This window comes from Mesocricetus auratus, unplaced genomic scaffold, assembly GCF_017639785.1.
Source record: "Mesocricetus auratus isolate SY011 unplaced genomic scaffold, BCM_Maur_2.0 Super-Scaffold_100008, whole genome shotgun sequence".
In the NCBI taxonomy this organism is placed as follows: domain Eukaryota; kingdom Metazoa; phylum Chordata; class Mammalia; order Rodentia; family Cricetidae; genus Mesocricetus; species Mesocricetus auratus.
Genome location: NW_024429192.1, coordinates 21,339,172 through 21,483,350, shown reverse-complemented (window position 1 = coordinate 21,483,350; position 144,179 = coordinate 21,339,172). Strand labels below are relative to the sequence as shown.

The 144,179-nt window shown below is 37.4% G+C and overlaps 1 long non-coding RNA gene across 2 annotated transcripts; it reads right to left on the bottom strand.

Moving 5' to 3' along the window:
- Positions 1-40,351: 40,351 nt before the first annotated feature.
- Positions 40,352-85,217, bottom strand: LOC121141764. 2 transcript variants are annotated; one of them, XR_005878704.1, is made up of 8 exons: positions 85,179-85,217; positions 76,806-76,882; positions 65,884-65,972; positions 65,211-65,301; positions 58,857-59,031; positions 42,389-42,503; positions 41,513-41,572; positions 40,352-40,996 (listed from the first exon to the last, which is right to left on the bottom strand). It is a non-coding gene; the product is annotated as an uncharacterized LOC121141764 (long non-coding RNA). The 2 variants fall into 2 exon arrangements; XR_005878703.1 differs by lacking the exon at positions 41,513-41,572.
- Positions 85,218-144,179: the final 58,962 nt, after the last annotated feature.

Sequence of the window (144,179 nt, the reverse complement as noted above, 5' to 3'; positions counted from 1 at the left end):
CTTAAAAAATAAATAATAAAAAAATATATATAAGCCTGGAATGATGGTGCATGTCTTTAATCCCAACAGGCCGATATCTGTGAGTTTGTGCCCAGCCTGGCCTACAAAATGAGTTCTATAACATCCATAGCTGTTACACAGAGAAACCCTGTCTTTAAAAAGCCAATATATGTGTATGTATGTATGTATATATATATGTGTGTGTATATATGAATTTTGCACAGAAAAGTTAAAGAAAGTTAACTAAAACATTCTTGTAATATATTATTATAATGATGTATATAATGCATTTATCTGATATCTAAGTTGTATCATATTATATATTGCAAAATGCATGAGTATCCTCTATAAGAAAAATACAATTTTCTAACAAAAGTAAGTAAAAATTATGGCTTTTCTGTTAAAGTAAAACAAGATAGTGAAACCATGTCTCTTGGTTATTTTCATCTGAAAAAAAGAATCTAAATTTGAGTAGCAGAATTATAGAAATAACTTAAAATTATTCATGAGAGATCATCCCATAGTCTATCGTGCTTTCTCATAATTTGAAATCTGAGGCTGGATTTGCTTTGAACTGTTGATAAGATTATCTGGCTCACCTCTAATTCAAGGTGGAAGAGGTACGGAAATGGCCCTCAGAGATAAAACACTGCTTCACTGAGAAGCTCGATTTAACTCCTTCAGAAACAAGCTACTGTTATCAGGCAGTATTGCAAAAACAGATTACTCCCACTTTCAATCAAATGGAAAAACACATTGACAGTGTAACTGAGCAACCTAAACAAAACTTCAAGTATGCTGTGATCATCTGATTATGTCTCTTCATCCAAATGGGAGAGTCTTTTTATGTCCATAGTGAGGATCTAATACTGAAACAAAGCAGCCCTAGCTATACATAGTTATGCAGAATCCAGAATTATAGAAAAGTATAGCAAAACAGAAAAAGACTGTTCAGTAACTTAATATGTTCACAATATGCTGTTCTTAATATGGTTTTGCACCAATCAGAATGAAAATGTAACTGAAACCCTGATGATAGTTTCCATGGCATGATTTTGGCAGATGGGGGCACTTAGGACCAAAAAAATCAGTACTGCATTACTGATATTTACTGCCCTTCACCCAAGGAAATTTCCATAATTGTTATCATGTATTTACATTGTCAAATGAAGTTCAGTATTTGCATTGTGGTTTAAAATGCATACTGATTGTGATTTGATTAGTCATTAGCATACAAAATATGGAAAATCTAAGCTTTGAAAAGGTTGGAAGCTAGGTTTCATTGTCTTCCAAGTGGATAATTCTTATCTTGTTTTTAAAGGTGCTTAGCATGTTCTCCAATATGTGCTTTTAGTGGATTTGTGTCTCTCTCCATGACAAACTGAATCAAGAATATAAAATGGTGTAAATTCTATTTCAAAGATCAGAGCATTCATGTTAACATGCTACATTAGGGCCTGACTTTGGATTCCCCACTACTCACATATTAATCCAGGTGCAGTGGTGTGTACCTATAACCTTATCACTAGAGAAACAGAGGTAAATAGATCCTTGGATCTCACTGGTAAGACACTCTACTGAGGCACCAGTTCAGTGAGAGACCCTGTCTTAAAAAAATAAGTTGAAGAGAGTCTGGGAAAGAAAGCTATCTGAAATAATGCTTTCTTCATTAAATTCAACACAGAAGGCAAGGATTTAATGCTAAATTTCTCACTCGCAGGATCGCAGAAAGAAGTGGGAGAGAGCTTTTTATTTTTAAAATTTTATTCTATGTATATATCATATACAATCTATACAAAACCTTACTCTTTCCGTTCCTCCAATTTGTCTTAGACAATTCTCCCTCTTTACCCAATCAACTTCATGTTCTTTTTTCCTCCTTAAAAACTCACACACACACATTGCAGGGGACAGACAGGGAAGATGTGAAAGGGGTGCTTAATTCACTGAAGAAAGAGGAAAAACGCGTGGCGACTAAATGAGTGACTGCATTTCAGACAGAAACCAAATGCTGCCAACAGAAACGGAAGAAAAGGCGGTCTTCTGCCCAGGTCTCAGAAGGGTGAACACTTGCTGTAATTGTGTGCTGCCGCTGAGCACAGAAAATCAAAATGTGGGGTAATATTCAAGGGGGAGCTTAGCGGGAAATTCTCTCAGCCTGAATTTGCTAATTAAGGCACTGCGCTACTCCATTGTTTTGTTTTGTTAGGTAGCTTACCTTGTGTGAAGAAGTGTTTCTGTTCCCAAAATAGAAACAGCGAAGGGAAGAGTTAAGAGCAAATGAAAGGACACACATAAACAAGGTGATCTAGATGTGTGTGGGTGATCAATTAGGAATGAAAGAGTACCGGAAGAGTCCAGGGAGAGGAAATATGAGGCTATAAAGCTGCTATTGGGTGGAAATTTCACAACAGAAAAGTAAGACAGAGTAAGTACGGCATCCTTTAAGAAAAAAAATCTTTGAGTAAAGATTACTTCATTTTGATATTTGGTTGGCTGCTATATATATCCATAAAATTGTTAACTAGTAAATACTTTAAAAACACAGGTGTTTAACCATGTGGCAATTTGATTTTACAAAAGATTATCTCCCCACAAAAATCTAATTTCTACATAGCAATGAGGACTAATATACTTAGGTCCTAATAAGACTTCTAATACAGATTTACACACCACTTTTCCTGGAACTATTCTCCGGTAAGAGACATACTTAGATTAACAATTATGGGGTAATTACTTAAGGCAGAGCTAGCCAGTAAGAGACAAGCAAGGCCAACAGCTTCATAATTAATACAGCGTCCTGTGTGATTATTTGGGGACTAGAATGTGGCAGAGCCCAGGCGGCTGGCGGGTGATAAACCAAAGCGGCTAGCAAAGAAAAAGCTTCTCTTAACAGAATGGTGTCAGAAGTGGGATTGAATTTCCACGCAAAACAACAAAAGCTTTAAAGGAATTTTAGAAACAGAAGAACAGAAGCACAGATTATTGGTAGCAGCATTTTTCTCAGGTGTGCTCTGTTTTGCTATCGACAAGCCGAGATTCACGTGGCTCGTTTACCGGAGTCTTCCTGACTCAGCATAAAAAGAAAAAAAAACAGCAAGGTTGTTTTAAGAGACTCTACTACCGATTGAAAAGTATGTACGTACAGCTGGAAGTGGCAGCTTTTGCTGGATGTCAGCATGAACTGAGGCAGTAAGCTGGGATCAAGCTTACGCCCGCCATCTTGAAAAAAAAAAAACAAACGGCAGTTTAAAACAGCCACGGTTTTACAGATAAGACACGTGGCCAAAAAAACGTAAAGATTTACAGTAAAGTCAGACTTGGATAAACAAAACCTCTAAAGGTTTACAGTGTGTTTAAAAATATACGTGAGATTGAGAGAGAAAATAAAATGACAAAGTGGTAAATAAATACAAAAGCCGGGTGTGGTGGCACACGCCGGTAGGATTGCTCCTGAGGCAGAGGCAGGCAGGTTTCCACAGAGAAACCCTGTCTCAGAGAAAAATAAATAAAAGGGAAAGAAATAAAGTAATATTAGATAAATAAATAAGCCACGTAAAGATGGAAAATACACAGAGAGTCTGGATACTGTACGCTATTGTGTTTTTCAGTTTTTTGATTGCTAAGGAAGGAACAAATGCTAAAGTACACTTGATTATAAATGCTGCTGAATTAATCCAACTTCTATCTTTTGAAAATGCCTTGACTTCAAAATTTAAGCATAAGGATATGTTACTCGGAAAAGAAGTTTTTATTTATGTTTCTACAGAAAATGAAAAGCTAAGGATTCCTTCCATGTTTCTGTGGTTCGACAAACCAAGACCCCCGGAAGCAGTGGACCAGGTGTTCCAACAATTAAAACAGCTAAGATGATGCAGTTTTACAGACCCCGAAAATATGGACTTATACAGGTTTCTGAGTTTTGTCATGATCCCCATGGTATGAACGGCGCCCCCTTCCAACAGGAAGCAGTTTGGAATGAGCGACGTCCCAATTCCCATCTTGTTTATAAATCTTTGTTTTCATTTAAATGGGTTATTTCTAATTGGTTAATGATCACAGCCAATCTCTTTTTAATGGTAAAAAGGGAAATTATGGTATGGGTATTGTTTTTCATTTATTGATACAAATTCAAGGTCAATTTTGTGATGCTTATATTTCTCCTCTTGATTAAGTATTGTGCTTATACTGATCTTTTAAAATGTAATACATAATTAAATACAGACTATAGATAGTTACTTATAATAGAATTTATAGTTAGGTAAGTTAGGTGTTCTAGATATACAAAAATATATTTGAGATAGATAGACAGTCTTCAAACCTCTCAAAGACCTTCAGAACATGGCATTTAAAATGGTTTAGGGTTTTTCTTGACAATGAAAAATGTCTGCTCCTGGTAGCACCAATTACGTCTGAGAGGAAGATGGGCATCGAAGAAACTTGTTATGGAGTTTGCTTTCAACATGGCAAGATTAGCCATTTGGGCAAGAAACTGCTCTTGCCTAGACTGTTTGACTATTGTTGTATAATCTGGACATGCAGGACCCATAGGGATGTGACTGCTGAACTAAGTCTTACAGGGTTCCTGCTGCATGAAAGAGTCTACGGGACTTTCTGCAGGACACAGAAAAATGACTGACAGACTGCTGATGCAGATGGACAGTTTAAAATTTCCTGCTTTGCTGAGAAGTGTTCCAGATACATTGTGGCCTATGGGCTGAAGATAGATGCCCCAACGTTACAGAGGAACTTCGGGTGACTGTCCAGGCAGTAAGATATCTCTGTCAATCCTAGTGTTTATATATTATCCTTCTGTGGTCTTTGATAGAGTTGAAGACAGATAGCTATTATTATAGTTTTCCTTAGTTATGATAAGAGATAAGCTACATATAGAACTTTAGACTCACAAGGATGGGATGGATGATATTTTCTTTAGATCTTGCTAAATGTTAATAGACAAAATGTTGTAACTGTGTTCTTACTTGATAACTGTTCTGTCATATACAATTTGACTATGTTAAAGTTAAGACCTTTCTTTTTGTTTAAACAGAAAAGAGGAGATGTTGGGGAAGTCTTATGTCAATAAAGTACTGTTGAGCCTATAGGAATCTAGATAGGTGGGGCTAGGAGTCCAGGAGGATTCTGGGAAGGAGAAACACAAAGGAGTCAACATGTAACGCCATTGGGGGTAGGAAGCCTGGAACTATTCTCCGGTAAGAGACATACTTAGATTAACAATTATGGGGTAATTACTTAAGGCAGAGCTAGCCAGTAAGAGGCAAGCAAGGCCAACAGCTTCATAATTAATACAGCGTCCTGTGTGATTATTTGGGGACTAGAATGTGGCAGAGCCCAGGCGGCTGGCGGGTGATAAACCAAAGCGGCTAGCAAAGAAAAAGCTTCTCTTAACAACTTTTCACTAAGAAATTTTGTATAATGTATCTAAATGTAGTAGGAAAGTCATATACCAAAGTGATTGTTCAACTGTTCCATGACAAAGTAGGGTCACATATTCAGAAATGTCTCACAGAGGTCAGCTTCAAGGCCTGATATTTTTCAAACACTTTATCAGTAGCTGAGACATAATCTCACCTACCAGCTTAACAGAACACTATCAGATCATATCTGGGAAGGCTGCCAATGCTACACAGCTCAAGAACTCAAGTGTCCCTGATTAATTGGTAACTGTTCTATCAAAAGGGAAACTGACACCACCGCAGGAGAGGCTTCCTATTTAAGGGAGGAACACTGGGCACTTGGAAACAAGCATTACCATCATAGCACAGTCCCAGTCAATGGTTAAAAACAAGGAAACTTCATTTTGTGCTGATTATTTATTTATGTGTTTGTTTATTTACTTATAATATTACACTAAAATCAATTGCAGAAAAAACACAAAATGCATGCAATGTTCTAATTGGAGCTTTACTTTTTTTAAAAATTTGGATTAGAAACAATCTTATTTTACATATTAATCCCTGTTCCCTCTCCCTCCCATCCTCCCCTGCCCCCTACTGGCCCCTATCCCAACCCCTTTCTGCTCCCCAGAGAGGGTGAGTCCTTCCATGGGGGATCTTCAAAGTCTGTCATATCATTTGGAGCAGGACCTAGGTCTTCCTCTGTGTGTTGAGGCTGAAAGAGTATCCCTCTATGGGGAATTGGCTCCCAAAGTTCATTCGTGTACTAGGGATAAATACTGTTCCACTTCTAGAGGCCCCACAGACTGCCAAGACCTCCTAACTGATACCCACTATCAGGGGACCTGGGTCAGTCATTTGCTTCTTTTTTAGATTAGTTGTTTTCAATAAGCATGGCACCACAAATAAATATACACTGAGAAAACATTGCTTGAGACAATGAAAAATTAAATGGAGACTTAAGTTTTAAATCATAAATAAACTAAAATTGTTCTAGGTTTCAGTAAATAACCAAACACATTTGTTAGTTGGACTAATGATTTGATGAAAGAAGGCAGAAAGGGATTCAAGAGAAATTTCTTCCTTATATTCAGTTATTTACTGAAATGGTATTTATTCTGCTTTTCTTGCTTACCAGATAAGTGGTAAACATTGGGAAAGCACTGGTGGGCAAGCCAGGAGCCTACTCAGAAAACCAGACAGCACAGAGGGAAAAGGAAAAAAAAAAACAAAATATTGTGATGTGTGACCAATGTAGGAGACACATGAGAAGGAATAATAAGAAAACAGACTGACAAACTACCTACATTGTGAGAGGATGTTACTCCACGTTAAATCTGGGTAATTGATGCTTGAAGTTTCAAGGCTGAATCACTCTCAACTGTGTGTATTGTGTGTGTGTGTGTCTAGTGTCTAGTGCTTATGTTTTCTGGGGACAGAAGCCTCTTCTTTTCTCAGAAGGACAATAGAACTTTCGAAGGACTATGAAGGACTTTACTGCAGCATTTGTAGAATACCCCTGTCTTCCTTTAAAAAATGCTGAAGACAAGTTGGTAAAATAAAGTCAAACGGATTTTAGTGAGCACCAGTTTCCTCTGTTTTGCAGCACTGAGATGGACTATTAACAGTACATTGATACTTCTTCCCAGATATTCTTAAAAATGTATACTTGAAAATATATCTTTGTTCATTTTATGTAGGAAAAAAAGGAATCTGGGACTGGGGATTAAACATTTATCTCGTTTGCTATGAATGCTAATTTTTACACTTAGGATGTTTACTCCAGCCTACCGATATCAAGGCCTTAAGTCTGCATAAGGTTATTCACATTGTGAGCCCCTTTCTCGTTCAGGTCATTATAGGTCTTTACTCAGTGTGTTTATAGGTAGAGGCTGAAAGCAGTTTCAAGGTCATTGCTGTGAACAAATTGAGCCTCAGTTTTCCCACACTTCATACTGTTGTTCACACTGATGGAGCCCCAGGGATGGATATATATATATAGTGTGTGTGTGTGTGTGTGTGTAGAGAGAGAGAGAGAGAGAGAGAGAGAGAGAGAGAGAGAGAGAGAGAGAGATTGAGAGAGAGAGAAGCAGGAAGTATTTGATGATAACTCTTATTTCCTGATTCCAGATTTAAAAAAATTAAAAATGGTCAATTTTGAGGTTACAGAGTATATATAGTGCATTTCAATAGAATTAACATACTTCTTAATTTCTTTGTATGAGAATAAAAGATAGAAAGAACATTTTTGTAGATGAAAAAATTGATGAAATTACAAACTTTGTATTCTAAAGCTGCTAGACTATGTTAAACTTGAACAAAGGGCAAAAGAAAGCATAGGATATTTCAAAACAAAAGGAGAAAACATTGGAAAAAGGAAAGCTCTCACCATCTCAGGATGGGAACTGGCATGGGAATAGGTCAGGGAAACCGGTGTCATTGAAAACACAAGGCTCTGTATTCTGTGCCCTCTGAGAACCCCAGCTGCCTCTGCCTCGGACAGCTTGTCTCTGCATAGCTGATGTTGCTGCTTTTCAGTGTTTATTGAGGCTGCGGGGACGGTAAGAATGCAAGAAATGAAGTGGAGCAAGGGGAATAAGGAAGAAGGCAGCGATGGGAAAGGAACCTCTCATCTACCCACTCTGCCACTTGGACTGTGTTTTCTCTTGAATGATAAAATTGAGTCGTAAGAATCTGGGTCTGAAGAATGGGTATCATCAGTGCCTGGATGCTGTTGCAGATTTTCGTCACACAGCCTAGAGAGGAGATACGTAAATACCGCATCATAAGAACAGGAGAGTAAGGAAAGTAACTGACGATGTGAAACAAGTGGGCAGTGGGCACCCTGCTTCTTTCTGGTCCTGATTCTGAAATCCATCAAATCTTCAAATTGAAAGAAGAGTAGGTGATGGCCTTGTTGGGGACCTAAGAGGACGATCTCATGTTAGAAACAGAGTGAGTTTTGCTACCACTATTATTTCTTTCATTCTTCATGTATTTAAATCTGCTCAAGAAGAAGTAAGCAGCTATAGGGACAGCATCATTATTTTATTCAATGCATCCAATGATGGCAAAATTATTTCAAAACTCAAGTAGTATATATTCTAGGCCACCTATCAATAAGACATATTCTTAAAAATAAAAATAAATGAAAATTTCATTTTTAATAATATTTATATTCTTCTATATGTAGCTATTCCTTTCAATGTCATATATATAGTACACAGATGTATTTGTCTGAATTTCAGTTTATTTTCAATAGTAGTGAAGGCTGTCCTTAGACTCTGCTTTCAAATTCAAGCCAGAATCATATTTGGTAACACATATTGCAGTTTATGTGTTAACCTAGAATGTACATAATATTTTTTGAGACATCATACAAAGGTCTATGAGGGCAGTTTCATATAAAATCATCACAGTCCTGTCTTGGAAATGCAGCAACACAATCCTTTTGTTGTTCCTCACATTTGTTCTTCATGTGGCTATATATTTTTTCCCCAATCTTTTCTGACATTCCTCAAAGGAGTTAAAATATATCTGTGAGTTCAAAAATCGTAACTGATAATTTATACAACTCCAGTAATCTTTTTAATAATAAACTTAGACATTTATATCTGTGAATGTTGTATTAGAGATGAATAGATGTGTGCTAGTAAAGAACTCCCATAAAGGCATTAAAATTTATTTTTAATTAATTTTTCCAGCCCCATCATAGTGTCCCCTCCCTCCTTATTCTCCTCCCAGTCCCCCTCCCCAACCTCCCCTCTCACCCTATCCCATCCACTCCTTCTCTTTTCTTTTCAGAAAAGTACAGGTCTCTCTCATATATCAGCCAGCTCTGCAACATCAAGTTGCAGTAAGACAAGGTACCTCCTCTCCTATTAAAGATGAATGAGGCAACCCAGTAGGAGGAATAGCGCCCCAAAAGCAGGGAACAGAAACAGAGGCAGCCTCTGCTACCAATTTTAGGAGTCCCATAAGAAGACCAAGCTACACAACTGTCACATACATTCAGATGACCTAGGTCAGTCCCATGTAAACTCTATGGTTGGCCATTCAGTTTTCATGAGTCCAGTTTAGTTAATTCTGTGTCTTTCCTTGTAGTGTGTTTGGCTCCTTTGGCTCCCACAATCCTTCATCCCCCTCTTCCACACTAGTCTCCAAGGCTCACCTAATGTTTTCCTGTGAGCCTTTGCATCTGTTTCCATCTAGGTGAAGCTTTTCTGGTGATGATTGGGCTAGGCACAAATTTATGAGTATTGCAGAATGTCATCAGGAATCATTTCATTGATTTCTTTTTTTGCTTTTGCCAGTCATTTTTGGTTCTATCCTAGGTCTTTTCTCTTCCCAGTCTCTGGGACCTGGCCCTCCAGACATGTGTGGGCTCCCTTTCATAGTTTGGGCCTTAAGGTGGACCATTCATTGATTGGCCATTCCCATAATTTCTGTGCTGTCTTTACCTACATGTCTTGTAGGCAGGGTAAATTTTGGATCAAAGGTTATGTGGCTGGATTGGTGTCCCAACCCCTTCACTAGAAGTCTTGTCTAGCTGCAGGAGGTAGCCAGATCAGGCTCTGTATCCCCCATTGCTAGGAGTCTTAGCAAGGGATCATACCCATAGATTCCTGGACGTTTCCATTGTACTAGGTTTCTAACTCATCCCAGAGATACCCCAGATTCCATTGTCTTTCCCAGTACTCTCTCCCTCCATCCTCCCTGATCCCTCTTATTCCTGTGAACACCCTTCACCCAGACCCTCCCCCCACCTATTCTATTTTCCCTTCACAGAGACATTCATGTGTCACCTGTCACCCCCTTGAGTTCTCCTTGTTCCTTGCTTCTTTGAGTCTGTGGATTGTCGCATGGTTATCCTTTACTGCTAATATCCATCTATAAGTGAGTACATATCATGTTTGTCTTTCTGGGTCTGGGTTACCTTACTCGGGATGATGTTTTCTAGTTCTAACCATTTGGTAGCAAATTTCATGATGCAATGTTTTTAATACTCCATTGTGTAAATGTACAACTTTTCTTTGTCTGTTCTTCAGTGGATGACCATCTAGGTTGTTTCCAGTTTGTGGCTATTACAAATAAAACTGCTATCAGCGTAGCTGAGCAAGTGTCCTTGGGTTATAGTAGAGTGTGCTTTGAGTATATGCCCAGGAGTGGTATAGCTGGGTCTTTTTTTTGATTCCCAATTTTCTGAGAAATTGCCATATTGATTTCCAAAGTGACTATACATGTTTGTTTTGACATATTGTTTATGATTTAATAAATCCTTCCTGAGGTTTCAGAATGAAAAGTCAGTCACAAGCCATAGAGACTAGTCAGTGGTGATACGCACCTTTAACCCAAGGACTTAGGAGACAGAGGCAAATGGATCTCTGTGAGCCCAACACCATCCTGGGCTACACAAAAGTGAATCAGTCCAAAGGAGTGACGGAGCTCATGCTGTTAATCCCAGTACTTGTGATCACACACCTTTAATCCCAGCACTAGGGAGGTGGAGACACAAGTGATGGCTGGGGGGACAAAGGAAAACAAGGTGGAAAAGACAGGAATGCTGAGCACACACTCTGAGTATTCATGGAGGCATTTACCTCCGAGAATTTGTGGAGAGCAAGCATTATCTCTGGGGGTTTGTGGAGACAGATGCTATTTTGGTTTAGTAGACGTAAGAGTTACTACTGGCTTGGCTCTTTTGTTTCTCTGATCTCTGATTTTTAGTTCAAACACCAATATCTGCCTCAGGGTTTTTATTTGTTTTACACAAGTTTGCACTCCCACCAGCAATGGAGGAGTGTTCCCCTTGCACTAAATCCCTTCCAGCATAAGCTGTCATTTGTGTTTTATATCTTAGCCATTCTAATAAGTGTAAGATGGAATGTCAGAGTCATTATGATTTGCATTTCCGTGATGATTAAGGATGTTGAACATTTCAAGTGCTTCTTGGTCATCTGATATTACTCTGTTGTGAATTCTGTTTATATCTGTACCTCATCTTTTAATTGAATTATTTGGTTTATTGATGTATAGTATTTTTAAATTATTTATATATTTTTGAGATAAGCCATCTGTCAGATGCAGAATTAGTGAAGCTCCTTTCTCATTATGTAGGTTAACTTTTTGCCCTTTTGATTCTGTCTCTTACTAGGTTTTCGAAAATGTCACCTGGTTGTGGGCAGTGTCTTACCTTGGGTCCCTAGAGTGAGCAGTGTCCTACCTTAGGTCCCTAGAATCAGCCTGGCCTCAGATAAAGTAGACGTCTTCTGTTCAAGTTGTGGGCTGGAATATGGAGCCGATTAGAGGGGTACAGTCTGGGGCTTTAGATCTGGTTTAAGGAGTTTTAATGGGTGGTGGGTGATGTTTTATCTGGGGTTTCCAGGGTCAGCTTAGCCTCTAGTAGCACAGCTGGAGTTGTAGGCCTGAATATGGAGCTAAAGATAGGGGGTGGCATTAAAAATTTAAGACAACACATATTTGAAATTAAGTGGCTTTTAAAAAATTGAATTTTGAGAATTTTGTATTATTTTATGTCATCTGAAACATGCAATACAGGTGTGTCTGTCACTGTTCTAGTTACAACGATGGTGAGGGGCAAGTTCAGAGCTATCTCCTATCTGCATAAGGAAGTTATTGTGGTGCTCCAGGTTGATGTATGTGTTATATGTTTTTGCGTAGCTTTTCCAGACTTTTAAGCCATGATACATACATATAGACAGTCTGATTTCTCTTAAACTCTTGTGATGTTATTATAAGAACCACCACAAGAACTGTATTTGTCTAAATAATTGAGCAAATCACTGTAACAAAAAAATCTCTTACCCCATGTACAGAAGCAATTATATCCATGGTGCCATGACCCAGGAAATAGGAAGTCTGGTGGTCTTGCATTCTGCTGGTACCATCTATGAATCATAATTGGATACCCGCTACAGACGCTCCTTGTGACCTACAGCAGATAGGTTAATTGTTTCATGCCTCAGTTTCCTAATTTGTGAAATGTAGCATGAAGATAAAATTATGCTCCATCCCATGGGGCAGAGCCATAGTGAGGCTTCCACAGTGCACATGCTCTGGGGTTTCTCACTAGGTGCACTGAGGCCTGGTTCTTCTCACATGAGGAGAAACAGCTGGTTTAAGATGCACACTATTATTGGGTATCACATAAAAATATTGGAAAATCAGAGGTTCTGATTATTAGCTTTGAGAATGACAAGAACACTACACTAAAGGACAATGTCTGAAAATGCTATTAGTATGTTAGTCCAAATTTATAATAAATTTGATAAAATTCTCCCACTTTATTTCTATTTTTATTGCAGTGTCTGTCACATGAATATATTGATTTTTGTGCCAACTTCTGTTCTTGTCAGAATTTTAGTATGCAAAGTAGCTTTTCTAAATTCAGCACTCTTAATAAGTGAACAAGACTCACAATTTGACCTTTATTTGTTATGAGGGCAAGGTCACTTCAGTGCTGAAATACAAGCTTGTCACTAATATTTTCCATTCACTTTCATCTTTATTGAGCCCTTAATAAAAATGGGGCATAAATATTGCATAAAAATTTCTTCAAACATTATCACAGGACCTTGGTAGTTCAGTCATAGACATTATATAATGGTTAAACAGAGACATTTACTGGGAATAAATAAAATTGATTAAAGAGAGCAAAATGTAGGGACAAAATTTCAGAAAGAAAAGATAATTATTTGGTTCATTCAGGCAGATGAAGTATTTCATTTAAATGTTTTCTTGAGTTTAAAGTCTGTTGTCTTGAATAGGTACATAAGGTTGTGAGTGTATGCTAACACCATGTAGCTTGCTTGAACATACTAGCATTAAATTAGTCACTAGCTTGGAGGTGGTTAACAGGTTGATTTTTCTGAGCCTTCGTATCTTTTATTCAGGTATAGCCAAGAAGCACCTTTACCTCCTTGTCTCTGCTTATATGCAACTGTCATTATGATTATGTCTTTGTTATCTGTGTGTTTTTAGAAACAGAAAGTTTTATGGAAGCATTTTTTGATGTTCAGTGTAATACTGGCATGTTTCTGAGATATGTGTGTGACAATTTCTTTGTTTTACCACAATGGAGCTGTAATATAGAAGTTATTTAGTGAGGACACTTTATGGATACACTCATCTAATAGAAAGTAAGAGGCAGTTATTTTCATCATTTTGTGAGAAATTTTCCACACTGTCCTCTGGAAACATACTTTGTTGTATGTAACCTACATTTAGTTTGAAAGAAGTATAAAGAGAAATTAAAATCATAATAGCAATTTAAAAAGAAAAAATCTGTAAACATTAAAAACTAAATTTTTAGAAATGATCTTAACAAATAACACATTTGTGTAAATGTTTGTTCCCTTCTATTCTCTTCTGAGAATAATCCATGATTCTTACAGAAATTTTTAAAAATAGACTAAACAATAGCCTACAATCTGCCTTTTCCCAACCAAAAACACCAATACATATATATTTTACCTTCTATGCTTGTAGAAAACATAAAATCTTATCTAACAGCAATACCCAAAGAACTCACAGAGCTTCTGTATGTAACTCCAGTCCCACAACATCTGACTTATAGCAGTTATGGACATATATATTTCATAGTTGCTTCCATTCACCATACTGAGTGGTTATGTACATGGAGTTTTGTCATTGTAATTGTATTCCATCATTTCTTAAGAAGATATCACACCAAAGAAAGCCAAAGTATTGTCTATCTTTTCCTTGAGAGTTTTGGCATTTACTCAATATAACAGGACATAGACATACAGAATATTGATCTTTGAAAAGGCATCCTTTGTTTTGGGAGCCAGTGATATATGCTATATGACTTCTGAGTTGATGCAGAGGTCATTTAGCAACTCTGGAAGTCTAATGGCAGGAATGTGTATTGTCAAAAGGACAGTACTGACAAAGAATGTGGTAGGCAAAGAATACAAGTTGCAAGATACTTTAGTAAAGAAACTGGTGTAATTATATGGCACTAGAGATTAGGCTCAAATGTACTGGTGTTCAACAAAATAAATATGAAACAAAGCATTTATTCTTGATGAAGATTTGCCTATCCCAAGCTGTTGTTCAAACTAATGGTTATTGGAGGCCTTAGTGACAATACTGAGCTGTTTAAGGTACCTCAGCATTTGATACTACACAGGACAATGGAGAAATAGTCTATTTTCTAAATTATTCCAGATTATAATTCTATATTTTCTCTTAGAAAAAGAATTGGAAACAATCAGTTTTTTCTGCAGATGCTGTGGTAAAGTTCAGTGGAGAATTCCCCTGAATTTAAAGCCACTCGTATGTACCCCTTAATGCCTGTCTTCAAGTTCCCTCTCTCCCCCATTTTTGTCCTTTCCTCTTTATTTATCCTTTATCTTTTTCTGACTTGGCTCTATTACATATCATTAAAGTTTAGGTCCCAAGTGTATGAGGTGTGTATGTATATGCATGCTTGCTTTTATGGGAGCACAGTTATGTGTGTAAATGGGATTGGTGTATATACTTGTGGAGCATCATGTTGGGAATCATCCAGCATCGCTCTTCTGCCTCATTCATTCAGGAAGGGCCTCTGAATCAAGCCCAGAGCTCACTTATTCAGTGAATCATCTAGGAAGGCCCTCTGAATCTTACTAAACAGCTTGCTTTGGGGATCCTATCTCTACATTCTGAATCTTAAATTATAAAACGCCACACCAGATAAGTACAACCTAGGTTTTCCCCGCCTGTCTATTCCTGAGGATAATATTTTTTTCTCTCTCCTGGTCTTGGGACTCCTGTGCCCCAATTGCTATGAATATGGGCCTCAAAGTTTGAAACAAGTTTATAAATTTTAATTTCTGTTCCTAGTTTAAATTGGTCTTAACAGGTTTCCACCTGGCTGTCAGACACATCCAAGCATTAGTTGCTGACTACAACCTGCTCCAAATGACTATGAGCTCTAGATTTGCTAAAAGCTGATGTGTGCCTCCAATGGGATTGTTACCTGTCTCTACAGCTGGGTCATATAAGGACTCTTAGGGGAGTGCCTGGACCCTACCCAGAGTGAAGTGACAGACTCTAGATATCCCCTATGTGGAAGGATTTGGCAATAGGGTGGGAGGGTGGGGGGGAAGGGGAGTGCGGGAGGAGGGGAGGGAGAGGGAACTGGGATTGACATGTAAAACAAGCTATTTAAAATTAAAATAAAAAATGATAATAAAAAAAGACATGTTTCTGACAAGTGTCCCATTGCCTAGCCTTTGGCTAGCCTTTCAGACTTCTTGGACCTTGACAACAATGCCCCAGTGTCAGCTAGAAGTAGTTACAGGAACGAATACATCCTCCCATGCTCCCTACCTTTAATAGGTTGAAATGCTGAATCAAAAGGAAACTCCTGGGCATAGGAGACAAAATGGCTAACTATAATGCCCATGGACATACCAGGAAAGTGAGCTCAGAATTGTCAAGTGATGATTCATTAGCCAAAATTGTTATACAATAAAATAAGACACTTGACCTTCTTTATGCAGAACCAAAGAGGTATTATATGCCCTTAAGAAATTATTATTTCTATATAAATCATTCATGATTAAAATCTGGCAATATTTGAAGATCAGAACTACAGCCATTATGGATGCAAATATTGCTGCCCTAGAAAAATCTGTTACACATCTAGAGGAATTGCTGTCCTTTCTAGTTGAAATAGTTCTCCAAAATAGAAGGGGACCAATGTAAGGCCTTAGGAAAGCAATGCTGTTTTTATGCTAACCATTCTGGAGTTATCAGAGACTCCATGGCCCTGCTTTGAGAAGGGCTGCATGATAGACAATTAGAAAAACAAAATGAGGGATGATATGAATCTTTATTCAATTGGTGACCCTGGTTAACCACCCTCTTATCTGCTTAACTGGTCCCCTAATTCTTAATTCCTCTTTTACCCTTCAGTTGTGAACCTTGTATCATTAACACCTTAATCAGGTTTATTAAGGGACGCATCTCCACAGTCCAGCTGATGGTTTCCAAGCAATAATACAAAACTTCAACCCTGAAAGAAGCATCTCCAGGATTTGAGATGATGATGATGTAGTACTCAAGTGGGAAACTAGTAGGCCAGGAAAATATCATGACAGGCTCTTAATAATTCAGTTAAGAACTAGCCTTCAGCTCCTGCACATACTAGGCCTGAGCCGACCCCCAACCCCACCACAGGTGATAACCAAATAACAACAAAGCCTGGGACTTGTCCAGACTTGCCCAGGAATAGAAAAGCTATAGGCCTTAGCCCAACCATGCTAGCCCTAATGAATTAGAAATGTACTAATATGAATGCCACTTGCATAAGCCAATCCTAAGTAGAATGGTCACAGTGCTTAAAAGGAGCTTACATGTCCCTCCCAGGGTCATCGCCACTTTGTATAGCATTTGTATCCCAACAGCTGATTGCATAAAAAAGGGGGGCCACTGTACCCTTCCCACTTTTATATGAATTCAGGGATTCTGGATATCTGAATTCTGGTGTTTACCCTTTGGTGACCAGTGCTTTAACCACTGAGACACATTTCCGGTTCCAGCATAGTATCAATTTTCTTCTTATTCATACATATTCATATTTTATACCTAATAATGGACAACCAGTAATTTATTGTACCTTTATTCCATATTATAGCTTGAATTGAATTCCTTAAAGACAATTGTCTATAGAATTTCTTCTTCAATTTTTTTATTAAAAATTTTTATTTTTAAATTTAAATTCAAATTAGAAACAAGGTTTCTTCACATGTCGATCTCACGTCCCTCTCCCTTTCCCTCCCCTCCTCCCACCCCCTCCCACCACCCACCCAATACCCCCTCCTTTCCCCAGGGAGGGTGAGTTCTACTTAAATTTATCACCCTCTTTTTACTCATTGTTAAGAAGTTGATAAACAACAATGAATTCAGTATCCTGATTACTGAAATTATACTTCTTTTTTATTCTTTATTTGTCCTATTTGAGTAATCTGCATGAAAATCATTTCAACTCAATTTCCAACAGATCATCATATGTTGGCTGCTATTATCTTATTATTTGATTTAGTATCTATCAGATATTCTTACCTTCAAGACTAATGGTTCCTTGTCATTTCACTGCTCTCATCATTTTTTGGCTGACATTAATCACTGAGATTAGTTTTTAGATGTATTAATTGTAGTTTATGTGTATGAAAAATTTCAAGCATGTGATTATGTATACCACATGAGTTTCTCTAGACCTCAGAGGTCAGAAGAGGCTTTGGTTCTATGGTACTGGATTTGTGAATATTTGTGAGTTGCCATGCAGGAGCTGAGAATTAGACCTGAATTCTGTGCAAAAACACCAAGTGCTAATTCATCTTTCCAGCCCCAATTGGCAAGTTATTATTATGTATATGTATATGCATACATATATGTATACATTATGTGAAGAAAGAGAAGATATGGACAGACTGATTCTTTGATGAAGAAGTTAGGGACTGAGGTAAATAGACCACGCTGAATACTGTGCACACTTTTAATTTGTGTTATCTCTTTAAGTTTTTGTGACCCTTAAAAGCATTAGCTAGAAAGATATTACAGTTTCCCAATTTTTACATGTAAGAAAACTGAAGTAATGAAATGGTAATTTGATCACCTATGATAGAACTTACAGAAGCAGAAAAGTGTTTCTATCAAGTCCAATCTCAGAGTTGATGATCACTCTAAGTATTGACAATTACCGAAACCACTATCAACAACGGGTTTTGTTTTACTGATGAGTACAAAACAACCTAGCCATGAAGGAGACACACTGCCATGAAGGACAATAGTGGGGCTGGAGAGTAGGTAAGAAAGAATATAGTTCTTGTTCAAGTCCTAGCACAATTGTCAGGGGGCTCACAAATATGGGTAACTCCAGCTCCAGAAGAAACACAGCTCTCTCTTGGCCTCTGCAGACACCTGCCCTCATGTGCCCACATCCATACATAAATTAATTAAAACTACAATTTTATCAGTTATGTTAAAGTGGAAAGAAGAGAAGCAACTCTCAAAGAGTAGAGCAAGTAGAATGAAATAAACCAATGAATAAAGGGAAAACTTTCTCTCAAAAAGTGTGTTGGTCTCTAAAGTGATGAACAGTGAGAAACCGTTCTTAAATGTCTTTTTAATTTCTCTTGAGTGTAATCAGTAGTCTTTGAAAATGTAGCATTTTAGGCTTTTTAGGAAGGGAGCTATTTTTAATAACTCTGGGTTACAACATCTTAATATTATCAGAGCCTATCATTTGCAGAAACAATAAAAAAATTAAGATCAACCAAATTTTCAATGCTTTTCAGGCACTTTATTTGCTATACTAAAATTGGACAAGTAAATACAGAAACTGGAGTAACTGTCATGTTATTTAAATAACTATTTCAATGTGAAGAGAATAAAGTATAATGAAGAACACATGCTTGCTTGATGCTAATGACATAAAGTAGTACAGTTATAGATAAAGCAAAATGCATAATTTGTACCAGATGTTGACATACTTTAGGATTAGTATCTCAGGACAAATACTTCAGGAAATATGTGGCCAGGTAACTACATGGTTGTTACTGGGAGTCCTCGTGTGTCTTTATATTAATGGCTTAACTTGGTTTTTTAAGTTGAAATTGCAATCTGCTCTCAATATTTAAAAAATCCACAGGTGTAACAGATCAGAAATATGATTAAGAGTTGCCTCCTGTAACCATAGTTTTTAAGTTTATTATGTCCTGATTGTTATATTTGTATAAAATTAACTTCTCAGAGCTCTCACTTGAGAAATTCTTATCTCATAGGACCACTTTCTTTATGTCAAGATGAAATCTATAAGGTGCTTTGCTTTACAACTTCGTAGGATTTCAAACAAAGTATCTAAGACTATCATTATATTAATGCTTTCAATTATTGTTAATGATGAAATGATATTTTCTAAGCTATTTACATGTATTTTAATATAGTAATTATGCTACTTGATTTCTTTTTTTAATTATAAACTGTTTGATTGATGGCTTGGGCTTCTTATTGGCTAGCTCTCTCTTAATTATTAACCTATAACTATTAATTATTTCTACATGGTCTTATCTTACCAAAGAATGCCTGGTGTGTCCTATCTTCCCAGTCACAACATGGTGTCTCCTGGAGGCTCTCCCTGCCTTTCTCTTCCCAAAAGTCTCCTCTTCAGGTAGCCCCACCTATACTTTTGCCTGGATACTGACGAATCAATGTTTTATTCATCAACCAATAAGAGAAACATATATACAGAAGGACATCTCCCATCGTTTTCTCTTTTCTGTCTAAATAAAAAGAAGGGTTTTAATTTTAACATAGTAAAATTATATATAACAAAACAGGTATCAAGAAACAATTATAACATTTGGCAAAATTTAAAGAAAATATTCTATCATCTATCCTATTTTTGTGAATCTAAAGTTTGATGTGTAACTTAACTTTCATCATAACTAAGGAAAACCATAACCATAACTATCTGCCTTCTACTCCATCAAAGACATCAGAAGGGTAATATATAAACTTTAGAATTGACAAAGACATCTCATTGATTTCTTATTAAAATATATTAATTGTATAGATTAATTTAGTACAGTGTGATCTTTCTATATTTACATAATATTGGATCAAAGTTAAAGTCCATTTGTACATCCTCTTCTATTATATTATTCTTCCCAAATTTCATATCAACATACACGCACACACACATACACACACACACACACACACACACATACACATATATTATTAGAGAGCATATAAGGTACTTGTCTTGCTGATACTATTTTGTTTCATCTAGTACAATACTTTGTACTTTCTATTAACAAGTATGTGCATATTGATGCAAATGTGGATTTCATTATAGTATAGCTAAATAATATTTAATTGTATATGTAACACATTTTATTTACCCATTCATATAATTTGCTCTGATCAAGTCCATCCCTCATTTCTTTCCTATTCCTTTAGAACTGCTCTTTCTCAATTTCCTGTATTCTTTTTCTCAAACCCACTGAGTCTTCTTAGTGTTGCTATTATGTGCATAGATGCAGGGCTATTGAGTGAACCCTCAGCAGCCTCTCAGGGGCCTCATTCTTGAAGAAAGCTGGTTTTCCTTCTCCAGAAACCATCAGACACCAATAGCTCCTGAGCTGTAGGTGGGAAGGTTGTGATCTCCTTTATACTCCATGGAAAAATTTTCCTGACTTGACTGTGTGTATGTCTTGTCCACACTGTCACCATTGCTACAAGTTCATATGTACAATTTCCCTATTATATCTGGAAAACAACATTTTAGTGTAATCACCTACAGACTCTGGCTCTTATAATTTTTCTGCCCTCAATTACATTATTACTCTTAAATCTTTGACTGACAGATGAAGTGTTATATCAATGTCCCATTGGGCTTGAGGACACCAAAGTCTCATATCTCTGCATGTTGACCAGTCATAAGCCTCTGTATTAATCATTTGCTGCAAAAATAAAAAAGGTATCTGATGATGGCTGTACTAATTTATTGGTCATTATGAGTCAGTTTTGTAATAAGACCATATAGTCAAATAATATAGTATAGGACATATAATCTACCTATCCACAGGTTCTTGACTCCCTAATGGTGCTAGACATGAGTTCTATATTCTGGAGGGATTATTTCTGCAACATTCCTATTATTATTGCACAAGTGGGTATATCCTACCAGGCCAGTTATTATTATAGTTTTAAGTGTTCACAGTTGAATAAAGTTGGTAATTACTTTTCTCCCCTGGTAGTGTGCATATCACCTTTCAGAACTATAAAAATTAGCTGCTAGGGATGAAACTTACAGGTTGGTACCAACTTGCTTTGGTGGGGATGAAATTGAGACAAGAGTGGGATTCACCACCTGCAAAGAGGGTCGTTAGGCAGCATGAATGGAGATTCCTAGCTGGCAGTGGCAGGAAGGGTTCTCAGGTAGTGATGAAGGTGACAGGAGGACTTAGGTTAAATTCTTTATCAAATATTTTTTATTCTTATTTCTTTGGAAACTATTGACAAAATTAGTATGTTATTTTGCTCTTTTTGTATGCATCATGCTATCATGTTTTTATTTTGTTTTGTTTCATTTTCCATACTTTTTATGCTTCTGAACAAATAGGTATGTGTCTGTTAGTTCAGGTATCAGTATCACTAATACTTTTATGGGCAATGTTTTTAGTAATTAATCTCCTGAAGATGCATCATGGGTGCCTTTTAGGATGTTAACTTTATTTCTGCTGAACAGCGCATTATAGTATTTCTTCAAATTTCTTTGGCTGTAATTAGTTACTGTAGATACAACAAATAGTGTGGGAATTGAACTCTGTAACAGCTGTCCAAGTGTATGTAGTGTAGACAGAAGTGTGTTGGGATTCTCAGCCTGTGACTACTCCCTCCACAGGAATGGCAGCCCTAGTCTTACATTATAGACATCCTCACAAACTTTAGATCCCATGTCTGCAGCTCATCAAGTCTCTTGGCAGGGCAGCATGAGCAGTCATGAGAGGTTTGAAGTACTACCCCCCAACCTTACCCAGGTGTGACATGGGCCAAGATACTGCCAAGTAGGGTCCAGAAAGTAAGATGCAACCATACACACCTGTTACTTTTGACCTGCAGAAGGCAAGGTGAATGTTGAGAACATTTAGGTAGACAAATTAATAATTTCTATCTAAATTACTTTCTTTTAGGCCAGTTTTCATTTCAGTCTCACTCACCATCAGTATTATTGTTTGCCTCCTAAAAAGTAAATATGCTAGTTAGCCTCTTCTGCATCTCATAACACATAATTATGCTTTTCCTCACGTGATAGGGGCTTATTCTAAAGATACCTGAGAAAGTAAGGTAATGTAGGGAGTGGAGTTAGGAGCTACCCGCGACCTGTAATATATGAAGTTTCTTCAACATCTATAGCACTATTGATCCAAACTCAGCATCACACACTTCTGTTCATCTCTTCAGAAACTGATATTGTCTGAGTTCTGAGGAAATCCTCTGCCATCGCATCTAGATGCTCTCTTGAACCTGTTGCATCTATTTCAACTCTAACATCTGGGTAACTGATTTCAAGTCAAACTCACCTAGCAAAGGACCCATGATGAGTTACCCACTGCTATACAGCATAGTATATGCCTAATGTGTGGGGTCCTCCCATTGGTCACCCCATAGACTGCTAAGGAGTAGTGCCTTGTAAATAAGCTGCATAGTCAGTGGAAGGTAAATAGAATTTGGCAAAATCAATACAAGGCTGGCAGTTATTTTGAGTATCCCTGAAGGGATCGATATACCCAGCAGATGCATTGCACAGCATTCAGGTGGATGTGGGGAGAGGCATGCTAGCGAACACAGGGCTCGTGTGTTTTGGCACCTTTGTTTCTCTAGGAACTTTAGAGTTCTTGTTCTCCAATTGGACAGTGCAGGGCCATGACATTTCCTTACTCAAAGGCAGCCACTGAGACTAAGCCAGTCACAATGTAAATGTTTCAAACTGGTGGTGAGAAACTCGTCTGCTCCAGTGTATAATATGTCAACCCAGGGGTCAAGAATAGTCATTTGTTCTTCTTTGGCTCATAGTTTAAAAAATAAAGTATGTTTACTTTTGAGAGAGGAAGGTTGAAATAGATACAAAGAGATGCCTAAAACATTCCTGTTTCCTTTCTCTAATCCCAGCTCTAATCACTTCAGCTCTATCAGATATTTTGCATTATTATAATACATACCCCATACTGCTAAAGTTGCCTCTAATATTAATATCAGTAATTTGAAATTCTAATAATAACATGAAGACACACAAAATTCCCTCCCAAGGAATCAATTGGGTTCCTAATTTAAAGTAGGGACCCAAATGGCATAAAAAATATATTTGAGGAATCCAAAATCAATATTACAACGTTTTTCAGTTGCAAAAGATGGAATATCTTTTATTCTTAAATGTTGGTAATAAGATTCTTCCAGTACCAGGAATGGATTATATCTTATTCAGTCATTGGCCAGAAGAATACTGTGGCAGTTTGAATGTAGTTGCCCCCTCTCATAGGGAGTGGCACTATTAGAAGGTATGACTGTGCTGAAGTGAGTATGGTCTTGTAGGATGAAGTGTGTCACTGTGGGGACAGGCTTTGAGGTTTCCTATGCTAAGAATACTTCCCCGTGTGTCAGTCTACTCCCTGCTGCCTTCTAGCCAGGATGTAGCCATCACCATGTCTTCTTGCTCGCTGCCATGCTCCCCATCATGATGATAATGAACTGAACCTCTGATATTGTAAGGAAGCCTCCCCAGTTAAATGTTTTCTTCATAAGAGTTGCTGTGGCCATGGTGTCTTTTTACAGCAATAACATCCCTAACTGAGGCAGATACCATGGAAAACACTAAACATCGTAGGTTATTTGTCACTCTCCATTGTCTGAATGCAATGTTCTGTTATTGAGGGCACAATTGATTTATGTCATCAGACATGGGGAAATGGAGCTGGTGTCCAACTAGAATTTTCATCCCTACTGACTATTCATGCAGTGGCAATTCTAACACTTAGATGATCAAAAGTCTTACAAATTAAAATAATATAGAAGATCCATTTATAAGAATTATATGATAGGAGACAAATTTTGAGACTGTCTCAGATGAGTATTTTTGAAATTTTGAGAAAGTATGTTTAATTTGAAATCAAATAAAATAGATATCTGAAGTGTTTTATTCTGTTTCATGATCAACCATTTGAAAATCACTGCCCTGGGAGAATGTTAGGAAAAAAATATAAGCAGTAGAAAGGTAAATAAACTGGTACATCCAGGTAATGGAATACTATGCAACACTGTGAAACAGAGATTGATGGGCAAACAGAAAAACATAGCTACATCTTAAGGATAATAAATTTAATGAATGTATTTCTGAATAATGTTTATACTGTGGTCTCATTTTTATGTCCTCAAAACACATATACTAACAAAAATTCTTAAAAGAATAGTAAAATATTTAAAAATAAGAAGCAGTAAGAAATGTAAAATTTGTAAGGTCCTGCAGACCTTATATAATTATTAACTCGTTTCCTAATAAAAGGCACAATTGTCTAACTGGAAGCTGAAATTCCAAGGTATCTAATAGCATTGGTTTCCGATACCTGCCCCATTTATAATCCTGGAGATTAAACCTAGTGTATCACACATGTGCTTGAGATTCCTCTCAACACGATCATTCTGGACAGGGAGATTGATGCCACTTAAATTCTAGTCTGGAGATAAGAGGTTGTGGTTTCATATGCCTGAATTATTAACAAAGCAAAAATTGGGATTTTCTTTCTTTTATGCCCTCCATCCCCCCTGCAGATTATCTCACACTTTTTCTTTTTATTAATTTTTTTGTCCTGTGCACTAAATTTGGCTTAAATAAATGCTTTTATTTCCATAATACCTGATGAGGCTGAGTTCATCAATCCAGACAGCCAGAAAAGAAAATGTATGCAGAGCTACAGTATGGAGAAAAGGATTTTTAAAAGAAAGGCATGCTATGAGGCTCTTTCCTTCCTCATCTAATTCCAGAAGCATTAACATCTTCAAAGCATTTGTGTTATATAGATTTACTAGGTACAGTATAGCTTGAAAGGGAGATTATCAAAAATATGAGATAATATATAAAAGCTACATGTTTTTGTTAAAATGAGTAAAATTCTTCAGATTTGATAATTCTTTATAAAATTTCACCTATATATATTTCATTTATTTCCAACTACTGAACTGTTATCACACAACAGCTGTATTCAAGATTAACCTGCCATGTGTGCTGTGCTCCCGGAGGTGCTGGGTACTGGTTTCTGGGAATGATGCTTTGTTGTTTCGCTCTTCAATGGTATCATTAAAACTCTTTCCACTTAATCATAAAAGGAATTATACAAACAACTTTTTCAATGGCCCCCAACACAACAAAAGCTTGTCAAATTTATTTTTACACAGAATTTCCATGACAATAATGAAGCCAACACCAGCGTCTGTCAGCTATCACAGTGTGCATCGGTTTTATATTTATCCGTCCTAAACTTGTCAAAATATCATGACTAACCTTATGCAAATTTATTTGCTTAAGGATCTGTGTGTACCTTTGTCAAAATAAGATGCTTGAACAATGTGCATATCCTCGGATGCTCAGGCCTAAATGACAACAGTGCAACAGGGAGAATAACTGAACACTGAGGCTCATGTTAAATCTTTAAAAATACACTCTTGCATGTATTACTCTTTAATGCGGACTCATTAAATGTTCTTCCATGATTATACCATGGCTCTATTTTCCAGACAATATATTTTAAACAGATAGCAATAATCTCTGTGATAATATTAGAACAAATGGAGAGAGGGGCAGGGAGATCAAGTGAGTGTTTTTAGTTGATTTGTTTGTTTCTACAGTTTTGGCCTCTTCCAGTTATCCCAGTGCATGGTCAGTTTCTGTGATCCATACAAGGTTTTCTCACACGGAATGCTAAGGAAATAGATATGGAGAAAGGATATCAGAGGAAGAGAGGTAGGTTCAGCTTGGATGTCATCTGTTTTTCTACATTGAGAGCATTTAAATAGAATAAGGCTCTGAGCATAATAACTGACCCAAAGACAAGTAACATCATCTTGTAAACTGTTGGTTTGTCAATACATGTGTATATATATATATATATATATATGTATATATACATATATATATATATCCCAAAGTATAATTTCTAAGTTTTCCAGGCCAGTACAAAATGGATTTCCAATGTCTAGATAGGGTATTTTAACCGTATATTTGATAAAGGTATTTGTTTTCCTTTACTGCTTCTCATTCCATAAAATAAATTACCCCAATAGAGTTTTAAGATAAAATCTGTTTGATTTTACATCTTGTTCTGGAGTCTTATTAAAGATGTAGAATACAGGAAGCATAACTCTGCCATGAAATTGCAAAATCATATTTTTCAAATGCACATTAACATGGAAAACAATTTCATCCAAGTTTACTAGCAAATCCTCATGTTAAAACTTAGATATTGCAATCAAAATAAATCACAAAATAACAGTAATTAAAGCAAAAATGAAAACGAGTAGCGGACACCCATGGGAGTATAATTAACTGCTTTGTCCTGATTTAAGAAGCTTTTTAAAATAACCAGCAGTACATTCCTAAAGCCTTCAAAATTTAGTTAAATTTGCAACTAGCAGATGCTCTGTAAATCTGTAATATTCAATGATAAGCACATACTAATGTCCTTCCTGTGTTTTTGTCAATTGTCAAAGTTTATACAGAAATGCAACACTTTGCATATAAAATAACTTACCGAGTTACACAACTGAATAACTAAAGGAATAACATTGAAACCAAGCACTCAGCCTCAGTATAGAATTGTTTCCAAATCTTACATGCACCTTGTGTTCTGCAACAATCTCACATCACATTTTACTCTTAGAGAAAAATCATTATTTAGTGTTCCGTGATCAGTGATTCCTGTATTTCCTATATTTATCATGTGCCTAAAAAGCAATTTGATTCTGTTCATTTTAAGCTTTATCGGACAATATTACATGGTATATAGTCTCCCAAGCCTCACTATTTTGCTCATCTATGCTTCTAAACATCTACTCCTCTTGCTGAATATAGTTCATTTGTTTTTGCTGTTGTGGCATTTATTCACTTGTACAAATTGATTCAATTTATTTATTCATTTTCTTGTAAACATGCTTTTAAATTACTTGTAGTTTACAGTGTTCTCCCCCTTTCACACAGATATTGCTTCTATGTTCTCTAGGGTATTTGTATAAACTGTTCATTAAATATGTATTTCCTCTTAGTCTGGGCCACAGATAGACTTCATTCTGCACAATTCCTTGGTTTTATCATATGACTGAGTTCAAGTCCATAGAATGAGGGACAATCTTAAATGTCTAAACTTGCCTTTTTAATTGTTGGTATGTCCTTTCGATGTTCCCTTGTCCGACTGATCAAAACTCAGAGGGTATAGATAGAAGAAGGAAGCACAATGTGTGAAGAATTTGGTCCCTGGTCATTACATGACAAACACTCCCATGGAGAATATTATGTATCTGGAGTACTATTTGAAGGAATACAAATCTAAATAATTGAGAACATGTATACATTTTGTAATGATTTTAAAATTCTACTACCCCTTTAAAGCATGACACCTGTAGCCAATTACTTTCCAATGTTTAAATGAGACACTTTATTATGTTTATAAGGAATGAGGCCAGAGTAAAGTGAGGTGTAAGCCAGAAGATACCAAATTTTGAATCTTACGGAGTAAGTAGAGACGAAAAATTTTATGTTGCAACAAGAAATTGCAACTACTCAAAACAATAATAGTATCAAGGCTGAAAGAAGCTATTCTGATTACTGTGAACAGATATAAATCACAACTTTAGTTAACGGGAGTTCGCTGTTATCCTAGTGTAGACTGAAGTTGAAATCACATCTTTGAGTTAAAATTTCCTATTCATCTTATTTCATGCAGCTGTCAAGCATCACTGTAATGGACACTTCTCTCAATTACATAAAGAATGTCTTAAATGTCTTAATTTTCTACTTTTCATATATAGATGTTCCTGTAGAAGACAAAGTACAATGCCTAGAAAAAATATTATCCTTGGTAAGTGGAGATGGCTCAGTAGGTAAAATATTTGCCACTCAAGCATGAGTCAAGAGTTGAGATCTCCAAACACCATGTTAAGTGCTAGGCAGGTGTGGTAACCTGCCAGTATTCTCAGTGCATGATTGGCAGTGATGGGATCCCAGAATAGTCTACCTATCCAGACTGGCCAAGACAGCAAACTCTGGGTTTATCTAGAGGTGACTCTGACTGAATATCAGGTGGGCAGCAATCAAGGAATATGTCTGACATCAACCTTGTGTCTCCAAACATACAAATGAGTGAAAAGGAAACAGCATGGATATGTAGATATGTTCATCCGTACACATGCAACAACAATTACAACACACACACACACACACATTCTTAGGCAGAAAAGAAAACCATGTGTATCTTTCAGAGTGTTTGTTATATGTATTTTATTGACCAAAATAGCAATTATTAAAAATAAATATAATCTTTATTAAAAATACAAGTGAAAGTTGAAAATGTATTCAGAATTATTGTACTGGAAAAATTAAAATGGTTGAGAAATGCACAGTATACATAAGCCACATTCTCTCATAATCTGCTGTGTTTTGCCATGAGCTTCTGACATGTTGTGGTAGGCTGAATTCTTGGGTCAGTTAAGCCTCATTTTTGGGTCTTCTAAGCCTGGGTTTGGTATCTACCCAAAGAATAATTCTTCTTTATTATTTTTTTTGGCTTGCCCTGATTTTTAGCTTAAAGCCACATTTTCTCCTCAGTGGTTCCCATACATCATTCTGCTTGTTTTTACAGGGTCTCTGAATGCAGTATGACACTCTAATAACAGACTGTGAGGTTTGTCCCTAGGTGACTCTGGATCTGGTCAAGTTGATAATTTAATAAGAATCACAGGTACATAAAACACTTAGGCACATACTTACACATAGTAAGTCTTCAAAAAATGAATGCCCTTATGTTGTGATAGTCAGGTTCATTATTGCTTGTCTGGATTCCATAGTTTGGAGTTTTCTTATTTTTTTCCTAATTTTGTATGTCTATTTGGTTTATATTGTTTGATAGAGTTGATGTCTAGCCCCATCCTTCATTTTCTACCATTATATTATGCAATAATATCTATTCTGTCTTTTATTCTTTATTGTGTGATGTATATTATTGAAACATGCATCCATTAAATAAATATCTATTATATGCCAACTATATACTTTGGTTGGAGTAATGAAGAGAACTCTAATATGGACTGCTGTTGCGTCCATATGTTGCTTTTGAATATTGCTTGCTTTGTTCTTGATTTTTTCATGATGATAGATATGATTCTTTGATCTGAAAGCCTTTTTTGATTGGCTTCATTATGCCTTCTAATATTCATCAGCACAAATGGAAGATAAGAACTGGTGAAGCAATAGCAGACTCCATGAGATGCAACTCGTGAAAACTAAAGTTTGTCAGAAAGAGCTGGGAGATGACTTGTTTGAATTCTGAGGCTGACTTTTCAGTGTTCCACAAGGATTGGAACTGAGTCAAGACCACATTAAAATTTAAAAAATAGCCAAAGAAATTGAGTTTGGACATGACAGCATTATAGGATCATCAGGAGTACTTTTTCCATAGTAGGGGGATACTTGTTAGGGAAGAGCATCATCTGTAGATGTTCTAAAAGACTCTTCCTTCTGTTGCTACCATTTTTATATTGCCCTTGATCAGAACCTCATTTTAAAAATGTTTTTAGTTATACGTTTGATAGGTAGAAACATCCACCAAAACATATCAGTTATTACATAATTCATACATTTTTTTCATTATTTTTTATAATTTTTTTAGAAAAGAGCATGCTTCACATGTCAGTCCTAGCTCCCTCTCCCTCCCTTCCTCCCATAACGCCCCCATCATCCCTCCAAGCCTCCCACTCTATCCCCACTTCCTTCCACATAGGGGATATCCAGAGTTTGTCATTTCGCTCAGGGCAGGTCCAAGCTCTCCCCCAAGAGTCCAGGCTGAGAGAGCATCCCTCTTTGTGTTATGGACACACAAAGTACATTTGTATGCCGGGGATAAATACTGATCTACTGCCCAGGGCCTCATAGGCTGCCCAGGCCTCCTCACTGACTCTCACACTCAGAGGATCTGGATCAGTCCCATGCTGGCTTCCCAGCTGTGGTCTGGGGTACAAGAGCGATCTCTGTTGGTTTCACCAGCCCATTCTTTGCCCATTTGCTCATCACTCCTCTCTCTCTGTCACTGGGTTCCAGGGGTTCAGTTCAGTGTATAGCTGTGAGTGTTTGCCTCTACTTCCATCAGTCAATGGATGAAGGTTCTAGGATGGCATATAAGGTAGACATCAAGTTCATTATCAGGAATGGGAATTTAAGATAGTCTCTCCACTATTTCTTAGCTTGCCAGTTGGTGTTATCCTTGTAGATCGCTAGAGGTCTCACTGGTGCCAGATCTCTCTTGAAACCTATGACTCCCTCTATTATGGTATTTCTCATCCTGTTCTCCCCCTTTGCTTCCCCCAACTCAACCTTCCTGCTCTCCTATGACCTACTCTCTCCTCCTTTTCTCCCCTTTCTTCTTCCCAGCTCCCACTCCTCCCCACCCCTGCCATGCTCCCAATCTGTTCAGAAGATCTTGCCTCATTCCCCTTCTCTGGCGTACCATGCAAATCTCTTAGGTTCCTTCCTGTTTCCCAGACTCTCGGTGGAATTGCAGACTGGCACTCTTCTGATCCATGTCTAAAATCCATATATGAATGAGTACATACCATGTTTGTCTTTTTGTGACTGGGTTACCTCACTCAGGATGGTTTCTTCTAGAGCCATCCATTTGCCTGCAAATTTCAAGATTCCATTGTTTTCTCCACTGAGTAGTACTCCATGGTGTAAATGTACCACATTTTCAATATCCACTCTTCAGTTGAGAGGCATCGAGGTTGCTTCCAGGTTCTGGCTATTACAAATATTGCTGCTATGAACATAGTGGAACAGATGTCCTTGTTGTATGAATTCGCATCGTTTGAATATATGCCTAAGAGTGGAATTGCTGGGTCTTGTGGTAGATTGATTCCCATTTTCCTGAGGAATCTCCATACTGATTTCCAACGTGGGTGTATGAGTTTGCACTCCCACCAGCAGTGGAGGAGTATTCCCCTCTCTCCACACCCTCTCCAGCATAAACTGTCTTTGGTGTTTTTGATTTTAGCCATTCTGATAGGAGTGAGATGATATCTCAGAGTTGTCTCTTAGCCATTTTAGACTCCACTATTGAGAATTCTCTATTTAGTTCTGTACCCCACTTTTTAATTGTATTCTTTGGTATTTTGGAGACTTGCTTCTTGAGTTTTTTGTAAATTTTGGAGATCAGCCCTTTGTCAGATATGGGGTTACTGAATATCTTTTCCCATTCTGTGGACTGCCTTTTTGTCTTGTTGACTGTGTCCTTTGCCTCACAGAAGCTTCTTAGTTTCAGGAGGTCCCATTTGTTAATTGTCAATCTCAGTGTCTGTGCTACTGGTGTTATGTTCAGGAAGTGGTTTCCTGTACCAATTTGTTGAAAAGTATCTCCCACTTTCTCATCTAAGAGTTTCAGTGTTGCTGGATTTATGTTAACGTCTTTGATCCATTTGGACTTAAGTTTTGTGCAAGGCAATAGACATGGATCTATCTGTGTTCTTCTGCCTGCCAATACCCACTTATGCCAGCACCATTTGTTGAAGATGCTTTCTTTTTTCCATTGTATAATTTTAGCTTCTTTGTCAAAAATCAAGTGTTCATAGGTGTGTGGGTTAAAATCAGGGTTTTCAGGTCTACTCCATTGGTCTACCTGTCTATTTTTGTGACGATACCAAGCTGTTTTCAGGACTATAGCTCTGTAATAGAGCTTGAAGTCAGGGATGGTAATGCCTCCTGAAGTTCTCTTATTGTATAAGGATGTTTTGGTTATCCTGGGTCTTTTGTTTTTCCATATAAAGTTGATTATTGTTTTTTCAAGGTCTGTGAAGAATTGTGCCGGTATTTTGATAAGGATTGCATTGAATCTGTATATTGCTTTTGGCAAGATTACTGCCAATCTCTTTTTACGAGGTTACAATTACCTTGGTACCCAAGCCACACAAAGACATAACTAAGAAAGACAACTACAGACCATTTTCCTCATGAACATCGATGAAAAAATATTCAATAAAATACTAGCAAGTCTGATCCAAGAACCCATCAGAAAAATCATTCACCATGATCAAGTAGGCTTCATCGCAGGGATGCAGGAATGGTTCAACATATGAAAATCTATCAATGTAATCCACCATATAAACAAACTGCAAAGGAAAAACCACATGATCATGTCACTAAATGCTGAAAAAGCCTTTGACAAAATTCAACACCCCTTCATGATAAATGTCCTAGAGAGATCAGGGATAACAGGAACATACCTGACCATAATAAAAGCAATACCAACAGCTAACAAACTAAATGGAGAGAAACTACACAGTTCCTCTAAAATCAGGAACAAGACAAGGCTGTCCACTCTCTCCATATTTCTTCAATATTGTACTTGAAGTTTTAGCTAAACCAATCAGACAACAAATGGAGATCAAGGGGATACAAATAGGAAAAGAAGAAATCATACTTTCACTATTTGCAAATGATATGATAGTTGGCATAAGTAACCCGAAAAACTCTTTAAGGCAACTCCTAAAGCTGATAAACACCTTCAGCAAAGTGGCAGGATACAAGGTTAACTAAAAAAACCAGTGGCCCTAATATATACAGATGATAAAGTGGCTGAGAAAAGAAATCAGAGAAACATCACCCTTTACAATAGCCATAAACAGCATCAAACATCTTGGGATAACATTAAACAAAGAAGTGAAAGACATGTATATCAAGAACTTTGAGTCTCTAAAGAAAGAAATCAAAGAGGATACCAGGAAATGGAAAGATCTCCCATGCTCTTCAATTGGTAGGATCAACATATAATTTTAAGTATCACTGGAAACTAATAGAAGGGAAAATATCCTAATACAATATTCTGAAAATTACTTTTTCTTTTCCTGCTTATGGTTAATATATTTCAATGTTGTAATTTTGAAAAATAGTCTATATGGGAGGAAGCTGAAGGATGAAATAATGCAATTATATTACAATTTAAATATTAGAAGAAATAACTTAAAAACAAATATATCTGACTAGCATGTAAACTTTCTTTCCTTCTTAATAAACAGTAAAATTGTACGTCCACCAAAAAAATTACATTCCATAAATTATTCATTGGGCTCCAAAAAATTAACAAAGATGTGTTAACTAAATCATAGGCATAGGGCATCTTCTTGCTGAAACAGATAAAAGATATTTAGTTCCCCATTGGCTGATGCTCGATGTCTTTTAGTCCATAGGAAAGGTTTAAGTATATGGCAGAACATGTAAATGGAGGCCATCACCTATAAGTGCTAAAGACATCTGGATTGCTCTCCTTGAAAACAACATTTATGAGGTTCTTTAAATAGGAATGGGATTTCTCTTAGGAATGAAAAAGTCAATTGTACAACAGTTGAAGGACATTTTGTGAAGATTTTTTTGAAGGAAGTAATAAAAGAAGAATCAGGTGTGTTTTTCAGGACTCAAAATATGGCTCAGGCCTGATTTTGAATTTCCAGAATCTATATAAAGTCTGTAGTGTAGTAACATCAGTCTGTAACCCAGGAATTAAGACAGAAGAAGCATGAAGTTCAGCTAGACTGGATTCTGCCATAGCAAAGAAGAAATAGAGCCAGTGTTCAACAAGGTAGGAAGCTAAAATTATCTCGAGGTTGCCCTCCGACCTCCATATCCACACGGTACATGTACACTGGCACTCTGGCATATGACCACACACACACATACACAGCAAGTGAAGTGAGAGGAAGAGCTAGAGAGAGAGAATAGTTATTTTGCAACGTAAAGATACAGAGCTTAGAAATGTGATACATGAAACTTCTGGATGGATGTTGTCCAAGCAAGTGGAGCCAGACAAGACTAAGGAACATTGTTTTGGTATTTATTTCTGGTGAGAATATCAAACGTATTATTCCAAAGTTCCATAACTTTCCAGTTATCCACTTTTTTGCTTACATGTGAATGTTTTTCTAAGTGAAAAATGAGGCTCAACCCTAGTAATACCCTGTTTTTGTCACTTTGTGTGATTAAGATGCAGTGTGCTGTATCCTGCTTGTGTTCAATGGGAAAACATCACACTTTAGACTATCTTTCTCTCCTCATTCACCGGGTTCACAGTGAGTCTTATAATTATTTATGCAGCAAATTACACAACTAGAAGGAGTGAGTCACATTAGAGTTAGACAAGTCACTAAAATATGGCATGTGGATCTTGTGCTCTGTCAATTACGAAAATTGTTTTTAAATTATAGTGTTTTCCTGGAAAACGTCTTATAAAAGCATTGTAAGGCTACTTCCTCAGCCTCCAAAGCCACTAACTATGGATTATGTGACTCAGCTTATAGGCAAGGCAGACATTATAAGGGGATGCATCCAAAGCTGTTTTAGCTCCTAGAGAAAGCCATGTGAATCTAATCTATTCTGGACTGAGCATGTGAAATCTGGGCCACCTAGGTTACAATCATGCCTATAAATCTGTCTTTGAAATAGGAGTCACAGTATTTCATTGCAAGGATATGTGAAATTCTAGAACCTTGCTGCTTTTGCCTCTCAGTGGGAGAAACTTTAAAGCACACCATTACTCTCCTTTGATGAACAGCCTGTGCACACTACTGAAAATTATGTCTGTGACACTTAGAAGAATTTCAAGAATCGTCTGTATTTAGTTAATGTTCCTGTCGTCCTATACTTCTAAGCACACAGACTTTCAAGTTTTTTGTAAAAATGTACACACACACCACAGATATGCACACCACGGATACACACACACACACACACACACACACACACATGCAGCCTACACACAATTTTACCAACTTGTCAAGACAGTGTTAGGGGAAGGTCTTCTTAGTTTCCTGAGTGAAAGGCAGAATACAGACTAGTGCCAATAAATAGAAGAGAACTGGTTTCATTTAAAACTAACAGCTGAAGCCAATAAAGAGCTCGAAAATAAAACTAATCCTCCTGCCATCCCATGCCTTTCATTTGCCTCAGTAAAATTTGGGTTCACACATGGTAATGCTATATATACCTATACATGTAATAGCAGTTTGCACCATATAGTTGAAGTTTGATTTTTTTTCTTAACTTCATATTTTATCACTACTAGATCTGTTGACAATTTGCTTAAGTGTCCAGTAGCTATGGTATCCATGACCATCTCTACACAGCAAACTTTTTAAAAATAAATACATTTCTTACAATTTCAATATTAGGCCACTGATATGACCCAGTGGGTAAAGATGCTTGCCTAGCAAGCCTAATGATCTGAGTTCAACTTTCTGTTTCCACCTGATGCAAGGAGAGAACCAATTCCTGCAAGGTGTTCTCTGACCTCCACATGTGAACCAAGGCAAATCCATGCACACATAGGAACAAAATAAATAAGTGTAAAAACAAAAAACACCTACTCTTACCCTCAGACAAAGAATTTATAGGCAGTTAATGATTCCGGAGAGATGGAGAATTAACATATCTAAGAGACTCAGGGCTGATCGTCCTAATAGACTACCCAATGCAAAAGAGGTAGCCCTGAAATAATACACACAGAGAGATTCAAAGAAAAATTGGCCATTGAGAGGGAGATGGGGGAACTTGGATGGAAGAAAGGGAAGTGGGAAAATGATGTGATTATATTTTAATTAAAATATAGTAAATGGAAAAAGAACTATAGGCAGTTAATGATTCCAGAGAGAGGGAGAATTAACATATCTGAGAGACTCAGGGCTGATCATCCTAATTGATTATCCAATGCAAAAGAGCCAGCCCTGAAATAATACACACAGAGAGAGTCAAAGAAAAATTGGCCACTGAGCGGGATTTGGGGGAACTTGGAAGGGTTTGGAGGGAAGAAAGGGAAGTGGGAAAATTATGTGATTATATTTTAATTAAAATATAGCAAATGGGTTCCTTGCGTTCTGTTCTGTTCAGTATTTAACTGTGGGTGTTTGCCTCTGTTTCCATCAGTCACTGGATGAAGGCTCCAGGATGGTTATAGACATCAAGTTCACTATCAGGAATGGGCATTCGAGGTGGTCTCTACACTATTGCTTAGCTTGCCAATTGGTGTCATCCGTTTAGATCACTAGAGGTCACAATGGAACCCAGCGACCTAGAGAGAGGAGCGAAGAGCAAATTGGCAAAGAATGGGCTGGCAAAACCAGCAGAGATAGCTGATCCGAACAGGGGAGAGCTCTTGGACCCCAGACCGACAGCTGGGAGGCCAGCATGGGACCAATCCAGACCCCCTGAATGTGAGAGTCAATGAGGAGGCCTGGGCTACTTATGGGGTCCTGAGCAGTGGATCAGTGTTTATCCCTCGAATACTAACAGACATCGTGTGTCCATAACACAAAGAGGGTTGCTCTCTCTGCCTGGACTCTTAGGGAAGTGCCTGGACCCTACCCTGAGTGAAATGATAGACTCTAGATATCCCCTATGTGGAAGGAATTGGCAATAGGGTGGGAGGATGGGGGGGATGGGAGGGTGCAGGAGAAGGGGAGGGAGAGGGAACTGGGATTGACATGTAAAACAAGCTATTTAAAATTAAAATAAATAAAGAAAAAATATAGTAAATGGAAAACTGGAAACAATCATCAAAGTGAGGCTATATACTTTTCTCACATGAATAAAAGAAATCACTTCTTAGATTTAAAAACTTATACCAAAGAAATAAGCACTTTGGAAATAAGGTGTTATTCTGTGAGAAGACAACTGAAGTATCTGCAATGGACAAAGTAAATCAGAACAAGTGGGTTTTATATGATTAAACTGAAAAAGTGTCAAATAGTCCATTTGGTCATGCATCAAAACTATTTAAATTAGGCTTGTATGGGTAGCTCAGTGGGTAAAGCGCTTGGTGATCAAACATGAGGGGAGGAATTCAAATGTCCAGCACCCACTTAGGAGCTAGGTAGGCAAGTGGACTCACCCATAATCCCAGAGTTTGGAGGTTGTGATGAGGCAGGCTGGCTGTCAAGATTAGCTGAGTAGTTGACCACCTGATTCAGCCAGAGAACCTTCATGGATAAATAAAGTGGGAACTTCTGGCCTCTGTATGGCGAGGAAATACTTCCATTTACACCCAACACAACTGAATCCACACAAATGTAAACACACGTACACATGTATGAATATGAATGTTCATGTGTTTAAATTTCTAGGAAAGCTGACTTTTTTCCGGTTTACAAAAACCGTGATGCATTTTGTATTTGATTGTGTTTTAATTTTTGAATACTTCTTCTTAGTCAATATAAAATCCTAATGCTGCAGTTCAAGTAAATCTTCCCATATCTTTCCCTTGAAAGACACTTTTCATAGTTTCTTGACCTGAAATTCAGGGTCCTTCTAGAATTGTATTAAAGTTAGCATATGTTGGTGCATTTTCTTTTAAAGTGATTCCAACAAGTGTGTGCAATCCTTTTTCTTGAACTGGGTTGCCTGGTCCATCCAGCCTTGATATGATGGTTTATGTCAGGTCTTATTGTGACTTGTTATGCTGTGTTTGTTTGATGTCACTGGGAGGCCTGCTCTTTACTGAGGGGAAACAGAGGGCATGTTGATTTGGGGAAAGGGGAGATGGAGTGAGGAGGCAAGGGGAGGGAAGGGAGGGGAAACTGTGGTTGGGATATAATGTATGAGAGAAATAAAAATAATAACCCTTGCAAAAAAAAAAGAAATATGAGCAATCATTATATTTGTGTAAGCCCATGTTTTGTGTTTATGGAAAGGGACAAATTTGGATGTTTTTCTCAATTATGTTAGAGTCTAATTTTTGAAAAAGACTCAGTAAACATGGATGCTACTGATTTGGTAACCCTGACTGGCCAGCTAGCCCAAGGGATCCTATTATCTCCACGTCTCCACTGTTGAGATTTCAGCCAGTGTTTCTATGCCAAGATTTTTAGATGAGTACTGGGGTGTTGAACTCAGATCCTTACTTTTCCTGTCATTTGCCAACAGACACATGCCTTGTAGTGAAATTATTTAATTTTAATTATTTAATCATCACCTGAATGGTATTTTTTCTAGTTGTTACCCAGCCACATTTCCCACACATTATGTGTTAAATTGATTCTGATTCACTAAGAAATCAGAGAAGATTGATAAACAAAGTGATGTTTTGATGTTTCCACTAACTTATGAACATAGATCACATTTTTAGTCACTAATTGATATTTTATTGCAGAAGGGTAAGTAGAAAATGAAAGAAAAGCAATACGCTATCTAGATAGATAGACTGTATATGACTGAATTCTACATAGATAATTGACAACCTTTCCTTTGTAGTGCCTAGCCTGGGTCTCAAATCAGTTATTTTAAATTATCCCTCATGGTGAAATTTATCCATTTATAACACACTTAAATCCAGAAAACCCACAGCTACATAGCATTAACAGCAGGTCAACAGAGAATTACATCTGAAATTCAAAATAAACAAGAAAAAGACCAGTCAATTTGAGACTTGTTAAGTGCATTTTCTATTGATTGCATTCTCTTCCTCCAGCATGAATCCAAAGAAGAAAAACGGGTCCTGTGGCTTTTACTCTTTCCTTCCAAACGAGGAAGGATGGTACCTAGTACAGAAACATAAAATAGCTGTTTCTGCAAAAATGATTACCTTCCTCATCGCTTCCTAATTTACTCCCAGTCCATAAGGTCCTCACTTCCCATGATTTTGATGATGGATGACTCTACTTCAGCTACTACAGGCAAAGATGCTTCGATGTATCACTCTGCAGGATATACAATAGAACAAACGAAGCAGCAGGACTGAATGGCAAGTGGGAGTGCCAAGGGAGATCTCCTCACTGGAGGAGTAGATAGTCGCTGCTGCCTAGAATTATGTAAAATGCAACTTGTAAATATTGCTTCCATTGTGGACACAAGTGTGTGCAACCTGACAGAAAAGGGCAGTGCTAGTACAGGAGAATGCAATAATATTTTCTACCTCAGTGCTTGTATTTTTCCCATGTTCAGATCATGCATTAAACTAAGCTCTGCTTCAGTGAATTGCTGAGGATATATCCATACTGACACACACACACACACACACACACACACACACACACACACACACACACACACACACACGCAATAGAGAAACTTGTAGTTTATCTGAGGTATTTGTTCTGAAGGTTGTGATTCAATATTAGGGTATTGTTTAGTGATTTTGTAATTCTTTCTTAAATTACCTTTCTTGATTACCTTGTATGTCTTTATCAGCTCTTCTGTACAGCTCACCATCCTGTAGAAAAAGGAACCTTGGATTTTCAGTATACACAGATGATGACCCTCATTTCTATCTCTGACCTGGGCACCAGACACAGGAATAAAAATACAGTCTCATAGAAACTAATAAGGGTATGTTCTATGCTCAGAAAGGTTCATTACTAACAGTGTAAGAAAATTTTAGTAATAGTCCTAAAACCGGCAAGATCAACCTTGGTATCTAAGACTTCATTTCAATAATAAACCCAGTGCTTGTTAGCAATTTTACTATTATTGACAGACCAACTTCTGTCTATGAAAGATTCATGCACTCATTCTGACAATTGATTTGTCTTTCTCAAATGAAAACATCTGATCCATGGGAGGAATAGTGTATTATTTGTATTTTTCTTACTTTCATGGAAGAAGAAAACTTACTGTTAGCTTTGTATGCGAGCAGAAAGGGGAGAGAGAAAATGTAAAACTTGTAAGAAATACCCTAAGGGAATTCAAAGCTCCAACATCTGTCAAGTCCCATCACAAACCAAATCCTCCCTCTTCCCAGCTTCTATCTCCCTCCTCTCCCACCCTGCTCCTCCCTCTCCTTCCCTCTCTCAGTCTCTCTGTGTCCTCTCCTGTGTGTGTGTGTGTGTGCATGTGAAGAAACAGTTGATAATCTTAGTGATTGACCCTCATGATAGATAAAGTGCCCTTTATAAGTGAATGACCACAAGATGTGAGCTTTACATTTTACATAATGTAGTACTTATATTTGATGCCCTTAGTTACCCCCCAAATGTTTTGTCATACCTACTTAAAAACAAAAGTTATTTTTTATTCTCAGAAAAAATGAAGCTAATACAGAGAGTTAATGTGAAATAATAATTGGTGCAAGTTTTATTCTCAGGAAAGGACTGACAATTCTACTTCTAGTAGACAGCTGAAGAAAGAACACTGGGTTGTCTCCTTGGTACAACTCAAATAATTGTTTCTTTTTGTGTTTTATACAGTGGTCATCTTTGAAAACGTACTTTGGTCAAAAAAACAATGAAACAAAGTGTGATACCTTTACTATGTGAAATTTTCCTTTATCCATGTGCCATATTAGTTTTCACACTACTAGAACAAAAGACCCAATGAAAGAAACCCAGGAAAGGAAGAGGCCAGCCCGAAAGCCCAGTCATGGTGTTTGTCATACAAAACTGGCAACCTAAGTTTAATCCCTCATTACACAGAAAGATGGGCAGATAGAACCAACTCCATAAGACTATCTGCTGACCTCCATATCAAATGATGGCACAATATGTACATACAATAATGATAATAATTACAGTAGCAAGAACAATAGAAAGAGATGTGGGAGAGGAAGGAAGGAAGTGCTCTGGCCAACAGTATGGTGATGGAGGCAGGCAAGTCACAGCAGCGAGAGCTTGAGACAGAGGCTCTCATTGCATCCAAGTCAGGAAACATTGAATGATTCACCCTTGTGCTTAGCCCATGTACTTTGTGCTGCTCCAGGATTGCAGTCAGGGCATAGTGCCATCTGCATTTAAGATGAGTCTTTTTCACTTCAGTCGACCTAGGAGAAAAGCCCAAAAGTTTGTTTCCACAGTGACTCTAAATCTCACTAAGTTGGCAATCAAGTTTGACGACTACACGTGTATTGCAAACAGCAAATGGGGAAGTTATATATAGCTTCTGTCAAGAATACATAAAATGCAAACTGTTTCCATATAAAATGTACTATGCCGAGGATATTAGATTAAAGAAAGCATGTTTTGAAAATTCTGCCTATATATTGTGTTGAAAGTTACATAAGCCTGATGGTGGTGCACACCTTTAATCCCAGCACTCCAGAAGGCAGAGGCAGGCAGATCTCTGTGAGTTCAAGGCCAGCCTGGTCTATAAAGCAAGTGCCAGGACAGGCTCCAAAGCTACACAGAGAAACCTTGTCTTGAAAAACAAAAAAACAAAAAGAAAGTTACAACCAACAAGTTTTGGTAATTTTATATTTTAAAATCATTTTCAGTATTTTAATAACAGGCAAGGCTATGACTGATGAAAATTTATTGCTTAGGTATTTTATTTCCCTTACCTATTTATAGACTGAAAAGTCCCGCGTGAGATGTCTTCTCCCGCTTTATCTAAAAAGCTTCTAAATAAGTAAACAAAGAGTGGTTATTAAAATTATGTCAGTTGAAGGAGCTCCAACAAAGGATTTGGAGTTCCTTCAACTGTCTTAGCTTTGGAATCCCATTCCATCTGCCTTCTGAACATGATGGAAAAGAAAGTCACCCCATTAAAACCTGTGAAAGCACATGCAGATGTGAGTTTTCATTTAGACTTGTAGTTTATAAAGTGCATTCTTTTCTTTGACATTCAGAGACTCAAGGACCTTGAGGAGGGGTCTAATGTGGAGAAAATAGCATTACAGGATCAGGGCAAGAGAGGTGAGAGAGAGGGCAACAATTGGCATACCACTTTGTTCGATATCATACGCGAGTGGATGGCTTGCACATTCTAAGTGCAGAAGGGAAATTAAAACACAATAACTACTCTATTATAGTGGTTATTGCTTTTTTTCTACCTATGAGCCATTCTCATTGAAATGAAAATCATTTAACGCTCAAAATATATTTCTGTGTATTTTCAACTTTTATCTTTTTTTGTATAAAATATATAATAAAGAAATAGGCTAGGTTGTGATGCCTAGGCCTGGCCTAACAAAACCAACATATCTGCTTGGCCTGTGTATTTAAATTATCATCTGGTAAAATGTGTTTTTTCCCCTGTATAATTGCAATCAAGCAAGGATACCAAAGACTGTATTTTAGAATATACCTATAGGATTCCCCCCCCATGAGAGAGTTTTTAATAGACTGAGAATTCGGTTGCATATCTTTCAATACATCAATCTGGCAGCACAATGGCTCTTTAGTGCCTTTATGTCTCAAGAAGAATGTGTACCTACTTGTTAGAAATCTTGGCACCTTCTCTTCTCTGTATGTCGAAGATATAATAGCTTGACATTAAAAGAACTTAGCTTCAACAAAATATACCCATTAACTGTCACATCTAAATTCTTCCTGGCAAAGAAAAAGGTACAAAGAAGAAAAATGTGAGTTTATAAGAACACAAATGAAGCTTTTTAAAATTCCTTTGATTTAACTACCTGTGTTTTATCCATTGTTCAGGAAAAGACACTCATTATGATTTTTTCATTATGCATTGCTATCATTTTATATTAAAAGTGTGTCAATGTCACCCTCTTAACATATGCATGAAATGCTTTATACTATTAAAATGTTTTATGGAATAATGCTTGGAGACAAACTATGGCAAAGGAAGGTGAGACAGTTTCCAACTTCATATCTGTAAGAGGTTTAAAACAAAATTCCCGTTATAAGAGCAAATGCACTTCATCATCTTGAAGAGGTAGAAAATATTTCCTTGGTTATTTTTTATACTGACAACTTATCTGTAATTTGAAAACGGAAGAATCATTTACCTCCCTGTGTATTGCCACCCTGTGTGGCCTGTGCAGGCTCTCATTTGTTATTATTGCACTCAGACTTGCAATACTGAGGAACAATTGCCAGAATGAGAGGCCACAGCAAGCTGGTTGAAGATGACGGGTATTTAGTTATGGTGTTAGGGCGAGCAGATGGACTCCCCAGAGCCCAGAGACACTGGGTCCTCTCCTACCTGCAAGCACCAGAGCAGGTGTGTGCTGCTGATGGGCCTGCTTCAAATGGAGCATACCACAGGTGATGCTAATTAAGGGAGCCCAGGGGCGTGGCAGGAGCAAGGCTTATTGCTGATGGTGGAGTGCCAAAGGTTAGTGAAAAGCAGGATTGTCTGCTGGCCCAGGGAAGATAAGAACACAAAGGGCAAAGAAATGGATTTGAATACAGGCACTTATCAGTGTGCCTTTTAAATTACATAATGTAGTCTATAATGACGGGCTTTTAGCCAGTAAAATTGGAAGCCCTTTCATGAATGTACTAATTTATTAACATTGATTTTTGTCACCGCTTAAGTAGTTATTCTCATTTGTTTTTGTCTCCAAGACGGAGCAGCAAGGGAACATTAGACAAATGCGCAAATAAGCAATGATCAACATAAAATTCAGATGTGTACAGTTTCAGTTTTATATAATGGAACTTTACACTCACTTTATGAAAAAAGGTGATTTCCATATTATATGAATTTAGACATTTCCGTTTTTTCTGATACACCTGTTATTTAAATAAGGTATTTATTAATGTAATCAGTACTACATTCTAGGGAATAATGTAATCGAATGCTAACTGATATTATGATCCAATGACTAATTCTCATAAATATGAACTAGAATGCATTCATGTTATATTTGCTGAATGCAACTTAAAATTTTATGTATGCTCCCCTATTGATATGTTATGCTCACTCTTAACCAATTGTATCAGTCAGAACTTTATCTAAAGAATAGGAGCTTTATCTAAAGATTCAGAAACTTATGTAATTTGAATATTATAGATTTCTGAATAATTTAATTTAAAGCTACAATTCAATCTATACACATCTCTTCAGGTGTAGGTATTCTATAATTGATCATTATGAAAGTCGATTTCAAGTTTGTTTTTGCTATCTCTGGTTGCTCAATATAAAACTACAGTGGCTTGAAAAAACTTCTCTCTGCCTAACATTTCTACTTTTGGCAGTCATGTGGTGAGTGTGATCAAATGCATATTTACTCTCCTGCAGCATCTCCTGTGACTGACTGCACCTCTGGCTGTGTTCAGTAGATGATCAGTTTCTCCTGAAGATGTGGACATAGCGGAGTGGGCCTCAATTACTCTGAGTGGGGCATCCTGTCTCATCTTGAATAACTGGAAGAACTGGGTTAGCCAGTATCTTTCTTTTTCTATCTGTCTGTCTCTTTCCTCCTCTCCTTAGGTAAGCTAATAAGATAGCTGAAGACTCAGATAAATTACATTCTGCTCTGGGATGACATTTCATTCGCCGTATTCTCTTGCTCAGAACTAGTCACTCATTAGCTAAGACTCAAAGAGGAAATAACAAACCTGGAAGCTTCATTGAAGAATAGAAGAATGGTGGATCTTACTGACGCCATCTTTAGTGCTATTCTAAATCCGCACAACCCCTTTGGGGTTTCTGTAAGAGATTGGCATATATTTTGTAGAAGTATCAACCTAGAGAACAACCAGAAAGAAAAATGTGTGTATGTGTGTGCGTGTGCATGCGTGTGTGTGTGTGTGTGTGTGCAACTCATGAAAATCACTCTGACTTCCACTAATGTAACACTAAATAAAAATAAATAAATAACCATCATTTAAAAAATTTAAATACATCTGTGAACATCAGAAGGATGCAGTAGAGTATTCTCCCTCATATTAGATGGATTTATTGAAAGAGATACAGCAAAGAGAAGTTTAAAAGACAAACATGGGGATTATAGCTGATATTTTGAAACAATAATCCTTGATTTTTAAACTCACTAATTAATAAGAGTGATGATAAGTATTTAAGCAGATGGTTGCTGTCCAGACATTCCTATACAAGTCCTTAATCTTTAAAAATTCATTATTTGAATATTTTTATCAATTTTATATAAGCCCATGATGGTCACTGTGCAGCACTGTGATCCTGGTAGTCTTTGGGATAATTCTTATCAGACAAACATGAGCAAGACTTTTCCATGATACACTTCCAATTTTGCATACTTTTCTTTCACAAAACTAATATTAAAAATTATGTGATATCATTACTGACATTTTGTCCTGATTAAGAGGATAATGATATTCCACATTAATCACTGGTTGAATGAATAAAACTGGAATCAGTCCAAGAAGGTAAATACCAAGTCAGCATTTATAGCTTCCTTTTCCCAAAGCCAGGTGAGGAGAGCTTCTCCAACCAAAAGCACATGTTAATAAATCCAAAGGAAATGTGCACATGTTTCTTAAGAAAATCTAAACTGGGATGAATGAGGAAAGAGGTTGGGGATCACGATTTTTACCCAGTTTTGCTATGTCTCCTAAATAGAGAAAGACTTCGGGCATCTTCAGAGGCCATACTCTCAGTTCATGGTCACTTTTGAGAGTGGTCATTTCAGGGGTTTTCTAGCAAAGTATGACTGAAAATCTAGTGATTGTAGTTCCCTCATACATCTGAAAGAAGTTACATCCACATCGAAAGGCTGAAAAGTGTTTTCCTTATAGAGACTTTTGTGACTATTAACATTGAAACAAGGAGTAGCAACCAAATACATATACAGCAGTTGAGAAGAGAGTTGGATATTCATTGATTTGAACTTTATCACGTCCTTAATTAAAGCACTGACACACTGTCAGGTGAACACTTGTGCAGAATAATAGAAGCAACAGCTTACCAAGTTAGCAAACTCGACCTGACTGTCTCCCATCTCCCACTGCACCTTACTCACTAGCATGCTTTTTTCTGTGTGTCTTGGATGGGTATCAGCAAATCATGGTCATTTTTTTGTAGAATCTGTGATCTACATATATTTTTAATCTGGGTGCATGCACATGCGTGTATGTATGTGTGTGTGTGCATGTGTGTATATGTGTGTGTGTGTGCATGTAAAGGCTCATAGGTGCCTATGGTAGAGGACAGAAGAAAGTATCATATCCCCAACAACTAGAGTTGCAGGTAGTGGTGAACTACCTGACCTGGATGCTGAGAACCATCGGGAAAACCAGGAAGAGTTACTAACTTTTGAGTCATCTCTTCTACCTCTTCTAGTCTAATCATTTTATTTTCCTTTACTAAATCAGCCAAGAAAATGAAAAGAGGATCAAATATGTCTATTTATGTATATTTAGTCATTTGAAAATTTTAGCGGGCATGCGTTTGTGTGTGCATGTGTATCGTCATTTACATGCTAAGGCACACTTGCGGAAGCCAAAAAGCAGCAGCAGGACTTAGCTGTCTCCTAATTCTATGTGAATTCTGGGATAAATTCAGGTCTTCAGGTTTGGTAGGAATTGTCTCTTCCCCACTGAGCCAGAAATATTATTCAGTGACAAGTTTTGTGACATTTCACCACTCTGCTGAGGATGACAGGGGTATGGGGTGTCCCATGGTCTTCTTTTCATTCAGTTTTCCCCGGTGTGCAAAGACCTGGAGTCTACAACACAATCTCCTTAGCACTTTTCTTCTTTTCCTCTCTAGACTATGATCATGATGATGTCACAGACTTAGCTCACTGTTATATACTGTCTTATCCTCATTGCTTGAGCCAAAGCAAGAATGCACTCAACATCTGGGCTCTGCCTTCCAATACCTGGGCACTGCTACAAAGCCTCCCCTCCCAGCAGGAGTCACAAACCCCATATTCCTGGTTTTCTTTTCCACCAATGGGACCAGGACTAGGACCAGGAAGAGGAGAACTACCAGAGTATTGGACTTGCTTACACCCACTGAAAGGGAACTCTGGTTCCCTAACCACCAGACCAGTATGGGGCTCTTTCTGCACCCACTAGAAGAAGAGATGGGAAAGAGAAAAAAAAAACACTCAGCAACAGAAAAACAAATATGCCACCTCCAGATTCTAGAGACTCCACACCAGTAAGACTCCAACATTCCAATGCACATGAATCAGAAGAGAATGACCTTAAAACAACTTCATGAAAAAGATAGGGGCCCTAAAAGAGGATATAGAAAAATCCCTCAAGGAAATGGAAGAAAAAGCAAACCAAAAAAATGCAAGAAATGGAAGAAAAAGCAAACCAAAAATTTCAAAATATGGACCAAATGGAAGAAAAGACAAAGCAAAAATTAGAAAAAATCAATTCAAACAGTGCAAGGGTTGAAAACTGAAATAGAGACACTAAAAAAAGACACAATCTGAAGGAAGGTTGGAAATAGAAAAGCTGGGCAAATGGTCAGGTACTACAGATGCAAGCATAACCAACAGAATACAAGAGATGGGAGAGAGAATCTCAGCTGCTGAAGATACACTAGGAGAAATTGATTCATAGACCAAAGACAATCTTAAGTCCAACAAATACCTAATACAAATCATCCAGGAAATATGGGATACCATGTAAAGACCAAACCTAAAAATAATAGGTATAGAAGAAGGTAAAGAAAAGCATCTCAAAGATGTAGAAAATATATTCACCAAAATAATAGAAGAAAACTTCCCCAACCTAAAGAAAGACATGCTAATGAAGGTACAAGAAGCTTGCAGAACACCAAATAGAGTGGACCACAAAAAAGTCCCCTCACCACATAATAATCAAGACCCCAAATATACAGAAGAAAGAATACTAAGAGCTACTAAGGAAAAAGGTCAAGTAACATATAAAGGCAAACCTATCAGAATTACACCTGAATTCTCATGGAAACTCTGAAAGCTAGAAGGTCCTGGATAGATATTCTACCAACACTAAGAGACCATGAATGCCAACCCAGACTGCTATACCCAGCAAAGCTTTCAACCACTATAGATGGAGAAAACAAGAGATTCCATGACAAAACTAGATTCAAGCAATACATATCCACTTAACCAGCTCTACAAAAAGTTCTGGAAGTAAACTCCAACCTATCGAAGTTAACTACTATCAGAAAAATATAGGCATTAGATAACCCCACCTTACCAACAACGAAAAGAAAAAAATGGGGTGGAATTCCACATATAATTCTACCAACAACAACCATTCAAAATCAAGTAAGAATGAGCAATCAATTGTCATTAATATCCATCAATATTAATGGTCTTAACTTGCCCATAAAAAGACACAGGCTAACATAATGGATTCGAAGACAGAACCCATCCTTCTGCTGCATAAAAGAAACACACCTCAGCCTCAAAGACAGACATTACCTCAGAGTTAAAGGTTGGGAAAACATATTCCAATCAAATGGACCCAAGAAACAAGCAGGGGTAGCAATCCTAATATCTAACAAATTAGATTTTAAAATAAAATCAATCAAACGAGATGAAGGAGGTCATTTCATACTCAACACAGGAGAAATCCACAAAGATGAAGTTTCAATTCTGAACATCTATGCCCCAAATACAAAAGTATCCACATTCGTAAAAGAAACATTACTAGAACTCAAATCACATATAAATCCCCACAAACTTGTAATGGGAGATTTCAACACCCCACTCTTACCACTAGGCAGGAATACCAGACAGAAACTTAACAAAGAAGCAAAGGGGCTAATAGAGGTTATGACCCAATTGGGATTAACAGACATCTAGAGAACATTTCATCTACATAAAAAGAATATACCTTCTTCTCAGCACCACATGGAACCTTCTCAAAAATCAACCACATACTTGGCAACATATCAAACCTTAACAGGTACAAAAAATTGGAATAGCTCCATGGATCTTATCAGACCACCATGTATTAAAATTAGAATTCAACAACAACACAAATTGCAGAAACCCTACAAACTCATGGAAATTGAATAATGCACAACTGCACCATTCCTGGGTCAAAGAATAAAAAAAGAAATTAAAGACTTCCTAGAATTCAATGAGAATGAAGTCACATCATACCCAAACCTATACTTTGAAAGTAGTGCTAAGAGGAAAGTTCATAGCACTAAGTGCCCACATGAAGATACTGGAGAATAGTTACACTAGAGAATTAACAGCACAACCGAAAGCTCTAGAACACAAAGAAGCAAACTCACCCAGGAGGAGTAGACGCCAGGTAATAATCAAACCAAGGGCTGAAATCAATAAATTAGGCACTAGGAAAACAATACAAAGAATCAATGCAATGAAAAGTTGGTTCTTTGAGAAAATCAACAAGATAGACAAACCTTTGTACAAACTTACCAAACGTCAAAGAGTGAGCATTCAAATTATCAAAATCAGAACCAAAAGGGGGACATAACAACAGACTCTGAGGAAATTCAGAGAATCATCATGTCATACTTTGAAAACGTGTTCTCCACAAAATTTGAAAATTTAAAGGAAATGGACAATTTTCTGGATAGATGTCACTTGCCAAAATTAAATCAAGAAGAGATAAGCAATTTAAACAGACCTATAACCCCTATGGAAATAAAAGCAGTCATCGAAAGTCTCCCAACCAAAATAAGTCCAGAAACTGATGGCCTCAGTGCAGAATTCTACCAGAAATTCAAAGAAGAGCTAATCCTAATTCTTCTCAAAGTATTCCACATGATAGAAGCAGAAGGGTGTTTGCCAAACTCTTTCTATGAAGCTTCAATAACCTTGATCCCCAAGCCACACAAAGACACAACTAAGAGAGAGAACTTCAGACCAATATCCCTCATGGACACTGATGCAAGAATACTCAATAAAATACTGGCAAATCAGATCAAAGAACACATCAAAACAATCATTCACCATGATCAAGTAGGTTTCATCCCAGGGATGCAGGGATGGTTCAACATACGAAAATCCAGCAATGTAATCTACCATATAAACAAGCTGAGAAACAAAAATCACTAGATGCAGAAAAAGCCTTTGACAAAATCCAACACACCTTCATGATAAAGGTTTGGAGAGATCTGGGATAGTAGTTATATACCAAAACATAATAAAAGCTATGTAGAGCAACAAACAACCAACATCAAACTAAATGGACAGAAACTCAACACAATTCTGCTAAGATCAGGAACAAGACGAGGCTGTCCACTCTCTCCATATATTTTCAATATTGTACTTGAAGTTCTAGCTAGATCAATGCAACAACAAAAGGAGATCAAGGGGATACAAATTGGGAAGGAAGAGGTGAAACTTTGATTATTTGCAGATGATTGATAGTTTACATAAGTGATCCAAACAACTCTACCAGGGAACTACTACAGCTGAATAACACCTTCAGCAAAGTGGAAGGATACAAGATCAACTCAAGAAAATCAGTAGCCCTACTATATACAGATGATAAAAGAGCTGAGAAAGAAATCATAGAAACATCACCCTTTACAATTGCCACAAATAACATAAAATACCTGGGGGTAATGCTAACCAAAGAAGTAAAAGACCTGTATCACAAGAACTTTGAGTCTTTATAGAAAGAAATTAAAGAAAATATCAGAAAACGGAAAGATCTCCCATGCTCTTGGATAGATAGGATCAATGTAGTAAAAATTGCAATCCTGCCAAAAGCATCTACGGATTCAATGCAATCCTTATTAAAATACCAGCACAATTCTTCACAGACCTTGCAAGAACATTCATCAATTTTGTATGGAAAAACAAAAGACCCAGGATAGCCAAAACAACCTTACTCAACAAATCAACATCTGGAGGCATCACCATTCTTAATTCAAGCTCTATTACAGAGCTATAGTGCTGAAAACAGCTTGGAATTTGCACACAAATAGACAGGTAGACCAATGGAATTGAATTGAACACCCTGATATTAACCCATACATGTATTAACATCTGATCTTTGACAAAGAAGCTAAAAATATACAATGGAAAAAAGAAAGCATCTTCAACAAATGGTGCTGGCATAACTGGATGCTGGCATGTAGAAGAATGCGGATAGATTCATGTCTATAACCATGCACAAAACTTAAGTCCAAATGGATCAAAGACCTCAACATAAATCCACCCATACTGAAACACTTAGAAGAGAAAGTGGGTAGTACCCTTGAACGAATTGGTACAGGAGACACCAGTAGCAGAGACAATGAGGTAAACAATTAATACATGGGGCCTCCTGAAACTGAGAAGATTCTGTAAGGCAAAGGACACAGTCAACAATACAAAAAGGCAGCCCACAGAATGGGAAAAAAGATATTCACTAACTCCACATCTGACAGAGGGCTGATCTCCAAAATTTACAAAGAACTCAAGAAGCAAGTCTCCAAAACACCAAAGGACCAATTAAAAAGTGGTCTCCAGAACTAAATAGAGAATTCTCAATAGAGGAGTCTAAAATGGCTGAGAGACACTTGCAAAAGTGCTGGAAATCCCTAGCCATCTGGGAAATGCTAATCAAAACAACTCTGAGATACCATCTTACTCCTGTCAGAATGGCTAAAATCAAAAAACACCAATGACAGTTTATGTTGGAGAGGTTGTGGAGAAAGGGGAACACTCATAAACTGCTGGTGGGAGTGCCAACTCATACAGCCACTTTGGAAATCAGTATGGAGATTCCTCAGAAAAATGGGAATAAGCCTACCACAAGACCCAGCAATTCTACTCTTAGGCATATATCCAAAATATGCACATTCATACAACAAGGACATCTGTTCCACTATGTTCATAACAGCATTATTTCTAATAGCCAGAACTTGGAAGCAACCTAGATGCCCCTGAACTGAAGAGTGGATAGAGAAAATGTGGTACATTTACACAGTTGAGTACTATTCAGCAGAAAAATAAAAACAATGGAATAGTGAAATTTGCAGACAAATGGACGGCACTAGAAGAAACCATCCTGAATGAGGTAACCCAGTCACAAAAAGACAAGCATGTTATGTACTCTCTCATATATGGATTTTAGACATAGATCTGGGGAGTGCCAGCCTACAATCCCATGGCCAGAAAGTCTGGGCAACAGAACCTTCATTCAATGGTTGATGGAATCAGAGGCAGACTCCCACCGCTAAACACTGAGCTGAACTCAAGGAACCCAGTGACAGAAAGGGAGGACTGGGCTGGTTTAACTCCAAAATAAAGCTGACCTTACATATGTTAGCTTTTGAATCCCAGACTGATGGCTGGGAATCCAGCATAGGACTTTCCAAGCCCCCCTGAATGTGGGTGTCAGTGAGGAGGCCTAGGCAATCTATTGGGTAGTAGATCAGTATTTATCCCTGGCATACAAATGGACTTTGGGTGCCCATCCAACAATGAGAGATGTACTCTCAGCCTGGACTCTTCGCAGGGGTTCTGGGCCCTGCCCTGGCTGAAATGACTGACTCTGGACACCCCCATGGAGGGCCTCGCCCTCCCTCCGGAAATGAGGGAGTATTAGGGGGGTTGGTGGGGTGGTATGGGAGTAGGGGAGGGAAAGGGAGAGGGACTGGGGATTGACATGTGAAGCAACCTTGTTTCTAATTTAAAATTAAATTTAATAATAAAAACAAAAAATATTGCAGTCAACAATTTTCTGAACTGGTGAAGACTGAATAGTGTGCTTTTAGGTAGTAATTTAATAGCCAACTTTACTTACTTCCCTTAAATTAAAACTCATTAGTTTAAAATTTTTGACCCCTTTCCTAAATCATAAGGATTTAGCCATAAATATTTCTCCTTTTTCTAAGACTGGTTTCTATGTTTTCATTTAATATCAATGAAATGCATACATACCCCAAACTGTTTCAATATGTCATCAAACATTCAACTTACTCATGTGACAGGACACCCAGGGCCTTAATTTTGAATACTTAAAAGTAGGGAAGACAGACCACCTCTGAAGGGGTAGGAAGAGAGATTTAATCTCCAATAGAAAATTGAAAGTGCAATCAAAAGAACAGTATTTGTTCATTAAGGATCTCATAACATACCTTAAAGGGTTTGTTTTAACACCAAAGGTGTGTTATGGGATCCTTAATGAACAAAAACATTGTTAATAGGAGTATCATGGAAGCAGTATCATTCTTTCCCTAGAGAATTATATTAATATTTTCTCTTTCCCATGTTCACCTTATTGATGATGATAAGTTTTGGCCATTTGTTTATGATAACCCAGTAAGGATGTTCCATATTAGAAACATCATGGCATTTCCTTTTTTTTTAGTAAGAATTTTGAAGAGGAACATCCTAGTTTATCCGTGTAATTACTATGATGCTCACTCTCATGAAAGTTACAACAATTTCTTCTGTTCAGTCTACCAGCATAGATTTGTAGTTTGCCAATATATTTATTGATATATAGTGTGTTATTGTCTTATTCATTGTGATGTCAGTGTGAATAATATTTGTCCTGTGTGATGCCTTCAAGTTGAAATTTTTTTCAAGACAGGATTTCTGTAATTCTGGTTGCTGTGGAACTCCCTGTAGGTCAGGCTGACCTTGAATTCACAAATCTGCCTGCTTCTGCTTCCTGCATGCTGGCATTGAAGGTGTGCATCACCACTGCCTGGCATTTTGTTTAAAACGTGCTAATTTTCATCTTTGCATATGCAGGTAGTTGTGATTTTGTTATTGTAGGGTATGTCAGACTCATTCTGTATGCTGCCTTTCTCTGCTTTGGTCTTATTTCTATAAATGTTTTAGGACAGTTACCATTTCCAGAACTCCCAGTGGCTCATTTACGAGGGAATAAATATATCCATTTGGCAACCATATAGACAGACAGAGATAGACAGACACAGACTTCATATCTACTAGATTATATTTTTCTCATGTGATCATCTTCATGCTACCAGCTAAATGTTGCTTCATAATTGGTTAACAATTTGTTATCTTGGAGTATTCACAAATGCAATTATGTACTGTTTCATTAAATGGTGACTGACCAGTATCACTTGCAATTAATCAGTTGCTCATGGTTATATTTGCCATGCTCCATCCCATTTATTTTTAGCCACTGACTGTACTGAATCTCAAACATCCCTCTGGATCAGGGATTCAGGGAAAAGTTTCCTAGGACTGTGTTAATTCATTTAAGGAAACATACCATTATTTATAGAAGAGAGACTGAAGGACATTAAAATGGAAATAGATCCACTAGATTAATTCCTGTATAGAAAAGTGTGGAATTTGGGGATAAAGCATATATACCAGTGTGTCTAAAGCTTTCTGGCTTGTGCAAGCACTCTCTTATTTCATACACCATGTTTTGCAGTGTTCATACAAAGTCAGCATATTTTCAAGTAATAGTTCTCCCATTTTGTTCTTTGTATTTTTCAGAATAGATATAAATACACACAGAGATGAAGATTCAAAAGACTATCAATGAATAGACTGTACATTGAGAATATATAGAATTGAAAGGAATGGTGCTTGACTTTTAATAATTTAGAATCATTTCACTTACAACAAAGATAATATTCAGTGCGGATCGTATTTCAAGTGTATAATTGAATGTATTTGGCATAGGTTTAAGGTAAATAGGGAAAGCACAATCATTTCTGTGCTTCTGTCTACTCTTGTTCCTGTACTCACAAAAACCTAACCCATCCCCCACCATGTATCCTTGGCTTCTCCCAGCTATTAAATTTAAGTTTCCTATTACAGTAGCTTGGGTAACAGTGACAAAATGGCTGCTTATCATTGATACCAAGTGACTGTTGGAATTTGGTGTCCCACAGATTCTATAGTCATATTTGCCCTTTACCATGTCTTGAATTTTTTTCACCTGTGATAATGGGCACTTATCAGTCCTAGGGTAGCATGGCATCACCTGTGTTGGGCTAGTATTGATAGAGAATTGCATGTGCATTAAATCAATGGAGGGGATGAGAAGACTAGCTATTCCCCCAATGACTTCATATGCAGCTTCATTTGACAAGGGCTAGAAACGATTATGCCATTGGTTGACAGTTTACACACAACTAAATGCATCTGAAAGACATTGTCTTTCCTCCATATTTCACATAGATATTGATAACCTTCTAAACAGTGAAAGAGGAGAGAATTGCCCAACCAAGTCATTGCTATTAAAGAGATAGCAGGAATCCTGCTTCGGGGTGTTTCTGTAAGTGAAGATACCTGAGTTGTTGGTTGTTCTGATGACTTTCTAGTGCAATATATTACTCTAAAGTTTAGGGGTCTAAAAATAGAGAGTATTTTCCTCATGAATCAACATTAATTCACAGAAAGGAATTGGGAGATGGCCTCATTTATGCACCATTTTTCTGTCACTCTCTTTCTCAGCATCCCAGCTGAAGATGTTGCATCATTCCTTTGATTTAAAGGCACTTACAGAATGACATACGATTCCTAACCACAATAAACACAAAGTCTACTCAACACTTCAGTGAAGTAGACAATGATTAGTGAGAGTAAAGTAATTAAGAAAAAAAGAACATTACAACTCTGGGTTTCTAGTAAGACAGCATGACCTGTTTCATGATGTAGATGAATAGGCCTTTGTATTTAAACACAGTAGAAGGGCCTTCTAAGAAGTGTTACAAAGGAACAGGCACATAAGAATGGGAAAATGCAAGAAGTTAAATAGTCACTGAATCATTCTCAAGCATCCTTGTGACGCTAGTTATGAAATCAGATGCTCTTTTCTTTATGTGTAGCAGATCTCTGCTTTGACTAAGAAATAGCAAAACTTACAGTGTGCTCCTTTACAAGTGAAATTGGCAGTATCTGCTCCCTGAATTTCTAGAGACTTGCTTTGGAAACCTAGCTTCCAGGTGCAAGAAAGTCAAGTGAAGATGCAGAAGTATATTTGTAAGAGGGACTCAGTGGTGAAATGCATGCGAATCCCAGCAGCACTTTGCCACCGTGGAATGCATTTCCTAGCTGTACTCACACTGATCCAGATGAAGCCAAACAGAACACCGATGAAGCAACCACCATTCTTGTCTGTACATGAATGCTGACTGAGGAGAAAACCACCATCTTGGTTTCAAGCCAGAATTTTAATCTAGTATGTTGAAGGAGGACCATGGAACAGCCACACACATGGTGCTGTTAAACCAAATCACCACTATGCTGAAAAATTAATAGCCTTGCATGCCCTCATTTTCATTAGTATACAGTCAGTGTACATAGCAGTGAGTTTCATAAATGATTTCTTATTAATGGATTGTATGGTTTAACTATCTTCATCTCCATATTTTCTCCCTTCTCCTTTATTTTTTCCTAGTCTCCTTCCTTTCCCAACCTCCCTTCTGTTTCCAGGTTATATATGTATGCACTCTCCTATACATATGATGCATAGTACAGAATGGCTAGAAATATGTGGAGTGGGTTTTGGTAAAGAAAATCGTAACTAAATTTATTAGTGATCATACTGACTTTGAGGCCCTAAAAACACTCTAAGAATTGATTTCAGTTTTTAGAACCAGAAAAATGACTACTGAAAGAGAAATGACTACTGAAATTTCCTTAAGAGAAACCTCATGGTTTAGAGTAATGAAAATCATGTTGTTAGTGGTGTTTAGCTAAAGAAAAATCATTAAAATGGATTTGCCATGTTTGGTATTCAAAATCAGGAAAATGTAGTGAGAGTCTAATGAAAAAGAGAAGTTAGCTTTGGAAGATACTTTCACATCTATACAAGACCAGAGAAAGTAGTGATTAGTTGTTTATTAATATTATTAATATACTAATATACTCAACTGCCTAGAATTTCTCAATCAAGATAGGTGATGGGCAATTAATATATTATAAAGCAAAGGTAAATGTGATTGAAGCCAAGGTTACTATTAGAAAAGATACTTTTGTTTGGCTGAATTTTCCTCTCTTCCCCCAACTCTCCAAGTTATAGTAACTGTACTTTACATGATACACTTCTTCAGTTTCTATGTAACCACCAAATGCATGTGTGGAAAATCACTCAATATAACATTGTAGAAATATTTTTCATATGCATATTCAAAGATTCACTGAATGCATAAATAGAAATATGTTTGTTTCATGATTTTGAGAAAACTACTCATAGCTAATGATCTAAATGTAGATTTCTATTTAATTTGTTTTTTCAAAACAATATCTCAATATGTTACCCCAACAAGTCTAGAACTCACTTTATTGATCAATCTGGACTTGAACTTACTGTGATTCCCTGCCTCAGTCTTCTGAGTGCTTAAGTTTTTAAAATTTAGTTTATTAAGTAGAGAATTCAAGCTTGTGTGAAATGTATCTCTATTACACACACACACACACACACACACACACACACACACTCCATACTCTTTACTCTTTACTCAATACTCTTTATTCTTCATTGAGGACTCACCCAACATCCCACCCTCCTGGCTTCATGTCCTCTTAAGTTAGAAATATCCTTCTTGTTTTAAGTATATTGAAATACTTCTTTGACAGAGTTTAATGTTATAGTATTGTTTTAAATGTGCATAGTCATATAGCATAGTTTTCAGATGCCATGAGGGAATCTAGAGTGTGTTTGTGATATAGATGCCAAATGTTCTCCCTGCTTCATCTATGTACAAATTGCTGAAACTGATGCATCATGAAATAATTCAGCTACATGCTCACACCTTCAAAATCTTCTTTTCCACAGATATGAGGAGGACTTGAAACTAAGGTAGATTATGTGTCTTATATTTCTATCATTTTCTATTGCTGGAGTGGTCATGGGATCATTTTATAACAGACTAATATTATCCATAAACACATAGCTAAAAATAGAAGTGTTAGATTCTTTTGGTTAAGTTGCCATGAGGACCAAATTGAATCATTAGCCAATCTTGGGAATATCCACAGAGTTTTCTCACAACATATGTACTATGTCTCCACCCATTTTGCCTTAATTCTAGTTCTTTTCATCATCCGACAGTGACTATGGGAAAACCTGGATTTGATTTTTCTGGACTATTTTTTTAACATTTGGAAAGTTTTCAAAAGTGAAAACATATTGACCAAATGATCCTTTTCCCTTATATTTTGAAATCCATAAGAAACTTAGTCCATATGCTAGTTCACATCCACTTATGTTAAAAATCCTTAAAATTGTGCTGAATTTGATGTACCAGCAGGCTTCCTCAGATTTGTGTCTCTCAGTATGCATTCTCTCTCAAGCCATGGTTTCCACCATTCAGTATCCATGAAATTTCAGACTGAACTCAAGAGCTAGGATCTGCCTTCACTGAACCAACAATGAATAAGAAATAAAGAAATGTGAGCTAATCTTTTTCAATTACTTATATAAACATTGCAGTACAATTTGTTTACCTTGTTGCTTTTGTATGGTCTGGTTCAATAATTTTTGCACTTTCAATTTTATACTTCCCTATTAAGTCAATGGGTTTTTTGGTTTATAATTAAAAATAATACATCAGTTAACAAAATTAACGTAAATTGGCATGAAGAAAAATAATCAAATTGTTGATCTTCTTGATTCAGACCCACAGTGAGGTACTTTAGTGGCTGGCCCTCTGTATATCATTCTATACATCAAATACATGGGAATAAGTTAGGTTTGTGTCTAAGATCTCAGCATGCAAAAGGAAAAGGTTATATGTGATTAAAACTCCAGATGAGGACTTTTAAATGGTGTACACAGGGGAGGGGAAAAACCAAAGTTCACTGCACATAGATCATTGACTGAGCATAGACTGTTCTCTGGATAACGTAATAGTTGAAGTTCTGACCACTGAGCAACCTAACCACACTAAAATGATAGACAGATAAGTGGATCAGAACTGTAAAGCATGGAAGTCACTCTCTGATTACTACTATGACATTTTATGTTCTTTATTTCTCAAGCATGTGTGGGCAAATTCATATTTTAGGTTAATCTTATCCATTAGAAACCCCATAAATTTCAAAATTTGATTAAATTCTAATTATTTTAATGTATGCAAGTAGCAATTACCTCTGGGTGTGATGCCTAATGCTCCTGAATTCCTTTTTTGTCTCCAAATAGCTTCTCCTTTTTTTGTTTTCAATAACAGCAGTAATGCAGTGTCCAATTGATAATATTTCAGACATTGATTGAATATGTGCTACCCTAGGGACAGGAGTGATGCTGCTTCTTCTACTACGATATCCTAGAAAATATCAGCAAAGGGCTATGCATATTAGAATAAGACAGACCTCACAGTACAGCTTAATCAAAGCACCTTCTTCTTGCTAAAGAAGAGTCTAGTCCTTAACAGAACACAGCACCTTGCAGGACCTTACCTACTTCAAACCAACTTACAGCTCCAAGAAATTCCCAGTTACAATTGCAACTGAGTTTAACTATACAGATTTTAATAATGTCTTTCTTTTATAGCTATAAATATGCTGCTTGAAAATACAATAAGCCTACCCAGAATTTGATTATATTCAACCCTTCTGGGAAGCAATGGGCTCTTCTTTTCCCCTAGCAGGGCAGTTTCCTATAGCACAGGGCAGCTAGGTTCACTCTCTTGTCGGATGTTCTATGAAACATTGTAACAATCCTCAGAACACAAAGCCAGGTAGGAAGAGACATCTATCTCTGAACAGATAGCAGCATTTATCTCAGGATGGATGTACAAGCATTTTTAAATTTTCAGATCTTCTTTTCTAAATGTGGAAACAGTGAAAACCTTCTGTTAGAAAAATATCTCCAATCTAGGAAATGCTGCCCAATCTCCCCTCCACATATGACTGTGTGGTTTATGTGGGTTAGAATGATAGCAGCTATTTGAATTTTTTCAAAGGTTCACTTCTATCTGTTCATATTTGCAGTCTGTTTGTATTATCACAGTACCTTTGAAAACTCCTTTTATTTACCTTTTATATCTCTTTCTTCTTATATTTTCTCAACAACAAGTATAAAAGAAAGTGAAACTCAAGAATGAGATTTTATGACACAAATCTGATGAAAGGAAGATTAAGGATTAGTCCCTGCAAGTTAAGTTTTGAGAATTCTGGAACTCTGTTCCCCTCTGCACACATGTCTTACAACGTGATTACTGAAATAATAATCACTTCCATATTGCAACAAAATTTTAAGTTTTAATTCCTCAGTAATTCCCAGCTGTTTTGGAAATGGTAACTAAAACACTGAAAACCATTTTTTTAAAATAAGTAACTCAAGGACAATTAACAAACCGATGGACAAAGACTTTGGTTCTTTTACTCAGCCTTCACTGTGCAGTACCCAATGGGCTATTTGCTAGATCAAGCATTCCCTATAACAAAGGTCACCTGTTTGGTAGGCATGTGATGTGTCAATCTCTTCCCAACACTGAGTATGATAAAAATAGGAGGGTCATGAGTTTGAAGACGTATTGAAACCTCGTCTTAAAACCAAAGAAGGAAAAGGGGGATGATTGGGTTCTGCTCTCTCTCGTGTGTGTGTGTGTGTGTGTGTGTGTGTGTGTGTGTGTGTGTGTGTACAATTAGGAATTGAGCCATGGCTTTGTGCATAAGTAACTGTTTGCTGCGGAGCTATGTGCCCTGTTCTTGTCCAGTGTGCCCTGTTCTTGTCCAGTGAATACCCTGATTAGTCAGGTGATACTTGTATTTCATAGTCTCAGAAAGTAGTAATAACTTAAAATAGCCAACCTTTATTGGGAACATACTATGTTCCAAATTGTACACTAAGGATGAATTTTATCTTCAGAATTTAGTCTAATCCTACACAATTAATGAGAAAAGTCATTGTGGCTTTACTTACTTTTATCTAAAGGCATTATAGTTTTAATATCCAGCATAACTTCGTTTAAGATCATATGGTTAACAAATTTGAATAATGTCATAATTTATTACTATAAATACAGTAGTTACAGCTGAGATATTAGGGGCTGTCCTGGTTTTTTAACTGTCGATCTGACACATTCTAGAAGTAATTGGGAAGAGAAACTCAGTTGAGGAATTCTTCAGATCCAATTAGCCTATGAGGGAGTGCATTGTTGTTCGGTTGATGTAGGATGGCCCAACCCACTGTTGGTAGCACCATTCTCCAGTCAGGAGATCCTGAACTGTACAAGAAATTAGCTCAGGATGTGCCTGTGGTCCAACCAGCAAGCAGCATCCTCTATGGTTCCTACCACTCTTCTTTGGTTGTAGGTAACGCCTGCCTCCAAGTTCTTGCTTTGGTTTCTCTCAGTATCACTGCCAAATAAACCCTGCCTTACTCAAGATTGCTTTTGGTCAGGATATGAAAGTAGAGGAGGTGCTGTCATTGGAATTGTCACTGTCCTTTCCATTCTCTTTGTAGGAAGTTTTCAACCTGCAGGAATATCCCACAAATATTTCCCACATTAAAATGACATTACATAAATAAAGAAAATCTGAATAATGTATCAATTTTAAATAATATAGTATCGGGATTTTAGTTCTGTTCAAGGAATATTACCTTTGTAAGAGATTACAGAGACAGAATTGGGTCTGAGATTCGTAGGGATATTTTGTACAATATTATATATCAAAACCTATTCTAAAATCAAATTTTTATCTCAAAACACTGCTTTATATACATAACCACAATATGTTTAAAACATCACATCCTGTTATTAAGGGACAATTGTTTAACTTTCAAAAGAGGAACATACCTACTCAGAAACTAAATAAATTGGTTTCAATAAAGCAACTTCTGTAAATGTCAGTAGCATTGACTTGATTCTTTCAAAAACCATGATATTCCAATGATTTTGTAAGATTATGAAATCAAATTAAAATAATCACAAAGAAAAAATTTACAAAAATTTTATTAAGAAAGTAGCTAATAAGGTGTGAACATGATTTAATAATCATGGATTTGGCAAGAAGAGCTGCAATATAAGTGGAGACTTGCATTCACAAGGATGAAACGGGAAAAATCCCTTAAAACATGACAATCTTATTTCATAAATCAAAAGCAAAATGGGTAGGAAATAAAGTCATGAGCACAAAATGTGTAAAGGTGTGAAATAATTAATGTCTTTTGAATATTAGAAAAGAAATTGTATCAAACATAGTACAGAATGAAAACATTTACCTTTGAAGAAAGAAAGTTTTCAAATAAGTGGAAAACAAACACATATTATTCTTGTAATAATTTAGGGTATTCTGGTTGATTTAAACATGATTACAGGCAGCAAATCTTTCCCTACTCACACATATTTTATTACTGTAGAAATGCATGGTGACTTGATAATGGATCAGCAAGATTATCCACCACACACCAATAATCATTAATACTTATCCTACTAATCAAACTTGTATTGAGTTTGTTAGGAAGTATGTGTGGGTTGCTCAAAATGATTCATTGGTAATTACACTTTAAAATGATATGCATCTTAAAATGTGCTCTGGATAGAAACTGAATTTACTACTTTTTCTGCCCAGTTTAATAGGAATTTCAAAAAATCGCTTTCTTTGGGAGAAAACTTGTTGAAATAATTAACTACTGAGATGAGAAATCCAGAGGGATTAGATAGAGACGCAGAGCTTCCAAGTTTCTAGGTCACTGAATGGAATCTGAAACTACCCCCATAGTTACTGAAGAGCTTTATCAGGAAAGCCTGTTAAATTACCTTTCTCAAATGGTCTCAATGGGAGACAGGTGTCCACTGTTACTGACCATCTGGGTTAAGCAACAAGACATAAAACAGAATAATTGACCCTAAAAGTGATCTCCAGAGATCTGGTTTAGGCAAAACATGAGGACACACAAAGTCCATGGAATTGAGTAGATATCCTTTTCACACTTGCTCTATACTCACAAGTCCCCTGCCACTTTTAAACATCTAAAAGATTTACTACGAAGATGATTCATAGTCAGTTATTACTTATAGTTTGAAACGGAAGGTTTAAGTTTTCTCTAGAGTAACTGAGATTTGTATGGAAAGGGAGTGACATAATCAAAGAGTGCACATATGAATAGCCATTTTTACCATGCTTTGAGATTATAAAAGCAAATGCAAATTTCATTTCAAAAGAGTTTCAAATTACACAGCTCCATAAGTTGATTTTCCCCTGCATTGGGAAATTTGATCTACTGCCAAAACACATCTACAAAAGCTTTGATAGATGGAGGTGGGTATAGAATGTGGGGATGGAGTAGGAAGGATAGTGGGCCAAGTGCAGAATGAATGGTGCAAATAAATCAAATACACTTCACTTGTTACTCTAATAAACCATTTTCACAACCAAGGAGTGAAAGGGAAACTTAATGCCTGCGTTTGGATGGTGCACATACAGATGAAATTCATGAGCAGGAGTAGGGAGTTGGATAGTGACTGCAGCCCTCATCATCACTCCACCAGTTCACCGAAGGAGAGGGAAGGAACAAAACCAAAGCTTAATTTCTCAGACCTATTTTGGCCCTCATCAGTTGAAGCTGTATGTCTGGTATTCAAATCATCTTTCTACATAGCATACTAATTTTAGCTGAGCGATTTCTTTGAAAATGTGCTTTAAAAAATTAAAGCTGCTATACAAAGACATGGGAGTGAGATGGGGAAAAAAGAGGCTGTGGCTGATGAAATGCAAATGAAGCTTGGCTCAGACAGCTGGCTGCTTTGGGATGACATGGGTGATAAATGGTTCTTAAAACATGAGCAGGCATCAGCCTCCTGATTCTGTGTCAGCCCAGCAAAAACAGCAGTATTACTAGATGCTTCCTTTAATTAATGCAACACTGCTGCATTAGTCCGGACACTGCCGATAAATGGGGAAGAACTGATATCAGAGGTAATATCAGAAATCTTTCAACCTTGAAGCTGGGCTCTGTTGGCCAAAAGCTGATGTATCCTAAGAGGCTTAATTGTATTTGTAATGTACCAGTGCACCATGACAAAAATGGGGAGATAGTGTAGTCAGGACCGGGAAAGGCTGTGATAAATGAGAAAGAATGCGTGATTACACAGCTTGTAGGAGTGTGAAAACAGACAAAGAACAAGCAAATGGATTGGGGAAGCAGCCACCACTGTAATCTGAATGGTAAGAACTAGACAAACTTTAAAATGAGGACAGCAATTACTTGACTCTTTGAGATGTGCCAGAGCTAGGGGATGCACACAACAGATAATATATGCTCTATAGCAGTGTATGTATTCTATTTTAGACCCAAATATATTAACTATTGGGACAAAGGCTAAAAAATACCTTTTAAGTACATGTTTGTGTATGTGCTCGTGCACACACGCACGTGCGCACGCGCACACACACACACAATGGGAAATATGAAAAATGTATTTAAACACACACAGGATGTATACAGACTATCACATGTATTATCTACATCTATCTATCTATATCACATATAGAGAGATTGTCTAATTATCTTTTAGAAGAATAATAAATTGCTTTAAAAATGCATGGTGATATACACATACCAGATATTTTATACAAAATAAATTCAGGCTTGGCTAACTTTCAAGAATTTCTCATTTTTCTTGTCTCTCCAATTTCTACAAACAAATCAACTTAAAAATTTTCAGATGGCATTCATTTTGTAAAATACCCTGTATCAAAATAAGGTTTTATTAAGGTAAGGTAGCTATTAAACAGTATTCTGAAGCCAGCAAATGACAGGACCAATGACCTCAAATCTCAAATGGTGAGTAAGTGAAAAGTCCCAGAATTCATGTTTCCTTTCCCATTTTAATGTATATTTACTACAAATACAACCCAAACTGCAATGTTACCTGCATCCTACCTTCTCTTGATACAGCCATACTTTCCTACTCCTTTCTAAGTCATAAGCCATACCCCTATTCACAGCATTTAAGGCAGTGCTTCTCAACCTTCCTAATGCTGCAACCCTTTCATACAGTTCCTCATGACCCCCATCCATAAAATTATCCTCTTTTCTGCTTCATAACAGCAATTCTTCAACTGTCATCAATCATAATGTAAATATGTGTTCTTTGATGGTTTTTGGAGACCCTTCCCCATTTCCCATGAAAGAGAAATGACTCTCTAAGGAGTTACTATCCACAGGTGGAGAACCACTGATTTTGAGCAAGGATTAGCAACCATTTTTCTAGATGGATCTGTTTATATTTGTAACATCTTAGTATTTCAATTCCATGCATGACTCATTGTAGAGCAAAAGAAGCAATTCACCATGTGTAATGAATAGATATGAGGGTGTTCTGTTACTTGCAGCAATAAAATAAACAGTTGGCTAGGTTTGGCCATCAACCGGTATTTACCCATTCTTAGTGGAGCATCCACACTTCTGTGGTTGAGTCCAGCTCATCATTATGCTTCCTTCATCAGTGCTTACAGAAGAGGGATGGACTAAGGAGTGTCGTGAGATACCCACCTTCATCAGTATATCAATGAGTCACTGTGTTGGAAGGGACTTCAGAGGGCATTCTTTCCTTTGACTTTGTTCTCATGTTCAGTAGACTAACCTAGAACAGAAAGTCTTGCTTTCAAATGGAGAAGACATCCTTAAACCACATTAATATAACCAATCTTGCCTCTGAGGATAAATACTGAACTTCTTTTGTCCCCATATAGTAGACATATCAACCTGATCTTTTTTTTTTCCAGTTTAAATTTAGATAAGAAATGAGGTTGCTTCACAAGTCAGTTCCAGGTCCCTCTCCCATTCCCTCCCCTCCTCCCATACCCTCCCCCCACCCCCCTCCCCCACCCCATTATCCCCTCATTCAACCTGATCTTAAGTTTCTCTCCTATGCATTCTGCTTAATTCCCTCATTTTCATGGTGCAGGGGAATGAGCTGCAGTTTTTTGTTTTTGTTTTGTTTTTGTTTGTTTTGTTTCTTGTTTTTACGAGACAGGAACTGCAGGATTGTGTTGATAATTGATTGCAGGTATACCAAAACACTTCACCCTATAGAAAGCATTCATTTATCTTTTGAGCAGACACATCTGCACACATTCCAGACACGGTTTGTATAGGCTGAACTAGGTTGAACTTGGATTTGCTCAGCTGCACTTTGCTGGCAGGCAGAAGTGCTGTTCTTTACCTCCTTGCTTGGGACAGCAGATCTGGGAAGGCTCTACTCCACATGTCTTTCATCTTCATCTGGAACCAGGACACCAGGTGAAATAAGACCTAACAGCAACAACAGAAGGAAAACAGCCCAGGTCTCACTGTGCAGACTCAGTTCTGGCCATGATTGTGTCACAACTTCGAGAATTCCATTGGTTAAAGCAAGTCCCATGTGAAAAGGAAGGCCACTATATTAACTACTTTTCTATTGTTGTGCTAAAACATCATGACTGGGGAAAACTAACAGAAGGAAGAGTTTATTTGGGGTTTGGATACTAGAGGAATGAGGGTCCATATGGCAGCAGGGGCAGAAGCTGAAGGTGAACATCTTCAAATATAAGAAAAAACCAAGAGCAGACTGAATAGGAAGGGCCTTAAGCTCTCCAAAACTACTGCAGTGACATACTTTCTGCAACAATACCTCTTTACCCTCCCTCAAACACCACCAATGATCTTATTGGGGAATTAGGTATTCAAATACATGAGCCCATGGGAGACATTCTCATTTGAGCCTCCCAAATCACAAAGTGATAACAGGAAGGCATTTGACAAGTCGTAAATATAAAGAACTATGGAGGCTCTAATCTAAATATGCAACAAAGATTGGGGTTTACACAAAGGCAGTTTTAAATATCAGCCTAACCCAGTATCAACTATAAAATATTGAGCTCTCTTTTTCAACTATAAAATTTTAGAGGCAATGGCCACTATGTAAGATTATTTGTGCAATCAGCGCAATGAAATGAGATAATATGAAATGCATAGTGTCCACCAGTAAATAAATATGTTTGCCTTATAGGAAGTTTGACTTTCTCTACTTTCAGTGATGCATAATCAACTGATACCCCCAAATATATTGTCACATGCTAATAAATTCTAATGCTATTCAGTGTCAATGTCACTCAGCTCATGTATGTCATCATATTGGCATTGTCTCATCTCATGTGGACACATGGAAAGAGAAGATGAGGACAATATAAAAAGACAATGAGAGAGAGAGAGACAGAGAGAGATGGACCACATTTATAGAATAGAATTTTCAGTACAGAAAATGCTATTATAATTTCTTTTTATGACTAGTTTGTAATTTATATGCTACTGTATTTAGTTTATGAACTAACAGTAATCATAAGTATGACCAGGAAAAAATAGTATGCATGGAATTAAGTACAATGTGCCATTTCAGGCATTACTTGGGCTCTGGGAACCAAACTATATGTGTTCTTTCATTAGTAAAATACACATTTTCAGAAACAAATCTTCTCTAATACAATGCAGACTGTCGATACGCAATTTTTAAAACTACAATATCAATATGCATATTTTGGTGAGCTTATCAATATTCATCAGGCTACCGTGAACTGGAATGCCATGTCCTATGTAACAGAACTTAATACCAATTTAATCTGTAGAAAGTTAAGGATAACTGATTTTATGCAGCATGTCAAGTTTAGGGATTGACAGTTTACATATTACTCCTTTGAGGAATAACAATTGAACTTGGACATCTATTCATGAATCTGTTAGCTTAAAAGGTGATTTTGTGGTCTTTAATGAAATAGTGATCAATTTTTGTTCAGCCAACTATTGATTCTTTCCCAACAACTTTTAATTGGTAGCCTTAAACTTCAATGGAAAAGTTCTTTCTTAGTGATCTGGAATCAAAATGTTTGAATTCGCATATAGATTTTTTGCGACTGTGAAGTGTTCAATGGGACTAGACACATGATGCATTATCCTTAATTCTTTGCCCTCTAATGGCCATGATTAATTAAATATGTAGAAAACTTTATTAACTAACCTTCCCTGAGCTTAAGCCTCAGACCTGTTGGTGTGATTTCGATCAACCACCTTGGTTTTGGAATTGAATGCATTATTCTTGACATGAAGTCATTGTGTATCTCTGGCTTACAGTTGTTTCCACACACGTCTGCTGCTGGGATGAGGCAAACACGTCTATTCTTTGAGATGCTTCTTGTCCAACTTTAAAACTTCTTTCAGGGACTTGAAGTTGTGTCCCTGTCCATGTTCCCCTACACCCTGCTTTAGATGACTCCTCAGGGAAGACAGATTGGGCAGGGTAGGTAATGATTCTTTGCTCTACAATGTCCATGACATGCACTAATGAAAATGTTCACCTTATTTTCCTCTTGATTATAACCAAGAGGCTTTGGTGCTACATAGACATAAATTTTTTGCTTCCTGATTGCAAAAGGGCAGAATGGCTGTGAGTTTAACTGCTGAAAGATGGGTTGAATAACTAAAGGGCATTACAAAGACATAATTCTGTTCCATATCTTTACAAATAGCTAAAATGTCACTTTTTAAAAGTGAAGGTAGACTTTATTTTCTGAGGTCACCTCATACATTCACATTTTCCCAAAGTAATTTTCTGCATTGAAAGAACAGTGGGATACTCATATACTGTCTTGACCTGAGCATGCAGGTGAAAGTTAAACAATGAACACCTTGATCAGGAATAATTTCACCAATGATAAAAATACAACTCTTCTCTTTGTGACAAACAAAATAGAGCAAGTATTTTCACTTGTCTACTGTTAAAAATGATGTAGTAACAGCAGAAAATATCAGAGAGACGGTTAGAGATTCAGACAAATGCCAGTCCTGTGAGTTAATTTTGAATGTCAGTCTTATGCAATTGGGAATCTCCATGGATATATACCTCTGAGTGTGTCTATGGCATATTGCTAGGACAGGAAACCCCAACCTGAATGTGAGCAGCACGGTCCCATGCACAGGTGTCATAGTTAATACAAAGGAGAAAACAAGCTGAGTGCCTATATTCATCACTTTGATCTTGTCAACAGATGGGCAGACAGATTCTTGGACATGCACACACAAGGAGAGGTGAGTGCTTTTCCTTCTCTCTCTATGTATATATGTGTGTGTGTATGTCACACACAATGCAACTGATTGGGCAGTACACTTAAGTTTTCCAATATATATTTAAACATCAGTTTCTTACAATGAAAGCTCTCCCAATTAATTTTTCCTATAGTGTTTTGGCCCTACTATATATAGATAATAAAAGGGCTGAGAAAGAAATCAGAGACCCTTTACAATTGCCAAAAACAACATAAAATACTTTGGAGTAAAGCTAACCAAACAAATGAAAGACCTGTATCACAAGAACTTTGAGTTTTTAACCAAATTAATTGGACACCAGAAAATGGAAATATCTCCCATGGTTATCTTGCCAAAAGCAATCTACAGATTTAATGCAATGCCTATCAAAATTCCGGCACAATTGTTCACAGACCTTGAAAGAACAATAATCAACTTTATATGGAAAAACAAAAGGCCCAGGATAGCCAAAAAACAACCCTATACAATAAAGGAACTTCAGGAGGTATTACCATACCTGACTTTAAGCTCTATTATAGAGCTATAGTCCTGAAAACAGCTTGGTATTGGCACAAAAGTAGACAGGTAGACCAATTGAATTGAAAACACTGATATTAACCCACACATGTTTGAGCACTTGATTTTTGACAAAGAAGCTAAAATTATACAATGGAAAAAAGAAAACATCTTCAACAAATGGTGCTCGAATAACTGAATGTTGGCATGTAGAAGATTGCAGACAGATCCATGTCTTTTGCCATGCACAAAACTTAAGTCTAAATGGATCAAAGACCTCAACATAAATCTAGACACAATGAACCTCTTAGAAGAGAAAGTGGGAGGTACCCTTGAACAAATTGGTACAGGAGACTGCTTCCTGAACATAACACCAGTAGCACAGACACTGAGATTAATAAACGGGACCTCCTGAAACTGAGAAGCTTCTGTAAGGCAAAGGACACAGTTATCAAGACAAAAAGGCAACACACAGATTGGGAAAAGATATTCACTAACCTAGCATTTGACAGAGGGATGATCTCCAAAACACCAAAGGATCCAACTAAAACGTAGGGTACAGAACCCGAGAGTTCTCAATAGAGGAGTCTAAAATGGCTGGTAGACACTTAAGAAAGTGCTCAACATCCTTAGCCATTAGGGGAAAAAACAACCAGCTCTGAAATACTATCTTACCCCTGTCAGAATGGCTAAAATCAAAAACACCAATGACAGTTTATGCTAGAGATGCTGTGGAGAAAGGGGGACACTCCTACACTGCTGGTAGGAATTCCAACTCATACAGCCACTTTGGAAATCAGTATGGAGATTCCTCAGGAAAACGGGAATCAGTCTACCACAAGATCAAACAATTCCACTCACTATTAGGCATACATACCCAAAAGTGAGGCATTCATACTATAAGGAATCTGTTCCACTATGTTCATAGCAGCATTATTTGTAATAACCAGAACCTGGAAACAACCTAGATGCTCCTCAACTGAAGAGTGAATAGAGAAAATGTGGTACGTTTACACAGTGGTGTAATACTCAGTGGCTAAAGACAATGGAATCTTGAAATTTGCAGGCAAATGGATTGCATTAGAAGAAACCATCCTGAGTGAAAAATCCCAGTCGCAAAAAGACAAACGTAGTATGTATTCACTCATATATAGATTTTAGACATGAATCAGGGCAGTTCCAGCCTACAATACCACTGCCAGAGGGTTTGGGAAACAGGGAGGACCCTAAGAGAGATATGTATGGTACTCCAGAGAATGGGAATGGGACAGGATATCCTAAGCAGATTGGGAGCATGGGGGGAGGGGAGAGGGAGCTGGGTAAAAGAGAGGGGGAGAAGAGGAGGGGAGAGGAGGACATGGGGAAGCAGGAAGGTTGAGTTGGGGGAAGAATAAAGGAGAGCAGGGTGAGAGATACCATAGTAGAGGGGGGTCACTATAGGTTTGAGGGGAGATCTGACACTAGTGAGATTTCCAGAGGTCTACAAGGATGACACCAACTGGCAAAGTATGTAATAGAGGAGACACTACCTTAAATTCCCATCCCTGATAATGAGTTTTACAATTACTTTATATGCCATCCTAGAGCCTTCAACCAGTAGCTGATGGAAGCAGAAGCAGACATGCACAGGTAAACACCAATCTGAACTCCTGGAACTTAGTTGCAGACAGGAAGGAGTGATGAGCAAAAGGGTCAAGACTATGCAGGTGAAACCCACAGAGACAGCTGACCTGATCAAGGGGGAGCTCTTGGACCTCAGACTGAGGCTGAGAGGTCAGCATGGGACTGATCCAGATCCCTTAAATTTGGGTGTCAGTGAGGAGGCCTCAACAATCTATGGGGCCTTAGATAGTAGATCAGTGTTTATCCCTGGCATACAAATGGAATTTGGGAGCCCATTCCACATGGAGGGATGCTCTCTCAGCCTGGACACATGTGGTGATAGCCTAGGTCCTGCCCAGGATGAAATGACAAACTCTGGAGATCCCCCATGGAGGGCCTCAGCCTCCTTGGGGAGTGAAGTAGGGACTGGGTGGGAGACTGGGGGAGCTGGGGGAAAGAAGGAGAGGGAGCTGGGTTTGACATGTGAAGCAAGCTTGTTTCTAATTTAAATAAAAAAAGATAAATTTTTTTAAAAAAGAATGAGCCTCAACTGAATCACAGGTTAGATGATAGTTGTATGCTCTGTCATTATCTCTGCCAAAATTTTATAAAAAGGAGAAAATCTACTAAAATATCGATGAGTGCTTGGTTATTATATCTGTTATTAAATGGGATATAGCAAATCATTCAAAACTTACAACCTAACCAAGAAGCATTTACTCTATGAAACAATGCATGAGAATCAGAACCCATAGTGTTTTACCTGGCAGTTTATCCTCAGAGCAGACAAAAAGGCCACAAAATTTGGAAAAGAAGTCTGTAGAGAACTTAAATGTGACAGCAGGATCAATTTCTGAGTGCTCTTATAGAATAGTTATTTCTTAGAATCTGTGCATAGTATGACTAACTCCTCAATACTAAGGTCTCTGTGTTAAGTTTCTTATGACAGAACAGCTGGCTATCTTCAGAGTAAATGATATGAGGTAATCAGAGAAGAAGGGAAAGAGGGAGGAAGATAGAAAAGGAAAGCTCCCACCACCAAAATGAAAGCCGTGCTGTCACTTTCGATCTGTCTCAGAAGTGATGCACCATCTTTTTTAAGCTATGCTTCCTGTCACAGAGACTACCTCAGTTTAAACATAGGTAGGACCATAAAATAATCTGAATTTCAGGACACTTCATTAATGGCAACTAAATTAAAACCTGGTGACTACTGTTCTCTCTCTTCCCAGAAATAAAATCTGCCCTGCATGTGAATGTCTCCCACACACAACCAAATACCTCCAAGGCTCATTCCTATCCAATTGCAGTGTGCTAATCATATTCTCACATCTGGTTGGATGGAAGTATGTGTAGGGTTACCACACAGAAAATCTCTTACGTTCTGAGCTTCTTATTCTGAAAAGTTTTAAGCAAAAGCAGTAAGTGCTGTTTGCCAAGACAATTTCACTTAAATACACAAAACTAACATGGGATGATGAGGCAGGTTTAGGCTATCTATCCGAGTAGAAATTCCTATAAAAGTGTGGAAATGAGAGGTGCATGCGAGACTGAACTATATTCAGGTTCATGTTAAGACTTTCATTATTAGGACAGAGTGCAGTTTCTGGCTTCAAATGTCATATCCTGGTCTGAGCATTTCTCTCTGGGATCATGGATCTATCCTGAGTCATCTTTTCTTTTTCTGAGCAGTCCAAGATCAAAGGAGATACTCTGTCTTGTGAGTCCATTTTCTGGTTCATAAGTGGCACTTTCTTCATATGATCCAGCTAATAATTCACAAGGATCTCTTTTGGAAAGGTCCTGATCCTTTTCATGAATACTTATCATCATGGCTTAATAATTCCAATTAGGTAATATCTAATTCCTAATGCCATTACCTTGAGGTGAGTCATCATATGGATTGTATATTATAGTGCATGCATTGGGAGAGGAAGGTGAAATTATTTAGACCATCACCCTCAGGAAAGAGTCAACGCTGTATGTCCTCTTTAGGCTGTCTGTATTAGGATTTGTTTTGCTTCAATGAGATCAGGTTTGTGTTCTGTTGTACTGACCAGTGACCCCAACAATATACATAATGTGTGAAGGCAATGTGATTTATTAAAAATATACCAGGTTAAATGTAAATCTAATATTTAAGTACCTGCACTGAAACAGCTGAAATATTTGACTAGTTTATCTACCATGCTCAGAAAACCTGGACATATTAAATTACTTGTCAGATCATACATGTTTATGATCTTATTTAAGAAGTTGAGATATATTTTGACACAATGAGTAAAAAATGTCTCCCATACACCTATCTGTCCATATAAACAGATTTCCCCTTTATCCAGGCTCAATCTAATTTTAGAGATGCTAGAAGGGCAATTTTAAGTTAATGTCCAAATTACAGGAAATATATATATATGTATATATATGTATATATATAATAGATTAAGGAAAGTGAAGAGAAACAAGATTTTAAGAAAGTCGGGAAGGAAGCCCAAAAATAATTTTCATGAGAAAAATAAGATTTTGCACTATCTGCCACACATCAGAGAGTAGCAGGTTCATCAACAGGGGTATGTTGTGCAAATAAAACAATGTACATCTAACATCAGTTCTAAACACTGAGGAGGAAAAAAACTGGATGAATAAAGTCAAAGAACTCTTTCAGTTTCAAATCATAGGAACACTACTTCTAGAGTGCCAAAAAGGTACCAGAGAAATGTTTTCTCTTTGCAAGTGACTACTATCCTCATTGAAATTGAGAAGTAAAGAATCTAGTATTCTGTGTCCTATATTAGGCAAAGAAAGACACCAGTTTCTATGGAAAAATTATTTCGCTAGTCCAATCTTTGAAATATAAGTATGAAGGATTATATGAAAGTATAAAATCGTGCCTGGTACTGGAAACCTAGTCAGCTACCTAGGGTTAGTGAATTCATGGGTCTTGGAGGAAAATCTATAACCACCACTAAACAAGCACAATCCCAAACTGCATTCTAAATATTGATCCTTCTACTCATGTGTAAGTGCAGTTCTCATCCCACATCAAGAAACAGAAAGCTTTCTGTAGGACTGAGTCCCATAGACCTGTGGAAAGCGACTCCCATGAAATCTCATCAGCATGACTGCCTAAACAGAACAAATGTGGCATCAATAGACATGCTAACAAGGATAAGGAGAATGAGGAAAAATTCATGAGATATAATCCCAAGATAAAGAACTACAGGAAAGCAAGGAATACGGATAGCAGGTGAAATAATGTTCTCCAGGGAAGAGCGCACTAATTAGTTATCCAATACTAAATGATAAAATACATATACAAGTAACATTATATATTATATGGATTAAGCAGGTTGTATTTTTGTACTCAGGAGTGTGTGTGTGTGTGTGTGTGTGTGTGTGTGCATGTGTATGTTTAACAATAAAAGAAAAAAAGCCATGAATTTTCAAGATAGCAGTTGGGGGTATGTGGGAGGGTTTGTAGAGGGGAAAGGGGTGAAAATGAAGCAATCATGTTAAATTTCAGAAAATATCTTTAAAAATTAGGTAAAGCCTCTGTGTGGATATTGTGTTGGGTGATTTCATTAAGTAGCTCAGATCAAATGAAAAGTCCAACTCAGTGTTGTCCTTCCGTTTGCAGTAGGACCTTCTATGATTGAGTACAAGGATGCACCTGCGGTTCCATGTCAGGAACACTTCTTCTTAGTCAGGACCTAGGATCATTTATTTGTCAGGTTCTGCTTGCTTAAGTCAGTGTACATATATAGGATGTAATGCAGATATGTAGCTAACTCTAATGTCATAGATTTCCTAAGGAAAAGGGGAGAAGGGTCAGATAGTAAATATTTAGGCTGTTTGTACACATGGTCTCTGTTGTAATGATGACTCTGACATTTTGTCAGAAAAGTAGTAGAAATTAAACTAGCCTTGGGTGTTTTCCAATGGAAATGTGTTACATCAACTGTCCTGGGGCAGTGTTGTTACCCATAAGTTACCAATCCCTGATTTAAAAATGAAAAGGTACTTTGTTGGGAATGACTATATCATCTTAACAAGTCTCCTTTTGATATTTTATGATTAATTACTTTACATGTAAAAAAATCTATGTAGATAGATAAACAGTAAGACAGAAATTGCCCATGTCTCACTTTTCACAATAATTATCATTTGTACATTTTTACCTCATATCTTATAGTTCTATGTTAAAAAACATGAAAGCACATTGAATAAAGATATATTATATGCACTGCCCCTAAAATTGTGAATTTAACATATGCTTTACTTTAAAATAATTTAAGTGCATATCTACAGGAATATAATCACATCTCACACACACACAATACAGTGTATACATGAGATAACCTTATTGACTCACATTTTGGATGCGACCTGATAAGCTCTTGGGAAGAGATTAGAACTTCAGGGCTCTAAATTAATCAATGGATCAATCCCTTGATGGGTTTATACTTTTAGAACATTATTGGGAAGTGGTGAAACATGTGCTCGAGGCCTACCAGCAGAAAGTGGTTCACTAAAGATGTGTCCCTGGGAGCCATCTTGTTCCTTACCCTTCCCTACCGCTCATGGTTCTGATTCTGCCATCATGCTGGGAAAATACATTCTGACATTCTCCTGGCTCCACAATGGTCTGCCTTACCTCAGACCTTAGTGGATCTAAGATCTATATACTGAAATCTATGAAACTATGACCAAAATAAATGTCACTGTCACCTTGAGTAGGATATAGTAGTTATTTTTTCACAATAATTAAAAACCTAATGTAATACATATATAGTGGTTTTACTTGACGTATGAACTTAATCATCTTCATTTATTTTGGTATTAGTTATACTAAGTATACTTCCAGCAATAGCTTATAAATACACTTGTTACTTCACATTTCAAGTAAATATTTAACATTATCAGAGTTTTAATCTTTACCATTTCAATGACTAAATTCATTTTTAATCTTTATCCATTTGGTATGATTTTTTCTTTATTCAATTCTATTTAATTGAGTTAATTGATATTTTCTGGTTACATATGTGTTTAAACTAGGTATGCTAAAGTTATATTAGCTATGGTAGGCAGGCACAATATAGTCCTGCCTCAAATATATCCATAACTTACATTAGAGAAACAATGTGCCTGTTACCTTACATGAAAGAAGAAAATTGCATGTGTCACAAGTATCGAACACCTGATTCCCTTAGTTTCCAATCCAGTTACAGGGACTGTAACAAAAAATAAAAACTGCCCCAAAAATCAAAGCTATCCAATCAAGACCTTGAAGGAGGCTGAAGGGGAATGCATGTCACCAGAGGACTGTGGATCTTTGAATGTGACACTCTGTTTATAGTTACAAGAAAAGAAACCTTAGTCTTACCACCTCTAAGACCCAAACTCAGCTTAAACCAAAAGGAGCAGGCAACACTCCCTGCAGGTCCTGTAGCAATGTACTTGGCAGGATGCTGGTAGCATGAGTGCTTGGAAGGTATTTATGGCTTATCAGTTCAAATCGCTTGCCATTCTTCTGTAAGCATGTTGAATTCTGCTCAGCAATTCATGGAGGTTTTCACAAATTTTGCTGAATGATTCCTTTATTTAAAATCTTCCCTGTATGAGTTACAAAAATCTGTACCCCTATCTGTCTATATTTAATGCCCAGAAATTTACTAAAATGTGTTATTTATAATTCATGCTTTAGTCATCTTAAGAAAATGTTTTGTTGGAAAAAAAAAAAGAAAATGTTTTGTTGGTATCCAATGTAGAGGACCATGGAAAGCTTTTTAAAATTTCTGAAAAGACAAACATGGAGCCAGACAGGGCTTGTTACTCCCACAGTCTCTCCGGGGGCAGTAGCATGCAGATGTCTGGCCCTTCTCTGCAGGCTTGAGTCAGCCAATGCCATGTGCTAACCTAAACTGCTGACATGGTAGTTGAAGATCTGTCTTAGTTGGTCAGAATGCTGCAAGCACAGTAAGGTATTCCATATCCTGAAACAGATACAGTAAAAAAAATGTGAATAGACAGTAATAGAAAAAATGAATAATTTAAAAATAATATTCTTTAAAGAAAGAATAAAGTAATATAAAAAAAGAATAAGCCATGAAAAAGACAAAAAATACACAGGGGGTCTGGATCATGTATGGTCCTTTGTTGACTTTGAATTTTAAATGCTAATGTACAAAAATAATAGCTCCTGAGAGATGTTGGATTGTGAAAACTGTTAAATTAAACCAAGCTATATATTTTAAGAATGTCTTTAAAATCAAAGTCAAAAGACATGTTGAATTTGAGGAGAGGCTATGCCCTTGTTTACACAGGAAACAAAAAGTTATGGCTCTCTTCAAAATTAATGAAGATCAAATTTGAATTGGGGGAGATCTTCTGAAAATCTTGGCCATAGACAAAAAGAAGGAAACCAAGTGTTGTTGGTATATTTTTAAATTTAATTTTCTTTTTACTATTTGATACTTTTGACTCTTGTGGGGGCCTGCCACCCAGTTCCCAAATAATGCACATGGAGTTTTATTATTACTCATGAATGCTTGGCCTTAGTTTGGCTAATATCTAGCCAGTTTTCCTTAATTTAAATTATCCTATTTAGCTTTTTGCCTCTGGCCTTTTGCTTCTCTGTCTCTGTCTCTGTCTCTGTCTCTCTGTCTCTCTCTGTCTCTCTCTGTCTCTCTCTGTCTCTCTCTGTCTCTCTCTGTCTCTCTCTCTCTCTCTCTCTCTCTTATTCCATTATTCCATGTCTGGCTGTGTGGCTACTTCTTTTTTCATTCCTCAGTCCCTCTTCCCATATATTTCCTCCTACTTATTATCTCTGCCTGCCAGCCCCACCTATACTTTCTCTTTCTTTCCTGCTTTGCTATTGGCCATTGAGCTCTTTATTAGACCAACGAAGTGCTTTAGACACACAAAGTAACATGGCTTATCAGAAGTAAACAAATGCAACATAAAGATTGCAACATATCTTTGCATCATTGAACAAATATTCCACAGCATAAATGAATATAACACATCTTTAAATAACATTACACAACAACCAAGAAAGAAAACTGAATAGGTAATGTATATGCTGATCCCTCTATTATGGGAAAAGTTCTGAGACTGTATGAGACATGATGAATCTCATTGACTACAGAATTCTCATGTATTATTATTACATGTCATCTTTTTATGGATAGAGGTTTGGTTTTATAGTCCAAACAAACTTACAAAATTAACAGATGCCTTTTACATGCTCAAAAATTAAACAAAAAATCATCTTTAATTGACTTATACACAGTGTATATTCCATACTTGTGTTAATATAGATACATATGTTACCTTAAAAGTTTATGTATTTTCAGAACAGAAGGGCCAGATACCAATGTAAACAAGTAGCCCATGTAATCCAGCTTCTCAAAATGCCTCTGTTGTAGTTCCCTCAAAATTCTACATCTAGAACAGTTTCAAAGCTGCTTCCTGAGATGGTAAAACCTCACACACCACTCCAGCCAGGACTTCATATAAATCCTAAACTTACCCATTACACAGAGACTGTCAAACAATTGATACAACCATGGCTTCCAGGACTTGACCACTATTTTAATTTCTCAGGGTCCCCTAGAGATGCCATTGCCCCCCAACAGGAAATAATTTTGAGCATATGATGCCCACATTCCCAAGAGATGAATGGGTAGTTTTTAGCCATTTGGCAGGTTTTAGATGTTTGTCATCACTTAGGGGGGATGACTGGTTGCAAATTGTTACTGGTCATGATAAGAGAGGAAATAAATCAAGGAAGGTTGAAATTAAGGATCTCTTTCTGAAAAGTAAAAGGGAATATGGGAATGATGGGGAAAAGGATAGTTTATTGAATTTAAAAATGTATTGTAAAGTTCTTATCCTTGAAAGATATTGTTATAAACAATTTAGGAGAATTAAGAAACACAGGTTAGTAGTTAGTTATATATAGCAATCAAACCTGTAGTCGTACTAGGTATGTTCTCAAGGTCATAAAAGGACATATTTTAGAAACATAGTCATCACATACTTCAAAGAGCCACAGAAAATAGCATTTAAGATTTTTTTAATAACACAAAGATTTTCATGACAGTGAGACACATTTGTTCCTGGCAGTATCAATCTACATCAAAAAAGTAGATTGCCTGGCGATAAACATGGATCGATCCGCATTCTTCTACATGCCAGTCTCCAATTATGCCAGCACCATTTGTTGAAGATGCTTTCTTTATCCCATTGTATATTTTTAGCTTCTTTGTCAAAGATCAGATGTTCGTACGTGTGTGGGTTAAATACCCGGGTTTTCAATTAGATTCCATTGGTCTACCTGTCTATTTTTGTGCCAATACCAAGCTGTTTTCAGGACTATAGCTCTGTAATAGAGCTTGAGGTCAGGGATGGTGATGCCTCCGGACATTGCCTTGTTGAACAGGGTTGTTTTGGCTATCCTGGGTCTTTTGTTTTTCCATACAAAATTGATTATTGTTCTTTCAAGGTCTGTGAAGAATTGTGCTGGGATTTTAATGGGGATTGCATTGAATCTGTAGATTGCTTTTGGCAGGATTGCCATTTTTACTACATTGATCCTACCTATCTAAGAGCATGGGAGATCTTTCCATTTTCTGAGGGCTTCTTTAATTTCTTTCTTTAAAGATTCAAACTTAAGTCCAAATGGATCAAAGACCTCAACATAAATCCAGCCACACTGAACCTCTTAGAAGAGAAAGTGGGTGGTACCCTTGAACGAATTGGTACAGGAGACAGCTTCCTGAACATAACACCAGTAGCACAGACAGTGAGATCAACAATTAATAAATGGGACCTACTGAAACTGAGAAGCTTCTGTAAAGCAAAGGACACAGTCAGCAAGACAAAAAGGCAGCCCACAGAATGGGAAAAATATTCACTAATCCCACATCTGACAGAGGGTTGATCTCCAAAATTTACAAAGAACTCAAGAAGCAAGTCTCCAAAACACCAAAGGACCCTATTAAAAAGTGGGCTGCAGAACTAAATAGAGAGTTTTCAATAGAGGAGTCTAAAATGGCTGAGAGGCACTTGAGAAAGTGCTCAACATCCTTAGCCATCCAGGAAATGCAAATCAAAACAACTCTGAGATACCATCTCACTCCTGTCAGAATGGCTAAAATCAAAAACACCAATGACAATTTATGCTGGAGAGGATGTGGTGAAAGGGGGACACTCCTCCATTGCTGGTGGGAGTGCCAACTGGTTCAGCCACTTTGGAAATCAGTATGGAGATTCCTCAGAAAAATGGGAATAAACCTACCACAAGACCCAGCAACTCCACTCTTAGGCATATATCCAAAAGATGCCCATTCATACAACAAAGATGTCTGTTCCACTATGTTCATAGCAGCTTTATTTGTAATAGCCAGAACTTGGAAGCAACCTAGATGTCCCTCACCCGAAGAGTGGATAGAGAAAATGTGGTACATCTACACAATGGAGTACTATTCAGCAGAAAAAAAAATGGAATCATGAGATTCGCAGGCAAATGGATGACACTAGAAGAAACCATCCTGAGTGAGGTAACCCAGTCACAAAAAGAGAAACATGTACTCTCTCATATATGGATTTTAGACTTAGATCTGGGGAGTGCCAGCCTACAATCCTATGGCCAGAGAGTCTGGGAAACAGAAACTTCATTTAGTGGCTGATCGAAGAAGAGGCAGACTCCCTTGGTTAAGTACTGAGCTGAACTCAAGAAAGCCAGTAACAGAGAGGGAGGACTGATGATCAAAGGGATTAAGACTGGGCTGGTTTAACCCCCAGAAACAGCTGACCAGACAAAGGTTAACTCTTGAATCGCAGGCATCAGCCTGGGAATCCAGCATGGGACTGATCAAGACCCCCTGAATCTGGGTGTCAGTGAGGAGGCCTAAGGAATCTATTGAGCCTTGGGCAGCAGATCAGTACCCATCCCAAGTATACGCACGGACTTTGGACTCCCATAGAACAATGTGAGGTGCACTCTCACCCTGAACTCTTGGGGAAGGGTCTAGGCCCTGCCCTATATGAAATGACAGACTATGGACACCCCCATGGAGGGCCTCACCCTCCCTAGGGGAATGAGGGGATAACGGGGGGGGGGGCGTTGGGGGGGCACGGGAGGAGGGGAGGGAATGGGAGAGGGACCTGGAACTGACTTGTGAAACAACCTCGTTTCTTATCTAAATTTAAACTGGAAAATAAAATAAAAAAAAAAGTAGATTGCCTGTACATGGAGCCATTGAGCAGCCTCCACATAGAGTTTCCCTTCATTGTGGCCATGTTAACCACTGGAGATGAAACTGCCCTTGCCTCAAAGTCTGACATTATACTGTCTAAATTGAACAAAATGGCTGCCAAACTTTGCAAAGACAAAGTAGGATAGTCCTTTTAAATTCCTGCTCACAGAAAAGTCTGTCAGATATTCTAGGAATGTAGGCTGAAGATGGATATTCCAATGTTGCACAGCAACTTTGGATGACTGTCCAGGAAGCCAGCTGTTTCTGTTGTTTCTATCATTAGAAGCTTCTTGCTCTGCACTTCCTGTTTACTCAGATAATATTACATCCTTCTGAGGTTTTTAATGGGGTTAAAGACTAGATAGTTCTAATTTTATACTTGCAATTTTCCTTATAACCAAATTTGGAAAAAACTTACATAAGAAATATAAGATGCATAAGGTTGAGAAACATAAAAGCTTAAATTGCTTACCAAAGAAAATGTTTTGAGGTCTAAAAAGATAGTTTTAGGATGGTAATACAAATTATGACAGAAAATTGGTTAGGTATAAAACTTTAAATTCATCAAGACAAAATAGATAATAGAATATTTTCTCCAAATATGCCAAATACAAATGGATGGGGTATTTTAAATGTAATTCTTAACTGATAATTGTTCTATTTATTATATATAGTTTTATTATGTTAGAGTTAAAACTTTTCCTTTTGATTTAGAAAAAAGGGGGCAATATTTTGGGATATTTGTACACTATGTGAAGATATGTTACTGTGATTGGTTTAATAAATAGCTGAATGGACAATAACTAGGTAAGAGCTATAGGTGAAACTTCCCAGGAGAGAGTAGAAGTAGGAGAAAATAATCAAGGCATAGAGAGATGCAAGAAGATATGGAGAAAGCAGGATGTGACAGAACCTAGATTAGTAGAAATGGGTTAATATAAGTTATAAGAGCTAGTTAAAAACAAGCTTTCATAATCAACAAGTCTCTACATCATTATTTGTGAACTGGCTGGTGGGACAGAGAAAGGCTCATTACATTCTGTCTCTCTCATTATGAAGTAAAGACCAGACCACATGCTGAATTGATCAGTAAGGATATTTATATCACTTGAGTGCTGACAATGCCGTCTACTTTTAGTCAAGCATAATAAGATTGTGGAAAAGTGAGATAAAAAAGCTTAAGTTTCAGATTGTACAATTCCCATTATAACACAGCTTCCATTTTATGATCATAAACAAAAATGGCGTACTTTGCTCAAAGCACCAGAATATTTTTATGACTCCATAGGTGTAACCTTTGATAAATTGTCTTGATCTTTTGGATAGACTTTGTCAGTGTCGATAACTTTCACATAGGTATGAGAAATACTAGCTTTACTCAATTAATTAGAATTCTTATATTACATTTTAACTATTTCAAAACTTATTTTAAAAACTACAAAAATAAATTGTAAAATCACTATAAAAGTTTGCGAGAGAAATATTTGATACTGTATCATGACTCTTGAAGATATGTACATTTCTTCCTTGAGAGTCTTGAAGCAGACCAGACTTTTGCTCATCTTTCTTTCTTAAATCATATTTATGTATTTCTACTATTACACATTTTCTGTCATTTTCCATAGCAACTCACAGGGCTTTCTCCTGTATTCATCAACATATAACTCTTTTTGATAGCTTTTGCTTGCCTATCTTGTGAAGCATCATGAGATCTCTAGAGTTCATGTTAGTGTAGCATTCAGTGGCATCATCTTTTCTCTCTAGTATTGGGTGCCAGCTTGAAAACTGACTTTGAAATGTTTTTCTATATTTCTTGATTCTACTCAGTTCCTTTCATAACTGAAATCAGAAAAATAGAAAAAAAGAGAAGTTGAATCCCAATAAATAACTTGAGGTGACCTCAAGTTTTCTTGAATATTATGCAATGTAATTGTGAGTTTGAAAATGTAAATATAATTTCTGTACCTAGTACAAGCTTTTCTATATTAAACCAGTGGGAGGTAAGGCTACAGAGGGCTTCTGTATTTAATGAAGTTCTCCGATGTCTAGGGATATGATCTAGGAAACACCTAATGCATTTTCTTTAAAACCCAAATATTGTAGTGGTATATGGGATTAGTCAAGGAATACCCAGAAGTCATTTTTCTTTCTAAAGAAATAATAATGATGATGAATATTGTTATTATAAAGATTAATTTAATCAAGACTGTAAGTATTTTATGAAGTACAGTTCCAACCTGGTATAATTTCAGTGTAGAAATAAAGCTTTTTTCTTTCATGGGAAAGACAAGAATTTCTTTTTAAATAATAAAGATGATCTTAATAATACATTTCTTCCATGAATTGGAAAAAAGAAAGTCAAGGCAGAGTATATACAGAAACCAGGGCATGAACTGTTTATTTGAGGTATCTTAGCATCAGTCCAGTCAGATATCATTAATATACTCACTGGTGACTATCAGTACCTCATGAAAGACTTGAAACTTCAAGAGTAACCTGAGAAACATGTATATTTATTTCAAAATTCATGTTCTGTGGAAACTTACTCTTGAAGATCCTCAAGAAAAATGAAACTACATAATTGAGTGGTTTGAATCTTTGAATTTCTCTTTCTCTCTACCACCCACAAGAGACAGAGAGAGACATGATAATTTAGTATTTTAAAGATAGAAAATTATGGTAAGAAAATTAATCTGAGTCTGGAGTATAGCTGCTTGCTAAGGTGTGTATGTTTTATACGTGTTTAAAGGACCATGAATTCAATTTCTAACACAGAGAAGGATGTAAAGGAAGATGTGGAGATAGAGGATGCAAAGGATAAGAAAGGGGAAGGGAGGAAGAAAAGAGAGGAAGAAAAAGAAAGAGAGAGACAGACAGAGGGAGGGTAGAAGAAATAAAGAAGATAAAGACGAACAATAATCACTCAGTTTTCCCAAAATTCATTGGATCACAAAGGTTCAAATATCATCTTCCTTCTTAAAAAGGGAAAAATACTTTATGAATTATGCATAACAGTGAGTCATTTGTTTCCTGTAAACAACAAAATTAATAATATATAAAACAATGTATTTTTGCTTTTAATCAAGCATCTATAGTATGCCAGAATATTCTTGACTGTATTTTTATTAATACTATGATAAAACTTCCTAGGTCATTATACTATGTATATTGCTATGTAACTATTCATGATTTTTTTGGTAAAATCAGATTTGAAGATCTATTTGAATGGATGCCAAATACTTAAAAAAGGTCTTGCTATGTAAGTGATTGTCATTATCAACATGCAGTAACCTGCCTGTTTTCAAATTGCAGAGTTCAATCATGGAGGAAACTGATTCAGCCTCTTTCAATGAATGAAGTCATATTTCTAAAGAGTTCAAAAGCATAACACATAAGGAATTAATAAAGAAAACTGTTTTTATTCATTCAAAACTACTTATTAATGTATAAGCACAAAAATGCTTGTTTCAAGGGTTAGATGAATGTCTAAATTTATTATAAAAGTGGACAAATCCCAGATTATTAATATTAATATGCACCTACAAAGATGTAGGCTGTGTCCAATGACTGTCCTTAATTTGGAAGACTTTTTAGGGAAACCTTAAAGATGGAATCTGATATCTGTTCTGATTTCCTTCTCTTACAATCTATACTTAACCAATCATGACCTCAGTTGGAAGAGGGAAAAAGGGCAGCAAGCCCATTTGAACACCATCTTCGTCCTTAAAACTTATCTTTTCAGTGGGATGGAGAATTGGCTCAGCAGTTGAGAGGACACGTAGCTTTTTTCACAAGACTCTGCTCCAGTGGCTAGTCCTCACATGGTGGTTCGCAGTCATTTTGACTCCAATTCCATAGGATCTGAAAGCCTCTTCTCACCTTCCTAGGCTTTGCACACTAGTGCTACTTACACATACACGCAGGCAAAAGACTTACACAAGTGAAATAAATTAATACATGATGCTGCAACGATAAACGGCACACTTATTGAAAGTAAAACTGAGTATTTATCGTAGAAATTACTCACAAGATACCAAACAAGTGACCCAGATGAGCCGAGTAGTTTTCCGCTGCCGAACTGGAAGCCGAAATCCAGAAAAAGAGACCAAGATTTCCGTTGTTCAGTCTTTTATACCTTCCACCGTAACGTCCCTAGCCATGCCCAAAAGTGGGCCTGGCTAGTGACATAGTTCACCGCCTACATCCATATATGTCTTTACATCCGTCCGTACACATCTTTAGTCATGCTTAAAATGGGTGTGGTTAGTGGTGTGGTAAACTGCTCTTCTATTACCTCATCTGTATGCGCCTCTAGTAAGTCACATGGTTAATGGCGGCATTGTTTTCCTCCTACAAATACATCTCTTAAAACTAAATTAAAATTACTCTCTAAGTGGTAGTAGATTTAGTCGTTTTATTTTTTAAAAGACAAGCATAGGTGTTTTTCACAAAATGTTAAGATGTAAACAGTCTAGTCATGCTACTATTTAGCTGCATCTTTTACACTTCTACCAGGCCATTCAAGCACTTAATTCGATTTTGAAGTCTTCTTACCCAGCATACCCCCTGAAAGATGGGGAATGGCCTCCTTGAATAGAAAAATGTCCACATGATAGGGAAAATAAACTTTTTCATTTTTTACTGTGCAAAATATAATCTACTTTTATGGCCTTGAAGCTGGTATTATGAACAGATAAATGATAGGTTGCTAGCTATCACTAAAGCTCTTTTGATGATAGAGTTTCTGTCCCACCATGTCCTGAAGCCATTTAGTTTCAAATAAACATTCAGAGACTTATATTAATTATAAACTATTTGATAAATGGCTCAGGTTTCTCATTGGCTAGCTCTCTTAATTATTATCCCATTTTCTATTAAACTATATATTGCTATGAGTCTGTGTGACTTACCCATCTGTCACTCCTTTGGTGGCTACATGGCATCTCTTTCGCAACTCACTCTCCTTGTCTTTCTCCTCCCAGAATTCTCCTTCCTTGCCTTCCTCCTCCCAGAATTCTCCTAGTCTGGTATCCCCACCTATACTTCCTGCCTGACTACTGGACAATCAGCATTTATTCATCAACCAATAATAGAAACATACCCACAGCATACAAAAGGTGAGCTTTCATTCTAAGAGGAGTTAATAGTGGTCAAATGTGATTGTTTCAGACTGTATGATGACTAATCTTAATTCTGGATTTAACTGGATTAACAGTTATCATAGAAACCCATTTCTTGATGTGTTCATGAGGGTACTTCTGGAAGGATTAAACAAAGAGGGAAGATTCCCCCCAACCCAGATATTGGTGACATTATTTCATGAGCTTCAGTCTTGGAGAGAGACAAAGAGAAAGTGAATGGAGCAAAACACTCATTGCTCTCTGTGTTTGACTGAGGACAAACATCACCAGACACTTTATAATCCTGTCTTCCCTGCATGATGGGTTGTATTTAATAGAAACAGCCGAAACAAACCTTTCTTTCTTAAATTTTTTCTTGTTATATTCTGATCACAACTGTGATAAAGGTAACCAATAAAAACTAAAACCATGGAAAATGTATATCAGATTGTACTTGAGACAAATATGCCTTAGTAAAAAATATAGCAGTGATTTTTAAAATGACAAACTTTACTATATATAGACAAGCATTGTGTCACTCTTGGGGACTTTGAAACAATAGGATCCATGTAATATATTATTCAGTAAAGCTGTTATGGCAAGCTGACTAAGATCACCAACATCCACATAAATGCTGAACCAGGATTCTGTACACATGTAATCTCCCTGGGAGTCAGAGATAAGAGGATCCCTGGATTGCTAAATTGGTGAATACCAGTACAATGGGATACAGAGTATCAAAAGAGATGTTACCCAAAGTTGCTTACTAGGCTCTCCAAGCACATTCACAACACCCCACGAAAATACATATATAAACACAATTCTTCACTTTGTTATAAAGTTAATTTTGTAGTGATTTAAAAAGTTGGACAAGGTGAGTTACAATATACATATTAACTAATCAAGTTATCTTCTGGTGCTAAAAGAATAGTTTACCATTTGAGGTAGTCAGGAATGTTTTATACTAATAACATTTGCATAAACTTAACTTTCTGCATCAAATATTCATTTAACTCTTTAAATTTGGAAGTTAGTTATCCTTATTAAAAACTCAGACATTATTAGAGAAGTCTCACTTACCTTTGCATAGGTACATTAAAATTTAGAATTGTAATGAGAATGCATAAAATATGTATGGATTAATACAAGTCATTCACACACACCTCTGTTATCCATTTCCCTTATCCATGTGAACAAAAGCCCATTAGTAATCTAATCATTTTTATGTTCAAAATAATTGGCATCATCTCAAACTTTCTGTCACTAGAGATTTTTCAATTGCAATCAAGAAATAGTTAAAGATACTTAAGAATTCTATGACTTAATTTTATAGTACTTACTCCAATACACGGAATATGAGTTATTCTCAAATGTCAAGTAGGTAAACTGTCTATATCAAGAAAGTATGATAATGTGACAAGAGCCTAAGTAAATATTAGTATATTTTCACAAGTTTTTAGGTAGTTAATTAACACAAACCCAGCCAAGAATCCAGACAGTAAGTGTAAGGATAAAGTTAAAAACAAGAACCTACTGATGATTAGGGTTCCTATAAGTGTGGGAGTGGATATATGGAAGGAAAAAAATGATTCAATTTGCTAAGTATAAAACATCTAATGAACACAACTTAGATTTTCTTTCCTAATTAATGGTCTCTGATTATTCAATATTATTCCTAGTTCTTATTGACTTGGCAGGGTTAAAGCAAACATCTAGATGATGAAATGGAAAGCATTTTTTTACTATTCTGCCTCTCTCCATAACATCTGCATTTTAAAATGCCTCTATACAAGAAAAAGAAGGTATGTGTGTGTGTGTGTGGGAGAGAGAGAGAGAGAGAGAGAGAGACAGAGAGAGACAGAGAGACAGACAGAGAGAGGGGGAGAGAGAGAGAGACAGACAGAGAGAGAGAGAGAGAGAGAGAGAGAGAGAGAGAGAGAGAGAGAGAGAGAGAGAGAGAGAGAGAGAGAGAGAGAGAGAGAGAGAGAGGAGAACCCTGGAGGATAATAGGATTATCCACTGAACTAATAATTTAAAGCATTTTTTGTTTTCTAATGTTGAATAAGAAAAGAGCCTTTGAACCACAGAATTAAACATTCAGAAATACTGCAAGTAGGCTAGCTTATTTATCTATTAGCTTATTCTTTTAAAGTATCATAGTAATTCTAAGTTTGCTTCTATATACTGTTGGTATACTGGGGAAATTATACCTCTCCCAGGGGCCATTTCTTGAATGTTAACACCATTATATGAATCTATGTCATGTTTCCAAGTCAAAAATCTCATTTCTTTTTGCTCAAATTTGAATGACAGCATTCTCAGAGCATTGTTGTACCCTCTATGTAATGCAAGTGACAATTTTTAATAGAAAAATGAAGTAGTGTACATAGTTCACATGGAAAGAGAGTTGGCAAGGGCTGCCCTGGGAACCTGGTCCACTGGTGATTCAAAACTGGAGCAGGATCACAGATGTTTGCTCTCTGATAAGAACAAGTTGCCCATTATAATTTGCCTGTGGTGACCTTTTAAATAATGTCAAGTCCCAAAGACCTAAAACCATCTGGATGGTTGTTGGCTCTAAGACAGGACATAGAGAGGAAAGCGGGATTATTCTAAACAGTGGAAACTGATATTAATTTTTCATAGTCATTTTTGTGTCTGATTTAACTAGCCCCTTGATTCTTTCTATGTGGTTCCTAATTTTCTGTGTCATAATAGACATATGCTTACAGTTACTCTTATCACAAACCAACTTACAGATAACAAGGAGAATAAGCCTCTCCATAGTTTCTAGCCAAAAATCATTTATGGTAAATAATTCTGTCTATTGAATGAATATTACATATTATGTAAATTAGAAAGTCACATGATTTATTTTCTTCTATACCTAAAACACATGGGCTTACAGAACCGTCTTACATATAATATTACTACCTGCAATACTATTCTCAATTAAGATCATGCCGTTCTAAAACTATAAGCTTCTGTAGTTCTTTTGGTTATTGTACTTCAGTTTTATTGTTTTACAGAGTAGTAATTCTATATACAACATCAGTAACTAATATGTTGTTTGTATGAACTTTACTAAAATTTCAAGAACAAGGGGGAGCTCTTGGACCCTAAATTGATGACTGTGTGGAAAGCATGGGACTAATCCAGACATCCTGAACATGGGTGCCAGTGAGGAGGCCTAGGTAATCTATGGGGTCTTGGGTAGTATTTATCCCTGGCATAAAAATGGACTTTGGCTGCCCATCCCACAATGAGGGATGCTCTCTCAGCCTGAACTCTTGGGGGAAGGCCTAGACCCTGCCCTGGATGAAATGACAGACTCTGGAGATCCTCCATGGAGGACCTCACCCTCCCTGGGGATCAGAGTGCAGATTGATTGGGGGACTGGGGGCCTGGTGGTGGGGACAGAGGAGGAGGGGAGGGAGAGGGAGCTATGATTGACATATGAAGCAAGCTTGTTTCTAACGTAATAAAACAAGAAGAAAAAAATTCAAGACTCAGATAAAATCATATTGTGTTATTGACTCAGCTCACTACATCAGTCCTAAATCCAAAGAAATCAAAGGCAAAACTTGCCCATTTCTTATGATTTCTACCTGATTATTTCCTCATACTTTCTTGCAGACCAACATCCTTATTTTTTCTTTTGTGTATTGGCAATGTTTTATAGTTAGAGATTACTCCAATCATCTTTTATCTTTTCTGCCTTTTGTAAGTAATCGCTGAGATCATCTCAAAAATAATCAGTTATAAGCTGTGTAGCGGTGGTTTACACCTTTAATTCCAGTACTTGGTAGGCAGAGACATAAAGATCTCTGAATTCCAAGTCAGACTTCTCTACTAAGCAAGTCCAGGACAGACTTCTCAACAGAGAAATCCTTGAAAGTGTGTGTGCGTGTGTGTGTATACATATATATATATATATTAATCTATTCCTACAAACATTATTAAATTTTGTTGTTATTTTAATGTTCTGAAACACACACAATTGAATATAAATTATCAAATATATATACTTCAATGGGGCATATCCTTCTATATGCTATGAATATATGTTTCTTTTATTGGTTGATAAATAAACTTGTTTCAGGCAATGGACAGAAAGGATGTAGCCAGGCAGGAAGTATAGGTGGGGCTTCCAGACTAGGAGAATGCTGGGAAGAGGAGAGAGGGAGTTGCAAGGCAAACACCATATAAATACTGAGAAAGCATCATTGGTAAGAAAAGACCATGTGGAGATACACAGATTAATAAAAATGGATTAATAATCAAGAGAGAGCTAGCCAATAAGAAGCATAAGCCATCAACCAAACAGTTTATAATTCATATTAAGCCTTTGTATGTTTATTTGGGACTAATAGGCTTCAGTACCTGGTGGGACAGAGGCTTCCATTTACAATACTCCATAATTGATTCAGACTATTTCCTCAAAGAGTAGTGACTATTGAGCTTGTGAAATCTGTGAACTTTAAAAATGTAGACTCGAGGACAAAATAGTATTACTAGGATTTATGTAAGATATCTAAGTACATAAACTTTATTTCCTAAGTGATTGATTTGTATTTGGGTTCTCTTTGTTGTCTTTGATTCTTTCACCCATATCTCTTTTGATTCCTAAATATAGAATTCATTGTTTGGGCTACACTGCCACACAGAGTGAAATAGATTTCAAAATATTTATTAACTGGAAGAGTTAAAGGAAAGAATACCTGTGCTCTACAGAGAATAAGGAGTATTCTTTTCTAATGGAGTTTCTTTCTCTGAGCATAGAAAGGGATGAGATTAATGCTAAGATGAAAACACAATGTTTTTAATATTTGTGAACACAAAGACAGTTGATTCTCTTGAAACTGAAGTCAAATATGAGTGATCATGGCCCAGGAACACATATTTAGGTTACCCCAAATTTCAGATTCCTAGGTGGAAACCATGTCATGAAGGATTTATAGTAATAGAACAAAGTGATAAATCAAGGCACTATCTAAATACAAAGCTTTAAATATTAGATAGGTGGATTAACACCTGAGCCTGTTATAGGTCTCAGAGGCTATCTGATAGTATCTATACCTTTTTGTTTGATTGAAAAAGCAGTACTCTATTTGTAAGGATGAAATTCCAAAGTAAACCAATGCAGTGTTTATACATTGCAGAAAATTTTCTCAATGATCTTGAAGGTGTTTAGGTTAGGTATAAAAGAGGCTAACAAATGACTATTAAGAGAACTTAAGATGTCCCATGATAATCTGCCTGGGTATTTGTAACCTATATTTCATGGTTATATAACACACACACACACACACACACACACACATATACATATGTAGAGGACTAAAGCTAGACCTATCTCTTTCCTCAGCACAAACTCAACTCCAAATTGATGAGGATCTATAAAATAAGACTGAATATTTTAAAACAGGACACAGTAGAGGCATACTTCAACATATAGGCAGAGGCAAGAAATTTTGAACAACACACTAGTGGTGTAAGAGTTAAAAATCAAGACTTGACAAATAAGATCTCACACAACAAATAATTTCTGAACAGCAAAGATAAGACTTAATCAAGTATCAGAGCAACACAATGAAAAGGACATGTTTGTCAGTTTTCCTGCCAACAAAAGATGACTAGAATACACAAAGAACTCAAAAAATAAACATCAAGAAAGCAAACAATTCAATCAAAATAGGGTATGGATCTGAACGGAGCATTCTCAAAAGAAAACATGCAAATGTTTAATGCACCCTTTAACAGAGATACCCAATGTCATTAGCCATGAAAGAGAACAATCGTATTCTATCTCATCAGAATGAGAAGAGCTCTCATCAAGGAATTAAGGGACAACAAATACTGATGAGAATGTTGGCATCCATATTCACTGATGGTGGGATGATAAAGTGGTTCACTGTGGATATCATTGAGAAAGGTTCCTCAAAATGCTACAAATAGAACATCTCAACTATACAGCTCCTGACCATGCACTCAAAGCTGAGTATTTCCTATAATAAAAGGTGCTTGCTCATCCATGTTCATTGTTATTTTATTCATAATAGGAAATGGAATCAGTTAGATGTTCATCTAATATGAATAGATAATCAAAATGTTGTACATATGAACAATGAAATTCTATTCAGCTATGAAGGAAAATGAAATCAAGAAACTGTTAGGAAAATGAATGGAAAGGCAACTGCCACTTTTGTCCTCATAGGTGAATCCTGTCACCAGGCTGTTGGGCGACAGTCCCGTGGAACCAATTCATTCATTACTGCTCAACAACTAACTACTGATAGGTTTTGGGAGAGGGTCAATTATTTTGTTCCATTATAAACCCACTGAGGATCCCATCTGCTACAAAGGGTATTTTCAGGTACATTGTTATTCAAATGGAGCTACTTAAACTCAGTTGACCTCACAATATAACAAAAAGATAATGATTGTGGAATAATAGGAATGTGGCATACTCCTGTATAAAATACCAAAACAGCAAATTTATAAAAGTCTAAAAACAAATAATTTCTTAAAAGAAGGAAATATTCATAGACATCAGAAGTCTAATGACAAGTTGGGACATCCAAAATCTCATTTCTTTTCAGTATAGCTCCATAAATATAGGTATTAAAAATGATTGGGAAAACTGGTTCTATGAGTCACTACATTTGTGATTTGTACCTTAAATTTTTTTCTCAATTAAAACTACTGCCATTTGGATATGTTGCAAATCAGTCTTTAATGGCTGCCAATCTATTGGGTGTCATTGGAACAAAGAAAACATGCCAAAAAAAGAGCAGTTATTGGAAATTGTTTGCAGCAGTGACAATCCCCAAAAACAAAACTATGATAAATGTTAGGTCCAGAGGGAAAAACAAAACAAAAAAACAAAAAAAAGCATTTAATTTTACATGAAGGTGACCAGGAAAAGAAGATCTAAAAATAAATGACAAGCACCACTATGAAGTCAGTAGAAACTGAGTTAAAGAGTTTGGTCTTAAACTTAGCTTATTGTGTCAAAGCTTTGAAAATTTAGATGAGTGTTGTCATTAAATTAGCATTTTTGGAAAAATAATTTGGGCCAAAGGAAAAACATGACTTTGAAGTGATGGTATTATAAAGGGAATGATAACAGCTAGCATACTGCTAAATAGCATATTTATTCATTTTTATGGGTATGAAGGTATATATAAAATATATGTATGACCTGCATTTCTGGTTCCCCTTGAGTGAGCCTGGATCCTGTGGAAGAGAAACAAATGTTCTTATTCTGCTGAGGCATCTCTCCAGCACACTCCTACTGAATAGTTATGAATAGTAAATTCACAGAATTAATTAGTTTACTGGTAGTGGGAAGGATGGAACAGAAATTGGATGGCAATTAGCTCTAACAGTGCAGTATCAAAGTTTGATGGCAAGGATACTAGTTTGTTAGCTGTCTGTTTTTAGCCCCAACAAAATTAAGCATTAAATTAAAATTAAGCAGACTCTTGATGGTGGTGAAACTCCATTTGTGACAGAAATGAGACTAGCTTAAGTACCAAGATTCTATGAAGAACTAAAACTAACATTCCACTGTTCCTTCTGGAGCCAGAATTTTTAACTCTAACTTTATGAACTAGTTTATTTCGAGGCTGGTATGAACTGTGTATTTTAACTACCTGTTGACAGTGTAGATTTCCTAAAATGTTCTGACTTCTGTCCACAGTTGTTGTCATAGTATCTTCTCTCTCCGTATAAGCAAACATATAGCATGTGCATCCCATTTCCTCAAAATTAAGATGGTATCTTTCTTAGTTAATAGCAAGCAATCAGAAAAACAACTTATCTCAAACATATGTTTTGCTGTACTCATGGTCCTTCTCCATTATCTAACAAAGCATAGCATATTCTGGTAGGTTGCACTAGAAATTCAAGCATAGGAAACCATCCTTAATTTGGTATCACATATTGGCTCTTCAAAAGTATTTTCAGTGCAATCTTTTATGAAATTCTCTCTAAATCCCAAGCCATTACTATAATGCATCATTTCATCACATTACATAAACAAAACAAAAACAACCAATTTTAGATAAGGTGTCAGTAATCTATACACAATATTAAGTTTGTAGACAATTAAGATATAATTGAATTTCACGGTTGACTAGAATCTGAAGACAAAAAAATTAATGAAGGTTAATATCAAGACTTGTTAAACAGAATAATAGCCTCCAAGGATAGTTTTATACTCATGTTTATTAATGATGGAGATTCAGAGAAATGTGTCATTAGATGAGCACCATTTCGTGAACAGTAAACTTACACAAACATAACTGGAAGAGATCAGTCACTCAGCAAAGCTTTTTGAAGTAGTCTGCAGATGCAGCAAACATGTATAAGAGTGCTCATAGCACAAGGTGTCATGATGCTACACAGTAAACCATTTGTGTGCATAATTAGGAGGAACCAATTCTACATATAAAAATGCACTATAGTAAGTAAACAAAAGAATACTGTTTATTATTATGGTATCCATAATTATGTTATATATAATTATTTGTACTATGTATTTGTGATTGGTAGTGCAGTAGACTGGTTCATGCTGATATCATCATAAATATGTGAGTAAAATATTATACACAACAAAGTGCATTGGAAGGCCTAGGGCATCACCAGGCAAAAACAGTTTTCTATTCCTTTGTGATGTCTTAGAGCTCCAGTCTTTTTGTTTGTTTGTTTGTTTTGTTTTTTGTTTTTTCGAGACAGGGTTTCTCTGTATTGTTATGGAGGCTGTCCTGGAACTCGCTCTGTAGACCATGCTGGCCTTGAACTCACAATGATCCACCTGCCTCTGCCTCCCGAGTGCTGGGATTAAAGGCGTGTGCCACCAATGTCCAGCAGAACTCCAGTCTTTTGCAGACTTCATTATTGATTAAAATGTCCTTAAAGACCACAAATATATTTGCATCCGCAGAAATCATAAATGTTATTTCACACAAAGCAAAATAGATTTTTTTTATGTGACTTAAGATTTTGAGACAGCAAGACGTTTTTTTGCCATTTGGGTGTGCCTAATGCAACCTGAAATGTCCTAATGAGCTCTGATGTGGAAGAAAAGCAGGGATTTGGAGCAGTGAGAGGATGGCTGCAGCTGTGGTTGGTGCAAGATGGCTCTGGGAGTTAGAAGAAGCAAAGATTCCGTTCTTCCTGTGGTCTTTGTAAAGAGTCACACATCCTAATTCACTGATATTAGCCATGTATCTATTTGGAACTTGTAGCATTAAAAACTGCCAGAAGATATATATTGTCTCTTTCAAGCTACAGATTCCCTGGTAATTCCTTAGAAACATCAATGGGAACTACCACATATATTGATAGCTGAACATATAGTCCTATTATAGCCAATAATCAAAATTGTGTCCATACATTTGGGATTTAGTAATAGAAAAAGAATGGAAGAAAGATTTATAAAGCCCATAACATAAAAATATGCATAGTTCTGTTCAAATTATTAGTACAAACAGATTTGTTAATTACTCTGATAGTAAGAAATCATTGAAGTAAGAGAAATTTCCATATACTTAAAGTAGCCACATTGAAGTTGCAAAGTTTCACATTGGAATTTACACTTTATCTGTTGAAAACATATTTTTTAAACTTACATTTTGATGTGCCCAAAATGTTATTGATATTTTGCAGATTTGCTTTTATGGCAACACAGTGGAAAAATATCATAGGTTGGAAGGAAGTGAGAAAAGACATTTTGTCTTGTATTATATATACTTTCATCCTTGCTTGAATGAAAATTAGATTATCCTTTTAATTCTAATCACACTATATTCATTTAGATCAAAAGCCTTAGGCATGTTGCTTAATTTCTTTAATGCTTAGGTTATAAATGTATATAGGAAGATTGGTGATGACACCTGATTTATGAGTTAACTATGTGCCTGAAATGATGTCATTTGAAAATTCTAAAATAATAGTAATGTTAGGAAATGTTAGTAATTTATCACATCGACCTTCATGTTATATTTCTGTTATTTTAATACATGTTCAAATCTTTTTATGACAAGATCAAAGGAAAAAAGACTCCATTTTATATCAGGATGTGTTTTTAGATACAAAGTAAATAGATGAAATATTTTCATCATCCAAAATTGTTTTCAATTTCAATGAATAAAGATGAAATGTTTACATATGAATTGACAACAATGAAGGTTAGATTTTCTGGTATTTAGTTTAAGAAAAGCTCCTTTTTTGATATCACATACCTACATCTTTTATTATAGAGGTTTTTTTTGTTTTGTGTTTTTTCTTTTTGTTTTTTCTTCAGAAAGGAATTGAACAAGGTCACCCTTGGGTTATGACAATATGAATTTTTCATTTAAATATAACATGTCTGCTATATGATACTTAAATATTTAGTCTGGAAAGATAACTTATGGAATAGAATTTATTTTCCTACCATAAATGTATTTTTTTAACTTTAAAGAATGGTCTGTAATGTGTACAACAGTTATATTTAGTTCATAATGAATATTCATGAGAATTCATGCATATCATTAATAATCTCAGTGTTTGCTTTATATTTCTGAGGTTTCTTTATTTATAGCATTAACAACTTAATCACCCATTTTTATGAATTTCCTACCTCAAGTTAGAGAGAATATGTTTTAAGATTATTCATTTTTATTTCAAGACAAATAAATGCGATTATATATGATGAATTTTCAGTGCTATACCAAGTAATGAGCAGATATTCAAATGGTGACATGGTTGTAGTAAAATTAAAATTCCTTTTCAGCCAAGTTACTGCTTCATGATTATTAATGCAAAATTTAGGAAATGCCAGAATATTGCAAACACTGGGTCATGTAGACGAGAGTAAGGCTACAAAAATGTTCACTTCTTGATTTAGTCATATTTAGCTAAAAGTTTTGACTGGCTTTAATCATTTATATGGTATGTGAATTTGTATTAACATCTAGTTTATATATATATATATAAGACATGTTTTTAAAAATCTAAGTATTCAATGCTAAGAGTATATACAACTGGGGTAGTGGCATTTCTATTTTCCTTTTATAGACAGCATGACCTTCCTTCATTAACACATTTTGTTTTTTGCTGAGCTAAGGATCAGACAGGTACACACACACACACACACACACACACACAAACACACAGAGAGAGACAGAGACACACACAGAGAGAGACAGAGAGACAGAGAAAGAGCACACTTATCCTCAGATTTATTTTCATGGATTCAGGCATCCACAGTCAAAAATATATAAACAGAATTTCAGAAACAGAATAAACAGTTACAACTTTAGTACAATGTATTGTCTTTATTATTTAATTTTACCATACACATTATTGTTAACTTATTATGCCTAATTTACTCATTAAACACCTCAAAATTATTTATGTAATGGAAAACATATGTAAGGGTGTTTTGTGTGGTGGTTGGTTGGTTGTTTTTTCAAGACAAGGTCTCACTATGTAGCTCTGGCTGTCCTGAAATTCACTATGTAGAGCAAGCAGGCTGGCTTCGAACCTTGAACTCACAGAGGATCTGCCCACGTCTACCTCCCAAGTGTTAGGATTAAAGGTGTGTTCCATTATGCTAGCTCTTTTGTAAAGCTTTAATGGTCAACCTGTCAACTTGACAGAATGTAAAATCTCCTGGGAGACAGCCCTCTGGCCTTGCCTGTAAAAGATTATCTTAATTGGCCTGGGTCTGGAAGACCTAGCCTAAAATTATAAAACTTCGTTCCCAGGGCTGCTGCAGAATAAAAAATAGAAAGCTGGCTGAGCATGTGCAGTAGTGACTTCTGCTTCCTTCATATAGACAGAATATGACTCACAGCATGTGCAGCTGAGCATGTGCAGTAGTGACTTCTGCTTCCTTCATATAGACAGAATATGACTCACAGCATGTGCAGCTGAGCATGTGCAGTAGTGACTTCTGCTTCCTTCATATAGACAGAATATGACTCACAGCATGTGCAGCTGAGCATGTGCAGTAGTGACTTCTGCTTCCTTCATATAGACAGAATATGACTCACAGCATGTGCAGCTGAGCATGTGCAGTAGTGACTTCTGCTTCCTTCATATAGACAGAATATGACTCACAGCATGTGCATGCCTTTACTGCCCCATGCGATGACGTTCCTGCCGGTATGAACTGTATTGTATCTTCCTGGAAGAGTAAGCCAAAAGCAAAGGTTTTTCATGACATTGCCTTTGTCACAGCATTTTATTACAGCTATGAGAAACTAAATAAGATGAAGCTTTGGTACTATAGGTAACTTGAGGAATTTGGGGGGATTTTAGATCTTGTCTTCTGTGGATAAGGGAAAATACCTTTGTATATGCAAACAAAGAATAGCTTACTGCAATATTAGACTTGAGATCGTATTGACATTCAGCAGGATCTGACATTATCAAAATAATGTCACTTACCACATCTGACTAACTTTATTTTTGAAGTTATTTAAAGTTAGGAAATCGCTTGACTTTGAAAAAATTGCTAAAAGCATTCCAATTTTTTTTTGTAAATTATGAACTTGGAAGTCTTTCCTTGTCATCTTCATTAATTATATATAATTTTTCACTACTGAATGTTAAGTAATATTAACATAATAAACTATACTATATTTAGTATTGCTATGCCCTCATTTTTATTCATGGTTATGATAGAACATCTGCTGGGTTGACATTTTAAAGGTGCTTTCACCAAAATAGGCTAACAAATGTTACTCAAAACTGCATATAACTGAAATTAATAAATCTCAAAATGTGTAAAAACAAAAGGTGATATTTACATCACTACATAAACTCCCTAAGTGATATAAATATAATTCACCACTAGAGATATTTATAAATCTTTAAATATGACATGCAAACACTTTTAGCCATTCATAGAATGATCATACAAAAATGATCTATTCTTAGTGTATATGGCACAATACATTATTCTGAAGAAAATGTACATTACAAGATATAATAAGATGGTATCATCTTTAGATAGATTATTCATTACTGGGTAGTTTATCAGTAATTCTTGGCCAATTTCATTCTATGGACATTTAAACTTCAAAAAACAAGTTATAAGAAACATCTAAGTAAATAAAAATATATTCAGCAAGTAATAAAGTCTTCCATGTTTTATGTATATTAAATGTATTTATCAAAAATTAATGTCAGGTAAATGTTAGTGAAAGCTTAAATTTCAGAGTGATTCTTAGAAAAATGTATAATTGTATAGCAGTACTGAAACACAGAAAGTCATGCTTAAAGGAATTTTGGAGCAGATAAAATTACATGAACAATCCACCCAAGGTTTTCTTGGACACAGAGAAAATGTGTATAATTACACTAATCTATCACTACTGAGAATGTGATATACAAGCTAGCTCAGCAATTTTAGACCATATTCCAAGTCAACTGAATTAGCATCTATAGTTTCTTAAGTTTCCCTGGTGATTCAGATGCACATTAATTGAAGTATATTAATTAATCCCCAAATACAATGGTTTGGTGTGCATTTGATACCCACATCATGCCAAAATCAGGAAGGAACTTTATAGGAATGTAGAAAATAGTTTGTTTCTGTTGTTTTAAACAGTAGAGAACCCACATATGGAACATGTGATAGAGATGTTCTTGATTTATCTCAACAGATACTGAAATTGAAGGAGGTCTGGAGAACTGAAAAACAACAACAAAAACTAAATCTATTTGAAGGAAAGAAGAATTTCCACATGAGAAAGGGCTAAAGGGTCTGTTAACCTGCAGCCATCAAGGGGAAGATAAAACTCCAGTGATCAAAGTGTATGAAATTCTGCAAGTCAGTGTATGTTCACATCAGCATCAGGCTACTGCCACTGAGACAGAAGCTCTCCTGCTTGCTTTTATAAGGGCTTTCCTCCAATAAGACTCAGTCAGAACTGAATCCGACCAAGCTGGAGGACTGTAATGGCAAAGAATATAAAGCCAAGGCAGTGAGTGAGCTGGTTCCAGGTCAAGCTCTCCTTAAACCATCTCCCCACATGAACCAACTTTCCTCTTCATCCCTCCAGTCTGGCTCTCCACATTAATTTTGCTTCCTGGCAGCAGTGTCAAATTATTTAGCTAGACTTTTTGCAAGCTTTCTCCATCTGCCCACTGGTGTGGTTGTTTTCTTGATGCCTTTTGCTTATCTGATCTCTGACTGACAACTGCTTGAACTCCCCCAGCTTATCAGTAGCTCACATTCCTGCAGGTCACCTCAGCTCCTGCAGGGTTATTACTTAGAAGCAACTCCTTGGACTTGGGAGCACTGATTTAATTTTATTTTTTAAGGAAGTAGTTCTTCTCATAATAGTAAATCTTGTTAGTAGGCTACTATGGCACTGTAAATAGATTCAGGAAAGTAATGTGACTATATGTCCTGTTACATGGTAAAATCCACAGGAATACATCAAGAATCAGGGAAGACTTAAAACACTGGTCAATATTGTGAGAGACCTTCTATGAAATAGTTGTCAGAGGAAGATGGAATACTCTCCCATCCTAGGTGGTATCTTTCTGCTGGACTTATGAGTGAATATTTTCTAGTTATATTCTATGACTAAGATCAAAGGAGGAGGGACAGAGCGAAATTTATGCTGATGCTATGTTTTATCAATTATTTCTAAAAGCTTAATTATAATATTTTACTTTGCCATTAATTCCTCATTTCAGCATTATTTAATTTTGTTTGCTAAAATGAAACTTCTTTTTTATTTTTTATGATATAGGAAAGAGATGTATTGACATACCTACACAGGTATCTTCAATACAAGGTACTCATACAACATTTAGAGAATTGATTTTACAGGCAATCAGGGAATACAGTTCACACTGGTACAAAAAAGAGAAAAGGGGTGAAACAAAGGATGTTGGCATTTACTGGATGTCAGTTACCATATTCATGCTTTAAAATAACAGATCCCTAAACAACACAGGCTAATGTTAGTACAGAAGGCTGCTCTCTGAAAATTGACAGGAGGGCTGACACACACAGCTCGTTGAATTGTGAAAGGCAGAACTAGTACCTGCATGGAGCCCACACCCCTACATTCTACTTTCTTTGACATGAGGAGATGCTCTTCAGGTTATAAAAAGAGAAACTTGGACACCAACCCAGCAACAAAATCTTCCACCTACAGTCTGTCCCGCCAGCAAGATGCGCATGCGCAGTGATGACACAGACCTTGTGGCAGTGGCCCAACAATATTTGGTCTAAGCTGAGGGCCCACACCGCGAGAGAGAGTCCATACCCTACACTGCCTGGCTGTCCAAGAACCGCACATGGCATAGTCCATAGACCAAGGGTAGAACCAAACACAACTGTCTCAACCCTGCCCCCACCAAAAGAAATTCAATGAAATGATTCTTAATTCTGCTATACTCATTGATTGGTGCCTTGTCCCCAAATGTTCCAGCCTGAGTAAAGTCTAGCTGATTAAAATATTAATTGAGGTATCTTGAATTTTATCATGGTACTGAATAGCGCTTTTTAAACTGGATGAAAAGAATATCTACTTGTAATCTGAAACTGTTAAAACACTGGCCTCGGTGTCCTCATATGGATAAAGAAAACAAGAGTGTTGTTCGGCAGTGGTGGTGCAATCCTTTAATCCTGGTACCTGGGAGGTGGAGGCAGAGGCAGGCAGATCTTTGTGGGTTCGAGGCCAGCCTGGTCTACAGAGCTAGTTCCAGGACAGCTAGGGCTCTTATAAAGAGAGACACTGTCTCGAAAACCAAAACCAAAAGATAAAAACAAACAAACAAACAAACAGAGTATTATTGTTCCCTGTAGTCCTGATGAGCCAAACTCATTGACTAGGTTATATAAATGCTATCTCTAAGCAGTCAATAATAAATTATGTCAATCACCACACATCCAGTAACTGTGTTTTCTTATACAAAATAAGAAACTTTCAAATTAATCTATTACAGAACCCCACCCTAAATTTTTGCCTAACTTTTTATCTAAATTCTTCACTGATTTCCCAATATAGAACTTTAGTCAAATAATAATTAGGTACATATACAAAATTACTTTTTATATTAATTTCATTTTTGATTGCTTGATTGTTTTTGTCTTACTGGGAATTAAACCTAGAGTGTTGCACATGCTACACAGTGACTCTACTAACTAACCCACAGCCCTAGCCCACATCTGTCGTGAGTCCTAATGTGACCACATGAATTTCCTACTTATTTTATATCTAGTCATCTACATGAATATAATATTTTGTGATTGTAAGTATATAAGAAGTTTAGAATGCTGGAGGAAAGTACCAGTGTTTTTTCCTACAATGAGCATTCTCAAAGGAGGAGGCAACAGCTACCTCCATATGGTACAAAGCTAGGTTAGTCTCTTCATACTGCGATTATATAGCTGAGATAAAGAATTAGAAGGAAGTGGTTTTTCTTTTGACTATTGTATTTTAGAGTTTTGCAGTTCATGTTCACTTGGCTTTATTGTTTTCGTTCATTTACAAGGCAGTACATAAGCATGGGAACACATGGCACATGAAATTTCTCACTTCTCATCTAAAGTCCCAATACTACTTTCAAGAGTGTGGGCCCAATCACATGACTCCCTCTCCTTAGATCTATTGGATCTTTTGGATTTGTCCTCTCATTAGACCTATTGGATTTAACACAAAAGACTTTCAATATCCAAAGTTTAGCAGAAGAAACAACAAAAAATGGCTATTTTATGTAGAAGGCTATTTATGAAATAAAAAAGTTCATCTAGTTACTGAGGTCAATGAAATAATTGGGAAATTCAGATGAGAAATACTGACTAATAAACTCACAGCACCTATGATTACCAGCACAAGACCTGCCACGGGTAGAGATTGGGACCATCAACACTCCATCATAGGTATGACAATAGTTCCAGAAGCCACATACCCTCCCTGAGAAGTTGTTTGCACTTAATGGTTATGAAAGGTGGTCAGGCATCATTTTCTTCAGTTGTGTAGCTGTGGGTATGATGTCCATCCTGCAATAAACCACTCCATACAATGCTAATTCAAGGGACTCTAAACTTAGTAAGCAACAAAAGTAAAACACAGGTCATGAAAGTAGAAAGAATACTTATTGGGAAGAAGAGGTACATGAATAAAAGGGAGGTAAGGAGATATATGGGGGTGAATATAATGAAAACGCATTATATACATCTGTAAGATTATCAATGAACATATTCAAAACAAAAAGATACACTGAACTAGAAGAACTGGTGAGTTGTATTTTCACTTTCAATTAATTTTAAAATTCCAAAAATCTTTCAAAAATGGCATGATAAGTACGTGTGTTTCACACCCAATAGTGTCTAAAACTACATTGAATAAACATGCTAAAATGACAGAAGCCAGAAAGTTACACTAGCAACACATGATTAATTAAAAATCATTTAATTTGCCATAAGGGCCCTTTACCTAGAATCCCATACTGAACTATTTCTCCTAACGTACTTACCCTAGGATGAGTTTACCCGCTAGTAAAGTTGGTCAATATCTGTAGATACTTGTTGCTACAACTGGTGAATGTAACAAGTATATGTTGGATAATTGCGTAAGATCCATAAAAAACATCATGTACAAAGAACTGTGACATACAGTAATGAATGATTCATTGTGTCATGTAAATATTATAAGTTGGGAGACAGAGCTAAGTGAAAATAATATGCACACAGGTGTGAAAGACATGCAGCAAGGTTTAACAGAATGCTTATTTGTTAAGGATAACAATTTGAGCTGACATGTTCAAAGAGGATACCTCAGCAAATAGTGACTTGGAAACATATTATAAAGACATCAAGAGAAAGAGTTTGAGTATAGTCCCATCAGGTTGAAGCCTTCTTCGAATAATGAGGGACATGTATAATAATAGCAGTTGTACTGTTGTTGTGTGGCCTTTTCTCTGGAGTGATGGTGAAGCATCACTCTTCTTTGCTACCTTGTGATATGCTGCAACTTCCCATGCTAGAAGCCAAATGGAAGTATCCCTTTCTCATCTTGTTCTAATGGTGCCCTGCAGCACCAATGGTAATATCCTAGACAATACATTCCTGCTAAAATACAGTTATTGTACTTGCAGGAAAGCCTTCTTTAGTGACCTTCCCCCATGCATCTTTCAAATTGAGCACTCCAGACTCACATTAAGTCTGAAATTACATTCAATTTTCCTTGCTGGAGAACTAGGATTGATTTCTGAGCCTGCAGTCAAGAGCCCAGACTCATATGGTAGGGTCAAGACCTGAGGTTTACCAGAAAAAGACAGACACCATTGTAACTCAACATTAGGTCATTCACTTTGGCTACAATTTGTGGCACGGATAGAAAAAGGAAAAAACATGGTAGGACTAGAGGTTGCAAAAGAAATATGCTAGGATGGTTTTGACAAAACATAATGAAATCTGTGTTTGAACCACAGTGGGGGAGGACAAGGAAATAAACACAATACGGATGTGGAGATATAATTGACAAATGTCTGTGGTTTGGAGATTGCATGTGATGTATGCAGGGAGGAGTGAAAAGTGTGAGGAGAAAGCTGATGACATTTGAGACAGGAAGATGAATGAAATAGTGATTCTACTATAGCACAGCAATGCTCTGATCTAGAATGAGACATGGTGGTATTACATTTCCAAACGTGAGAGTTTAGGTAAATGTATTTGGATCTTTTTATGGAAAAGCTATATCTAAGAAATCAGCAAAGCTCTTTTTCATATACTTACCACTGCTTTATTTATTGTCAATGCCAATTTCTGGTCCAAGAATAGGAATAATCCACATAATGCTAATTTATAAAATGAGTACATAAAATATTTTTTATTTTTAATTTTACTGAGTATATCATTTTAAGGACAGAACAGTAGCTCTGAAATTTGTAACCAAGGAAAATATTGTTTTGATTATATAAACTATTGAATAATGGATATCAGTGCTTAATGTCTCCCTAGCTCATTTAATACAGTGAACTTTATTTGTGGCTTTTGTCCTGTAGCTTCTAATTTCTCTTTCTCTAATTCCATCACAACATCTTCATGAGTCTATAAAACACTGAAACTCTTAGGAGAGAAAGTGGGAGATACTCTTCAATGAATTGGTACAGGAGACCGCTTCCTGAACATAACACCAGTAGCACAGACACTGAGATTGACAATTAACAAATGGGACCTCCTGAAACTAAGAAGCTTCTGTAAGGCAAAGGCCATAGTCAACAAGACAAAAAGGCAGTCCACAGAATGGGAAAAGATATTCACTAACCCCACATTTGACAAAGGGCTGATCTCTAAAATTTACAAAGAACTCAAGAAGCAAGTCTCCAAAACACCAAAAGATGCGATTAAAAAGTGGAGTACAGAACTACATAGAGAATTCTCAATAAGGGAGTCTAAAATGGCTGAGAGACACTTGAGAAAGTGCTCAACATCCTTAGCCATCAGGGAACTGCAAATCAAAACAACTCTGAGATACCATCTCACTCCTGTCAGAATGGGTAAAATAAAAAACACCAAAGACAATTTATGCTGGAGAGGTTGTGGTGAAAGGGGAACACCCCCCCCACCACTGCTGGTGGGACTACCAACTCTTACCAGCCACTTCGGAAATCAGTATGGAGATTCCTCAGGAAAATGGGAATCAATCTACGACAAGACTCAGCAATTCCACTCTTAGGCCTATCCAAAACCTGCAAATTCATACAACAAGAACATCTGTTCCATTATGTTCATAGCAGCATTATTTGTAATAGCCTGAACCTGGAAGCAACCTAGATGTCCCTCAATTGAAGAGTGGATAGAGAAAATGTGGTACATTTACACAATGGAGTACTACTCAGCAGAAAAAAAAATGGAATCTTGAAATTTGCATCCTGAGTGAGGTAACCCAGTCACACAAAGACAAACATGGCATGTACTCACTCATATATGGATTTTAAACATGGATCAGGAGAATGCCAGTCTGCAATTCCACTGACAGACAGTCTGGGAAATAGGGAGGACCCTAAGAGAGATATGCATGGTACCCCAGAGAAGAGGAATGAGGCAAGATCTCTGGAACAGATTGGGACCCCATCTGTGGGGGGGGGGAGTGGGAGCTGGGAAGAAGAGAGGGGGAGAAGAGGAGGAGAGAGTAGGTCATGGGGAACATGAAGGTTGAGTGGGGGGTATAATAGGGGGCCAACAGAATGAGAAATACCATAATAGAAGGAGTCATAGGTTTGAAGAGAGATCTGGCACCATTGAGACATCTAGTTATCTAAAAGGATAACACCAACAGGCAAGCTAAGCAATAGTGGAGAGACTACCTTAAATGCCCATTTCTGATAATGAACTTGACGTCTACCTTCTATACCATCCTAGAACCTTCATCCAGTGATTGATGGAAGCAGGGGCAAACACCCACAGTTAAACACTTAACTGAACCCACGGAACCCAGTGACAGAGAGAGAGGAGTGATGAGCAAATTGGCAAAGAATGGTCAGGGAAAACCAGAAGACACAGCTGATCTGAACAAGGGGGAGCTCTTGGACCTCAAACTGAATTCTGGGAGGCCAGCATGAGACTGATCCAGACTCCCTGAGTGTGAGAATCAGTGAGGAGGCCTGGGCAACCTATGGGGCCCTGGGCAGTGGATCAGTGTTTATCCCTGGCATACAAATGGACTTCTGTATCCATTACACAAAGAGGGATACTCTCTCAGCCTGGACTCTTAGGGGAGTGCCTGGGCCCTGCCCTGAGTGAAATGACAGACTCTGGATATCCACTATGTGGAAGGAAGTGGGGATAGGGTGGGAGGCTGGGTGGGGGGATGTTGGGGGGTTATGGTAGGAGGGGAGGGAGAAGGAACTGGGATTGGCATGTGAAGCAAGCTCTTTAAAATTGAAGTAAGAAAAAACTTATAATTTCAAAATGAGTAAGTCAAAATAAGCATATACAAATGATTTTAAAATCTCCTTACATTTTCTTCTCAGTTCAATTCTTAGAAATGGAGCTTGTATATGGATTCTCTGAATGAGAAAGAAGACAGGGAATTTCTTGATTTAGTAACATCACTCCATATCTATATTGTAAATAAGACACAGGTAGAAAATACTTTATGCAGCAAATGTCAAAGTCTTTCTGTAGACACCCTATTGGCCTATTCCAATTTCCATAGCCATGAGATTCTACTAATACCCTTGAGGTTCTCTCCTCTTATCCCTGTTGAGCTGCAGATATGAATGAGAAAGCAAACACATGATAACCCAAGCCAGAGACATAAAAGTAAGAAGGAATTTAGAGCAATGTATAAATAAGAGAGACAAAGGGGAAAAAAGTGTTTTGGGTAGTAGGCAAAGAATGTGGCCCAAATGAATGAGATCTTTTCAATACAAGTCATATGCACAGAAGCTGGGTTGTGATGGCTCACACCTTTAATTCCAGCGCTTGGGAGACAGAGCCTGGCAGATTTCTGTGAGTTGGAGATCAGCCTGGTCTACAAAAGTGAGTTTCAGGACAGACAGGACTGTTACATGGAGAAACCTTGTCTTGAAAAGCAAAACAAAAAATTCTGAGAGTAAGACTTATATGTAAGTATAAGTGGTTAAGTCCCTGGGAGCAGCAGAAGGAATTATACCCCACCATATCGTAGAATCTACTGTGAGATTTATAACGTTAGGAAGATATTCTTAAAGAAAACTAATGTTTTGTTTTCAGTGAAACTATTTCTCATAGACTCCCTTGATGAAGACTATCTTTTTTTCTTACAGTCTGATATTTTTATGGGTATTACAATATTTGGCTGTGTTTTCAACTTTTGTCAAGAACCAAACCTAGTAATGTTCCTAAACTGGGGTCACAGTATATATGCCAAAAGGCAAATTCAACCACCTCTCCTCCACAAGCGAATTAAATAGCCAAGCTAAGAATAAAAAGCAGGAAAAAAGGGACTTATTGAGTGTGACCACATTAGAAAGGTATGCAAAGGGATCCAGTGACCACCTCACTAAAGATGTACTATATTACAGTTTCATAGTTTTCTGTGCATGGAAATGGGTCTGGTGACAAGCTTAACGGATCACAATGTGGTGGTGAAGAAGCAGAGAGAGAGAGAGAGAGAGAGAGAGAGAGAGAGAGAGAGAGAGAGAGAGAGAGAGAGGTTGTTTTGGGTCATTCTCCTCCTTTGTTTGCATTAACCTAAGTAGGTAGTGTCACTCTTATTTAGGATGGGTTTCTTTGCTTAGTTAGTTCTTTCTGAAAATGTCCTTACTCATAGATCTGGTATTGTGGTCTACAAATCTCTCAGATGCTTCACAACTGAATCAAGTTGACAATATGAATGGATTATTAAGAGTGAGAAAGGAAATCAAACTTGATCTTCAACCACAGAGTAATACAACATTAGAGCAAGAAACCTGTATCTCATGGAAATTGACTAAGAATGGTTCCCAAGCAAATCCTAAAGAAAGAAGAAGGGGAAGAAAATTTCTGTAAAAGAACAGGTAGAATCAAAATTTTAAATGGAATTTTGAATGAAGTTATGACACCTCTGGCGAAAGAGGGTGGATTCACAAAGAAAATTGCTTCAAGAACCCAAGCAAATGCCTATCTACTAGTGGCTATTGTAATACTCTGCATTAACAAAACACCATGGACTGCTTTACAAACAACATTATTTTATCTTTCCTTCTCCCTCTTTTGATGGCTGGGTGTTTCATGATAAGCATTCCAACATGGTCAGGTTTTGATGAGACTTCATGTCTGGGTTTCAAGTGACAACTTATGTTATACTCATAAAATAGACAAAAAAAAACTCTCTAGGCCCACCCTTGTATGAGAGCTTCACCTCCATAAGCTATTCACCTCCTAAACACCCAGTTTCCTAATATCCTCATTTTTGAAATTTAGGCTTCTACCTGTAAAATTTAAGGCTCTATACACCCAGGTTATAGTAGTGTCTAGATCAATGGTCAGAGACTGAGTTACATAGAGCCTCTTGTTTGAGGGCATTACCATGTTCTACAAGTGTGATAGTCAGTTTTTTTTATCAATATCATAAAATCCTTAAAATAACCAAATTAGAGAAAAGGCTTATGGATAGCCAGCACTTGGGGACCCATGGGGAGACAGACTCATAGCAGGGAATGTACATTGGAACATGTTGCTCACGTCATGGTGGCTTGGAAATAGAGAAGGTCTGACAATAAGGAGCTATGGAAAGGTGTTACTTCCAAAACTACGCCAATAGTTGTCTACTCTCCTATATATGGCTTCACATTCAAAGAGTCTGCCCACTGTGAGTTCATCAATGAACTGAACATTGTGGAAGTTACTGACCTCCGGACACATTCACCACTCAATAGCACTACAACCTGGGTTTTCAATACATGAACTCTTAGGGGTTATCTCATATCTAAATCAAAATAATTACTTAAGAGTTTCATAGAAATTTTGTAAAAGAACAAAGTAGTTGTATAATACGAAAATACCTTGGCCAAATTCATGTCCTTTTTCCTTGATAATTACTTAGTTCTATCAGTGCTACTAAAATGAACTTGATTTAGACAAATAAAAAAAATGGTTCCCAGTTGTTTGTTCTTGGTCACCTAGCAGGCCACTGTAATAACCACAGTATATCCCACAAAGCATATAAATTCTCCACTTTGAATGAAGCAGAGTATTTTCCATTGGCTTTTGAATGTCCCAGTCTATCTACAATTTGAGCAAAAGAAAACATTGCAAATTGTTTACTGTGTGGAAATGCTTCATTTGGTAAGTATGAAAGAGTGATAGTCAGCTACTTATCACTAAAGAAACAACAATTAGGAAGATTAAAAATATGCTGAACAACAGCCCCATAGAAGAAAACCATCATGCATTATCCCTAATCTCTGTCCCCTCTGCACCTGAATGTGACACTCCATTGACTTCCCTCTGCAAGTCTTATACTGAGATAGGAGTCCCAGTTCATATTTAAATTTCTGTTTATAGAGTGAAACATTCAATCAAAACTGAGCAGTTAGAACAAAATTAATGGAAAATATGAATTTTTAAACACTCATCTTCTAGCATCTTTAAAAGCCAGAATTTATTTAATTAACATTTGATATTTATGCTGAATAACATTAACATCAAGCAGCATTTTTTTCTCTAAAATAAATCATGCTAAAATTAAAAACAGTGATATCTCATAATCAGGATTTATTAATCAAATATTGTAAAAATATTCCTATCTAAATTCCAAACTAAAATTATACCCACCAACAGTGTACATATGTTGGTTATCAAGATGCTAAATTTGAAGTGCTGAATAATAGATACAAGAAATACAGACAGAAACCCAATGGAAATGAATTTGGGTATGTGTCTGAATGTCAGCTTTGTTTTAACTTTTAATAAAGTAATTGGACATCCAAGTGGTGTAGGTTTCTAGGATCTATCATTACCTCTACAGAAATCTTCCTCTACTTGAAGGCACAGGATCAGTATAGGGAGAATCAGCATGACCTTCTGTTTTTTGGTTTATGATGGGGGAAGGCCTTCTGTGTACATTTTCGTCTGATTGGTTGATAAATAAAGCACTGTTGGTACTAGGAGTCAAGGAAATGTAGTCAAGAATAGGAGTTATGTCATCCTGAGAAGAGAGGATGCATGAGGCTGCATTCTTGGGAGAATAAGACCTTATAAAAATATATATTAGTAATTATGGGTTAATAATTAAGTCAGAGGCAGCCATTAAGAAACCATAGAAAATATCCAACAGCTCATGTGTTATTTGGGGGCAGACACAGCTGCAGGACCCAGGCAGTTGGCAGGAAAGTATACGCATTACAGGTTTATTTATCTTTTTTAAATATTCTAATCCCAGTTACCTCTCCCTCCCCCCTTCCTCTCTCTCCACCCCCTCCCATCTGCTCACCAAAGAGGGTAAGGCCTTCCATGGGGAGTCAACAATGTCTGTCCTATTACCACATTGAGGCAAAACTAATGCCCTGCTCTCTGTGTCTAGGCTGAGCAAGGTATCTTTCCATAGGAAATGTGTGGGGACACTAGACCTTGAGCAGAAACCCACTTCCCCTTCGGCCTGGGAGCAGGCATCTGTGTAATGTTTACTGAAAACAATTCAGTGCTTTAAAGCTCTTCATAGGGCTCAGATAAGGGCTTGCTCACTGAAATACCATGCCTTTCACACCTCCTACGGCTAGATGCCTCTTCCTGTCCCCACCCCCTGCGGTGTCTCCCTGATTCTGGGGCCGGAGATTAAACCACCAGCCAGGAGGGTGAGAAGTGGAAAGAATGGTATGTAAATGGATGGCAAAAGTCCTTAAAAAGGGAAGCTCCTTTTTCTTGGGGAACTTCTCCTGAGAGCTCTGCTAAGCGGACTTGGGGTCTCCTCCTAAGCTGACTTGGGAAGCATAAAGTTTTCTTAAAGCAACCGACCGGTCTCTGTGTCATCTATCCCGACCACCTCGCTACATTCTTGGATGCAGGCCACACAGCAGGTGCGACAGAAATGGGCTCCAAAAAGACAGTTCATGTACTAGGTATAGAGCCTGATCTCATTGACAGTGGCCCCACAAACTACCCAAGCCACTCACTGTCACCTGTAATTCAGAGGGCCTAGTTCAGTCCCATGCAGCTCCCACCAGCTCCAGTTAGCTGTTTCTGTGGATTTCCCTATTGTGGCTTTGACACCTTTACTCATATTATCGCTCCTCCTTCTCTTTGACTGAACTCTGGGAGTTCACCTCAGTGGTTAGTTATAGATTTCTGCATCTGCTTCCATCAGCTACTGGGTGATGGTTCTATGAAGGCAATTATGGTAGTCCTCAATCTGATTACAGGGGAAGGTCAGTTCAGTCACTCACTCCACTATTGCTTAGAATTTTGTCAGGGGTCATCCTTCTGGATTCCTGAGAATTTCCCTAGTGCCAAGTTTCTCAATAAACCCATAATAGTTTGCTCTATCAAGGTATTTCTTTCCTTTCTCTCCTTCTCTGTCTTTCCCCAAACTCAACCATCCTTTTCCTTCATGTCTCCTCCCTATCCCCCTCTCCCTTTCCATGCCCACCCCTCATGATACGAATTTACTCAGGAGATCTTGTCTATTTCTCCTTCCAGGGATAATCCATGTATGTCTCTCTTGGGGTCTTCTTTGTTGCCTAGGCTCTCTGGGGTTATAGACCATAGGCTGGTTATCCTTTGCTTTACAGCATGGCCTTCTTATTCTTAAAGAGTTGACACATGACTATTGGTCAAAAAGAGAACTTGAGAACTAAATTAGAATAGAGATAATTAATTCTGTTTAGTTACACAAATATGGGTTTATTGATAATGAAGCGACATCCTTTAAAAGTGAGAGGTTTTGATTTTATGTATGTGGGGGGTACTGTGGATGGAGCTTAGGAGTTTGTGCAATAGAAGCAAAAATTCTATTACTGAGCTATCTTCCCAGGTTTTTAACCTGAAATAAATACCTGGAGTGGAATATCAATAGTCTTTACCTTAGATTATTTGGAAAGTTGCAGCAATTTGGTGGGGAGTTCTCTTTTCATTATTGACTTTCCTTGTTTACTGGATTAAAGTCTGTTAGCATCGAAAGGAATCATATACACTGAGAGCGGGTAGGGGGGTGAGTCAGAGGGCTAGCAAAGTGATTCCTCATGACTTTGCATCCAAGGAACACTTGGAATATCCAAAAATGCTGCCAGTAAACATAATCCAGGCTGGTTCTTCATTCTCCCTGGGTTTTAACAATATTGTGATATAGAAATGTAATCTTCTCATGACTTTCCAAGGACAGGAAAAGGGATTGATTTGCTCAAAATAAACTCTAAGGGACATTTGAGAGTACGGCCGGGAGAGAAGCCCAGGGCCAGATGAGATTATCTCAGTTCCCCTGATGATACCTATAAGCCGCAGTGCCTTTCTATGAAAAGGCACGTGATTCTATAAGGACTCTGAAGCTGGTAAACCCAGACACATTAGTTCTTACAAATTCTTTTGTAAATCACAACCGCTTAGTCATGAGCTCTCTCCCTGATGCTTATCATAGGGTTTCGGGTCCCTAATTTTATTGTACCTTGTCTGCAAAAGGAAAAGAGCAAGTAAAGCCTGTGTATTACTTTTAAGACTTACTTGAACAAACATGGTATTTTTCTCCTTCAAAATGGCATTCTAAGTACGTTCTGAACTGGGCCTGACACGTAGGTAGGTAATCACTTACAAGTCCACCAGGCCTATTATAAAGGAATCTTGCTTTATCATAAGGAGATAGTTTTGCCAGAGGGTGGCAGTTTGGGCACTTAGCTTCAAAGCCAACTTACTTACACTCCACTAGTTCTAATTCTTAGTGTGTTGTAGCCTTTGGCAAAATAGCTTTAGCAAGAAATAAAGAAATAATGAAGAACAAAATCAAGAGGAGTAAGGGAAACAGCCTTTTGAACTTTCATTTATGTTTTTTTCAGACTAAAAATTATAATCTTTTTCTTTTCAGTCTATTCTCCAATCATTTTCCATTCAGTTAGTAACATGAAAGCGAGAGATGGAGCTCATTACCATAAAACAATGGTTTCCTACTACATGTGTAAGTATGTTTTTTTAGCTTCAATATTTAACACATAAAATGAGTATGTTGACAAGTCAAGCTTTATTTGTTGTCATAAGTAAGGCTAGAGTGCATTTTCCCAGAATCTTGTCACATCATTAACTTAGAATATAAACTGGGATATATGGCTTACTGTTAAAAAATGTCATTGAAATATTGATTGTTAGACCAGTTACAATAAAAAGAGTTAGGATAAGTTCTCATTTCTCATTAAACAGACTAGACAAAGGACTTGGTCATGAACTTCAGCAGACAGACAGTATGGCTGAATCAAGCGGGTGCTTTCTGGCCTTTTTATCCTACTTAGCATTGCATATTGACTTTGATTTCTCTGTTAGTTTTCCTCCTTTAAAAATACTGTTCAGCTGGAATAGCCTACAATTTAGTCAGATGATCTCAGTAATAGGACCAACTGTCGGAGAAAATGAGATACAACGTAGTCAGATCTCTCCTATTTAAATGATTCTGTATTTTCTATCAGATCTAGCTAACTGCTGATGTCATTTTCTGGAAAGGCATTCATTGTTATTCAGGTGTTCTTTTAAGAGAACACGCAGACACACACACACACACACACATACACACACACACACACGCATATGTAAGGACGAATTACCAAGAAGTGTAGAAAATAAAAGTTCCTATTATAGGCAGTTTAATAAATTGCTTGAGCTCAGGAATGCAGAATATTTTCCATCACCTGGAGAACTGTGGTTATTAAAATGATCTGTCAATAGAAACAAAGCAATGTTGAAGTGATGAATCACTAGGAACTGCACCCTTACTGTGTAGTCAGGAATTTATAATGAGTTCAGGTACTTTCCTCTTCTTTTCACGCTTTTTCAGTAAGCAGGGAAACTTAAAGAAAATTCATGATTAGACACTACAGTGAGTTTCATTATAGGTTTAGAAAATGACATGAAATATTTATTCTCATAGTGAAATTTCTAGGGTAATGTAATGTATCTCCTCTGTTCAGACTGTCTGTGCTACAACCCAACTACAAACATTCGAGAAAGTGGAAGGAAACTTAGAGCAGATGGAAATATTGTTCATGGGTCAAGACAGGCTTTTTAGGACAAGAATTATATGTAATGAATCCTAATTTATGGACTATAAAAGTGACATATTTTGAAAGTAGACAAAGCATAAAAGTTTCCCTCTTTTCCTTCCATTCTCTATTCCTCATACTACTCTCATTCTTTCTCTCTCTCTCCCTCTCTCTCTCTCTCTCACACACACACACACACACACTCACACACACACACACACACACACAATGCAAATGTATGTATTTCATCATAGAATTGACAGAATAAAATACTCAAGCAACCATAGCATATAATTTCCATATTATTTTTACAAAGGCCATTTTAACCTTAATTCTCTATTAATGGTAAATAAACTAACAATGTAAAGAATTCTTTACTTTCTGAACTTCTTGGTAATAGGGTATCTCCTTCACTTCTTATCCTGCAGTTTTTCAGAACACCGTACATAAGGGTGTTTAAGACTCACTCTTCTGAAGGCTATGAACAAAGGCTATTTCAGTCATGTTTGACATCTGCCACTCTAATAGCAGCAGCGAAGCTCACTCTTTCAAGCATTCTCATTCTCAGAATTGTTCTTTGTTTGTAGTGAAGTCCGTTGTACAACACTTGACAGGGAACATGAATATAATGAAACAGAGCTGGAACTATTAGTCTCCTGAACCTTGGCATTTAGAGTGACAGCTACTGAGGGAGAACTTGGGACAGGGATATGGGAGAAGAGGATTTGCTGTGGGGGTTAGACTCCTGTTGACTGTTTCTGAGAGGAGCATGAAGGTGTGTGTTCCTTTGGGGGATGTATGTGTTAAAAAGTGAATTTGTTTGCAGATGAGTACAACAGTAACACAAAACAAACAAACACCAACAATACCAATCCTTTTCCGATATAGCTGTTGCCTTGGGTATGATTCCATTAGAAATTTTTTCCTGCTACATTGTCCTCAAGTTCATTGGAAAGTAGTTGGTATTCCTTTAACAACATAGAAGTTCCATCAATACTAGGAATGCTTTGGACTTTCCCATGCTGCTCGTCTTCTAAGGAAGTCCCTTCTCCAAATCTCAGGGTCTTTCTAGAGCCAACAGCTTTTCCGGTCTTCCTTTCTGTTCAGTGGTACTATTCTGTGTTGCTTTGAAGTCTCAAACCAACCACCAAGGAGCCTGCTGAGGCTTCAGGAATTCTGAAGACACTTTCCTCTTGCTATTATCTCCAGGGGCTTCTGCTGCTAGGCTGTGTCACCAGCTAGGTCATCAGGCTGCAGTCACTCCCCTGGCAGCACATTTTAATGACCAACTCTGCCTCAGTTGCCTGCCTCAGGGACATTTCCCAGCTTGCTGTTTCATCATCTCATTGGGTTCATTTTCTCTCTTGTCAAATCAAACACTAGAGTCCAAACGATAGGGAAGGGAGGGGAGGGGAGAAGCTGAAGGATAAAAGAGGGAAGGGCAGGAAAACAGACAGGTGGTTGGATCGAAATAGGGAAGGAAGAAGAGGGAAGGGGGAAGTAAAGAAAGAGGAAATGGGAAAGGAAGGGCTGGGCAAGGGAACGAAGAGAGATAAAGGAAAAGAAACAAAAGGGAAAGGAAGGGGAGGAGACATATATTAGAAAAATGTTCAAAATCCACATTTCTTTTGACTTCTGCTGATTAAAAAGTACATGATCCAGTAATGGGCATTTTATAATTATTTGTTTTTTTTAAATGTAAGGAAATTGGCTTGAAGTAATTATGTCAATGGAAAATTTTCTTGTTTTGAAGCTAAACCAATATAGCTTGTGTCTTTGTTGGTGTTCTATTGCTGTGAAGAGAAACTGTGGCAACTGTAATAAAGGAAAGTGTTTAAGTGGAGCCTTGCTTGCAGTTTCAGAAGCTTAGTCAGTTTTGATCTAGGTGGAGATCATGATATCACACATGCAGACATGGTGCTGGAGAAGTAGCAGAGAGCTGTACAATTCAACCTGATCTAGAGAGAGAGAGAGAGAGAGAGAGAGAGAGAGAGGGAGGGAGGGAGGGAGGGAGGGAGGGAGGGAGGGAGGGAGGGAGGGAGGGAGGGAGAGAGAGAGAGAGAGAGAGAGAGAGAGAGAGAGAGAGAGAGAGAGAGAGGGACGCAGGGAGGGAGGGAGGAGGGAGGGAGAGAGGGAGAGAGAGAGCCTCAGTGACTCACCTATTCCAACAAGGCCATACCTATTCCAATAAGGACACAAGCATAAATACATGAACCTATGGGGGCCATTCTCCTGTGAAACATGTTGTATTCGACCTTTGCTGTGTGATTAACAATATGATACAACAAAATAATATCCTTTCAGCTTCTTCATTTCTCTCTAATATACAAGCAAATAGAAATAATTCTACCTCTTAAGATTGTTGATATGTAAATTGTACATTCTAGCACAGAATATCTTCCCTTTGAATCTTGTTTTTTAAAGTTTTTTTTAATTGTGCGAGCTTTCATGAGTAATTGGGAAGCATGTATGTGCCTAGCACCCACAGAGACTGGAAGAGGATGAGGGGCTCCTGGAACTGGAGTTGCAGGTGATTGAGTTGAAAGTTCTGAGACAGAAATGCAGGTCCTTCACAATGGCTTTAACACTGTGTTTGAACCCTCTTACCAGTTCGCTCATTTATCTTTAAATAAAAGCAATAATGTCACCATAGGAAAGTTAAAAAAAACCCTGAAGTCAGTATAAAATTATTATTAGAGTTTTCTGGAAAACACAGCTTAAACTTTTATGATTTATAGTTAAATAGTTTTTAAGTTAGTGTTATTGAACTGGAATATATGATGACAGGAATGAGAATAATTCAGTATCGTCATTTCTGAGGTAACATAACTAGTCTGCAGATATGAGTAACCGTGGTAGTGTGCTGTTAATGCTATTCTTGAGTGCCATTGTTTCTTATGCCATTGTTTAAATCACTCGCGATTTTGCAATTTACATGTGCCTGGAGGTCTTAAATTTAAGTGCACATTATAAATCAAAGAGATAAAAAAGAATGGCCTCACTCATTATTACCAAATATGACTATTATCTTACTAACTTTTAAGCCTGTGCATATATAAAATACGTTATTATTTCGCTTCCCTGAGACATTTCCTATAACCCTGCATTTTAAATCACTCACTGTTGCTTAATGCATGTCATAAAAATACTGGAATATATTGTCACCATACACAATAGTGATTTAAATGAGGCAGTTTGTATCTACTGCATTTGTACAGTACCAGTTGCAAACATATATATATATATATATATATATATATATATATATATATGTAGTACTAGTTGAAAACATATAAAACATCACTTCCTTGGATAGATAAGGTGACAGTTTTCTGAGCTATGCTAGGCAAGTCTTCAGCAGAATTGAACTCCTTCATGTTGCCTTCAATTTGTTTACACAATTTCATTTTCTTATCAGCCAATTCACCCAGTCCCTAAGCATCAAAACAGATGCCCTCTATTGTGTTCCTTGCCTTTATCAAATTCCAGCACGCATTCTCCACCTAACATTCTTTAAAATTAACTTTGAATCTTTGCCTAAGGGGATTTTTTTCTGCCTTCCAATTTTCCACTTCTGTGGTCTTCTCTTTGCATCCACATATTCAGAAATGTGTGCTGCTGATAGGAACACATTTGGAATGGCAGTGCCAAAGAGCAGTGCTTGCACTGAGTTTCCAGGTGACTGCTCAGGTTTCACGTGGGTGTGGAGTCTGCCCTGGTGGAGTGCCCGTTAGCCTGCATTTCTGGTATCTCTCCATTCCAACGCATAGTCCTTCCTTTGTTTTTTAACACTGAGACTGATCACCAAGGAAATGAATTTTAAATAACAGTCACAAAATCCCTCCAACATGGATGACATAAAAGGCACTTATGAAAGTAAATCATATCTTGGCAACTTAATGTCTTGTAGTAATGAGAAAATTTGAAGTCATTCCTGGGGACAATAGATCATGTGGCTGTGTTCTCAACAGAAGCTTAAGATAAAATGAAAAAAAAAAGGCAATATCCATTAATATAAGAAACAGCTATGAAAATAAAACACACATGAAGGAATACTAAATCAAAGATTTACACAGCTTAAAATTGTGCTCTTAAGAAATGGAAAGCATTTTTAGGCATAGCAAAAGTCTTTTTGAAAAGGGATTGTAGCTTAGTAATCTTCAAACCAGGCTTCATCCCAAGCAAGGCCAGGGGCAAGCAGTGAGTTTGTATGAAGCTGCTAAGACAAATGAGCCTGACCCAAAGGAGAACTTGAAATTTCCAGTAAAGGGCAGGGTATTAGCATGTTCATCAACAATGCTTGGGAAGTGGTTTGGTCACCACCAGAAACAACCAGAACCCAAGACCTGATTAGACATAACAAACTTCTAGGAGACTGGAAATTAAAGTTGGAGGCCAACTTACTAATTCCACACTTGCATGTGGAGAAAGTAAACACCTCCTATTTTTCCCTCTTAATTTCAGTGTACTTTCTTTTTTTCATGTGGAAAATCTACGGAGTAAGTATAAGCCAAAAATGGAAAATCAAAGAGAAAACAATGTTACATTTCAGATTTAATTATTTTATTTTTGATATTATAGTATAATTATTTTATTTCTGCCTTCTCAATCCTCTTTCCAAGCTCTCCCATGTAAGTGCGAACTGTTAAATTGAAATTCATAATCTCTCTCCCTCTTTATCTCTCTCTCCATATATATATATATATATATATGTATATATATCACATATATTATGTATTTAGTAATATATAGCTATATATTCCTAAATACATAAATACATGAATACAATCTGCTTAGTCCTTTTAAAGTCATTTGTATGTATATATTGTTTATCATTTGGTATTAGGTAACCAATTGATGTGCTCTTCCCCAAGGAACTCTATTTCTCCCCCTATGAGCATCACTTAGTCACCTGTATTTTATTTTCTAATTTCTCTAATTATTTTTTTTTATTTTTGAGACTGTAACTTGATTACAAAATTTTTCCCTTCTCCTTCCTCCCTTCAAATCCTCCCATACACCCTTCTCTGCTCTCCTTCAAATTCATTGCCTCTTTTTCATCAACTGTTATTGCATGTATATACACAATGCCCAAATATAACCAGTTGAGTCCGTATAATGTTGCTTGTAGGTATTTTTTCAGGGTTGACAGTTTGGCAATTGACAGAAGATTGATGTCCTCTTCTCTGGGGTAACCAGTACTGGTGCCCCTACCTTTATTCAGTGGCCTGTAATTCTCTATTTTATTTATTTATTTATTTGTTTATTTGTTTGTTTGTTTGTTTTTCAAGACAGAGTTTCTCTGTATTGTTTTGGAGGCTGTCCTAGAACTCGCTCTTTAGATCAGGCTGGCCTCGAACTCACAGAGATCTGACTGCCTCTGCCTTCCGAGTGCTGGGATTAAAGGTGTGCGCCATTAATGCCCTACGGTCTATAATTCTTTGTCTAGAGTTAGGGTCTCATGAGATTTCCACATTCCATCTTAGCGTGTCTCTTAGCATCATCCTTCTTCATATGATGCTTAGACAGTCACCCTGTTGATACTTCATGAGTGTAGCTTCTGACATTATCTAGAAAACACAATCTCAGAGCAAATACCCTATTCCTCAGTTCTTTTTTTTAATTACTTTAATTTTTAAATAGCTTGCTTCACAAGTCAATCCCAGTTCCCTCTCCCTCCTTTCCTCCTGCAACCCCCCAGCATCCCCAGAGCCTCCCACCCTATCCCCACTTCCTTCCACATAGGGGATATCCAGAGTCTGTCATTTCGCTCAGGGCAGGGTCCAGGCACTTCCCTAAGATTCCAGGATGAGAGAGCATCCCTCTTTGTGTTATGGACACAAGAAGTCCGTTTGTATGCCAGGGATAAACACTGATCCACTGCCCAGGGCCCCATAGGTTGCCCAGGCCTCCTCACTGACTCTCACACTCAGAGGGTCAGGATCAGTCCCATGCTGGCCTCCCAGATGTCAGTCTGGGGTCCAAGAGCTCTCCCCTGTTCATATCAGCTGTGTCTGCTGGTTTCCCCTGCCCATTCTTTGCCAATTTGCTCATCGCTCCTCTCTCTCTGTCACTGGGTTCCGTGGGTTCAGTTCAGTGTTTAACTGTGGGTGTTTGCCTCTGCTTCCGTCAGTCACTGGATGAAGTTTCTAGGATGGCATATAAGGTAGACAACATGTTCTTTATCAGGAACAGGCATTTAAGGTAGTCTCTCCACTGTTGCTTAGCTTGCCAGTTGGTGTCATCCTTTTAGGTCTATAGAGGCTATGACTCCCTCTATTATGGTATTTCTCATCCTGTTCTCCCCTATTCTACCCACCACTCAACCTTCATGTTCCCCCATGACCTACTCTCTCCTTCTCTTCTTCCCCTCTCTTCTTTCCAGATCCCACTTCCCCCACATACACCTCCTGCCTTGTTCCTAATCTGTCCAGGAGATCTTGCCTTATTCCTCTTTCTGGGGTACCATGCATATTTCTCTTAGGTTCTGTCCTGTTTACCAGACTCTCTGTCACTGGCATAGCAGACTGAAACTAACCTGATCCATGTCTACAATCCATATATGAGTGAGTACATACCATGTTTAACTTTTTGTGACTGGATTACCTGACTCAGGATGGTTTCTTCTAGTGCCATCCATTTGCCTGCAAATTTCAGGATTCCATTGTTTTTTTCTGCTGAATAGTACTCCATTGTGTAAATGTACCACATTTTCTCTATCCACTCTTCAGTTGAGGGGCATCTAGGTTGCTTCCAAGTTCTGGCTATTACAAAAAGTGCTGCTTTGAACATAGTGGAATAGATGTCCTTGTTGTATGAATTTGTATCTTTTGGATATATGCCTAAGAGTTGAATTGCTGGGCCTTGTGGTAGATTCACATTTTTCAGAGGAATATCCATACTGATTTCCAAAATGGGTGTATGAGTTTGCACTCCCACCAGCAGTGGAAGAGTGCCCTCCTCTCTCCACATCCTCTCAAGCATAAATTGTCTTTGGTGTTTTCGATTTTACCCATTCTGACAGTGTAAGATGGTATCTCAGAGTTGTTTTGATTTGCATTTCCCTGATGATTAAAGATGTTGAGCACTTTCTTAAGTGTTTTTCAGCCATTTTAGACTCCCCTATTGAGAATTCTCTATTTAGTTCTGTAGCCCACTTTTTAATGTGATCCTTTGGTGTTTTGGAGACTTGCTTCTTGGGTTCTTTGTAAATTTTGGAGATCAGTCCTCTGTCAGATATGGGGTTAGTGATTATCTTTTCCCATTCTGTGGGCTGCCTTTTTGTCTTGTTGACTGTGTCCTTTGCCTTACAGAAGTTTCTTAGTTTCAGGAGGTCCTATTTGTTAATTGCCGATCTCAGTGTCTGTGCTACTGGTGTTATGTCCAGGAAGCAGTCTCCTGTACCAATTCATTGAAGAGTATCTCCCACTTTCTCTTCTGAGAGTTTCAGTGTGGTTGGATTATGTTGAGGTCTTTGATCCATTTGGACTTGAGTTTTATGCATGGCGATAGACATGGATCTATCTGCAGTCTTCTGCATGCCAATATCCAGTTATGCCAGCACCATTTGTTGAAGATGCTTTCTTTTTTCCATTACATAATTTTAGCTTCTTTGTCAAAACCAGTTGTTCATAGTTGAGTGGTTAAAATCAGGGATTTGAATTCCATTGGTGTACCTGTCTATTTTTGTGCCAGTACCAAGCTGTTTTCAGGACTATAGCTCTGTAATAGAGCTTGAAGTAAGGTATGGTGATGCCTCCTGAAGTTCCTTTATTGTATAGGGTTGTTTTGGCCATCTTGGTTTTTTTGTTTTTCCATATAAAGTTTGTTGGGGAAGTCCTTTGTCAATAAAGCACTGCTGGCCAATAGGAATCTAGATAGGTGGGACTAGGAGTTCAGGAGGACTCTGGGAAGGAGAAACAGAGAGTCGAGAAGTAACGCCATGGGGTAGGAAGCCTGGAAAGTTCTCCGGTAAGAGAAATACTTAGATTAACAATTATGGGGTAATTACTTAAGTCAGAGCTAGCCAGTAAGAAACAAGCAAGGCCAACAGCTTCATAATTAATACAGCATCTTGTTTGTTATTTGGGGACTACAACGCAGCAGAGCCCAGATGACTGGTGGGTGATAAACCAAAGTGGCTAGCAAGGAAAATCTTCTCTTTACAAAAGTTGATTATTGTTCTTTCAAGGTCTGTGAAGAATTTTACTGGAATTTTTATAGGGATTGCATTGAATCTGTAGATTGCTTTTGGCAAGATTGCCTTTTTTATTATGTTGATCCTACCAATCCAAGAGCATGGGAGATCTTTCCATTTTGTGGTATCCTCTTGGATTTCTTTCTTTAGAGACTCAAAGTTCTTGATATACAGATCTTTCACTTCTTTGGTTAATGTTATCTCCTGACATTTGATGCTGTTTATGGCTATTTTAAAGGGTGATGTTTCTCTGATTTTTTTCTCAGCCACTTTATCATCTGTATATATTAGGGCCACTGATTTTTTGAGTTAACCTTGTATCCTGCCACTGTGCTGAAGGTGTTTATCAGCTCTAGGAGTTCCCTTGCACAGTTTTTTGGGTCACTTATGTAAACTATCATATCATCTGCAAATAGTGAAGGTTTGACTTCTTTTCCTATTCATATCCCCTTGATCTCCTTTTGTTGTCTTATTGCTGTAGCTAGAAATTCAAGTACAATATTGAAGAGCTATGGAGAGAGTGGACAGCCTTGTTCCTGATTTTAGAGGAATTGCATTGAGTTTCTCTCCATTTAGTTTGATGTTGGCTGTTGGTTTACTGTATATTGCTTTTATTATGTTCAGATATGTTTCTGTTATCCCTGATCTCTCTAGGACCTTTATCATGAAGGGGTGTTGGATTTTGTCAAAGGTTTTTTCAGCATCTAGTGAGATAACCATATGTTTTTTCTTTTGTAGTTTGTTTATATGGTGGATTACATAGATAGATTTTCTAATGTTGAATCATCCCTGTATTCCTGATATTCCACTTGATTTATGGTGGTTGATTTTTCTGATGTGTTCTTGAATCTGATTTGCTAGTATTTTATTGAGTATTTTTGCATCGATGTACATGAGGGAAATTGGTCTGTAGTTCTCTTTCTTAGTTGTGTCTTTGTGTGGCTTGGGTACCAAGGTAATTGTAGCCTCATAAAAAGAGTTTGGCAGTGAGCCTCCCACTTCTCTTGTGTGGAACACTTTGAGGAATATTGGAATTAGCTCTTCCTTGAATTTCTGGTAGAATTCTGCACTGAAGCCATCTGGGCCTGGGCTTTTTTTGGTTGGGAGATTTTTGATGACTGCTTCTATTTCGTTAAGGGTTATAGGTCTGCTGAGATTGTTTACCTGTTCTTGATTTAGTTTTGGCAAGTGACATCTATCCAGGAAATTGTCCATTTGGTTTAAATTTTCAAATTTTGTGGATACAGGTTTTCAAAGTATGCCCTGATGATTCTCTGGATTTCTTCAGTATCTGTTGTTATGTCCCCCTTTTCATTTCTGATTTTGTTAATTAGCATGCTCTCTCTCTCTGTGTTTTGGTTAGTTTGGATAGAGGTTTGTCTATTTTGTTGACTTTCTCAAAGAACCAACTCTTTGTTTCATTGATTCTTTGCAATGTTTTCCTGGTTTCTACTTGATTGACTTCAGCCTTAAATTTGATTATTTCCTGGCATCTACTCCTCCTGGTTGAGTTTGCTTCTTTTTGTTCTAGAGCATTTAGTTGTGCTGTTAATTCGCTAGTGTGACTGTTCTCCAGTTTCTTCATGTGGGCACTTAATGCTATTAAATTTCCTCTCAGCTCTACTTTCAGAGTGTCCCATAATTGTGGATATGCTGTGTCTTCATTCTCATTGAATTCCAGGAAGTCTTTAATTTCTTTTTTTATTTCTTCCTTTACCCAGGGATGGTGCAATTGTGCATTGTTCAATTTTGATGAGTTTGTGGTGTTTCTGTGATTTGTGTTATTGTTGAATTCTAATTTTAATGCATTGTGGTCTGATAAGATACAGGGGGTTATTCCAGTTTTTTTTTGTATCTGTGGTGGTTTGCTATGTTTCCTATTATGTGGTCAATTTTAGGGAAGGTTCCATGTGGTGCTGAGAAGAAGGTATGTCCCTTTGTGTTTGGGTGGAATGTTCCATAGATGTCTGTTAAACCCAGCTAGGTCATAACTTGGTTTAGTTCTTTTGTTTCTTTGTTAAGTTTCTGTCTGGATGTCTTATCTAATGGTGAGAGCAGAGTGTTGAAGTCTCCTATTACTAGTGTGTGACATTTTATGTCTGATTTGAGCTTTAGTAATGTTTCTTTCACTAATGTGGGTGACTTTGTATTTGGGGCATAGATGTTCAAAATTCAGATTTCATCTTGATGGATTTTTCCTTTGATGAACATGATATGTTCTTCTTCATCTCTTTTGGTTGATTTTAATTTGAAGTCTAATTTGTTAGATATTAGGATTGCTATACCAGCATGTTTCTTGGGTCTGTTTGATTGGAAAGTCTTTTCCCAACTCTTTACTCTGAGGTAATGTCTGTCTTTGACATTGAGATGTGTTTCTTGTATGCAATAGAAGGATGGGTTCTTTCTTCCTATCCATTCTGCTAGTCTGTGTCTTTTTATAGACAAGTTGAGACCATTGGCGAGGGATATTAATGACCATTGATTGATGATTCTTGTTTGTGCTTGATTTATTGGTAGTGGTGTTACTGTGTGTAGGTTCTCCTCCTATTTTCTTTTGGTGTTTGGTAAAGTGGGATTATCTATTGCCTATGTCTTTGTGAGTGTAGTTATCTTCGTTGGGTCTAGGTTTTGCTCCTAGCACTTTCTGTAGAGCTAGATTCATAGATACATATTGTTTAAACCTGGCTTTGTCATGGAATATTTTGTTTTCTCCTTCTATGGTAATTGAAAGCTTTGCTGGATATAGTAGTCTGTCTGGGCTGGCATCCTTGTTCCCTTAGTGTTTGTCTTAAAATCCTTCTGCTTTCCTTTCTGCATATTCCTTGAGTTGTATTGTAGCTGTATCAGTTGAGACTGGGATTCACCACTCTGGGTTTCCCTTGGCTTTGGTTTTTTAAATGCTTTTCATCTGTTGCAAAGACACATTTCCTTGATGATCACAAAGAACTACACTTACCTGAACATCATTTTTGATGCTATCATGGTATTCATAAAAATGATGTCAGTGTCCTCTAGCTTTTAGACTTTCCCTAGCTTTTGTTTGGGGAGAAAGGTTAGAGTTGGAGAATAAAATGCTCAATTCACAAAATATTTTATGTCTCATTCTGAGAAGCATGACTGAATGGGTTCCTGGTCTTGTGCATCAGTTTCAGGTTCCAAATGCTTTGTGGTCTGTTGTTACACCCTTCCCCCCATGAGAGTCTGCTGACCCAGCTTGTGACTAGGAGCTTCTAACAAAATAACTCTTATCCCCTCCTCCCAGTAAGGCCTGCATGCAAGTTCCTGTTTTCTGTAAATACTAATTCCTGATATGTGCCTTTCCTTTGCCTGAGGGCCCCTGGGAATGTAGGCTTCTGAAGGTGGTTTTCCACCCTGCCTGACTGGTATATAAGGCTCCAATCTTTTTAAAAATAAATGCCATTCTCCTTGCAAGAGTGAGCCACTGTCTTGCTGTCTTTGTCTTCATTTACATTCTTATCCCTTCTCCTGGGTCTTTGGGAAGTTTTGTAGCACTGTAAAACCATGAACAGCAGCTTGCTACAAGTTGTCTTCTCTGAAAGGTACAATTGGCAACAGGAAAGGAAAGGGTGACTTCCAGACTCTTCTATTTCACAACTTTTACTGAAAATATCGTTTTTTAAAATAAAATACATCACAACTAAGATTTTCGTCTCTCTAGATCTCCTAGTTCCTCCTCACCTCCTCTCCCAACCAGGTAAACCATCTTTTTGTCTCTCATAGGAAAAACAATCTGGTTTCTAAGGGAAAATAATAAAATAAAGTTAAAGATAAAGGGGAGTGCCTTTACCCTGCCCTGAATGAAATGGCAGACTCTAGATATCCCCTATGTGGAAGGAAGTGGTGATAGGGTGGGAGGCTGGGGGGGGGATGGTGGTGGGGTGCAGGAGGAGGGGAGGGAGAGGGAACTGGGATTGACATGTGAAACAAGCTATTTAAAATTAAAATACTAAAAAATGAAAAAAATGAAAAAAAAAAGATAAAAGCAAAACTGGAGCATCAGAACAGGAGAAAACGAACTAGAGGAAAACAGCCCAAGAAAAGGCAGAAGAAACAGACATAGATGCAGATACTCACTCATTCTCAGACTCAGAAATCCCACCAAAGACAAAACAGGAAGTCATGATTTAATGCAAAGTACCTTTTGGGAAAGAGAAATGGGGGAGGGGAATAGATAGATAGACAGACAGACAGATAGATAGAAATCCCCTCACACCACAGGGAGCCCTGTAGAAGAAGAGGCAGGAAGGTTGTAATGGCCAAAGTGGATGGATGGTACCAAGGAAGCAAGGCCCTCAAAATCAACAGGATTGATGTTCACGTGAACTCGCAAACACTAAGGCAGTGTGCACTGGGTCTCCTAGAGCTGACTCTGGACTCCCTTTTGGTCTCCTCTCTTGGTAGGTTCCTGTGTATATTAAATGCAATTAATCATTATGGTATTATTATATTTAATAGGCTCAATTATTAAACTTTGGGGATTATAAATAGAAAATATTCTCTCCCCTACAAATACTCTGAGAGACAATTTTTACTTTGTATTTTTATGTAAGCTTTTTTTTTTCTGTTTGCACTAACCAGGGTGACTTCCTGTGATAAAGAGCATTGAACAAGAAGATATAAGATTAGCTTTGGAAGGCCAGCACTTAATATCTCATGTAGTTTCCTTTAATGTTAAAAATTAGAATAATTACTATGCAACTTGAAATTTTAAGCTGGTAGAACATATTTTCTGCAAACATATTTGCCCATTAAAGTGAGGAAAGTCATACAAAAGTCATATTCCATAGAAGATGGAGAAAGATATCAGCATGTCTCCAAAATACCTGCTACTAGAAATGTGGGATTTTACATGTTTTTGGCTTTCTGAAAATCATTAGTGATGGTTTCTCCACTAGCCTTAAAGGGGAAAAAAAGAACATAAATAATTGATACAACAGAAGACAGCTTTTGAACATCTCATTGTTGCTTTTGAACCTCTCACCTGCATTCCCCACTATGTAATCCAACATTGTTTGAATTCTTTGTAGCTGCCAGAGCAAAACCCTGGTACATCTACTCTCTTACTTTAATACACTGCCCAAGAGTCTCTTCCCTTGAGTCTAAACAACTTTTTTCACTTTAAAACTCCCAAATCAAATACTATACTCTGTGACTTTGAACTTGACACCCCGAGCAAATTTAGGTACCTCTTCTTTCTCAGTTGTATTTACTAAAGACATCATCAAAGTAATTACAGTTACCATGGTTTATTGAACGCGTCCCTCTTCAGTAGTATATATCTCCTTGAGGGCTTCACTGGTATCTTACTCCTTATGAATGTCATTAGTGCCAGAAGGAACCCTAAGTACATTGCTCTGCAAAATCAACTCTCCTGACTCCATTTGCCTTTGAATGATGTGTCCAGGTTCACATTCATAGACAGAGTTATTCACTATGGACTCAAGGTCAGCAAAGGGTAGGAAAAACTGATTCACTCTACTTTATTTCTCCATCTGTGTGGCACAAATTTACTTATCTCTATTCCCAGGGATCGTGGAATGTTTTCTTTATTTTAAGTATTTATCCTCTCATGAATTTCTGGAGTCTACCTGAGCCATTTAAGGATTTTTTTCCCCTTGGGTTTTTGAGACAAGGTTTCTCAAGGTATGGCCTTTTTGGAGGAAGAGTATCACTATGTGGGTAGGCTTTGAAGTTTCCTATGTCCATGTTATACACAGTGAGACAGACCACTGCCTTTTGTCTGCTGATCAAGATATAGGACTCCCAGCTCACTCTACCATTCCATGTCTGCCTGCACACCACCACGTTGCTTCATGATGATAATGAACTAAACTTCTGAAAATGTAAGCCACCCCAATTAAGGATTTTCCATTTTAAGAGTTGTCATGGGTATGGTGTCTCTTCACAGCAATAGAAATCCTAATTAAGATATATACACATCCCAGAAAGAAAGGGTTTGTTTTATCAAGAAAATTGTTACTGAAAAACTGTTAAAGAATACGTTATCTTCTGCAAAATTTGAAACCTTGGCATCTCCTACAGTGAAGACAATGCTGCATATGTAAAATCATGTAAATATGTATATGTAGGTGTCATTTCAATTATCAAAAACATCAACAAATAAGTGGTAATCTTAACTGAAGAGTGTTAAGCTTATGAGCAAAGTCTGAACCAATGAAAAAATGATTAAAAAGTCTAGCAATTCCCCAGTGACAACAAAGTGAGCCATTTTGGCTCACTGCTTTGCTCTCCAAGGTGCAGAATGGGAAAGGAATGGATGCTATTGTCTTGATTTGATTTTCATTTTGAAAATTAAGAAGACAGACATGACCATGTAGTGATGGAAAAGTCTCTTTGGTGAGCAAATACCAGGAATCTGTAGAGAGAAGGTATTAGTGTCTAAGTAAAAACAGCCCCCTGAAGGGGAAGCAGTTTATTAAATTAACCCACACTCAAAGAGTCATTTATTGTTTTGTTTGGTTTTAGCTAAAATGATGTAGAGAAAACTGAGCATGCCAATACCTTTTTTTCTGTCCACCACCTTTATGATACAAGCTAAGAAAGCCCCAAGGTGTCCATTACATCTTGACCGATGCTCTTAAACTAAGCATGCTCAGGAGTATACTTAGTTGAACTGTTCCCATCCTCTGGAGTGCTTTCCTGACTGAAGATGCTTGCATCTCAGATTAAAACCCTTAGGCTTCTTCTCTTAGAAGAGAGCACTGTCTTAGAAGTAACTCTCATGGTCTCATTTCTTACTCTAGTTAGTAAGTTTTGTCTTCTATTCATTTATGTATATTCACTAGTATGCAAATTCCCTACATTTCATCACAAAGAAACATATTATGAGATCATATTTCTGAGGAATGTAAAGGTAAGTTCGTTTTAAGGAACCATAAAATGATACACTTTATATAAGAGACCACTTCTGTTTTTTAAGTTGTAGACACAGGTGATATAGTGGTAGAAAGGAGAAAATCGCATGGGAGAGGGAGGGTAATGCAGAGGGAGAAGAAGACAGAAAAGACAAATGCTGAGGATGACTGAAGAAACAATAGGAGAAATATTTCATAAGCTGACTTAAAGATAATTTGTGTGTATGTGTGTTTTGAATAAAGTTATGACACATAGTGTACTAATGTTCCCCCAACTCCCCAAGAGCAGTATAGACTATCTAACAAGAACCTCAGTGACAGACATGAGAAACATCCCTTCAAGCTGCTGCTCAGTGGGATCCAAGAGATGTGCAAAAAAATGTAGACTATTTCAATGCCCCTTGTTTGCATCCCAGAAATTGAAAATAAGACCCAGTTGCTGAAGATATTACATATTTTTGACACAGAACTTTGAGAAAATGTCTAGAGCTGAATTGAAAGCCTCCTTCCTGAGGAATAGCTCTCATGAGATCAGGCACTATGTAATCAGCCAAGGGAGCAAAATTAAACAATAAAAGTAACCAATGCTACTAACCAGATGAAAAGTTTTTGTTTGTTTGTTTTTTGAGACAGGATTTCTCTGTATTGTTTTGGAGGCTGTCCTGGAACTCGCTCTGTAGACCAGGCTGGTCTCGAATTCATAGAGATCCACCTGCCTCTGCTTCCCTAGTGCTGGGATTAAAGGTGTGTGCCACCAATACCTGGCTCAGATGTAAAGTTTATGAACTACAACAATGACTGAAGAGGGATAACCCACTACTGTCTAATAGAACATACCACCTCTTCAATAAGAGGGAATTTAGAGGTGGTACTGTAAGCCTAGTCAACTGTCTTTGGCTGCAGTGGTAATAGATCCTAGAGGAGACCTTGATACTGCCATTTTCCTTAGACAATATAATTTCTAATAATACGTTAGATAATAACCTTTACATTTACAGATAACTGTATTTCTTACCCCTTACCAAAGAAGCTTCTTTCTGCAGCAGGTGGTGGTCACTCCAGAAATACACAACTTGTCCAAATTCAGATGATACATGAATAGGGTTTCATAACCCAAACTGATAGATACATCTACAACATGAGGGCTACACCTAAGACTCAAAGGGACATCACAGAAGGGAAGAAAGATGGAAAAAACACAGCATCAAGATGCCTGGTGCTAGAGAGAGTCTTCTAGACATGATAGAGATCCTGGACCCATGGGATCTCAATAATATGGTTTCCCAAACAAGACTTATATAATAACAACACTAGTCAATATGCTTGTATAGAAAGGAGAGATTTCAGAAGGCCCCAACTAGAGCTACTGACAATGAATAAGTACTGAGAAGGGAAGAATTAGCTTCCTGGGAGGAGCCCCCAAATAAGTTATCTAATCCCAACCAGCCAGCCTCAAACACAATTACATAAAAACAGCAATAATTGGGCTCAGTAGGCTTTGTGATGTCTGCGTTTGTTAAAAATAAAAACTGTTGAAGAAGAGATCAGTGAGGAAGGAGTGAGGGAATGTGAGTAGCTAGGATTAGAGAAAGGAGGATAGAGATGCTGTAAATATATTCATATCCATATATACAATGCATTTTGAAATTATCTGCTCTTACTACCTCCTTCCAACTTCCCCAGGATCCACTAACCCGCTCCCTTCCCACTCTATTATTATTATTATTATTATTATTATTATTATTATTATTGGTAGCAATGATAGTGAACCCTAATCTCAATTGATCCTGACCATATAGGAATAGGTACGCGGCCATCCACCAGAGCATGGGTAACCTATTAGTGGCCACATACTGCCCCAAAGTGACCTTTTCTCTTTCAGCAGTCATCCACTGCCAATAGCTGATCAACTAGGAAAATTTAAATTTCAAAATCTCCTTAATGAATATGTTAAATGGTCTCTCAATTACCTTCTTCCTCCCCCCTCCTTAGAGCAAAGAAAGGCATAAAACTGAAAAAAGAAATAGCACAAATAATTTCACTATTCAAAATCTTTCCATGTAAGCCTTCTTGCTGAATGCGTGCAAGTGATTAACATTTTATATTCATATAGTTGATACACACATAAACCATCAATAGCATGAATTTTAAGTAAATACACAGAAGATGTTTTCCGGCTCTGATGTATGCCTATCATTCTAAAAATAAAATATGAAAATTTAGAGCTGCTTCTATTTCAGGGAAGCACAATGTGATTAATATTCAAGTGATATGGTTTGTTTCTATTTTTTTATACCATACTAATTATCTGACTTCTAAACATGCCAGATCCTCTGTAGCGCTGAGCACACATTTAAAGGAAAATCATTCCATCCGCCTCTGTGTCTGAGCCTCGTGTCTTCCTTTGTCTTCCTCACTACTCACCAATGTTCAAGTCTACATGACATGAGGGGGTCCTGATCTGTTCTTACCCATGTTGTAGGTCTCACATGGAACCAGCTAGAAGTAATGACTGGGATTCAGAACTGTGGCATAGGAGAAAGCAGAAAGACTTCTGCCTGTCTCTTATTTATTTCTCTAAAAAAACAATCATAAGACTTCCATGACAGAGTGCCTCAAGAAGAAGCAGGCATGGAACAGGGAATCCTTGTGAAGCTCCCATCAGGTGATTGTGAATAGATTAGGGATTCTTTGGCCAAGTCAAACTCTCCACTCTTTGTCATAACCAAGCAAAATAACCGACCGAGCTTGCATTTCTGTTGCTGTTATAAAATACGACTAAGGAAAGATGAGGAGGTAGGGTTTGATTTCCTCCTACAATTCCCAGGTCACCATCTGTCACTAAGAGAAGTCAGAACTCGAGGCAGGAAACTGGAGGAGCAGCAGCTCCATACTGGCTTGCTTCCTCTGGCTTGCTCAGTTCTTTTCTCTTTCTAATGTAAAGTTTGTTCTTTAATGGTTGAGAGTCATATACATTTGTTCTGTGTTTGCATCATTTCCACCCTTGCCTCTCTTCTCCTCCAATTCCTCCTGTGCTGCCCCTGGCTCCTCAAATTCATGACCTCTTCTTCATTATGCCTTCATATATATATATATATATATATATATATATATATATATATATATATGTGCAACTCAGGCCCAGCTATCCAAGAATGTTACTGTGCAGAGGGAGCAGAGCCCTCCTATATCAATTAGCAATAAAAAATAAAATGCCCCACAGAGATGGCCAGAGGCTCAGATCATGGAGGCAATTCCTCAAATGGAGATTCCATTTTCCAACTAATGAGCACAAGCACACTGTACTGTTTTTCTTTATTTTTGTATCTTTTACCTTTCCTAGTCTTCATTTGTGAATGCTCCCATGTAATGAAAATGCTACAACAAAGAGATTTGTGGGATTTCTCTTGTTGTAGTCAACCTTTTATTAAAATATAGATTTACTTATTTTACATCCCGGCCACAGTTTCCCTTCCCTTCTCTTCTCACAGGCCCTCCACCCACCCCACCTCTGTTCCCATCTACCAATCCATTCCTTCTCTTTTTCCGTTTCAGAAAGGGCAGGTCTCCCATGAGGTTCAACAAAACGAGTCATATCAATTTGCACAAAGACTAAGTACCTTCCCGTGGATTAAGGCTGCACAAGACAATCCAGTATGAGGAGTAGGGTCCCAAAAGCCAATGAAAGAGTCAGAGACAGTCCCTGTTCCCACTGTTAGGAGTTCCACAAGAGGACCAAGCTACACAATTATAATATGTATGCAGAGGGCCTCTGTCAGTCAGTCCCATGTAAGCTTCCTGATTGTCAGTCCAGCCTCAATGACCCCAGATTAGTTGATTCTGTGAGTTTTCTTGGGACCTCAGCCATGAGCATAGTGATAGAAGAGAAAAACATAGTTAATTTCTTATAACCTTTTCTCAGAAATTGGAGTCCCATACTTAAAGCCTGTGGGTATCATTCTTTCAAACTCTAGTAGACATCATGATTATGGGTAACTCACCAAAGGAAGTTATTCCCATCACCAGAGATATTCTGGATTTATTGGCTTGCTAGACTTGATTTGCTGTCTAGTGACCCAAGCTGAGGAGTTGCATATAAATTTCATATTCAGTCTCTCTTACTCAATAGTACCAATGAGTGTGGTTCAGGAAGCATGGACAACAAATGAAGAAATGCCACAGGAACTCAAAAGTCCATTTAGAATGGTTGATACACAAACACTTTGAAAATAATAATTAATAAATTAAGGCAGCCACTATTTGTCACTTATCTGCCAGGACTGTTGGAGGGAGAGGCTATTGATAGATGAAAGTCTGGTTCTCATTTTCCTGAGGAATCAGACTTCCATCTATCAATGGCCTCACTATTGTTTATCAGTGTTGTACAAAAAAAAATGAGTCAAGGGTTTGTTATAAAACCTCCCTTTGCTTTTCTAAAAGAGAACCTGAATACTTTTTAGGTACATTTCTTATAGCTGTGTGCTACAGTTTCCCTTCTTGGCCATTGTTTTTCCTGTCATGCTTTGCCTTGAGTCCTTTGCATCTTTCCATACCTTACTAAAGGGTCATAATATTAACTAAAGGCTGGTGAACTTCACATGAATAAGCTACTTCTTCAAATTCCTGAGATGGTGTAACTTTCTCTACTAGTACACTTCTACACTAAAATGTGCCCATGTCTACCTGTCAAGACTATGACTTTAGCTGGCTTTTGGGGTCTGACAGTTTATACCCCGAATCTCTGGATGGCTTGCTGCCTCTCTATTGTGCTTTTTGTATAACTTCTGTAAGAATTCCCAGTAGAGCAAACAGCCTCTAACCCCAGCATCCCTACTTGAGGGGAAAAATGTACAAAGTTTTCTGTGGGAAATACTCACTCTGAGAGAAGCTTAGTCTCTTTAAACTGCATTATTTTATTATTGGTGCCTTCCATAAACTACTGTTGAGATCTTAAAGCCCTTCAGAGAGTCACAAACAGAAGTTAGCATCTGATAATCCCTGCCCCCTAACTGGAAATACTGGCTTGATAGAAATCAGATGTATTTACTTTTAAGAGATTCAGAGAGCTCCCCTTTGTATTTTCCCTTCTCCTTTCTGCTCTTGGTTAGCACTCTGTGGAATTAATTTACATACCAGTTTAACAAGGCATATCTGCCAGAATGTCACCTACATTTACCTTCCTTTGGACACAGTCCTATGTTGCCTAGTGACCGGGTCATTAAATGCCACCCTTCATATGCCCAGTTCCTTTAGAAATGCCCATCCCTCCTCTGTTGTCCTTGTGTCCCTGATATTCATGGGGATCTCAAGCAGTAAAACTCAAGAGTCCATATGAGTCTATCCATCAAAGATTTACTTCACAGATTGTTTAGTCTTTCTGTTGGGAGGACTAGTGTGCATACTGCTCAGTTCTTTGCTTCCAGAGCACTCAGTCCAAATCCATCCATCCTCAAGTCTCACAACCTCATAAACCACCCCATGAGAGGTTCTTTCATTCTCATTTAAAAGTCATTTCCAATTCTAGTAGCTCAAAATCAGGGTGTAATATAGTTTCCCATACGGTGCCATTATATAAGGCCTCATCTGCATACTTTCTCTTGGATTTTTCCCTTTATTTGTACTAAAGGTCAGACCTAAGGACTGTCTTCTATTCTTTCTACCTCACTCTAATCCTCCTCACTGCCTGATTCTCTCCATCAGGACTAAATTTTGTCCTCCCAGGAAGAGCTATTTAGGAGAAATCCAATTTGTCAACACTTCCTCTTATTCTCCCCAACTACACGAAATGACAAGCTACCACTTCCATCTCATTTATTCTCCATTTTTCTGCCGACTTTGCCTGACAACTTAGTGGCTAGTGAGTAGGATAGTGTCTTTTTCTCATAATTCCTCTAGGCGAGTTCTTTCTGGGCAGACAGCTGAGCATCAATTGAATGTCTTATTGCACAAAGCAAGGGCCATGTAACTGATGCCACAGCCTGCTTTTAATCAATCGTATACCATGTATGCTATTTTCAAGGACTGTAATGATGTTCTCTATTCTCTAGGCTATTTAAAGGATGTCCCTTAGTCAAGAGGCAGACCCAATTCGTCAAGGAGATGTGCCAACCCACACCACCCAGTGGAGGACAGTATATCTTGAACTGTCTCCACAGTACCTTCCGAGTTGTCTTAGTTATACACATTTTTTACCCATAACAAATGCAATGCAGCTGCCATGGCAGCAAGAAGGCATGTCATTCCAAACCTCATAAGGAACACCAGTCAAATCTGTTGTCTTAGGGCTTCTGTTGTGTGATGAGACACCGTGACCATGGCAACTCTTATAGAAAACATTTTCATTGGGGTTGGCATACAGTTCAGAGGTTCAGTCCATTATCATCATGATGGGAAGTATGGCAGAATGAAGGAAGACATAGTACTAGAGAGGTAGCTGCGAAGTCTACATTTGGATTAGCAGGCCGCAGGAAGAGAGAGACACTGAGACTAGTTGAACATTTGAAACTTCAAGCCCACCCCCACAATTCCTCCTACAAGGTTACACCTACTCCAAAAAAGGACACACCTTTTAATAGTGCCACTCCTTTGGAGGCTATAGGGACCATTTTCATTTAAGTCACCACATCTGTAGTTCCCCTGTGGATACTCTACTTTCAGCTATCTTAGCTTCAATTTCATGTCTTGTAGCTCACAGCAGAAACACTGCAAGTAGTCTTCGCAAACTCATCTGTGACTCTGTTGTCCTCCAAGTGAAATATGAACCATTCCTGGCAACATAAAGAAGCATGTGTTCACCTAGCTAAAGGACTCATAACAAAGAAAGAAACAAATCTATCCATTGATGCACTATTGAGTTAATTAGGGTCATTTACAGGAGCCAAAGCAGAGATGTACTTTATAGTGTGTGGGCAACTTTCCACTAAAGAAAATTCTCTCCTGCCTGAAACTGCTCCCTTGTGGATGGGAGGACTTCCTGAGCCCCTTTCATTACCCATGAAGGATCATTAATGTTATCCTGGGTAAGTCTCCTGAGGATAATTAGAGCTCCTAGGAGTTCAACGAAGAAATGGTCATGTATTACCCAGCAGGTGTCATTCTGCAAACAACAACACCTCTTAAGGAATCTAACAATTTCTTGAAGAAACTTATCTAGAGGAATTAGATTTTGTGGTTAGGATCTAATCCCTAAAATAATACAAAATAGTACCAAATGATACCAATGTGTCACAGATGCAGTTGTATAATACCTGTCCCTAGAAAATCATGTTACTCTATTCTGCTCTGAATGTGTTATACGTGAACCCTCAAGGATTTCCTCTCCAAAGAATAGTTTTCTAGCTCAATAGGTGTTGTAGCCAGTAATTGATGCTAAACCCGAATATGTTCACAGCTGAGGCAGCTGATTGTGACACTAGGTTGTCTACACTAAACATTGATGGGATGTTGAATCTCAGCTCAGTTCTACAGTGGATGTTATGGGAAGTTCAAGATGTCAATCAACACTGGAAAATGCTAGACACATAACAAAGAAGCCGTGACCAGTTAAAAAAAAAAAAGAAGCAGGAATAGCTGATAGTTACTCATTCTGGGTCAGGCCCACAGCCGAGAAGAACACAGTGTCCATAGTAACAGAGCCTATATTATGGACAACAGTTTGCTCCAGGCTTTGGCTGTGCTTCTGTCTGTCTTTCTACAAGGAACACACTGTTTGTTTAGGAAAGGTAACTAAGTTTGTTTTGTTTTTGTTTGTTTCCTACACTGGATTCATGCTGTAAGTCAGAAGAAAACAAACAAACAAGCAGAAACTTCAGAAGTATTAACTAAGGAAAGTTGGCTGTGTGTATATGAGTGTGGGTGAGTGGGTGTGTCCATGTGTGTGTGTGTTTCTATAAAACAATGAAAGGAAAATTGCTTTTGTGTTGACAGTATTTTCAAACTGCTAGAGTGTGTTATAGCTCAGAGTATTAGTTAGGCTAAAATGTATAAACAGTAGTTACAGTATTTTCATCATAGATAAGCTTGAGATGTATTATCTCTCTCTAAAAATAAGGCGTATTTGGTGCTTTTCATTTCATCATTTTTAGGTTGGACTCTTTCCTATACATTTGAATCCATTTCTAGGATGGTCACCATGTATACCCGTAATTGTATCATTATGCTCTGATAAACTACTTTATTTTTATGATTTTCTTCTTAGTTCATTTTTACTACAAGCATAAAGCCAATATGACAGAACATGTGAATCCTGCTTTGCATATTAGGCCACAAAGACTCAAGAAATGGAGTTGATTAGATCATATAGTGAATTAGAAACTGTACAACAGCTCTGTCTTCACTATCCTGAGTCTAAACTTCATAGCCCTCCCTTTTATTTTTTCTGTTAGTTTAGGTATACAGAAGTCCTTTGATATTGTTTTATGTTATTTATCGATAAGATAAAAAGAAAAAAGCTTAACAAAATTGTCTCTAATAGTTTTTTGAGATCCAGTGTGTGTGTATTATTTAATCATGCAATAGCTACTGTGTACTGAGATTTTTTCCTGCCAGCTACCTGGATCCTGCTGCAGTCTCAGACCCCAAATAACACATAAGACACTATATTAATTATGAAGATGTTGGCTGTTTGCTATGGTTTCTTAATGACTAGCTCTGACTTAATCATTAACCCATAATCACTAATACATATTTTTATAAAGTCTTATCTTACTGAGAATGCCAGATTTGAGTTCTCTCCTCCTGGGATCACATGGTGACTCCCTACTCTTGACTACATTTCCCAGAATCCTCCTTGATACTCAATGCCACCTATCTTGCTTCCCTATTGGCCAACAGTGCTTTATTTATCAACCAATAAGAGAGACATATACACAGAAGGACTTCCCTCATCACTACTGTACAGGCTAGTTTTGTGTATCTACTTGACACGCAGTAGAGTCATTAGAGGAAGGCTCCTCGGCTGAGGAAATGCCTCCATGGAATCTAGCTATAAGACATTTTCTTGGTTATTGATTAATGGGAAAAGAACCATCCCATTGGGGGTGGTTCCATCCCTGTGCTGGTGGTCCTGGGTTCTATAATAAAGCAGGTTGGGCAAAGACAGGGGAAGCAAGCCAAAAAAAAACAGCACTCTTCCATGGCCTCTGCATCAGGTCCTGCCTCCAGATCCTGCCCTGTTTGAATTCCTATCCTGACTTCCTTTGGTAATACACAAGAATGTGGAAGTAAAAACCAGATAAACTCTTTCCTCCCAAACTTGCTTTTTGGTCGTGGTGTTTTATCACAGCAATAGAAACACTAAGACGCCTACTATGTAACTTTTGACATATGTGTGTGTGTGTGTGTGTGTGTATCACAGTATATATGTGTATATATACATATATCTGTATATATTTTTCTGCCCTTTTATAACATTAATCTCATTCCAAAAAGTGTCAAGCAGTCTTGTCACTTAACAGCAGGTGACTAGTTGGCCCATTTCATTCAAGCTTCAATTGCATGCGAAATGAAAGGCATGGCATCTGTCAGGTGAAGAGTGCGTGAACAGTGCCTTAAATCTTTCCTTACACAATCCTATCCCCTCTGTATGATATCAAAAGTAAACAAATGAACATGGAAAATACTTCTTCGGGGGCTGGAGAAATAGCACAGTCGTTAAGAACATGGGTTGCCTTTGGGGAGTTTGGTTCGCAGCCCCCATATCTGGTGATTCTGAACTTCTCACACCTCCAGCTCCAGTGAGATCTGTGAGACATGTTTTCCTGTGTCTTCAGCCTCTTTGGGTACCTTCACTCACATGTGCATACCCCCATTCATATGCACAAACACATAGCTAAAAATAACATAGAAGAAAAATGCTTATTATTTGTGAATTTGTTAATAGAGCATGAGTGACAACTAACGAATGAAACCTATTCCAAGAGATCAGAATGTGATGAACAATTCTCTTCATAACATCATTTCCACCACAAAAATTAGGGAATTCTTCATGACTCACTCATTCATTCATTCAGCAACGAGTTTTGGAATGTCTAACTTGTATGACACATTTTTCTTTCTCAGGGCCTTGTAGGAGGAAAATTAGCCACGTGGCGCTTTAGAGGCGCATACGGATGTGGTAATGATAGGGTGGTTCACCACGCCTTTAACCACATCCACGTTGGGCATGACTAGAGGCACATATGCATATAGTAATGAAGGGGCAGTGAACTACTTCCCTAGCCAGGCCCACTTTTGGGCGTGGCTAGGAGGCGTGTACAGAGGTAGGAATAAAAGACTGCAGCAGAGCCGCATTCGCTCTCTTTTCAGCTTCTGGTTTGGTAGCAAAAGCTACTTGACTCATCTGGGTTGCCCATTTTCTCTTGTAAGTAATTTCTACAATAAACTGTTACCTATACCCTCAACAAGTGTGCCGTTTATCTTTACAGCTACATGGACTGAATATGATATTTCATATAGAAACCTCAGCTCCATTCCAGGAGCTAGAATCTCCTATTGTCTTTTAGATGTCAGTCTGGCCACAGTGGAGAATGGCTTCTAGTTTGTGTAACAATAGACCTAGGTCCTAAACTCATCATAAGGGCTCATGGGACATGCCTGGGGACTAGTGGGATGTGTATGAAGACTGGTGAGATGGGCCATTACGGAAAGTCTGAGGGCTTGTGTACATGCTTTCTAGGACCATCTCCAGGATTATAGGAAGTGTTTCCTAGTCTGCCCTATATACGTGAAAATAGATGCCTTCTGCCAGTACCACTGATTTTGGAAAGCTATTTAAGAGGATGCTTGAATAAACTGTGGTCTCCAGTATTGACTGAGAGCCCTCCTGGGATGACATGATTTCTATGTTTCTTCCTTAAGGCCACTGGGTAGCTAGGACTTGCCTGACCCATACTTCCCAACCCAGGGTAGGACCTCGGGCTGTTCGGCTGATTCTGAACATCAGTCCTGAAGCATAGGACTAATACAGGCCGAACCCCTGCAGTTCTGACTTCTGATAATAAGTGTTGGTATCAGTAAAATGTATGTCTTCCTCTAAAGATATTCTTTCTCCCAAAATCGGAATTTTAGCCTGCACCAAATGTCCAATCATCCCAGGAAAATATGTGTAGTTTCTCATCTTGTTAGAGTTTGGGTCATGATTCCACACAGCCCTCTCCATCACACCTTCAAAGTTCTATTAACATTACTCAGGGATGTATATTTACACTTCAGTATTTAATTCTTTTATACACATGGTGCCATTATTGATGTGTAATGCAGTTAGGTGTTTCTATTTGATAGTTACAACTGTCTCATTAAAGAAACTTTTACTTTTTCTCTTCAATATTGTAGAAATTAACCTTCCCCAAAATGCATTTGCATTATGAATGTCACATATCATCTAGTTTACTAAAATTATGACTGGAACCACATGCAGGAAACAAATACACAAAGAAACAAAGACTTGTTTACCTCAGCTGTCCAAATTCAACCAACAATTAGTATTTGCAGATGCTAGGGAATTTACTCAGCCAGTTGCTGCCCAGGCACACCTTGATCTACCCTTGGGGGGTGATATTAGGCCTCCAAGTACATAATTCAGCAAGGAATTGAGCAGGTGTGAAAAGAGCTCTCAGATGAACTGCCAAATGTCCAGTTTTAAACTTTTTTGATTCAGAAAACAATGTCACTATCTGGTTTGTATTAATTTTTGATAAGATCTTGTTTATGCACCCTTGGAAAGGGTACATAAAAAATTGAGGGAGTCTTAAAAGAGCATGAACTGTCATGATGTCTTTAAGCTACCTATAAGTACTCCCTCCCCTCCTCCTGCAAAGATGATACATGGAATACTAATGTGCACAAATATAAGTATACATAAGTAATATTTTTTCTGGAATGTTTTTTTAAGTGGTGGCTATAGAGTTTGGATGCCTACAATTAGTGAAATGTTCAAGAATTTAAATTCAAATTAAAATGCAGTTTGAACAGCAATCTCACTAACAACAACTTTAGTTGCTCCATACATAACAATAATTTCTTCACAGTAAGGCAATGAAAAAAACTGTAAACCCCAGAGTTGATACTAATTCAAAACAGCTTAAAGAATGTAATTTGGAAAAAGAAGGATACAGTTTTATAAATTTCTTCCAGTTTTTAAACAGAACTTCAAGGAAACTTGGAGAAGAAGTTAGAAATGACATGGATGGGAGTCTCAGAACAAGACCTGATCCCTCACTGTTTTTCAGCACTGCTGGACTGGTGGTTCTTTGTTATCTTATTTTCCATGCAATTATTTGGATGAATCTCTGATTATTTCTTCTTTTTATTGTTTGTTTCACTAGTCCCCAAACTTCCTCTACCTCTTGCTCTAACATTGACCATTACTAGATCTATGAAAATACAAGTAGGGTTTCTTTTATTCTACCTCTACTCTAGAGCTGCAATGTGCCATAATGCAGTAAAATAAATATTACACATTATTGTTTCTGTGAGAATTTTCTTCAACACATGTAGTTCATAATTTTCCCATCAAGCCTAAAATACTTTCAAGCAGAACTTTATGAATTAGCTGTGTTATGTTGGTAGATGTGTTCATAAAGTTAAAAAACAGTATTTTATAATCCCTGTTTGTATTGATAAAGAAAGGCCTAAATATGCTAAATTAATAAGTAAAAACACATCAAATAAAGCAAGGAATTGATATAAAGAGCAATGATGGCTTGCTAATGGACCTAGTACATTTTTCTGTGACACCATACTGACAGATTCCACAATAAAATCAATTCTAGACCATAAGCCAGCATTTATATAGGGACGAACTTGATGCATTTGTGTGTATCTATTGATTGCTATTCCTGACAGAGAGGTAGGCTCACCTCTTGAAGTTTTGATCTCCTGTAAATAAGAAAAGGGAGTCCAGGGTCTGTACTTACTAAAACCCGGTTCCTAGGGACAAATCATGCCATACTTGGTACCCCTGCTTCCAGTGTGAGTTTTTAGATCATTCTGCAAAGGCAAGTTACCAACTCTCCACACATATGAATTCAACTAAATAAACCACCTCTGACTTAAATCCTGCTCTTGAAGTTTTGCTGTAGGATGGGGGTGGGTTAAAGAATCCATATCATAAGTAGGACTTATCTAAACCAACAAGGAAGATTTAGCTGCCACAGAGAGTTTAGGAACGCTAGGCTGGGAATGCGACTCAGTTGGTAGAGTGCTTACCTGGTATCCAGAAAGGCCAGTGATTTGATTCCCTAGCGCTGCCTAAATCAGGCTGATGTATGCCTGTTATTTCAACACTCTGCAAGTGAATGCAACAGGATAAGAAATTCACCATCATTTTAGTCCACACAGAGGAATTCCATGCCAGCCTGATTAACATGAAACCCTTTCTGTAAAAACTATTTTTTTAGTTTTTTATTTTTATATTCTTTTTTGGTCACGCAAATAAGTTTCATCTTTTTGTTTTCTTTTTTGATTTCAGTTATGGCCTCACTGTGGATCCCTGGCTGTCTTGGAACTTGCTATGGAAACGAGGCTTGTCTTGGACACATAGATCTCAATCTCCTCTCTCTCTCTGTCTCTGTCTCTCTGTCTCTCCCTGTCTCTCTCTCTCTCTCTCTCTGCTTCTTAAGTGCCGGTATTAAAGGCATGTGCCTCTAAGCCTAGAGACTTTCATTTTATAAATGACACATACCTAGTCAAAATCAAAATAACTGTGGTATTTTCTTTCTTTAGGAAAGCTGGCAACAGCCCTTAATGGATAAGGCAGCCATGTTTCTCTTTAGCTGAAGGCTGTAAGGAGAGAGGGAGAGCAGGTCCTCAGGGAATGTCCTGCCAGCAACACTTAATCATGGGCAACACCAAATCAGAACTCTGCCTAAGCATCACAAAACCCACTGTCAGCCATCAAAATGACACTGCCATGCTTCAACATTGATAATATTAGGATGATGAGGGATATATTAGTACACTTTTTATGAATATTATGATTATAGTTCTCAACTGTCCGTGCTCAGCAATAATGAAGATTATATGTTCCTGTCAGCTTGTTTTGTGTTTAAGAGACTGGGTTGCCAAGAGGATCGAGCGATGTGTAGTATTGGAGTTTGATTGACAAAAACAAAGTGCTTGTGTCTGTCTACATGCAAGCCGAGGCCTAAGTT